At 37.8% G+C, this 124,973-nt stretch overlaps 5 protein-coding genes across 13 annotated transcripts; 1 reads left to right on the top strand and 4 right to left on the bottom strand.

The window, feature by feature from the left end:
• Positions 1-3,989: 3,989 nt before the first annotated feature.
• On the bottom strand, positions 3,990-11,298 carry LOC310736987 (putative polypeptide N-acetylgalactosaminyltransferase 8). Its single transcript, XM_083561116.1, has 9 exons — positions 11,111-11,298; positions 8,650-8,836; positions 7,942-8,139; positions 7,480-7,594; positions 7,205-7,390; positions 6,428-6,565; positions 4,937-5,029; positions 4,543-4,710; positions 3,990-4,223 (listed from the first exon to the last, which is right to left on the bottom strand). The coding sequence occupies exons 2-9, from the start codon at positions 8,742-8,744 to the stop codon at positions 4,104-4,106; spliced, it is 1,113 nt and encodes a 370-aa protein (XP_083417242.1). The 5' UTR covers positions 8,745-8,836; positions 11,111-11,298; the 3' UTR covers positions 3,990-4,103.
• A 7,765-nt stretch (positions 11,299-19,063) lies between these two features.
• LOC310736957 (putative polypeptide N-acetylgalactosaminyltransferase 8) lies at positions 19,064-34,486 on the bottom strand. Its single transcript, XM_083561052.1, has 11 exons — positions 34,132-34,486; positions 31,719-31,962; positions 29,998-30,164; positions 28,731-28,914; positions 26,469-26,666; positions 25,289-25,403; positions 23,409-23,594; positions 21,789-21,926; positions 21,566-21,661; positions 20,502-20,669; positions 19,064-19,569 (listed from the first exon to the last, which is right to left on the bottom strand). The coding sequence occupies exons 1-11, from the start codon at positions 34,340-34,342 to the stop codon at positions 19,435-19,437; spliced, it is 1,842 nt and encodes a 613-aa protein (XP_083417178.1). The 5' UTR covers positions 34,343-34,486; the 3' UTR covers positions 19,064-19,434.
• A 1,040-nt stretch (positions 34,487-35,526) lies between these two features.
• Positions 35,527-46,502, bottom strand: ndufa9a (NADH:ubiquinone oxidoreductase subunit A9a). Its single transcript, XM_083561114.1, has 11 exons — positions 46,361-46,502; positions 45,153-45,323; positions 44,457-44,554; positions 43,746-43,837; positions 43,501-43,642; positions 41,383-41,485; positions 39,680-39,750; positions 39,475-39,551; positions 37,884-37,979; positions 37,724-37,790; positions 35,527-35,789 (listed from the first exon to the last, which is right to left on the bottom strand). The coding sequence occupies exons 1-11, from the start codon at positions 46,413-46,415 to the stop codon at positions 35,619-35,621; spliced, it is 1,143 nt and encodes a 380-aa protein (XP_083417240.1). The 5' UTR covers positions 46,416-46,502; the 3' UTR covers positions 35,527-35,618.
• Positions 46,503-54,958: 8,456 nt separating this feature from the next.
• dyrk4 (dual-specificity tyrosine-(Y)-phosphorylation regulated kinase 4) lies at positions 54,959-92,141 on the bottom strand. Of its 5 annotated transcripts, none has more exons than XM_083561047.1 (15): positions 92,046-92,141; positions 90,837-90,960; positions 75,581-75,664; positions 72,446-72,592; positions 71,404-71,551; positions 69,556-69,719; positions 68,060-68,196; positions 63,715-63,855; positions 62,269-62,407; positions 61,530-61,611; positions 59,959-60,131; positions 58,404-58,464; positions 57,950-58,079; positions 56,485-56,651; positions 54,959-55,505 (listed from the first exon to the last, which is right to left on the bottom strand). In XM_083561047.1, exons 2-15 carry the CDS (start codon positions 90,888-90,890, stop codon positions 55,192-55,194), a joined length of 1,941 nt encoding a protein of 646 aa, XP_083417173.1. In that variant the 5' UTR covers positions 90,891-90,960; positions 92,046-92,141; the 3' UTR covers positions 54,959-55,191. The 5 variants fall into 5 exon arrangements, with proteins under 5 accessions (XP_083417173.1, XP_083417174.1, XP_083417172.1 ...); XM_083561048.1 differs by lacking the exon at positions 92,046-92,141 and adding an exon at positions 91,783-91,801; XM_083561046.1 differs by lacking the exon at positions 92,046-92,141 and having other exon boundaries at positions 90,837-91,029.
• A 6,489-nt stretch (positions 92,142-98,630) lies between these two features.
• On the top strand, positions 98,631-119,786 carry ferry3 (FERRY endosomal RAB5 effector complex subunit 3; the record flags this gene model as incomplete). 5 transcript variants are annotated; one of them, XM_083561056.1, is made up of 14 exons in its annotated part: positions 98,631-98,703; positions 99,706-99,930; positions 103,685-103,830; positions 104,549-104,730; positions 105,069-105,168; positions 106,654-106,779; positions 106,887-106,989; positions 108,800-109,000; positions 110,230-110,352; positions 110,815-110,886; positions 111,296-111,498; positions 114,161-114,218; positions 114,754-114,821; positions 117,937-119,786. In XM_083561056.1, the coding sequence occupies exons 2-14, from the start codon at positions 99,753-99,755 to the stop codon at positions 118,027-118,029; spliced, it is 1,653 nt and encodes a 550-aa protein (XP_083417182.1). In that variant the 5' UTR covers positions 98,631-98,703; positions 99,706-99,752. The 5 variants fall into 5 exon arrangements, with proteins under 5 accessions (XP_083417182.1, XP_083417185.1, XP_083417186.1 ...); XM_083561059.1 differs by having other exon boundaries at positions 106,654-106,775; positions 106,883-106,989; XM_083561057.1 differs by having other exon boundaries at positions 98,636-98,703; positions 99,746-99,930.
• Positions 119,787-124,973: the final 5,187 nt, after the last annotated feature.

Consider the following 124,973-nt stretch of genomic DNA (forward strand, 5'->3'; position numbering starts at 1 on the left):
CTCCATGCCAGAGCCTTTAAACACTCAAGGAGATCCAATGTCGAAACTCCACATGAAGTGGGATCGAATCGACACAGGTACGTCTCTAGATGGTTCGGGATGTTTGTGGGGTCAACATTTACTTCTTTAAAGGTCCAATCTTCATAAGGTGGGATGTGACTGGGGCTGGAGCAACCTCAGGATGCCTCGGGATGGGTGAAGAAAGAGAAGCAGTGGAGAAGAATTAGCGTAGCTGCTGTTCATGATATTAACAGCACAAGTTGATAATGTGCATGTGATCAGATGTTCTGGAGCACAAGATTATGATATGTGATGTGTGTTATGTGCAGGACTCGCTAAAAAGATATGTCTTTATTCTGCACTTAATCTGGGTGAGTGTGTCTGAGCCCTGAACACTGTCAGGAAGACTATTCCAAAGTTTAGGAGCTAAATATGAGAATGCTCTACCACCTTTAGTGGACTTTTCTATTCTAGGAACTTTTAGAAGTCCAGAGTTTTGAGATCTCAGGGAGCGTGAAGGATTGTAGCGTGTTAGAAGACTGGAAAGATAATTGGGAGCTATACCATTTAGTGTTTTGTAAGGTCTCACCACAGTCCAATAAACTTTCCCTTTCACTCTTGCAGATACTCTTCTATCACAAATCACTCCTGCTATCACTCTTCTCCACCCACTGAACTGATCTGTTCTGGGAAGATTCTAAAACATGTAGCGACTGGGGGATAAGAGGGACAAACTTATAATACAGATAAATTGAGTATATAGTTGGAAGCACAGTCTGCCCGCATTATAAGTAATTATAACGGGTTATAGTTACTCCTAAATATTTAAATTAAGTTGAATTGACGGTAATGGAATTATCATTACACTTATTTGTCTGTTTTTGTCCGGCAAACAGACAGTATAATTTTATATTAATTCTATAAAAGAGGTATCTCCCTGGCCAAGAAAGACGTTACCCCCTTTTACTTTATACCGTAAATTAAATTAAATTAAATAGAGCATGTAGTTCAGACCTGATGTTGCAGGAACTTCGCATTTATGGAACGCACTCAGAGACCATCACTTATGAAAAATATGGCGTTTATTGAATGAGACAAACACAACATAAAACTAACTACACAAACAAACAAACAAAAAGAAAAAAAGAAAATTGTAATTAAAAGAAAATAAAAAGAAAGTTGAAACTAGGGAAGGAGGAAGAGAAAGAAAAGGAAGGAGGAGGTAAAGAAAGGAAAGGCAGCTTACTTCAAATTAATCACATCCTAACTGAGAAATCGTCACGGAAATTTAAATTCGCCTTAATATTAAGGGGTTCAAACTTAACACGCATCTAAATTAGTTGGTAAACCGGTTACTTGCATTGACTTGTTGCACAAGAGTCCGGATGCGGTAGACAAAAGAATCTTGGACGAGTCGGTTAGGATGGAGTCAGATGTTCTCCCAGCTTCTCCTGAAGATCAGAGCAGTTGGTGTTTTTAAGATAAAGCTTGCTGGAAGATCTCAAAAGAGATTTGAGATCTCGTCCCGAAGAGTCACTGCTGAGCTGTTTGAAGCGTCTGACTCTCCGGGCCATCGGGCCCCCGGGCCTTCGGGCCCCGGGGGTCCGAGCCTTTCCGGTCGAGCCGAGTGAGCGAGTAGCTCTCTTGACTGAACTCTGACTGGACCTGACTGCACTCTGACTGGACCATGATTAGTTGGGTTCAAGATGTTTTAAAGGTTCTAAAGCCCACCCATCCTTGGGGGAATGGCCAATGCTATGGCCTGAAATTTTGGAGGGAAAAACTTCCTTTGTTCATGCATCTGTGGGCATGGTTTCCAGGCTATACTTGCTTTTGGAGGACTTTAAAGTTTTATTTAAAGTGTATTAAGACGGTATGGTACATTCATGATCAAATAAAATGCATCATTGTTTGAAAAATAAAGAAACAAATAATTTTGCGGTCATTTGGATACTAAACATGAAAAGGAATGACAGTATAAGGCAGAGGTACATTAACTTACAGAGATCAGTAATTAACTGATGTTAATACAATGTTGTATTATGATAAATAAAATGCACCCTTGTCAGGAAAGTAAAGAACAGATAATTCTAAGTCAGTCAAGCCTTAAGAAGAGAAGAGACAACATTTAACACAGAGTTATATTACTAAACATTTTAAGGTTTAAATAATATTGATGTAGAGTTAAACACTTGCTTTATTAATAGCAGAAGATACAAACAAGATGTATGTTTGTATCATGTGAGGTGGGACATTCTATTTATTATTTAAATAATAAAATAATGCTCACTTTTGGTGTGTGTGTGTGTGTGTGTGTGTGTGTGTGTGTGTGTGTGTGTGTGTGTGTGTGTGTGTGTGTGTGTCTGCATATGTGTGTGTGTCACAAACAGACGTACTGGGGTCGAGTTCCGGGAGTGAATTTTTTTATGGTCTGAGGGTCGCTGTGAATTCAACCAGAGAGGCCAGGGGGGTTATCTGGCTTTCGGGGTGGTGTGTGTGTGTGTGTGTGTGTGTGTGTGTGTGGTATAGAGACTGGCTTGTGTTATCAGTCTTCCGGTTGTGTGTGTTTGTCACAAGCAGCCATGCTGGATCAAGTTTCGAGTTTGGATTGTTTAATGAGTTTTATGAGTTTATTGTTTTATGGGTCCTGGCAAACTAAACAAGAGTTCAGGGTTTGGTCCTGTTTAGTGTCTTCGGAGGGGGAGTGTGACACTTTACGGATACACCACCACCAATGAAGGTTTCACCTTTTGATTGAGATGTAGATGTCATAGGTTAAAAGGAATGCCTGGGACATGAAGTCTAAATGACCTGTGCCAGACGCTATAACATGACATGTGGTCCATTAAGAAATGATAAATTCTAACTTATATATTAGACATTTGGTGTCATCCCAGATGATTTTGATTCTGGTTCCTCTCGAGGTTTTTCTCCTCATGAAGTCTCAATGAGTTTTTCAATTTCACAGTCACCACTGACTCGCTCATTAGAGATAAACTTATGGCAGTAAACGTACGAATTCACATTTTATTAACTATTTAGCTTTATAAAGCTGCATTGCTACACATTTATTGTTAAAAAACTATACAAACAAAACTGAATTGAATATAATATTCTTACACAAACAAGGTCATCAAGTATTTGGTCATATTGTCATTATGAGGGTACACAGTTTCAGTATTTCCTGATATAAACTACAGTTTGGATCACAGTGACTGAAAATGCATACGGTGGAATTTATTCTGTTTGGTATCTATGAATTTCAGCAGCACAAATGTATTTATTTAACTGCATATTTGATTCATATTAATTATAGGAGATCGGACAGGATTCACACTTTTGCTGTACTGTACTGGTTTCCGTTTCTTAGTTGTTGATCCATTTTCAGAAAATGCGATTCTGTGTTTTGTCTGTATTCTCCAATTGAAGGTTCACGAGATTCACCTTTGACCTGTTTTAGTGAACTAGTCGATCGTTGGTTGATCAGATGCCGTTCACTCGCGCAAAGAAACATTTACTGAAAAAAAGTTGAATAAAAATGTTCAGATTCTGACAGCTGGTTTAACCATTTTGCATTCAATGACGTATACAGTGAACCGATGCTGAGATGTTTTATAGGGGTTGAAACTATTAAAACCAGTGAAACCAGTATAATATATTTCGATTACCATGAACATAAACAACTGATAATGTAGGAAACAGCAGACACTCGTACACAATCCATTAAATGCATTTACAATTCGATCGAAGCAACAAAAAAAATGTTCTTACGATGAGCACAAATGATTTAATGATGTGGAAGTTGAACAAGTAGTTTTGAGAATTTCATTTCTGATCTGAGAAACGCTTTAAAGCAACAGAATAAACTGTAATACATCACTGAGAAATGTTTTTTATATACATATATATATATATATATATATATATATATATATATATATATATATATATATATATATATATATATATATATATATATATATATACTGTATATCTTTAGCCTTGTGGGTATTTGCAAACTGTAAAACATCATGTTAGAGCTTAACATGAACATGGTGCAAGCAGAGAAATTGACAGTAAATGCAAACAGAACAGAAAATCCATCAAAGGGGTTGAGTAATGTGTTTAATCTCCCAGCGCTGTCCTGAGCAGTCATGAATAAGAAGAGTGTGATGATGAATTTCCAAGCATCTGTTTGTCTTTCGGTTGCGCACCTCACCACCCTGCAGACAACACAACCAGGATGAGCTTACAGTATAAAGCTTCAACTGTCCTCCTACAGAATATACAAAAAACAAAAAACAAACAAAACAAACAAAAAACAAAAAAAACAAACAAAAAAAATATACGTATATGTGTATATGTGTGTATATATATATATATATATAATATAATAGCAGCATTTGTTTTTCTACTGGTAAAAACAGACGTCTGACTATTTTAATGCTTTCACTTTTGTCATACTAATTCGCAAACATACAATTCTTATTTTCTTATTGTAAAAAAAAGAAAAAACAGTCTCAGATCAATGAGTCACAGCACCTGTTTAAAATTCCAGTGAATGCTTATATTCCTCATCACAGCATCTTTGCATGTGTGTAAACCAGGGACATTCCCCGTGCCAGGATCCGCCAGACATCTGTTGTCATTGTGTTTATGAGATTTTATTCCACCGATGTAAAACTCGCCGCTCTCACGGTAAATGGTATTCTGTGAAAGCAAATAGAGAGATGAGTCATTGTAGGCAGAGGTGTGTGTGTGTGTGTGTGTGTGTGTGTGTGTGTGTGTGTGTGTGTGTGTGTGTGTGTGTGGTGCCAACTAACGTCGGAAGCAACTTGGTCTAAGAGACAAGAAATTTCCGACAGCGTGTTTGTGTGTGTGTGTGTGTGTGTGTGACAGGTGATGAAATAGTGCAGCTGTCATTACAAACACTTACCTGAGAATCATAATAGTGACATGAATAGGCGACAGGAACATAACCTGGTACAGGACCTTGATCCAAGCACAGTTGTGCATCTAAATTTGTCAACTTCAAGTGACAAAAATGTAGGGATATATTAAATAAATGGCAATTTTTGGTTGGAAAAATACATTTTAGACTTAAAATGGTAACAATAAAAAACATTATTTGAATCAGTGAAGTTGAGTGATGTGAATGCTGGCAAATACACACACACACTGTCCCACACACTATCTGTACTTCTGAAGGATGTGTGTACTTTTGCCATCACGGTCTTACACACACAAAAGTAATACATATCCAGACATAATTCCTCCTGTCAAGCCTTTGTGTAATTGTGGTTCTATTTCTACACTAAAAAAACGAAAAGAAATGTAGTTAATGTAAATATTTGGCCACATTTGCATCCAAAAAGGAACATTAAATGTACTACATAATATTATTAATAAGTCAAGTCAAGTCAAGTTTATTTGTATAGCGCTTTTCACAACAATAATAAGGTGTTTGCTGGTATAGCAAACTGTTTGTATAGCTAGTGTGCATAATTCAGATATATGGAGATATATGGAGTGCATAATGCCATGTTTGATGTTCGGAACTATGAGGGAATGTATCAGAATGAGTTTTTATGAATGAATAAATAACTTTTGCACAATTTGTACTTAAGCTGTTAAAATTTCTACTATACTAATATATATATACTGTATATATATATACACACACAACTATAGAATTATATGTTGTGGAGATAAGAAGGTTAATTATCGATGAATTATCTAATCATTAATAAGCATAATAAAGGACTATAATCGAATGTATAACAATAATTTATAATTTGGTTCAACTTTCTTATGGTAAATTTTAAGTAAATAATACAATTTCTGGCAAATACAAGTTTCCGACTATTTTAATGCCTGCCCTTCTGTCACACTAATTTACACACATCCAAGCTGCATTTCTCATTTTTTGGCACAAAATCAATGTATTTATTATAATTCGTTTCTCCAAAACCCTATTCAGTATTTAATGTAGAAATGCACTGAGTTCCAGATAAATTTTTAAGCAAAATCCGCATTTCCATTGTTCAAACAAATATACAATTATTTCTGAATATTTTATCATTAAACGCTGTTCTAATATACTAAGATGATTTCAGAGTGTTCAGACTTGTGTTAGTGAATGAGCTTGTGCGCTTTTATGAACTTATCAGTCCCTGAATCTCACACTATTATTCTCTTTATTTCACCTGAGCAGTATGCAAAATATTGCAATCAACTGTACATCTGGTACAAGATATGAAATCTATAAACCGAAAACCAGAAATTGGCTCTGTGATGTGTGGCTTGTGGTTTAATAATCAAAAACAATAATACAATTAAATGGAGTTAATTAGACAATAAAATATTGTTATGATATTCAGACAATTTATTTATTTATTTATTTTTTTTTTAGAAAAAGAACACTTACTCCTCCGTAACCCAAAATGTTGGTCCAGGTGTCTAGTTTGGGATAAACGTTCTCCAAATACCACTTGAATGGTTTGCAGCCTAGTTTCTCTCGGAGTTTCTTTCTTTCTGAAGTGTCCCCGATATCAATTCCGTGATCCTGTATAGGAAAAAAAAATCGAAATATCTTTTATTAATATTATTTGTAACAGTCAATCTGACCATCCCTCAAAAATGTACATAGATAATAATATTTGTTTTTTTTTATATATGTAAATATGCTGTCTGTTGAATACTAAAATCTGATTGGTTAAATGCTATGGATTAATTTTCACTAACAACAACTTGTAAATATGTAATTCACAGGCTCATGTGAACCTATTCTTAAATTTGTTATAGCAATGGATAAATAAGCTTTTTTTTTATATACATTCAGAAGGTTTTTTGTGATGTGGAAAGCTGCATTTGTTTTTTTCAACTTGAAGAGATGAAAAAAAAAAAAAAATGATAGCTTATAGCTGCTAGAACAAGAACTAACTATATTTAAACAAAATGTATGATGTGTCTGTCTGGGCCCCTGAGCAAGGCCCTCAACCCCATAGGAATGAAAAAAATAAAGAAACTTCCTGACATTCATATTTGCTCAGCTTCATCATGCCAACTCAGGGTTGATTATTTTTCCATAATGGTGCATTTATTTTATACTTAAACTAAAGTGATCGATAATGAAACAGGTCATTTACATTATGATAAGTAAGTAGTTTTTCAACTTGCATGTGTACCCATTATAGTCACTCACTTTTATGGGAATATTCCAGGCTATGTTCACATGATACTTGTACTCATCCATCCAGATGTCGGCCACCCGCAGTGCGTTCCTCTTCATGGCGGCGTGCAGGTCAAGCATGTATGGCTTATGAGCTCTCTCAATGTGGGCGATCTTGGAGCACGGCACAATCTCAATACTCCCTCCACATGTCCATACCTGAACACCAAAGCAGATCAGATTTCACTTTACATGTGAATTTAGGCCACAAAGTAACAAAAACCAACATGAAGCATAACGGATCTCACTCGAATCCCAAGCTCGAAGTTTTCTCCACCGTAGACCTTCATTCCTCCGTCCAGGCTGCCGATTTCACCCAAAAAAGCTCTGTCTGCCACCAGAATTCCCATAACAGAAGGTGACCTGGTGGGAGACAATGATCACCACACACCAGAGAGCTGCTGAATTCTCTACTGTGATTGGTAAAAAGTCTATAAAAGTAACACTGAATTTCTTTTAATACAATATCATTTGTATAGCAACATAGCTTTTACAAAGATATACACTTAAAAATAAAAAAGCTGCAATAATAAACAAGAAAATGTGTCATTGTTAATGTGGTATTATCGAAGGAGTCGCCAGTGTCAGCGCTTTGTAGCATTTACATATTTAGCTAGGCATAAGTGCATATATGTCATTAGCGACGTGTATTTCATTTATCAAGTAGGTTTGTGTTGTGAGCTATAAGTTAGCAATGCCAGGCTACTCACTTTCCAGGACTTGAAGCATCTTTGAGATTATACCATTCAGGTCTGAACGTCTCATACATACACCACAGCGCCCAGTCGAAGGCATGAGCAGCAGGTCTGTACTTAACAACTTCAAGGTCATAATAATTGATTCGGTCAAACACAGGGGAGACAACGACCGTTCTGTCTGCCTTGATCTGTGCTAGCAGCGGCTCTGCCCTGGTGACATTAAAGCAAAATAAGCATGTAAATAATAAAACTACAACAATGAAACAGATGACATTTGCTCTCGGTTCATCCATCCATTTGATATATTTGATATTTATCCATCGGTTGGCAGGGGAGCTAGAGCATTTGGAGAATAGGGCTACCTTGGATTGGTAGCCAACCATTAACAAAACACAATAACACACACTCATTCACACACTACAAACAATGTTGGCAAAAATCGTTGGCAATCAACCTACTGTGCATTTCATTGAAGGCAAAGAAAACCTCTGAAGCACAGGAATTACATAAAAACCCCCAACTATGGATTCACCATTCAACAGGAGGATTTTTCCAAGAAAATATCATTTCCGTACACTTAAATATATTTTTGGTTAAACCTGTTTTTTTGCAAAAAAACAAATGGAACATGCATGCATCAGACCCCAGACCCTGCAGCTGCGAGACCACAGTGCATCTTAGCGTTGATTAGTATTGTGTATTAGTTGACTTCATACTCACCACTGCACATTGACCTCTATATGTGCGTCCAAAATGGCGACCACGTCGGCACTAGCAGAAGACCACCCGGAGACGCGAGCTTGTGTAAGGCCCATCTGCTGATCGTGTCTCACTCTAACGATTTTCAGCTGAGGATGCTCCTTCAGTGTGGTGGCAATGTAGGAGTCAAGACTCTCTTTCAGGTCCTCTGTGTAGCACAATGATTGAGGCATTGTGACATCAGCAAACTCTGACTGACATTCTCATTGCAAGCAACTGACAATGTGGTCGTGTTTTCATTCCAAACCTTCAGCCATACCAAATCTTTGTGGAGAAAATGTAAACTGATGATCTAATTAAGTGAATAAATGTCAATAGTAACCTTTTTCATATTAACAAACTATAAAGTAGTGTTTCAAATGTTTTATTCGTAAAAAAAAAAATATGTAAAGGAACATGAACTAATTTTAGATTCATGTAGTCTAATTTAACTAACTAAATAAAATTTTTATATTCATAAATATTTATACATTATATGGTCAAACATAGCATGACACCTGACTTTTCCAGCCATATGCGATCTTCCTAAAACTGTTACCACGAAGGCATACAATTGTATAGGACGTCTTTGGATGTGGTAGCATGAAATTTTCCCTTCACTTGAACTACGAGACCCAAAACTTACTCCAGCATGACAATGCACATGGCTAGCTCCATGAAGATCTGCTTAATGTGGTCTTGGAGTGAACCTCAACCTTATTGAACACTGGGATGAATTGGAACTCTGACTGCACCTCAGGCCTCCTCACCTCAATTACACCAGTACCTGACTTTACTAACAAACTTTTGACTAAAGGAATGTCCATAAATCTCTACAAGCACACTCCAAAATCTAGTGCAACATCTTCCCAGAAGTGTGGAGCGCATTATAATAGTTAATAGTGACGAAATGTGGAATGAGATGTTCAAAAAGCACATATAAGGTGCTCTGTCTAACCACAGCTGCTCTATGCAGAGTTAACCCATGGAAGTCTGCTGGACCAGACGACATTCCTTGCAGAGGGCTCAGGGAATGTGCAGAACAGTTAGCGGATGTCTTTATAGACATCTTCAACATCTCCCTGAGCAGCAACGTTGTTCCTACCTGCCTCAAGACAACAGCCATTGTTCCTGTGCCGAAGAAGTCTACTGTCTCCGGCCTCAATGACTATCGTGATGAAGTGGTTTGAGAGGCTCGTCATGAGGCACATTAAGACCCAGCTTCGACCCTCCCTGGAACCCATGCAGTTTGCATATCGTATAAAAACCGCTCCACGGACGATGCCATCTCCACAACCCTCCATTTCGCCCTCACCCATCCTGGACAATAAGGACTCTTATGTACGAATGTTGTTCATAGACTTCAGCTCAGCATTCAACACAATCATCCCTCAGCACCTGATTGAGAAGTTGAGCCTACTGGGCCTGACACCCTGCTCTGTAACTAGATCCTGGACTTCCTGACTGGGAGACCTCAGTCAGTCCGGATCAGGAACAGCATCTCCAGCACCACCACTCTGTGCACTGGGGCCCCTCAGGGCTGTGTGCTCAGCCCACTGCTGTTCACTCTGCTAACTTACGACTGTGTAGCAATGCACAGCTCGAAACACATCGTCAAGTTCGCTGATGACACGAACGTGGTGGGTCTCATCAGCAAGAACGACGAGTCAGCATACAGAGAGGAGGCGCAACGGTTAACAGCCTGGTGTGGAGCAAACAACCTGTCTCCGAACGTTGCCAAAACCAAAGAGATGGTTGTGGACTTCAGGAGAGCACAGAGCGGCCATTCTCCACTGATCATCGATGGATCCTCAGTGGAGATCATCAAGAGCATCAAATTCCTTGGTGTTCATCTGGCGAATAACCTCTCCTGGTCACTCAACACCAGCTCCATCACCAAGAAAGCCCAGTAGCATCTCTACTTCCTAAAAAGGCAAAGGAAAGCTCATCTCCCCCCCCCCCATCCTGACCATGTTCTACAGAGGGACCATTGAGAGCATCTTGAGCAACTGCATCACTGCCTGGTTTGGGAACTGCATCGTCTCGGATCGCTACAGAGACCCTACAGAGGATAGTGAGGACACCTGAGAAGATTATCGGAGTCTTTCTCCTCTCTATCATGGACATTTACACCACACACTGCATCCGCAAAGCCAACAGCATTGTGGACCACCCCACACACCCCTCCCACACACTCTTCACCCTCCTGCCATCACATGGCCGTCACATACAGACTGTGTAACAGTTTTTTCCTGCAAGCCATCAGGCTTCTCAATACACAGAACTGAAATGGACCTTACACACACACACACACACACACACACACACACACACACACACACACACACACACTCAAATGTGTGTTACCGAACTGTACAACCTGAACTTAACACACACGCAGTATATTAGTGTATCACAAATGTAAGCGATAAACAAAACAAACCATTAGTGCTGTGATCATCCACCAGTATGATCTCCTTGAGCAGGTGAGCAGGCGTCCTGTGGATGATGCTGTGTATGGCTCACTTCATGATCGACAGAGCCTCGTTCAGGTAGATCAGAACCACGCTGAGAGATGGAAGTTGCTCCGGATACACCTTTTTGATACACCTGAATAATAAAATATACAGAAATATTGTATATATAATTATTATGTATATAATATTGTATATTACAATTTATATATATATATATATTATATAAAATAGTATGATTGCTACATATTCTGTTTTTGGACCAATTTGACAAGGTCTCTGTAAATATGCATTGTAAGCAACTTCATATAGAGATATTGAGAAAAAAAAAAATATATATATATACTGTATATAATCCACTCCAGAGGAATAAAAAATTAAGTTAAAGTTTCAAACCTAATTACCAAAACTACACATTATTAACACACTATTATACAGTGGTGTACAGTAAAGAAGTAAATGTAATTTGTACATAAGTCGCTTTTCTTTGTACTTTACTGAACTATATCCATTTGGTGGCACTTTTACTGTAACTTTACTACAAATCAAAGTCAAATAATTGACTTAATTGACAAGTTAAAACCAACCCTGTTGTTTAACCAGAAAAGATGGAAATAATAGTAATAAAATTAAATTTAAAAAAATATATTTTGTTTGTTATTTTAAATAACTATATTTCATTTTTCTTTATTTAAAAACAGATAGATAGATAGATAGATAGATAGATAGATAGATAGATAGATAGATAGATCGATAGATCGATCGATCGATCGATCGATCGATCGATCGATAGATAGATAGATAGATAGATAGATAGATCTCTAATTATAATCTTAATTTCTAAGTTTCTTTGACTAACCCATAACGCTGTTGCCAAGAATAATAAAAAGGCACGAGTTTTGGAAACCTGTCTGTGCTTATATGATTTCTGTTGCAACTGGAGTTAGCGAGCTCTCCCTTCACCCAGACTCAGCACGCTACAACGGCTTGTATTTAAACAGTAGCTGACCGAGAAAGTCATTGTTCACTGTCTTCCTCCTTCCTTTCACAACTACAGTGATACCTTGACCTACGAGTGCATTAATGTACGAGTTTTCCGAGGTACGAGCGGTCACTCGGTCGATTCTTTTGCTTTGTTACGCGAGCAAAAAATTGAGGTACGAGCTCAAGACGACGCTGCTAGATGGCGAAGCAAATCCAGAAAGTGAAAATTGTGACGAAAATGAAGATAAGCAAAGAAGAAAAAGTAAATATTTTAAAGTTTAGGGATACGTAGTGTACAGGAGTGACACACACACACACACACACACACACACACACACACACACACACACACACACACCGGTGTTTTCGTTAGCTCAAGTCGTCTCATCTCCAAGGAAAATACACTGAATAAAACCTTATTATATCTTTAGATACTCTTTCTATTATGTTTTTATACAAGATTTGTTACTTAGAAATGTATTTTCCAATTTAATAACATGAAACATAAAAACGGGGTGTCATTTTGAGGGTTGAAACGGATTAATGCCATTTTAAGTATTTTCAATATGGAAAACTGATTTGATGTGCGAGCAAATTGAGATACAAATTCGTTCACGGAACGAATTAAACTTGTAGGTCAAGATTCCACTGTATTTCTCTGGGGAGTTTATCTTTTGTCATCCTCGTGTGCCACCGGTGAAAGTTTTTCTCCCGATGCTGTATCGTTAGCCCTGTCGGCTAACGATACCTGTGGCGGTCGTTGTTAACCCGGGCCTCGACCGATCCGGTATGAAATTCTCATTTGTGATCCGCATATGTGATCAATAAAGATATAAAGGGAGGTTGATTATTATCATTATTATTGATTATTGTTGATAAAATTTCAGCTTCAAGTACACCTAAAGCATGCACTACACTACTATGTGTGCTAACAAGTCTTTTTTTTTTAATATAACTGAATATTTACAATAATAGATTCACTGCAAAGCTGTGGAAAATGTGACACAACAATTTAATCACATAAGGCTACTAAAGTAAGACAGTCTTATCGCAAAGATCTTCAATTACAAAACAAGAAAGAACACATCAGACATCTTTGTGGTTTTTACAACGGATATAAAAATGAATAGTGGGTGATCAGGGTCAATTGCATCAAGCAGACTGAATTTCAAGATGTGCTGGTCAAGCTATTCTGAAAAAGCACGAAGAAAAAGGCAATGTTGAGAACCATAAATGCATTTAAGGAAACCGAATGTAGCAAATGAAAGACACATTATGTTTACAGCCCTTGGACATCAGGTGTCCAGCAGTACTATCAACAAAGAACTGGTGGAAACCAGTGGAACCCAGGTACACATATTTACTGTCTAGACAAATCTGGGCAGAACTGGTCTTGGAAGTATTGCAGGCAATAAAACCTTCAACATAGAAACAAGGCAGGGCAAGGCAAGAAAAATGGCGGCGGTGTCTCCACTTGGTAGAATAAATACAGTTCAAATGAACATTCTTTCCATATTTCTGTATCTTATTTAGTCTATTCCTTTGTTTTTAACTAAATAATTTTTCTAAAATATTGACCAGCTAATCTTGTCTTTTGTAGGGTCCCTGGTGGTCTAGTGGTAAGGATGCGGCGCTCTCACCGCTGCAGCCCGGGTTCGATCCCTGGTCAGGGAACCAACCCCACCCACTCTTAGTGCCGGTCTCAAGCCCGGATAAATGGGGAGGGTTGCGTTAGGAAGGGCATCCAGTGTAAAAATGTGCCAAATTAAACCTGCGGATGATCCGCTGTGGCGACCCCTAATGGGAGAAGCCGAAAGAAAGTTTAATCTTGTCTTTTGTATGGGCGGGAAAAACACCCAGGTTTTCCAAAACATTTTTTCAAAAATGCAGACTAAGTGGGGGCCTGCATTACCTAACCTCATGCATTATTATTGGGCAGCTAATATTTATAAGCTGGTGTTCTGGGTGTGTGCCCCCACTCTTCCATGGTGTCCCTTCCCACCTCAGCTGCACGCTATACTGATAGTCCAGTAGTGCGTTCCTCTCAAAATATTTGATCGTTATATTAAATTGACCTCAGCCTCTTCCATGGCACATATATGCAATATACCCCCCCCCCCCCTCCTTCACAGATTCTACATTCGCTTTCTGGGAGGAGAAGGATCTGAAACGTTTAGAACACTTTTTCATTAATAGCGTTTTCATGACCTTCTCCAACTTATCTCCATTTACCTCCTTCTCTTTTTTTTTTTCTTTCAAATTAGACATTGTGTCTCGTCCCTGTTTTCTGGGTTTCCCTCTTTACCTCCAAAATCTGCTTGGAAAAAGATGCTTGGATTGAATCCCCATGTGAGTGGTGTTATCTCTCGAATATACACTTTGACGGCACAGGGTGTTAGATAATATATGCTCTTCCACGTCATATGCTAGACTCAGTTTTATATCATTTTAAAAAACGGTCCATAGAGATCATCTTTCTAAGACTAAATTATCGAAAAATATATCCCAACGTTCCTGACATACAGTGGTGTAAAAAGGTGTTTGCCCTCTTCCTGATTTCTTATTTTTTTGCATGTTTGTCACACTTCAATGTTTCAGATCAGTGTTTGCCCCCCTGTTAAAACTGTGGTTTATCACACCTGAGTGTAATTTCTCTCACCACACACAGGCCTGATTACTGCTACACCTGTTCACAATCAAGAAATCTCTTAAATAGGACCTGCCTGACAAAGTGAAGTAGACCAAAAGATCCTTAAAAGCTAGACATCATGCTAAAATCCAAAGAAATTCAGAAACAAATGAGAACGAAAGTAATTGAGATTTATCAGTGTGGAAAAGGTTATAAAGCAGTTTCTAAAGCTTTGGGACTCCAGAGAACCACAGTGAGAGCCATTATTCACACATGGCAAAAACATGCAACAGTGGAGAACCTTCCCAGGAGTGACCAGCCGACCAGAATTACCCCAAGAGCACAGCGACGACTCATCCAAGAGGTCACAAAAGACCCCACAACAACATCCAAAGAACTATAGGCCTCACTTGCCTCAGTGAAGGTCAGTGTTCATGACTCCACTATAAGAAAGAGACGGCAAAAATGGTCTGATGAGTTCCAAGACGAAAACCACTGCTGAGCAAAAGAACATAAAGGCTCGTCTCAGTTTTGCCAGAAAACATCATGATGATTTCCAAGACTTTTGGGAAAATACTCTTTGGACTGAAGAGACAAAATTGAAGTTTTTGGAAGGTGTGTGTCCGTCTGGCGTAAAAGTAACACCGCATTTCAGAAGAAGAACATCATACCAACAGTAAAATATGGTGGTGGTAGTGTGATGGTCTGGGGCTTTAGGACCTGGGAGACTTGCTGTAATAAATAAAACCATCAATTCTGCTGGTTACCCAAAAATCCTAAAGGAGAATCCCCGGCCATCTGTTCGTGACCTCAAGCTGCAGCAGGACAATGATCCAGAACACACCAGCAAGTCCACCTCTGAACGGCTGAAGAAAAACAAAATGAAGACTTGAGTGGCCTAGTCAAAGTCCTGACCCGAATCCTATTGATATGTTGTGGCGTGACCTTAAAACGGCGGTTTGAGCTCAAAAACCCCCCAATGTGGCTGAATTACATCAATTCTGCATAGATGAGTTCCCCCACAGTGCGATTGCAGTTGTTGGTGCAAAAGGTGGCCCAACCAGTTATTAGGTTTAGGGGCAAACACTTTTTCACACAGGGCCATGTTGTTTTGGATTTTGTTTTCCCTCAATAATAAAAAAAAAAAACCCCTCCATTTAATAACTGCATGTTGAGTTCACTTGTGTTATATATGTGACAAACATGCAAAGAAAATAAGAAAACAGGAAGGGGGCAAACACTTTTTCACACCACTGTATGTGAAAAATGTGACCTTTCACCCTGTAATTTCAGTCATATGTTTGCACTCAGTCCCAAACTGTAGAAGTTCTGGAACTCCTTCTTTTTAAAATTGTCTCTGAAGTTAGACATCTGCCCTCTAATTGCCATTTTTTGGTGTTCCATTTTAGTGTCAACCTCTAACCCATAACCAGGGGCGCAATTAACAGTTTTAAGGGGGGTATGCAAGACAGAATTTTGGGCCCCCGTATATATATATATATATAATGTTATATTATTAATAATAAACTAAAAAAATAGTTAAATTTTATTTACAGAGAATTTATTTTATTTAACCACAGTGTTATTATTTAAAATATATGTGTGTATGTACGATTAAAAAAAAAAAACTAATTGGAAAAATTTTATTTGATGATTGTGGGGCCCCCTAGCGTTCTCTTGGGCCCATATGCCTGGCATACTCTGAACCCCCTTTATGGCTTAAAGATTTAATTTTCTTTTTATAACTTGAAAAAAAAAAATCAATGTCAGATGAAGGAGAGAAGGATTTTTTGAAAAATGGCATCAATTTATTATCTACTTTAATGATGTACGTATCCTGGAGGTAGACTAAGGGTAGGTATAATTTTTTCCCCTCTTTTACTACTTTAAAGGGTAGTTTTTGTATTTTAATTTAATTAATTAATAATACAAAAATAATATAATATTTAATAATTAATTAATTATTATATATATTTTTTTCTCTTCCTCTTTTTATGTGTAGTTGAACCTTCTTCATATGTCCCTTTGTTCTGGTTTGGGATTCTTGGAATGGGTGGGATGGGATTGTTATAAAATGTAAAAATTGCAATAAAAATTATTGTACAAAAATTAAAAAATAAATTAATTAATTAAAAAAAAAAGAAAAATGGCAGCAGGTTCTTTAGACTGATGAGGCAAAATCTGAAATAAATGTCTGGAGCAAAAAAAACAACAAAAAAAACAAGTTGTTTGCTGAAGTGCTGGAGAGTGTTACATTAATGAGAGTCTGCAGGCAACAGTGAAGCATGGTGGAGGTTTCCTGCAAGTTTGGGGCTTCATTTCTGCAAATGGAGTTGGAGATTTGGTCAGGATTATTGGTGTCCTCAATGGTGAGAAATACAAGCAGATATTTCATCATGCATTACCATGAGGGAGGCATTTGATTTTTCCCAAATTTATTCTGCAGCAGAACAACGACCCCAAACATGGCCGCAGGAAGTGGGGGTGCTGGGGGTGCTGCAGCACCCCCTATTGGCGAGAGAGAGATTTTTAAAAAATGTAGGCCTATTAAAAATATTTTGCACAATTTATAAATTCCTTATGGATATTTTCGGAAATGATTTTGACACACGTAGGCTATTAAGTGTATTTTGGATTATTTAAATTTTTAGGTGATTTTAGTTTGGCTTTCTCTGGCAGCGCGCACACATAGCCTAAATGCCTTGCCCTTGTGGAAGATAAAATTAGCTCTTCCTACCTTTTACAACAACATGAAGATATTAGAAAAAGAGATCGGTGGTCTCTTTCCTGCTGGTGTTCCACATCCCTCTCAAAGCGCAGATCGGTAGGCTATAACGCGTCTTTGTGTGGAAATATATTAAAAACTTTTTTTTTTTTAATGGATTTAACTTTATTATATTATGTAAGTTACCAGTATTTACTGATATTTATTTCAATGCTTTACAGGCTTTAGTGTGTTGTTTCTTTGGTTTTTTTTTTTTATTATTATTTCAAAACAACCCCCCAACCACCGCCGGTATTTGGTCCACTACCACCGTGGTGGTAAAAAAAAAAAAGTGCCATCGTCACAGCCCTGTGTTATTTTTTTTTATGTATTCTAAATAGGCCCATAGGCTCATAGGTTTTTTTGTTAAAAAATAAATAAATAAATTCACAGCACCCCCTGTTGAAAATTACTTCCAGCGGCCCTGACCCCAAACATGCCACCGATGTCGAACCTATTTTCAGCATACAGATCAAGGGTTAATGGAAGTAATAAATTTGGCCACTAGAGTGCGCTGTTCTCAACATCATGGAGTCAGTCTTGGATTACATAAAGACAAGGATTTTAGAAAAAAAGTGATGCTGTTTTTAGACAAAGGGTGGTCACACCAAATACTGATTTAAATTAGATTTTTATTCGGTATATTTACTCTCTATTTTTGTTTTCATTAATAAAAAAATAAACTGTTTTATTTTTGAAAGCATGTTTTTCCCACAAGTGCCTTAAACTTTCTTTTAAGGCATAAGACGAAAGGAGTAGCAGCAAAAGATTCTGTTTTAGCTCAGAAAAAAAAAAAGTGTGTGCAAATGTGTGTAAATCGATTCAGACATTATTTATGATTTCAAACGTAACATTTTCAGATCATTTGATGCCGATTTCTCAGATGCAAAATGTCAATCAAACAAAATAGCTTCAAATGTCTAAAAAAAAACATGTTTAAGAATCATATATTTAGTTTATCAATATATTGGAATAGAAAATTTGATACACATTTGACTATATTGAAGATATTTTGATAAGGTTTCTTTATTTTTGAAATGTAAGACACTTTTGGGAATCAAAATCAAAAACTTTTATAATACAGTTTTAAATGAGAAAAAAAACCTCCACTGATGGTGATCTGAACTTGTTTAACTAATTATAAAATGTTACTTTTACGCTTCTAGATGATGTTTTTTCTCTTAGATAAAAAAAAAAAAACAAAAAAAAAGATGAGATGCATCTCTTTGGCAAAACAACAACGATAGATAGTCGTTATTATACTAAAAACTAAAGTCATCTGTGGGATTGTAGTGAGCGTTTCTACTTAATTTTCTTACAGGGAAATGTTTCTGATATTAAGATGATTTCTCCTGGAAAAAAGAAATCACAAAAATTAAGGTTTTTAGATCTCTTCAAACTGAGTCCTCCATGAACAGCAGGTGGCGCTGTGAGATCAGATTCACATCATCCATTGTATATATTTTTAGCTCACCAAGATAAAAAATGTTTTTTAAATATATATACAAATAATAAAGGCAACCCCCCCCCCCCCCCCCCCATGTACCCACACACCTGAGGTAAATGTTGATATTCCTGACTTCCTGACTGTTTCCACAGTGTTTAAACCTTCCGGGAAAAAAGGCTCCACACACACACACACACACACACACACACACACGCACACACGCACACACGCACACACGCACAATCTAGCTAAATCATTAACTTTAGTATTTAGCTAGTTCCATAGGCACATGTCCTGGTTGCCTAGCAGGGATGTACTAATGGCTTTTGTGTTTGCCTTTCCAGTTTGAATGTTCCACCTGTGCTGGAAGTCAATCTTTGCTTCATTACTCTAGAGCTCATTGATGCCCAAATTTTCCATATGTCTCATTTCCTTTGGTTGTCATTTAAACCCAGGTGTCATAAGGTAGTTAAAATTCTTTGATGACGTATTGTATCCTCCATTTTTGCCCGCTGCAGGCCTGAATGACAAGGTGGTACCACGAATCCTCTCCTTGAGCAATCTCGAGACATCTGTTGGTGTTTTTGTTTTTTATTGCATGACCCTGAGTAAAGATACAGATAAAGAGTTATACAACACAAATAGCTGTTGTGTTACTGATTCCTGACTTAGAAATAAAGCAGCAGTGTGATTAGGAATGAACAATTTGGTTAAAAAAAAACAAATGTCATATTCCTGTCATTTTTCTGAGAAACCAGAAACCTGTTCTGAAAAATTTCCCATCATTAGAAAACGTTGTGACCTTTCTGACACTGGAGTCTCCTTCCATTAATATACTAAATAAAATCTTATCATATGACTGGCAATCTGTAAACTGTTCCACCATACAGAAGTGAATATAAATAAAAAGTAGTGCATTAAAACAAAGCTGTTTTAGTAATGAGTCAGAAATCCACATCTTCTGATCAATAAGGGTTGAGAATTAAACTTTGGTGTAACAATATATATTTAAACTATATAGACAAAAGTTTGTGGACATCTGACCATAAGATTTGTGTGCGCTTTTTGAAGTTCCACATTTAGTCCCCATTTGCTCTTATAATAACCTCCACTCTTCCGGGAAGATGTTCCACTAGATTATGTTGAGATTTCTGCTCATTCAGGTACAAAGTTGTTAGTAAAGTTTGCGGTACTGATGAAGTTGAGGTTAGGAGGCCTGAGGTGGAGTTTCAATTCCTCCTAATAGGGTTGAGGTCAGAGCATATCTTCATGGCTTTTTCTGCACAGGGTTATTCTCATGTTGGAACAGGTTTCGGTCTCGTAGTTCATATTAAGGGAAAATGTAATGCTTTCGCATCCTAAGACAATTTCGTGAACTGTTTGTGGAAAAACTACGTTGGCTTGGAAAAGTCAGGTGTCCCATTACTTTTGTCAATATATTGTGTGGCAGGTTGTTTTTTTAAAACCCTGCTGTGAAACACAACAGTGCAAAGCCGATTAGTAATTTGAAGCAATTCATAATCTAAAAGTAATCACCTGTTTAAAGTCCCAGTACATATGGAATCCTTTCTCCTTGGATATTTTACAGTTATGCAGCGAAGGTGTGTTTCCCTCACCAGGATCCACCAGACAGCGGTTATTATTGTACTTGTGAGAGGTGATGCCTCCGATGTAGATTTCCCCACTACTCCTATAGTAGCAGTACTATATACAAAACAAATGGGGCAAACAGATCATTTCTTACCATTAATAGTTATAGTCCTTGATAACCATTAGATCACTCTTTATAGTGTTCTGGTTTCTGACACACCAAGCACCATCTTAATCTTCTCATGGGTTTTGGCAGAGAGAATTGAAATAATTCTCCAACTCTAAAATAAATATACAGGATTAATTAAAAAACCGATGTGAACCGAATGAACCGATTTCATCACGCAATATTTTATGAAGGAAAAGTAATAGAAAACTCCAGCGAAGTCACACGTGTTATACTCACAATCGAGTCATAATTCCTCTTTTAAACGGTCACTGCGTCATTCATGACGATGTGTGAGAACTGAAGCAATGCGTCATGATATCGGTTCATTCTGTTCGAATTTATTGTAATATTGAATATATTGTTTAAATGAATAATATTGTTGGGTTAAAGTAATTCTAGATTTTGCATTTAAATTCTTTCCCTGTTTTTCTCCTGAAGTTTAATATACAGTATATGCTTACGTACTTAAATTCGGGCAATTTTGCAATAGTGATTATTAAACGTGTTTAACCTTTTTTAAGGAAAGTTGCGAATCATTTGTACGGTGTGGGGGGGTGGAGTATTGTGGTGGGACGGGGGAGCCATTCGGGGGACAATAGGAATCTCATCTAAGGTGCCAAAAAAGAGTAGAAACGTCCCTGCAGAACACAAAAGGCACCTAGACAGTAAACAATATTGTACAAATGCTGAGTGAAGCATGTTTTTTTTTAGAGTGCTTCATTTTCTTCCTCCTGATGAAACACAGGCTTCCACCCCTTCTCTTTTTTGGTTTACTCAAATGCAAACATTCACAGTAGCTGTAATGCAAACTTTGTTTGGTGCTGGTAGTCCAAAAACGTACCTGAGGGTTAAGGAAATGGCACTGATAAAGGACAGGGACGCTACCAGGAACAGGACCTTGATCGAGGCAGTGATTTTCTATAAATTCTGTCTGTATCTGAACAAAGGAAAGGCAAAGTGAACCAATCAAACTCAATGGATTTTCCAAAATTAAATAAAATCATATATTTTCACAATTTTATTCTAAGAGAAACCTCATAAAAAGGGAAATAAGTGTTGCTTACCGTGCCGTAGCCGAGTAGATCATCCCAGGTGTCTAATTCAGGATAGACGTTTTTCAGATACCAGCTGAAGGGCTTACATTTAAGTTGGTCTCTCAGCTTCTTTCGTTCCGTCAAGTCCCCGATATCAATTCCATGATTCTGAAAGGGTTTGATGTGAAGCGGATTTGATTATTTCGTTTTATATGTCACTCTCAAAGCTTTTCTTTGTGCTCATTGTAATTTATTTATAACATCTGAAATGGTACAAAAGCAGGTTGAGGTACACAACACTACACTACACTACACTACACTACACTACACTACACTACACTACACTACACTACACTAGAATTTATACTACTTTAAAACACTGAATTGTTGAAGGGACATCTGGAAAAACCAAGAGAGATATGGCGAGTGGAAAAATAGCAATAGAAGAGAGATTTCAGTTCATTACTGTTTTTTTTTTATTCATATACTTGATTGGTCATTTTTCTGTTGGCAAATTTAATAGAAGTCAAATAAGTTGCTGAATGGAGTTGACCCATTAGCAAGATCTCAATATAAATAAAGCCGTCCCATGACCTCAGTACACAACAGCAAACAAACAGCATTATCAAGAACATAGAAACATTACAAAGGGAGGTTTACTTGGCAATCCAGGGTTGGGTATTATAATAATAAGGAAAATTCCCAACCTTTGAATACCTTTCAAAGCATCATTAAATCCATTATAATGATTTTGGCTCATGTTTGCCTTTTTTTTTTTTTTTTTGATTGTAGTCCTGTCTCAACTCTAGTTGGATGATTTTCCTACTGCGTTCACCTGTGTCAAAACCCGGGATTTATTAATTCTCAGTATCGTCATGGATTATCCTATGATGATGCCCACCTGAGTTCTGCTCTTTCAGCCAAATTTCTTCAAATCTCTTTCATCAAAATGAACAAATATGAATTTTGTTTTTCGAATCAATATAACACATTTTTAATAAGCAGATCTCCAACACGTCTAGTAGCTCACCTCTCATATCTTCTGGTCCTAATCTTTAGTTCTTTAATCACATGACTCCCATAATTATTCATAATTCAGACCAAAAACACCCGATCTATTGCACTGTGTAGATCCTATGGGAGTCAAGTGAGAAAGAATGAACGACTCGGACCAGAGGACCCATGAGATGATCTACTCACTTCTGTTTTCGGTTTAATGTGCTGTATAGCGTATTTGGGAATCACATGATACAAAAAACAAAACAAAAAAAAACAATGGACTAGAAAAGTCGAGAGGTAAACTACTTGATTCTGTTTTCTGTAAATAACCTACAGAGATTTAGTGATGCTTTTCTCATGCGTGTCCAGCAGAAAATGAACGAATTACTCTTTGAGACGACTCGTTACATTGAACGAACCATTTACTAACAGTGCCTTAAATAACCACAATTCTGAAAGGATTTGTGACAGAAACAGCCAGTTGTAACCAAGACGCTGTGCAAATTCACACTGAAAATGCTTTCAGTCAACTTAATGCAAATACATTTATTTAGGAAAAAAACTTTACTATATAATAGATGCTACGCCATGTTTATATCGTGTTTTTTTTTTTTTATCTTTAACGGCTAATCAGAGTTTACTACATTCAACCTTCTGTGAAAGATTCCAGCTGACAAGAACGTTTCTCTTATATTCATCCATCCAGATTTCAGCCACCCTTATCGCGTTTCTTCTCATTGGCTCGGCTAGATCTGGAGCGTAGGGCTTATGCGCTCGCTCTATATGAGCGATCTTAGAGCAAGGGATGATTTCGACGCTTCCTCCACACAACCAAACCTAATAAAAAAAAAAAGACACCAGGTTTATATAAATACTCTTAATACTACAGCGACAAATATGCAGTGAGGAAAATAAGTATTTGAACACCCTGCTATTTTGCAAGTTCTCCCACTTAGAAATCATGGAGGGGTCTGAAATTGTCATCGTAGGTGCATGTCCACTGTGAGAGACATAATCTAAAAAAAAAAAATCCAGAAATCACAATATATGATTTTTAAACTATTTATTTGTATGATACAGCTGCAAATAAGTATTTGAACACCTGAGAAAGTCAATGTTAATATTTGGTACAGTAGCCTTTGTTTGCAATTACAGAGGTCAAATGTTTCCTGTAGTTTTTCACCAGGATTCCACACATTGCAGGAGAGATTTTGGCCCACTCCTCCACACAGATCTTCTCTAGATCAGTCAGGTTTCTGGCCTGTCACTAAGAAACACGGAGTTTGAGCTCCCTCCAAAGATTCTCTATTGGGTTTGGGTCTGGAGACTGGCTAGGCCACGCCAGAACCTTGATATGCTTCTTACAGAGCCACTCCTTGGTTATCCTGGCTGTGTGCTCCGGGTCATTGTCATGTTGGAAGACCCAGCCTCGACCCATCTTCAATGCTCTAAATGAGGGAAGGAGGTTGTTCCCCAAAATCTCGCAATACATGGCCCCGGTCATCCTCTCCTTAATACAGTGCAGTCGCCCTGTCCCATGTGCAGAAAAACACCCCCAAAGCATGATGATACAACCCCCATGCTTCACAGTAGGGATGGTGTTCTTGGGATGGTACTCATCATTCTTCTTCCTCCAAACACGTTTGGTGGAATTATGACCCAAAAGTTCTATTTTGGTCTCATCTGACCACATGACTTTCTCCCATGACTCCTCTGGATCATCCAAATGGTCATTGGCAAACTTAAGACGTGCCTGGACATGTGCTGGTTTAAGCAGGGGAACCTTCCGTGCCATGCATGATTTCAAACCATGACGTCTTAGTGTATTACCAACAGTAACCTTGGAAACGGTGGTCCCAGCTCTTTTCAGGTCATTGACCAGCTCCTCCCGTGTAGTTCTGGGCTGATTTCTCACCTTCCTTAGGATCATTGAAACCCCTCGAGGTGAGATCTTGCATGGAGCCCCAGTCCGAGGGAGATTGACAGTCATGTTTAGCTTCTTCCATTTTCTAATGATTGCTCCAACAGTGCACCTTTTTTCACCAAGCTGCTTGGCAATTTCCCCGTAGCCCTTTCCAGCCTTGTGGAGGTGTACAATTTTGTCTCTAGTGTCTTTGGACAGCTCTTTGGTCTTGGCCATGTTAGTAGTTGGATTCTTACTGATTGTATGGGGTGGACAGGTGTCTTTATGCAGCTAACGACCTCAAACAGGTGCATCTAATTTAGGATAATAAATGTAGTGGAGGTGGACATTTTAAAGGCAGACTAACAGGTCTTTGAGGGTCAGAATTCTAGCTGATAGACAGATGTTCAAATACTTATTTGCAGCTGTATCATACAAATAAATAGTTTAAAAATCATACATTGTGATTTCTGGATTTTTTTTTTTTTTAGATTATGTCTCTCACAGTGGACATGCATCTACGATGACAATTTCAGACCCCTCCATGATTTGTAAGTGGGAGAACTTGCAAAATAGCAGGGTGTTCAAATACTTAGGTTCATCACTGTACATGCGACAAACAACTTACTCGTATTCCGAGCTCGACGTTCTCGCCTCCGTAAATTTCCATCCCTTTGTCTAACCCTCCAATTTCTCCCAAGAAGACTCGATCGGCTACAAAAATTCCCATGACGGAAGGACTCCTGGCAATAAAGGAATATCACGGATGAATTCTCAAATATGATCAGACAGAAGGTGTTGGCATTTTTAATTACAGCAGCATAAAAAAGATACACATCTGTAAGATGAACAACACGTTTATATGAATGGACTGATTCTAAGATGGTAGCATTTACACAGGATTTGTATGGTGGATGCTCTACAAAAAAATAGTAAATAAATCTATGCATTTTTATAAAATTTTTTTTGTTTCCAGATGCCGACTCCAATGTCAGCATATAACTATAATATTCAAAGGTAATTCTTTAGAATCAGAATCCTTTTGAGAAATTGTTGGGTTGCAGTTGCTTGCAGAAAGATTTGAGTTTAAAGTCAAATAAAAAAGAAAATTTAAATAAATATACATATTAAGTCATATATTAATAAGTTCAATTAAATTTGCAGTAGCAACGAAACAGATGGTGAAAAAGCCAGACTACAATTATAGTTAAACAAGTTTCTGCACATGTAACAATTATTATTGCACATAATTGCACAAGATATTAACAATATAAGTGTAAGTATAAATATATAAAGCTTTATTATAACATTATAAAGCTGCTTCTGTAAATTTCTTTCTGTTATGAGGATTTTTTTTGCGACTTTCTAGTTTCAATTCAATTCAATTCTCAGTTTCTCAGTGTCACAATCTACATTGTCATTTCAAGAGATGGAACATGTGAGAGAATGACTATTTATATATTCTGTAACATAAGTAAGAAGAATGAAAAACCATCTGTCAAGCTGCCACTGTTGGGCCATTGATTGAGGCACTAAACCTTTAAGTGTATAGATATGTTGGACTTCTGATTGAAGGGTTGGGGGTCCAAGCCCAAGCACTGCCATGCTGCCAATGTTGGGCTCATGAACACCCCCTTAACCCTTTCTGGTCCAGGATTGCTGCATCATGGCTTTTACCCCAGCTTCCTTACGAGCTAGGATACCCCCAAAGGTTTCTTCATTATATTTAGGAAAGTGTATAAATAAACAGAACCTTGTATAAAATAAAATGACTTAATTTTATTATAAATCTAAGTGGTATCACTCACTTCCCAGGCATGGACTCATCATTGAGTTTGTACCACTCTGGCCTGAAGGACTCGTACATGCACCACATCTGCCAGTCGAAGGCATGGGCGCTTGTAGTGTACGGAGTCAATTCAAGTGTGTTGAAATCCACCCGGTCAAACACCGGAGACAGCACCACCGTTCTGTCTTCTTTGATTCTGGCCAGCAGCGGTTCTGCCCTGAAACCAATAGAAATTCAATGAATTTAATCGCCCCCATTATGGCTTTATTCAATACAATTAAATATGTTAATATTTCGTTTTTATATGATTATTTATGTACAGAGAAATAATGGCCATTTTAATGACTTTACACTGCTTAACAGAGAAATATTTTCATTCATACTAAAAATATGTTGTTCTTTACAATGATTGAACAATGTCACCATTGGCAAATGAGAAATGACTTAAGGTTGAAGGAACATAATCTTTTTCAGGGTGGTGTTGGGTCTTTCATGAACGAATCGTTCATTTTAAACGAGTCTTCAATGTGACTCAGAAGAACAAGTCGTTTCGAAGTGTCTTTTTTCTAGTCTGAGTCGTTCGTTCCATTATCATGTGACTCCACTAGATGCTATGCAGTGCAGTGCACAGAAAACAGAATTGAGTACTTCATCGAATGAGTCCTCTGATCCGAGTTGTTCGTCCTTTTGTTATCCGACTCCCGTAGACGCTATGAAGGTGATAAGGATTAAATGAACTAAATGGCTAGATCCAAAGTCACTAAAATAATATGATCTTCCCATCACTGCTTCAGGGTGGGGACACTTCCAACTAAAACAAACTCTTCAACCTAAAGGTAGCCAGCGAAGAATTCAGGACCTGATGGACAGACTGTGTACCGCTTTCTTCACACAATCCATCATCAGACTTCTCAATACCCAGTTCGCTGTACTTTGCCAGTCATTGTCAGTTCAAAGGGACCTGATAAGGTTTATTTTTCATGTCTTTTGGTTACACACTCTCCTTCTCAACTGAACACCATTTCCTTTGTGTTGTCTTGATCATATTATGCTGATAAATATTTATTTTATACAGTGGCAAGCCGTGCATTTCTCACCCAAGCCTTCAGTGGTGTCCTGCCGGAACCAATCCACCTCTTATTACCATCAATTTTATAGAGAAACACAGTATAACACTGGATCAGAAACAGGAATCTCATTCAATGATAATGAATGTCATTACTACAGAAAACTGATGAACACAATTCAATAAGCCTCCTTTCACTGCAGCCACAGCTACACGGCCCGCATACATCATCTCTAGCAGAAGCATCGATATTAACCTCATAAAATTACCGTTTTGTGCATTTTTTCAAGCATTGCGGTTTTACTTGGGATTTGAAACGAAGTTAAAATTGTGCGTTTTTGTGCAAATACAAAAAAAAAAAAACCTGCAAACGTATAAATAGTTCAATTTAAAATCGTAACAACTCCGGCCTTTTCTCACGATGCCCACCGTTTCTTGAAAAGAAAAGAAAAATAATCAAAGGATGTGAAAATGCAGAGGTTATTGGACGCCTGCCGGATGGCCTCTGTGCTGTCAACTAATTTGTTCAAGCAAAAAGCAACAGCCTTCAAGCGCCGCACTGGTCATTTAGATGGCGTCAAGGCAGATACTTTTGACCCTGCTAACATGTGATGTGATGGCTGAAATCTAATTGGATAGAAATTCCAACGTATACAGACTCTCCTTGTAGCCGCACACCCAAGAGAAACGCTATGAAATGAAGAGAATAGACTATCGGGAATAATTTTGTACATCTTCATAGACAAAGATGTATTAAAATGCAGTTTTAGACCAGCAAAGAAGGCCTTGTTTATATGTTAAAACTTGTGTGTACTTATTACTTTAGGTATAAGCTGTTATCCAGTATGCTAGTCGTTTAGCGAATGTTTCAAAACCCTCTTATAGATGTCAGTTGGCAGGAAATAAATTGTGAGAGAGATGAAAGCGTTGGTTTACAATGCTATGAGGATGCTACCTGGATATTTATATGGCACGTTTTCCCTGAAATGCGCCGTCACCGTGCACTTTATTTATTTATACCAGAGGTCTGTGTAGTCTTATGTCAATCTGTGTTGTTTTTTTTCCAGCCCTGTGGGCCTGTAACAACCTTTTTTTTTTTTTTTCTCAAACTAAACTGTAACATTATATGGTCAAAAATGACAAGCCTTGACTTAAGACTTATAAGGTGTTTGTGCAAAGTTGAAAGACACAGTGATACACAAGTGTTTTTTTTACCAATGCTTATGCACCTCGATGTGAGCATCCAAAATGGCCACCACATCACCGACAGCTGCTTTCCATCCCGAAATACGAGCTTGCGACAGACCCAGTCGCTGTTTGTGCTTCACTTTCTTGAGTAATCCAGGCCTCTGTTGATTCATTTGGCCAATAAACTCACCAAGTTTTTCCTTCAGGTCCTCTACAATGATTACAAAAGAAGAATTTATTGGATTAGCGTCCATTCGTTAATAGACTTTGAATGAAAAATATTATCGTATAAAAACATGCATCTTTAGGAGAAAATATATTTTCTAAATGCCCATAAATAAACAAAAATCTATAAACCATGTTCATTATCTGGTTCATTAAGACATTAAATTCAACATTATACACAATGGCACTAAATATAATATACACAATAAATACTATATAAAGTATTGGGACACCTGACTTTTCCAGCCATATGTGCTTCTACTTCAAACTGTTACCACAAATTTGGATACTGAAAATTGTATAGGATGCTTTTGAATGCGGTAGCACAAAGCCGGCTCCATGATATATGCATTACATGGGTTAGACTGAAATATAGACCTGCTATAGATCTCCAACCCTACTGAACACCTTTGGGATGAATTAAAATGCTGACTGCCCCCCAGATATTCTGCACCCCAGACCTTCTCAGTACCTGACTTTACTAACACCCTTGTAGGTGAGGTATTGTATGTATTCGCCACAAAATCCAGTGAAACATTTTCACAGAAGAGTGAAGCTTATTATAAGAGAAAATGGTGATTAAATGTGGAATGAGATGTTTAAAAAAAGCACATACCAATCTTATGGTCAAGGTGTCTACAAAATTGTGTCTATATAGTGTACGGTTAATTTGTTACCAATTTTGCATTCTCTTTAAAATGTATGTATTCAATACTAAATTTCCAACTTCCAACTTCCATTTTGTCTTATATATATGGCTTGAGGGTTTTGAACTTCAAGTCTTGAACAGTCATGATAAATATTTAGCAGAATTGAATGTGGTAGCTACAGCAACGCCTGAAACAGCAGATTCGAATTTCTCACAAAGCTGGAGAAAGGTTCAGATACAAGTAAATTGTATTCTTCAATTTATTATTAATAAATGTATGAGACATAAACACAAAGTGTGAGAACTGACCTGAATGAAAAAAACCTGAGAATAACGTTATTCTTACTTGCAACAATAAAAAAACCCTCACTTGCATTAAAACTGTATAAAAACTATTGTACCCCATTGTAAGTTACGAACCGTTCGTGCTACGATCGTCCACCAGAATGATCTCCTTAAGCAGGTGAGCAGGTGTTCTGTGGATGATGCTGTGTATGGCTCGCTTTAAAATCGACAGAGCCTCGTTCAGATAGATCAGAACAACGCTGAGCGACGGGAGCTGCTCCGGATACACCTTTGAAGCACACCTATATATATATATATACACACACACACACCCGCACACACACACAAACACACACACACAAACACACACACACACACACACACACTTGCTTTACAAGTGCAACCATTTGCACTAATTGACCTACTAATTCTTTGGGGGACGTGAAGGAAACACCCTTGAAAATAATCCTTGAAAAACCCACAAGAACAAAGAAAACCTGACATTAAACCGAGCTCAGTTACAAACATTTGTATTTGTGTGTGTGTGTGTGTGTGTGTGTGTGTGTGTGTGTGTGTAAAGGTTTCCGTCATATAAAGTGAATACTCCAGCATTGCAACATCCTGTGTTACCAAACAGATGGCAGTTGAACGCCATATTTCCATCTGTTTTGCTTCTGAATGAGTGCTAATCATTAAACGTCATAAAAGAGTTAAATGAGGCTAATAATGGGGTGAATTCTATGCACAGGCCATGCGTAACCAGTGATACCGAATATCATTACTGAAGCAAGAAATTTAATGAACACAAATCAGTAAGTCTCCTTTCACTGTAGCCATATCTGCACTGTCCATGTACATCATCTCTAGCAGGACCATCGATATCAAACTCAGAACATGACCGCGGGTTTTCTGTGCATATTTGTAGCATTTTCTGAGTTCTCTGATAATGGAAACCATGTGTTTTCCTAGGGGTATGAAATTAAGGCAAATGGTGTGTTTTTGTGCAAATTCTATGGGAAAGAAAACACAAAAGTATAAATAATTTGTGAAGCTTAACAACTGTTTCGGTTGAAATTTCCTCAAGATGTCCAACTTTTCTTGAAAAGTCCTTCTTGTTAATGTCCTTTATAAGTATATCTTTGACCAAATCAATTTCCTCTCCTCTGGCAGCCATTGTGGAATGAAAAGAAAAAAAAAAAAAAAAAAAAAAAACAGCTATTAAATCCACATGAATATATTTGAGTCGGATTGGTTAAAGCAACAGAGTCGAAGCACCGTAGATTTGAACCTACGAAAAGTCCACGCTGTTCATTTCTACGCATGATGTGAACATTGAAATCTGATTGGATAGAAACACCAACCTGAACTTACACTCGGATGCGATGCGCAACCTGAGATGAACACGATGTAATGAAAAGAATGGACTAATAGGAATCATTTAATACATATAAATGGGAGAATATATTAAAATGTAGGTCAATGATAGAATTTCAGGCCAGTAGAGAAGGACTTTCTGGTCCTGACAGAACCTACTGCCCATTGTTCAGAAAGATTTCGAAGTTTCTTAATATTTTTAAGTAATAATTTAGCAAAATAATTTCTAATTCATATATTTTTTTGTAATATCCTCATACTTCAATAATAGGATTAAGGTAAACTGTCACTACTGGGCCATTTATGAAGGCCCTTAACCATCAGTTTAAATGAGATAAACTGTAAGTTCCTCTGGATAAGGGCATCTTCTAAACGCCACACATAATAATATATATAATTCGTCATGTCTCACCCCAAGTGAAACCTCTGTAATCTGGTAAAATTGTAAGCTGTTAGCAGGTGTGATGTGTGCAGGTTCATACCGGTGGTCTCGAGTGTCTGGTAGTGTCCTGTTCAGAGGAAGTCGGTCACTGAGAAACACGTTGTAGCCATAAAGCTGAAATAAGTTCTCAGCTTGCTTCTGCTCGTCCTCAGACAGATCGTCACCCCACGTTCTGAACAGCTCCGAGTCTGGGAACAACTTTTTGACCTCTCGCTGCTTCTGCGTCACCTTCGGACGCTCTTCAAATTGTGAGACTTTTTGAATGTTCAGCTCTAAATTTTTAGCTGAGGAAACATCACAGAGCATCTTGGTCACGTTTATAACGGTTTTAGAGGTGGATATTTAAGGTTTTCTTAGCTTTCAAAAAAGAAAAAAAGAGCAAGATTTGATGCACTCTTAAGTATACACTTCTGGGAAAATGATGGGTTAGAAAATAAAAATAAAACATTAGAGGTTGAAAAACATCCCCCTAATTAAATGATCAAAATGCATGCATGTCTGGTTTACAACATTTTTCAGCTACATATCGACTGTTTAAAGGTCAGCCAACAATAAATAGAATAATGATAAATCTATTTTCTGTAAAAAATACTACTAATAATAAATAAATAAACATTTTTCAAACTTCCACAACAGTCCATTATGTCCACTATATGAAAGCAGTTTGTGGACACCTGAGCGTTAGATTGGTATGTACTTTTTCCAACATCTGATTCCACATTTAGTCCCAACATTAATTAAAATGTGTTGCATCAGCACAAATTGTTTCGCACATGATTTTTAGCATTTTCAAAACCTTGCAATAAAATGTGACTTGCTGCAGTCACCTCAGAGCTCAGAACTCAGGATGGAGCCCAGAACCCTGGCATTGTGAGCCAGCGATAATTAGAGTTAATTAGCTTCATTTAATATGATTATTATTTTGTTGGAAACCAGTCAGCAAGAGCCTTCTCATGAAAATGGGGCATGCTGATGCGGCATTCCTGGGCCAAGACCAAAATAATGAAATCAATTATTCATTAGTGAGAAAAAATAAACTTGAAAGCACTTCTTAAATTCTTCTTGCACACAAAAGGGATGCTATTTAATGCTAATTTTAAATGATTAAGTGGAACATTTTCCAAAAACATTAAATTAAGTGTTGTTTGTTTAGCGCTTTATATCAACAGGCATGGCCACAAAGCAGTTTTACAGAAATACATGATTTCAGAATATATATTTTGAATTGCTCAATTATCCCTCAGTGGTGATGGTGGTGAGGAATAAACTCCCTGAGACGATTTAAGGAAGAAACCGTGAGTGGATCCAGACTCAAAAGGGAGCCCATCCTCATCATCCACATCACTAGATATTTATTCGTCACAGTCCCATCATTGTTGAGGTTATCAGAGGGTCACTGACGGACATATGAGTGTAAAACTGTGGCAATTGTAGGAATCATTATTTGGTTAAATGCCCGATCCATCAAATCGAAGCAGGATTGATCGATCAGAAAGAGATCAACAGATTTTGTTTCATTCTTGACCAGTGTTTTATTGCTTTATATTTGAGTGCATGTGAAGTGATATTTACTCGTGCAAACATAGCAGGATCAGACACGTGCTTAAATTTTATTTGAAGAAAGAAACAAAATCATGTTTTGAATCTGAGAAATCACATTTGAAAGATGGATATTTAGGTGCCATGAGAAGATGCACCATGGACTTAATATTTCATTACAGACTGATTTGTTAACATATCAATCAATCCGATTTTTTTTTTGCTGCAGCTTTACTTGTGATTTGGTAGACATGCAATAGACATGATGATAAAGCTGACTGCTTTACCAGTAATATTCCTATCTATGTTTCTGTGACTAGAAATCAAAACGCGCATGTTCATCCCTCCTTTCCTCTAACAGGTGCAACAATACCGTGCATTTCCACACAAGTTTACCTTCAGATTAATAGAGTCCGGGTGAAAAGCACAAGCCTGTGTGTAACACATGATTTCATGCAACGTTACGAGACATGCTGAGTCTACATGCGCGTGCATATACGCCATAGGGAGCCTTCAGTGCGCGCGCTTGTAAGTCTTACTAAATTTAATTGCGCGTACCTATATGCTATAATAAAAGTAAATGCATACAGTATATGCTGCATATGCATGCTGTTTAAACTGTACTATACTGAATCAGAATGCGCGTGCATATATATATATATATATATATATATATATATATATATATATATATATATATATATATATATATATATATATATATATATATGCCCTACCGAAATGCATATTGGACTCGAATGCGCGTGCTTAAATGCCATTCTTGCCATAATTAGCTAAAACACATACATATATAAATAAATAAATGACACTATAAACAAACTTAACAAGCGGTGCACGTGCTTATTAGAAGTTGTATACGCAACCAAAGCTCATTTCCAATCCAATAAACTCACCGAGTTGGTTAATCTGACGCTCAATCTCCTCGAGCTTGTCCAGGATGGTGTGTTCATTTTCTCTCTCCAGCCTGGGAAGGAGGTTTGGAGACGGATTTCTGGAGAAGATCGTCGAAAAAAGCAGGACGTACATCAAAAGTGCAGAAGTGCTCATGAAGCACGCTGCTTTTGCGAAACCTCGACTTCTCATTCTCATACACAAAAAACTCATTCAACATACTGTACGTGCTCATGACCGCCTTTGGACCTGAAGGTACATCCCGTCAGCGCACTGGAGAGCTTGGAGTGAGCCGAGGGGAGTGGTTGAAGGTAGAGGAAAGCATTGGACAGCAGAGAAATGAGGACTGTAGTAATTAAAATAATAATGAAAAGAAAAAATAACCAAGTATTTGCCTTGTGAAGGAGTTGGTAATCTCTTGGACTTTGGACTTTGTAAAGGTGCTACACTGTACCTTCACCTGTAGCCTCTTCAGCAAATTCTTTATAGCTTTAATTGCAAAAAAAAAAAAAAGATTCATGTGTCAAGATTTTTTGACATCCCTGGATTATTTACATTTAAAGGCAATTTTGCAGACACCTTTCACAATTAAGTGTTAAGGGCCTTGCTCAAGGGCCCAGCAGTGGCAGCATGGTGGTGCTGAGGATTGACCTCAAAACCTTCCAATCAAACATCTTAAGCTACCACTTCCACATGTATAGATAGCCTGCTGCATGTTTTTATATACTAGGAGAAAACCAATACTCATCAAGAAGACAGATCTAAACACGAGGAGGACACATGGAACCCAGGACAGACAGTAAGCTGAACTCAGGATCAAACCTTGGAGGGGCAAATTTTCAAGAGAGAAACCTAAAGGAATTTTGCTGGGTGGTCATTTTTGAAAAACATCTTGCAGAAGAAAAAAGTCACGAAAATTTTCAGCCTGAAACACAGTAAATATAGAATACCAAATTTGGACTCAACTGAGATGGACCAGAGAGTGAAGGAAAAGCAGCCAACAAGCACTCAACACTTGAACACATTTTTGTTGACTACATAAACCAACACGTACATAGTTTGGATGTCTACAATATTAGAATGTTTATATGATAAAAGAAGGTGTGTGTAGATACAGAGTATGAAAGGATTCTGGTTCCATTTTCTTAATGCGCCATTTTTGTTATTCCAATGAGTTTTTCGACATTTGTTTAATAAAAAAAAAATAAAATCCACACAGCATACATCAGATTCAACGTTCCAGAATGCAATGCAGCTACACCAGTTATGTCACAAGCTTCACTCTTCTAGAGAGCAATCTTTAAGATAAAAAGTGTAACAAACTGTGTTGAAGTGGCAAAACAACTGTACAAATTCCCCTTCACCTCTCGAATCAGAAACCCAGGCCGACATCCGAGTCGTCTTTAATTATTTATTTGATTTATTTATGTACATAGATGCAGTTAAACCAGACAGCACCACGTGTGAAGATGAGCAGATGACCGACTGCTCAGTAGGCGACCGTTTTGGCAGGCTTGGTCTCGCTCAGCTCGGCCTCCAGGAAGCGGAAGCGGCGATGACGGCGCAGGACCTCGATGGCTTTCTGCTCTACGGAGGAAGGCGTGATGCCCAGGTCCTCGAAACCTGGCAGATCCGGGTACTTCATGTCTGTTAAATGAAACTGGAGCAATGCAGAGCAACGTCAATATTTGTATTTTATGCCATTAGATTTGAAGAAGTACAGCTGAAAATCATTCACCTTCAGAAAAGCTTCTGTTTGCATGAATTTATGCATAAGACGACGCACTAATGTTAATCTCCAGATGATCAGCTTTAAATATAAGAGAGTTGCTGAAAATAAAGATATTTGATTCACACATTATGCTGTAAATCGTTTCTTTTTCAACTATGCATAATCCACATATTAAGACCAATGAAACCAGACTTTCTATTAGTACAAAATGAATGGCACCCTATAGTCAAATTCACATTTTTTCAGACCTTTTTAAGATCTAAAATGTCGATTTGTTCGTTTTTAAGTCCCGATGGAAACCCTGTATAAAACCCGGAAGCATTATTCTGTACTTGTAAAAACGAATGCGTTGCAGTGGCTGAGCTGCTTTACTGCATTTGAACACATTTTCAGCCTTGTCTGAGTGTCACTGAGAAAAATAAATAAATAAATAAAAATAAAAAGAATCGGCTGCGCTGTAATCACGCTTGATCAGCATATGGATCGGATTATATCGTAACAATATTTGTAAATCCACAGGGGAATTAGTTTATTGTGCGACAATATTTACACACATCTTAAATGAATCATTACTAAACATGGCCTGATCACAGACTCCCATGTAAATCAGAAGAACCGAAAAACATGGAGAGATCCTGCGTGGCTATGAGAACACCACAGTTTTTTTTGGCTTGGTGTTTGCTTTCTTGACACGAGCCACTCGTTTGGCCTCAGCAAGCATGCACTACTGGCAACGAAAGCAAACCTGAGACAAAGGCAGGTGTGTGGAGATGGTATGGAAATCTCAGGGAAATCACGAGGACTGGACCCAACAGTAGCAAACGATTTACATGCAATTTGGACAATAGACAAATCCACACTTCGGGTGTAGAAATGGTGGTGACGTTAGAATGGTAAAGAATTCGTCTCCAAACCCCCTTGTCCTCTACATCAGAAGCTTTTAAACCAACTACCTGCATGTCCTGCTTCACCACATTCATAAACCTCCTCCTTGGTCTTCCTCTTTTTCTCCTTCCTGGTGGCTCCATCCTCAGCATTCTCCTACTGATATACCCCATGTCCCTCCTCTGCACATGTCCAAACCATCTCAATCACACCTCCCTCACCTTGTCTCCAAAACGTCCTACATGCGCTGTCCCTCTAATAAATCATTGTGATATAATTAATCTAATTTTATATATATAGCGGTTTCAACATTGGACAGATTTACAGTGATAAATAAGTAATACAATTTTCTTTTCTTTCATAGAGCCTATAGGTTTCTCTCCATTGAGTCTGGTTCCTCTCACGGTTTCTCCCTCGTACCATTTTAGGGTGTTAGAGAACCAGTCCTAATTTGGGTGGTGCTGAAGTTCCAATAATTAAAATCCAAATCATTATAATACCACTGTTGGGCTCTTCACCAAGGTCCTTAACTCTCTCTGCTTCAGGTGTGCTGCGTCATGGCTGACCTTGTGCTCCGACCTCAGCTTCCGAACAAGCTTGCATATGCAAATAAAAGGATTTCACTGTGCTTTAGTGTATTTGTGGCAGGTAAAAGCCTGTTTTTTTTTATAAGAGGAATAATAGAATTCATCTGAGAGGTAAAAGCAACTCTCAATGTTTATTATTTTAGAGCACACCATAACTGCTTTACAGCTTATTACACAATAATGACTTTTGTTCACTAACGATCTGCCACACTTGCTGCAATTATTTTTACGCCCGATTTCAAGTGTAGACGCAGTTCGCAATGCGGAAGCGTGCGTTACAACATGAAGGAAACAAGATTTTGTACAAGATTCTGTGTACAGTCCTTAAACGATTACCCAATTACTTCGAAATCCTTATCATATCTCAGACTCTGATTAGAGCGTACGTACCCGGTCCACTTTGTCACGTGTCGTCCACGGCTCAAAGGGATTTAGCTCGAAGAAGCGTGCAACGAGACTGGGGAAGGGCAAAAAATAAATAAATACATTAATCATGAACATCTGAGATCACGACAGTCCGAAAACCATTGTAACAAAGTAAAGGGCTTACTGATAGAGAGGGCGTGGCATGGGGTAGGCCACAAACGGCCTGTGGGCCACAGCGTACACGTACTCCACCAGGTCGTGCAGTAGATATCGGTTAGGCCTGAGAGAGAGAGAACACGGCGTTGCGTTGACACGGTTTGTACAAGATGCCGTTGGGGGGGGGTTGTAAGGCCAACAAGAAAACGCAGACCATTTGTTTACATTCTGAATAATCATATTTACACGTGTGTGCTCAGGAGAAAACGTATTGTTTAACATACGTATTTATTAACACAAACAATGGGTGTTTTCACAGCCCATAACGACTAAATAAACAGCAGGACAAAACCAAAGACTAGTGTTTTAACTATATTCCCATTTTTATAGGCAAAAGCACTAATAATGATTGTCCAGTTTAACAGAAAGTCATATCTATTATACATGTAGGGTTTTGGCTTATATTAATACACAGAACTTGTGGAAACACTTTTGTTCTTTTGTTTAAATCTTTTTGTATAACTTGACAGTGAACAAGTGGAAATTTATTTATTTATTTGTGTCTCTAACAGAGGAATGCATGCAAGGCGAAGAACAGGAGAGATTTGATCAGACTGCCTGGAGGTGGAAGCTTGATGGTTTGGGGTTGTTTTGAAGCAGGGAGGGTTGGAGACTTATTCCGGGTGAAAGGAACCAACATGGCGCCCATTCCGCCATGTAACTCCGTCTGGACTGTGTTTATACGTCCAGGATCTTTAAGCGTTATTTAGAGAGCAAGAGGTCTTCTGGAGTGTTCTCCATCATGGAATGTCCTGGCTGGTCACCGCACCTAAATCCTAGTGAACTGGTCTGGGATAAACTGGATCTTAAAGAAATCTCCAACGAGAGAGACACAGCTAAGAATAACCGCTGAATGTTTCTAGAAACAAACTGTCCACATGCCAAGAGTGTGTAAAGCGCTTCTTCATGGTAAGGAACGAGTTGATGTTTAACTGCACTACATTTTTGTACCAACGGCCATTACTTTCCTGTTGATCTTGATCTTTGTGATGTGACTTCCCCCCTTAGATGTTTAACATATATGGAAAGGAGTCTCTAGAGTCAGTGATTTGAACAGTCATGAGACTTCTCTAGAGTGGGAAAGTCTTAATTGTTAGATGGCAGAGAAATAGAGAGAGAGAGAGACAGAGAGTAGACCAAGCAAACAGAGCACAAAGATATTTCACCCAGAAACCAACCATTTGCATTGTATGCACAAATAGTACTTGAGAAACACACCATATTGCTTCACAAAAGAAAACACGAGCGCACTTCGCGCTCTAATGCACGATTTATTGACTTTCGCCATATTTTGAAAGACTGCCGCTTCCGTCTACGCTAATTTTCCGCCCTTCTGTGTATCGATAAACTTCAACGAATTCTGTATTATGGGGAGTTGATTTACATGTTCATTATATACGTAATTAATTATTCATAATTTAATCATATAATGTGTGTATTAGAAATATAACATCATCGTGTACTTTGTATCTGTCGGCGTTATGGATGACGGCGTTCTCTGAATAACCTGTAGGTCAGCACTGAAAGCGGCGCTCTTAGATAATTACGATGCCTCTTACCCGACTAAAGCGTACGTTTTGCCGTCTGCATCGGGATCTTTAATGGCATTAACGATGGCCTTTGCCACGTCCACCACCTATAGAGAGAACAGAGAGGCCATGAGTGCAAATACTGACCAGAGGAACCTGGTGGACCTTCTGTAGGACAGACTCAAGAATAAGACACAAAAGCAGTTAAAGTAAATAGAATGTGTGCTGTACTCACATGGCACGGCTGCTTAACTGTTTTCTTGCCCATCGCTATCAGAGGCACGGCCTTGCCGAACCAACGCATGTCTACACACAAACACACACATTATAACAGTGCAAAATGATCTTTAACAATTTATGCAAATTTACGTTGTGATGTAATAATTATCGGTATGTTAAATAGTTACGCATATAATTAGTTATTTCAATTATTACTGTGCAATATGATTAATATTATGATAAGCTGAGATTTAAAATGTAAGGTTTTTTTTTTTTTGTTTGTTTGTTTTTTTTAAAGATTTTAATTTAATAAACACAAAAAGTAATAAATTATTTATATTGGCCACATCAAAAACAAACAAAAAAATATTGCTAACAAATTACGCGCATCAAAACATCTTTATAATATACAACTTCATATATGAATGCGTTTTATTTTAGATATTTGATCTATTTTAAAATGTATTTATGTAATGTTTTGAGTTTTAGTTTAAATAGAGGAAGTTGAATATTTAAATTGTAGAATGTGTTTATTTTCTATTTTAATGTTATAAAATACAGTACAGACCAAAAGTTTGGACACACCCTCTCAAAGAGTTTTCTTTATTTTCATGACTATGTAAATTGTAGAGTCACACTGAAGGCATCAAGGGCTATTTAACCAAGAAGGAGAGTGATGGGGTGCTGCGCCAGATGACCTGGCCTCCACAGTCACCGGACCTGAACCCAATCGAGATGGTTTAGGGGTGAGCTGGACCGCAGAGTAAAGACAAAAGGGCCAACAAGTGCCAAGCATCTCTCGGGGAACTCCTTCAAGACTGTTGGAAGACCATTTCAGGTGACTACCTCTTGAAGCTCATCAAGAGAATGCCAAGAGTGTGCAAAGCAGTAATCAAAGCAAAAGGTGGCTACTTTGAAGAACCTACAATATGACATTTTTCAGTTGTTTCACACTTTTTTGTTATGTATATAATTCCATATATAATGCCACATGTGTTAATTCATAGTTTTGATGCCTTCAGTGTGAATCTACAATTTTCATAGTCATGAAAATAAAGAAAACTCTTTGAATGAGAAGGTGTGTCCAAACTTTCGGTCTGTACTCTAATTAATATATATATATATATAAGCATATATTAATGTTATATTGTATATATTACCATGTATGTATATATTAACATATATTAATGTTTTTTATATATATATATATATATATATATATATATATATATATATATATATATATATATATATATATATATATATATTTTTTTTTTTTTTTTAACTATTAAAACTGCACATTTTAGAGTAGCATTTTATTGTGGCTAGTCTGAGACTCTAGTCTGAGGTGCAATAATCATGCTGTCTAATCAGTATTTTGATCTGCCACACCTGTGAGGTGGATGGATTTTCTCAGCAAAGCGCTCACTAACACAGATTTACAGATTTGTGAACGATATTTGAGAGAAATAGGCCTTTTGTGTACATAGAAAAAGTCTTCAGCTCATGAAAAATGGGGGCAAAAGCAAAAGTGTTGCGTTTGTCATTTTGTTCAGTATAAATAAATAAATAAAATTATTCTCAATATAACTTTACTGCTATATCCTGATGCATTCCATAAAATAAAATGATCATTTAACATTACCTTGCAAAACTTAGACAATGAAGTAGCAATAAAAACGTCTTTATTAATAAGGGCTAATTACACTAGACACGTACTAGCAAAGTGGTTGAAAAAGCGATCTTCTCTTCCGAAGAACTCGGACGGCTTCAGGATGACGGCATCTGGGAATTCGTCCCTCACCGCCGCCTCTCCAACAGCCTGGTCAACACAGGGAAAAAAAAATCGCTTACTGCTCTTCATTAAAATGAACATCCTTTCTAAAAGGACGTGAAGTGCACCCGTGTGGTTTGCATATATCGTTTCTGACATTGTTTGTTACACGGTTACGTATTAAAATGAAAAATAAATAAATCACAAAAGCAGCGGTTGGCATAGTCTTTCTTACCATTCATACTCATTTTCTCAACAGTCATCACATTTTCCCCACCCACAGCTTTATTTATATATTGTGTGAGTATGTATGTACATGTATGTAGACACACACAAAACATGGGTTAATTTGCATAAAGCTGCTCTTACTACATCCAGATGTCTTTTGTCTGGTTCCTCTAATGTTTTGTATTCATAGCATCTCAATGAGTTTCCCCAGAGCCAATATCCCCACTGGCCCCTTCATCAAGGAGAAACTTATAGGGACAAATTTCTAACAGTAAAATTTATTAGTAGTCTATTTATATTAAACAGATGGGCAAACGATCATTTCGAGCCGATCGCTAAGAGAGAGAGAAAAAAAAAAAAAAAAAAAAAAGACTGCTTTTATATTAGGATGTTAATTCTCTAACCAGGAGAGGGCGCTAGTTTCTGCCGGTCATCATAGTAATTAAAAGATAGTAGGAAATGTGTGCTATTGAGAACGTTCACCAAATTTTAGTAAATAGTTCACACAAAAGTCTTTATCCTGTCATTATTTACTCTCCCATACTGTTCCAAATCTTTGGGAGTTTCTTTCAGAAGACAGAATCCCTCCACCATTACAAATGGAGTTATCTGAAGTATTAGCTTTAAAAAAAAAAAAAAAAATTGCAAAATTTAAATATTGTCTACAGATACAACCTTCTAGAAAACAGTAGCCCATTTGCATACCTTTGAAACAAATTTCACCATATTACAGTGCGTCTCTGATACACACTTCTTCTTTCGGCTGCTCCCATTAGGGGGCGCCACATCGGATCATCCGTCTCCATCCCCCCCCCCTACATCTGCCTCTTTCACACCAACTACCTGCATGTCTTCCTTCACCACATCCATAAACCTCCTCCTTGGTCTTCCTCTTTTCCTCCTTCCTGGTGGCTCCATCCTCAGCATTCTTCCACTGATATACCCCATGTCCCTCCTCTGCACATGTCCAAACCATCTCAATCTCACCTCCCTCACCTTGTCTCCAAAACGTCCTACATGCGCTGTCCCTCTAATAAACTCATTTCTAATCCTGTCCATCGTCGTCACTCCCAACGAAAACCTCAACATCTTCAGCTCTGCTACCTCCAGCTCCACCTCCTGTCTTTTACTCAATGCCACTGTCTCTAAACCAGACAACATCTCAGGTCTCATCACAATTATAAGAAAACTGGGATTAAAAATATCCACATGAAGCAAAATTTCCCAAACAGATTTACACTCATTTTCTTCACGGTGTACATGTTGATAATCGTCACTCAGCCATTAATTACCTTTTAATGATCTAACCAAATCTCCTTATATATTCAAGCTCAGATATTGATTCGGGAGTCTGCTTTTAATGTAAATAGACAAATTCGCTGTAAGGTTTCAAAGTGTACAGTGTTTTCCAACCTTAATTTTCATAACACCACATTTCCTCAAACTATTCATGATTAAAATTAGTTTACACAGAGTTTAACAAATAAAGCCCAATGACAAATCAAAAGAAAAGTGTGATTTGGTTAAAGAGCACGAAAACTCTAGACTAAAGTCTGAGTAAAAGAAAAAGGGGGAAAAAACAAACAAACAAAAAAATAAATAATAATAAAAAATAAATAAACCTTGACACTATACAGAATATAAACTGGGTTAAATGTGTGTACCCTTATGTTTATTTATTTATTTTTCCATGTGTAAGGAAAAAGAAAAAAAATGCAAAGCACTGTCAATTCTATGTGTGTAATATTTTACTTTGTTCTTTCTTCAAAAAAAGAATCTATATATTAAATATAATTATTTTAGTTAACTAAAAAAAATTAATAAAAAGTGTGTACCTTGTTCCTCAGGTATTTCGACGGGCTGCGGATGTCCGCGTTGATGTGCGAGAGGTGGATGAACTTTGACACTCCGGCTTCCCGTGACGCCTTTGCGATCTGCTGAGGGATGGTCACGAAGACCTCCTCGAACTTGTAGTTGCTGCAGAGTGCAAAAAAAAAATATATATCAGAACGCGGAGCGAACTCGGTCTCACCTCCGAAACTTTGTGTATAATAAAGAGTACAAACAAACGCTTGTGTACCTCGTCTCCCACTCGCGTCCTACCAAGTTGATCACGACGTCTGAGTGAGAGATTGCTCTTTTGATCGATTCCTTATCTCTTGCATCCCATTCCTGAAACATGAAAAAGACAGAATGGTAAAAGGATGCTGTTGCACAGGACACCCATCTTTTTCTTTTCTTAGGTTTATTTAGTTAGATATTCATGAAATCTCTACACAATTGGGTTTGAGTGTTGGAGAATTGTAGTGCACACGCCACCATGTTTCACAAGAAGCTCAATCACAATTGCTTTGGATATTGATAAAGATGCGTGATATCGAAAGAAACAGCTGTTTAGTAGCTCATCATTGAAAGGGCCGGGCGGATGCCATAGTTAAAGCATATAGTTCACGCTCTTGTTAACTCACACAGACTACTGCAATGCTCCTTTTTTTTTTTTTTGGTCTTCCTTATAAACTCCTACACAAGTTACAGTTGGTGCAGAACTCAGCTGCACTAGAACTCCTATAGTAGACGACATATCTCCTGTTCTTCAACAGCTGCGCTGGATCTGAAGACATGTTTTCGTGTTCATGGCTTTTGGAATAGAAAAGCCACAGGTAGACATCTTTAAAATGACAAAATCTAATCTCCTTGGTGATCGCAAAGATACTGAGGGAAAAATCGCGTCGCTGTTCGGTCCACACTATCGGACTGGATAAAAATCGTGTTGCATGCCACGTTTACACACCATGAAGATGATCTGGCCGAGATCGCCCATAGGTCTGAGGTACATGAGATCGTACTGGTCACATCGGTGAGGGATCACGATCTGAGAGCCGATCCGTCCTGAGGACACAAAGCACATGATCTCACACACCAGTAAAATGAGCATGTTTTAACCTAATTTAACTGTATGAGAAGTGTAGTGTATCTGTGTATTGTGGAGGAAGTACATTGAAAATAAAGTATATCTGTAGTTTATTTGGAAGCGTTTGGGAAGTGCAGTGTAACTGTAGTTAGCGCCAGGCGAGATCATGCTTCTTTTCAGAATGTTTGATTTGCTATTTACATTTTTTCTAATGTGCACCTTAAACTACAACATGACTGAAAGAACGGTCTCTTTATTAGTAATTTCGAAAAAACATCTGGTTTAGGAACTTTGTATTTTTAGTGGGCATGCCATAAATAAAGTGGTCAACGTGGTATAAATAAATGTAAAAAAAAAAAAAAAAAATTCCCCAGTTAAATATCTTTGCAAAAGCTATTCTTTGCATACATTCTTTGGAATTAAAAAATGATCCCGCTAATGACATCTTGCAATTTGAGGTGGACCTGCTGCACTTGAACGGCAGACTGTTGGTTTGTTTTCCTCCCGTTCAGCTTGGTGACTGTCGCAAATGCTGGAATAAATGAGTGGTGCTTTACATGTATGATACACACTCACCCAGTCGGTTGACAACATATCGGCCCAGGAAGCCAGTGGCTCCGAAGACGGTGGCCGCTACGCCGCTGAAGGAGGAACGACCTCCTTTGCCTTTAGGGAGGAGAGCATGGTGGATCTGCCTGTGCTGGACTGCAACAGGGCCAGCAGCAAGCACCGCAGGAGAGCAGGCACCTAAACAAAATGCCGACACATGGATTACGAAATGGATAGAAGTGTGCAAAACTACTTATACACGCCATGGTATCTGCTCTGTTTGTATGATATCCAACTGTTTGTACACCACAGATCAGTTTTTTGTTTTCAGTTCAAAATGATCTGACAATCTCTCTATCAATGTTCTCAAAGCAAATCTTTATGACCCAGAGGTTGGGGACTTCTGCTCTAGTCCAGCCAGCTTCAGTATATAATAAACTGTACTCATCTCGTACTCAACTGTACTCATCTCCCAAACTGTTGCCCATAAAACATATAAAAACATCAACCAAAATGTCATGACTTCTAAAAGGTGCGAAATCAATATTGACGGCTGCCATGTGTAATGGACATGTCAATAAAAAAAAAAACCTAAATCTGTAAATACATTTAAATCTTAAATATGTGGTCAATATTTTAACTTTTTATATGGTTTTCCAAAAGGTGTCAGAAAGCTGTTGTTCTCAGAGATGTTGAGTGCTTGTTGGCTGCTTTTCCTTCACTCTCTGGTCTAACTCATCCCAAAACATCCCAAGAGAATACCAAGAGTTTGTCATTAAAGCTAAATAGAGATACTTTGGAAAGTCTCAAATATAAAACATATTCTGGGTCGCTTAATATATATATATATATATATATATATTTATAGAAATATATATAAACCCAGATCATCAACACAACACTAAATGAGAAACTGACAACTAAAACGATGAAAAAAAAACAGCTCAAATAATCTCGAAAGCAATTGAGATAAGTTATATATCTAGTTAATCGTTTTTTTTTGTTAAAATTACCTTAATATTATATTTATTATCACTAATCTAACAATATTGTCTAATATTACCGGCCTCGGCGCTAGCAGGGTCATGGTATAAGCTGCAAAGGACACCAGTTTTATCTTTAAAAAACCCATTCTGACTTCAGCATTATCATCTCTTTGTGCATTCGAAAGTGTAAACATTTTATTTCTATATTATAGATAGATACATATATCTTTATTTTTATTAAACACTTACTGGAAAGCCTGGGAAGGACACTCGCAGGACGGCTAACACATACGAGAGCCGCCATTTTGACGCCCCGTCAACCAAACTTAGAATATTATTCCTACCCGTATTCTGACTAAACCCGCCCTATTCCCTGCTATTTGTCAATACAACCTTCAATTTCAGTTCTATGATTGGCTAAATTTTGACATCCCCGCTTACAGACCTGTAATTAGCCAACCACAATGTAGAAGGCGGGACTTATTAAATTAGGGTGAGTGGAAAAAAGCCTCACCAAAACGGTGGTACGGCAAACGCAGAGGGACAAAAAAAAAAAAAAAAAAAAATATATATATATATATATATATATATATATATATATATATATATATATATATATATATATATATATATATAAAAGCAAACAGACAATAATTGAAGATTTATCATCCTCTTCTTGATGTCTTGATGATGATGATGATGATATATATATATATATATATATATATATATATATATATAGAGAGAGAGAGAGAGAGAGAGAGAGAGAGAGAGAGAGAGAGGGAGAGAGAGAGAGAGCATCAGGGCTGGAGATGCAAATAAATAAATAAACATGAGCTCAACAAGCTAATCAAGAAGGCAGGTTCTGTCTTGGACTGTTTACTAGACAGTCAAAAGTTAGAACACACCTCCTTTTTTGATGGTTTTTCTTTTTTATTATTGTTTTTACCATTGAATATTAATACAGAAAACACTGCAATCATGACAGAACAAATGTGGAATTATGTCGCAAACAATAATGTGTTAAATAACCCAAAATATGTTTTATATTTTATATTCTTTAAAGTACACACCTTCTGTTTTGATGACAGATTCGCACACTTTTAGTGTTCTCTCAGTCAGCCTCATGAGGTAGTTACCTGGAATGGTTTTCCAACAATCTTGGCTTTAAATATAAATCGATAAAAATATAATGTGTGGCTCCTTTGGAACAGTATAAGAAGAATTAAACACTTCAGGACACACTTCTTCTTCTTTCTGCTTCTCCCATTAGGGGGCGCCACAGTGGATCATCTGTCTCCATACCCCCTTTCCTCTACATCTGCCTCTTTCAACCCAACTACCTGCATGTCTTCCCTCACCACATTTATAAACCTCCTCCTTGACCTTCCTCTTTTCCTCCTTCCTGGTGGCTCCATCCTCAGCATTCTTCTACTGATATACCCCATGTCCCTCCTCTGCACATGTCCAAACCATCTCAATCACACCTCCCTCACCTTGTCTCCAAAACGTACTTCAGAACACACTATTATTGGAAAATATTCAATGTCTGAATAGTACTAGTAACTGCTCATCAAATCACACTGTCACTGATTATTTTCCTATAATAAGAACTTTTTCTTATATGAACAGAGCCGTTATTCATGCTTTGTCAAAGGAAATGCTAATTTTTCATATAAAAATAAGCCTCAGATGCCATGACTGCTATGGAAAAAAAGATCCACCATAAATAGAATATAAGACATTCCTCAAATAAAAAAAAAATTATAAATGGATAAAAAAATATCTTAAATAATAAAAAAAAATCATAATGCCAATTCATTGATGTGTTGTTGTAGTTTATTGTACTGTATACAGAGAATAAACCACTTCAGGATGCTTTATTATTTGAAAAATTAGAATGTTTTTGCTTGTTACAGTAACTCTGATCATCACACTTCCCATCATTGATTATTTTCCCATAACAAATGCTTCAACTCCTTACATTTTGTGTGTCATGTGCCTTTATAAACTATTATATATACCAAATTCTTTATGCAAAAGTCGAGCGCATATTAGTGGGATGACTTCATTTCTTTTAAAAATGTAAATACAAATTTTTAATAGATAACTTGACAATGTTCAGTTTCATATTTTATTATTATTATTATTTTTTTAACTATTCAAAGACAAAAAAATGATCGTATTTTTGCAGATTCACATGAACAAAAAGATGAAACCAAACTCTGGACTGTAATTCCCATCATGCACTGCACCACATGACTGTCGCATGTCACTAATCACTCAGAAGCTGTTCCTTGTCACTAGTGATTAGCACGTATGTACAGTACGTCTTACCTATGACACAAGTCTTCGTCTCTTGTTCGTCGTGCATGATTGCGGTCGTTTCTCGTGCTCTTCAGTGGCTTGTTCAGGTTGTGATTGTCATTTCTTTGCAACCTGTAGTTTTGTTTGTATTAACTTTATATGTGTACTATAAATTAACACGAATATCTGCACTTGTACCCTCTTCCTAAATAACAAGAGTTATTAAAATGTTTATTTACCTTGTAAATGTAAGCCCCAGATGCCATAACTATTAGTTATTGAAGAACAAAATATGAACATATTACTCAATTAATTGTAACTATAAACAGATACAAACTATATTTTATTGTTATGATGACAAATGGTTGTGATACTGTACGAGGGGGTATCAAAAAGTTTCAAGACTAGTTTTGCCAACACGCCAACAGATGGCAGCACAGGACAGCGCGCACAGTCACAGGGAGCACCGACCTTCATAAGTCAGTGCGCCAAAATATATCGTCCTGTGTACATCGGGAACTGTGCAACTGGTGCTATTCTGACCACGTGCGTTACCACGTCAGCTATTCTGACCCCCGTCGCACTCTGTTGCGAGCTCTCCTCACACGTGAGCTGCTCACTTCTGCACCCACTCCACTCGCCAGATTTGGCTCCTGCAGACTTCGCCCTCTTTCCGAAGATGAAGATCTAGATCAAAGTTCGCTGTTTTGACACCGTTGTGGAGATCCAGCGCAAATCGCAGAAAGTGTTGGAGATGCTTTCAAAAGAAGACTTTGAGGACATGTTCCAAAAGTGGCAGGAACGCTAAAAACATTCGGAGTATTACTGTGTAAGGGGACTGTTTTAAATGTGATAGTGTGTAAACATTAGATAAATAAAGCACTTTCTTGAAAACAGAGATAATCTTAAAACTTTTTGATACCACCTTGTTTAAGAAGAATAAAACACTTCAAGGCACCTTAATGATTTCTACATGTTGTGTGTTGCGTCTTGTTTCTTCTACATGTTGTGTGTTGCGACTATTTATGCAGAAGTACAAGTGCATGTTAGAGCGATGACTCAATGTCCTTTTCAAATGTAAAGGTTTTTTTTTTTAATAGAAAAGCAGAGTAACTGCTGGTTGTGCTGCTGCTTTCAGGTTGTCCTGCAAGTCTTTTCACCTAATGAGCGCTGCTTGTACTGTACCAGATACAAATAAATACAATAAATCCAAAAGACCTTATGAAGACCTTATGTCTTCATTGAGTTCATTTGAAGTAAATACAGAGTGGTAACATATTTTTAAAAGTAAAGCAAACATATTATAAATATGGACAAAAGTTTGTGGACACCTGAGCTTAGGATTGGTGTTATAATCACCTCCACTCCTCTGGAAAGATGTTCCACTAGATTTTGAAGTGTGCTTGTAAAGATTTGTGCTCATTCAATTACAAGGGCATAAGTAAAATCAGGTACTGATGTAGCCGATACACCCTTCAATATTCTAAATTCAGGATTGATATACCCAAGGAGGACAAATGTAATGTAAACCGTAAAATCGCGTAATCAAAGACCCAAACATAAAATCAAGCTTGATCTCTATAAAATGTTTATTCACCTCATAAAAATAAAAACGACTATATTTCACAAATGACACCAAGTCGTATTTGCAAAGCAAAAAGAATCTGTCCGAGTAGGCAAACGCAAGCGTACAAATCTGAAGGTGATAAGATCATCCTAGGCTAATGTCTGCGTTCCTGGAACCAGGCGTCTTTCTGATTTGAGTACGATAATGCAAAATGCACGGTCATTAATGGCAGTGTTCGACTTTGAAAGCAACAGTGCAATACAGAGAAGCACACTTAGAGGTCGTTCCGATTGACCACCACTAATACAAATATCAAACAAAACCAAAAAAAAATCACTCAAATCATAATTTTTTTTCCTTCCCTAATACTCGAGCAGGACATGAACAAGTAAAACCTTGTCTAAAGATTAATAAACTGATGACATACACGTCTAGTGCATGTCAAAGTACAACATATTTCAGTATTGTATTAATATAAATAGAAAAGAAAAAAGAGTTCGATATACTGATATATTAGTAATGAAATACTGTAGTGTTGAACTGAATTATTTACATTTTCAGTGCATTTCTTTAGCATTTGTCATAGGGCTGGGCGATAAATCGAACGTGTAGTTTACATCGATCTGTTTTAATAAAAAGCGGTTTTCTCTTTAATGTCCGCCGACGCTCCCCTCTCGGCTCCCATAGTTTCGAACGAACTCAGCCCCGCCCCCCTCCCCCCGCGCGTTTGCCACAGAGATACACAAACAACATGGCAGCGAGCAGAGAAGAACTCGTTCCCAAGAAAAGTAAAGCAGCCGCACTTTGTTTAGTGTTGCGCGTCCAATCGTACACTTACGGTACGGGTGGTGAAAGCGACCAAAATACATGTAAAGACGCTTCAAAACGGCGTTTCCGTTAAGAACCAGAACAATCAGAGCATTTAAATCACCATTCATTCATTCATTCATTCATCAGTCATTTTACTGTGGAGTTTTGGAGAAAAGTGAAGGCAAAATTACTCCAAGCATCACTGCATTTTTAACCATGTTCCACATTCAAACACTCATAAAACATTTTTCTTTATAGGTTTGCTCAATCTTTCAAATTATTTTTATTTACAGTGTCCCTGTCTATTACTCTCTTAAATTTTTATCTCATTTTACTGTGGAGTTTTGGAGAAAAGTAAAGGCAAAATCACTCAAAACCTCAGGTGCTTTTTCAGTCATGTTCCACATTTCTATTTTTTATTTTCACAATTTACAAAGGCAGGGCCTGCATCTTGTATTTTTGGCTTGTTGTTTCTGATTGCACTTTAACCCAAAGTGTTTTTTGTCATATGCAGATTGATTTTAAGCAGGGGGAAAAAAAATCGATTTAAATCGCAAATCGGATTTTTTGAGAAAATTCGGGGATTTTTTTTTTAGGCCATATCGCCCAGCCCTAATTTGTCATTTATAATAGGGCAGGGTTTCATTACTTCCATCATCATCATCATCATTCCGGGATGGACAAATCATCACATCAGTTCGAAAGATACAAGCGGACATAAGTCAGTCTCAATGTATGAAAAATATTAAGCAAACAGACAATAAATGAAGAAGATTCATCATCCTCTTCTTGACGTCTTTAATGGTCGTGTTTTTATTTCCAATCAATGGTCTATTAAAGGATATATATATATATAGTACAGACCAAAAGTTTGGACACACCTTCTCATTCAAAGAGTTTTCTTTATTTTCATGACTATGTAAATTGTAGAGTCACACTGAAGGCATCAAGGGCTATTTGACCAAGAAGGAGAGTGATGGGGTGCTGCGCCAGATGACCTGGCCTCCACAGTCACCGGACCTGAACCCAATCGAGATGGTTTAGGGGTGAGCTGGACCGCAGAGTAAAGACAAAAGGGCCAACAAGTGCCAAGCATCTCTCGGGGAACTCCTTCAAGACTGTTGGAAGACCATTTCAGGTGACTACCTCTTGAAGCTCATCAAGAGAATGCCAAGAGTGTGCAAAGCAGTAATCAAAGCAAAAGGTGGCTACTTTGAAGAACCTACAATATGAAATTTTTCAGTTGTTTCACACTTTTTTGTTATGTATATAATTCCATATATAATTCCACATGTGTTAATTCATAGTTTTGATGCCTTCAGTGTGAATCTACAATTTTCATAGTCAAGAGGAATAAAGAAAACTCTTTGAATGAGAAGGTGTGTCCAAACTTTTGGTCTGTACTGTATATATATATATATATATATATATATATATGACATGTGCTCTGTTTTGCCTTGTCCCTGTTTAGTTTAACCAAGTTATGTGGACAATAAACCATGATGCCCATATACGCTTGATGAACATCCCATTTCAGATGTATTCCCCATTTTCTGGTACAACATGCTCCATGCTTCCAGCAAGGTTTTTTTTACTAGATCTTGGTCTGTGGCGGTTAAGACTTGTATCTGATTTGTTCCTGCAAGAACATGAGTGAGATCAGATTGCAATGTTGGTGAAGTTACTATAAAGGCACCAGTTCCAGTTTTGTATCTAATATTATTAGGAGATGCTCAGTGGGTTGAGAAGGTCAGGGCTGTGTGTAGGACACTTGACCTTTTCCACTCCAAACCTTACATACTATGCCTTAAAAGAGAACAGGGGTATTGTCATGCTGGAACATTATTTGGGCTTCTTAGTTCCAGTGAAGAGAAATTCAAATGAGAGGTGCTTGTTTACTAGTTAAATCATTGGACTTTGGATCCAAAAGTTTAAATCCCAGCCAATCCAAGCTGCCACAACTTAACCCCATAACTTCTCAGGTGTATAAATTAGATAAATGTAAGTCACTCTGGATTAGGGAGTCTGTCACATGCTGTAAACGTAATGCTACAGTACATGTAGTACATGTATATGGGTTCAGGGTCAAGTGTCCACAAACTTTTGGGCAGATTTTTGTGCGAACAGTGTAAACAATTGTATTTAACTAGTCAAAGTAATTCCAAGCAATGAGCAGAAAGCATCCTTGGTTGATGAGTGCAGACTCTGGTAAGTACAGCAGACTTTATATTATATGAAATATATATATATATTCGGCATGAAAAAACTAAGCGGCAAAGACGTGTCAAGTTTAAACATATGTACACATTCAAAGTGCAATGAGATGCAAACCTTCTTTTTCCAGCAGCAATATTTTGGCAATCCTGTGATTTTGAACCTACAACCGTTCGAAATGAAGGCAAATGTCTGAGTCCACACATGGGGTGCCATTCCTGTCACATTGTGAATTAATAGGAAAATCTAAATGGAACCAGTTTAAATCTAGTAAAAGTGTGTTTGGTGCATAGTTCTGAAGAATGAATCCTAAATCATTTCTAAATATTAAGTAATCTATAGCACTTCTATAGCACTAATCGACAACATGCAGCAATGTTGTCTCCTGTCGTTACCTTAAAATATATAAAATAATTACATTTTTTATTTATCTGAATCCATTTGAAATGCAAATGCTTCAAACATCCTTTTCAGCAAGTCCTCTAACACAAAGTCGGAAAAACTGACATTTTAATTCTTCAGCATTTAAACACATCACATCAATGGAATATTTGGGTGTTGGTGAATTTCCTGAAGATCAAATTAGTAGAAAAGTAAATTCTCCCATTCCTTTATCTTTTTTTCTTTTTTGTAATAGTATTGTAATGTGTTGATATTATATTGGTATATTGGTGATATTTATGATGCCACTTTAAAATGTACAACTGTGTTATCCAAAATATATCTGTTACACATTTAAGGGCCAAAATGCCACCTTGTGCAAAGATTTTTTTTGCATGCTAAATGGCACCCCAATTATGGAATAACAGCAAATACAATCTGTCCTAAGCGCTCGGGCTAGAGATATGTCCACCCCTGATCATCATGTCTTAAGTTCATTTAGCAAATCGTTCACACTCACAACAAAGAATACATGTGTTGTTGTATAGTATAGCAGGTATATCTCTGCTCCAGCTCTGCCCATCACTGATTAACAGAATCAGGTATGGTTTAAAGAACCACACACCACTGATAAACTCAAAAACTCTTAATAACTCTTATAAACTCTCAGTGATCTCTTTGCACTACTTTTCCTAAAAGCACAACTCAACCTAAACAAAAAAAAAAAAAAAAAAGAGAAGAGGTCAAATGGAAACAGAATACAAACTGTCCATGCAGACAATATTGTACAGTTCCTTTGGTTTTCAGTTTGAACTCCAGTAAAAGTCATATGTACATAATTTTTGTAAAAAATAAAAAAAAATCATCAGGGATGCGATATGAAAAACCAAGTGAAATTCGATTACGCAGTGGTGAACAGTGAAGAAAGTGTTTCTACTTTGTTTCTGTACCTTAATAATTTTTTCAAGTAATATTTCCATCTCGAGTATTTTACATATGAATGTGTAATATCTTACTTTTATACTCCACTACCTTTCAGAAGAACATCCCTTTCCTCGTGAATTTGAAGGAAAAACATAAAGAGCATAAAAGCTGTTTTGATAGGGCAAGCATAACCCCACGGTTCTAGTGAGAGTGTGTATGGAGTAAAGGTTCTTTCACTGTGTTTAAATATAGAAAATTATGGTTATAAAGGTCTGGTGTGCAGGAGAATGAAACACTGGACTGAAACTATTATTCTCATACACCACTACTGTTACTTTTCATTCGGTACTTGTGTCTGACAACTTTTTGTGCTTTTACTCAAGTAGGAAGGAGTAAACAGAGTTTTACTGTTACTGAAGTGATATTTAAGCAGGGGATTAGTACTTTTACTCCAGTACAGGAATGGTGTAATTTCTCCACCACTGCGTTTTGGGCTTTATATATATATATATATATTAATCTCTAGCTAGCTAGCAAACTGTAACCTACTTGTCATTACATGTTCAGCATTACATACGAAGTGAGTGGAAAGTGTTTTTTTATATATATATATATATATATATATATATATATATATATATATATATATATATATATTCTTTTAAATGTAATATATGTTTATATACTTTGAATTATCTTTCATTACAAACTAGCCTTCAGCTGGGAAACTTATCAAATTCAAAAGACAGAAAATATACAAGTAGTACTTTTAGTTCTGTCATACATCTTCAAAAAAGATGTCTTTACTCAGGGAAAAAAAGTCTATTCAAGCGGATTCTGAATTCTGAAACTTCTGAATTCTCTAAACATAATGAAGTTAAAGGATAGGTGGTAGAATGTGAGGCTCCTGATCCTCCGAGTCTGTGCTCGATGCCGACTGAGACTGATGTTGGATGATGATTTCGACGGAGCGCTCACCGCTGCCCGATTTCCTCTCCGAGCTGGCCGGTGGATGGCTCTCTGGTTTGCTGTCTTCGCTGTCTTTGCTGTCCGCAGTGTTGCCCACTCCCTCACTGGTTTCTTCCTCTGCCGACGCCCCTATTGGCCGCAGACGCTCTGCGGTCTCTCTTTTACCCCCTTTCACTGAGGTTTCTCTTCTCAGTAGTCTGTCTTCTCCACTGGACTTTTCCGCTGTGGTTGAAAAAAACCAAAACAAATCATAGTATACAAGTGGACCACAGTTGTTTTTTTGGTTTGTACCTTTATAAATATTCATGAGGACATTAATACACTATATAAATAGAAGTATTGGAACACTTGAAGTTTCCAGCCATATTTGGTTCCTCTCCAAAATGTTACCAAAAATTTGAAGGCAATTTTCCCTTCACTGGACTTAGGAGACCCAAAGATATGTTTTACATCTGTGGGACTGGAAGATCTCCTGCTGACACTTGTCTTTTCCAGCCATATGCGGTTCTTCACTTGAACTAAAAGACCCAAACCTGTTCCAGCAAGACAGTGCCCCTGTGCACAAAGTCAGCTCCATTAAGATATGCTTTACATGGGCTGGACTGGAAGATCTCCTGCTATAAAGCTCTGATATCAACCCTGCTGAACTCCTTTGGAATGAACTGGAACTGGTGCTGACTGAACCCCAGCCTCCTCACCTACATCAGTAGCTTTTTACTAACATTTTACTAACGACCTTATTGCTGAATGAGCACAAATCTCCACAAGCACAATCCAAAATCTAGTGGAACATCTTCCCAGAAGAGTGGCGGTTAATCTAACAGCAAATGGCGACTAAATGTCTACTGGGATGTTTGAAAAGCACACATCAATCTTATGGAAAGGTTTCCTTTATCCATATAGTGCATGTTAGTTTTCAGTAAGGAGAGATTTATTTGACATACTATATATGGAGGAATCTTAGATGTTTCCAATTGAAAGGAAATATGGCTATATTGTGGTTATTTCCACAATATAAAATGTAACTATAAATGAATAAAAAGTGCAGGATATTGCTTTTAGTGTTGTATATTCAGGATGTGCTGTTGTCGAGCTTGAAAACAAAAAAAACCCACCTAGTCAATTTTCTTATAACAGCACACCACCAAATATTTTGTTCCTTACTTACAAAATTGACAAAGACAAAAACGTCGACATTTACCGAGCTTGTTTAAGGTTGTCCTGCGGTAGCTGAACTCATAGTTGGCATTGTTCTCCCCAGGTTTCCTGATTGTTCTCGTTTTAGGGCGGAGCCTGTTAAGACGGCCCTCGTGGATCCACTCGTGCTGCATACCCTCATCCGGAGTCATGCGCTTCACGGGGTCCCACCTAAAACACAAATAGACACAGGAACATTAACAAAAATTATGCCTTTTACTTTCCCTTTTAATTGAGAACCTGAGAAAATTTTTATTGTATTATTATATACAACCTCTATTCAAAACAAATTGGGACACTGTGTAAAATGTAAATTCTTGTTACAATAAAACAAAAACATATCAAATGTTTAAATTGAGAATGTGTAAAATTTTAAGAAAAAAATTATGGGTTTTTTTTTATGGCTGCAAACAGGTCTCAAAAAAGTGAGGCCAGGGCCATGTCATCTGCAAACTGAAGAGACCAGCTGCTGAAGTTTTGGGAGATAAATAATTTTCCATATATGTCTGACACAGGATTCCAGCTACTCAACAGTTCTGGGTATCCTTTGTTGTATTTTTCGTTTTATGATGCGCCAAATGTTTTTAAATGGTAAAAAGTTTAGACTGTAGGCATGCCAGTTCAGCACCAGGACTCTTCTACTACACAGTCATACTACTGCAATAGATGCAGTGTCTTGCTCACTGAGTCAAGTCAAGTCAAGTCAAGTCGTCATTTCCACCCTATATACAGTAGCTGATGCAGTTGCAAAATGTTTCTCAAATGTTTCTCAAATTTTAATAACATACTTTTCTTCAGACTTTTGTCCTTATTTTTTCCTAAAATGACACATTAAATATTGAATAGTGAATATTAAATGGATTTATAAGATTTGCAAATCATTAAATTCTGTTTTTATTTACATTTTACACAGTGTTCCCACTTTTTTGCACTCGGGGTTATAAGAAACATCATGAATAATTAGTGACTGGCCAATGTTCATATTTGCTTTGTCAATATTTATATGTGTAAATTGGGTGGGGCAAGTCTGGGGCAAAACCTACCAAACTTTACAGAGGTCATTTCCAAAGCTCATGTTGCTAATTCACAATATACGAAAAAATAATTTTTTTTTTCACTTATACCAGAGAGTAAATGACAACAAATAAGTGAACGATCTCTGCTTGTATAACCTGCTAACCTAACTACTTGTCAAAGTTTAACGAATTTCAATTGTTCCTATTTAAGCCAAAAGGCTTGGTTCTCTTTAAGTGGTCTTCAATCGGAAGATGCCAATCAAGTATGCTCGCTAGAGTATTTTGCCACACCCACCCAGAGTGCTCTCAGGTGTTTGAGGGCATTTTTTTTTATTTGCAGGAGTTTCTTGTACACTGTTCTCTGCAACATTTAAAGCTGTTTGTGCAAATATCTTTCGCAGGGCTGAATAAAATCTAATAATCAACACAACAGGAAAAATCAGGTGTACATACTCAAAGCAGCGTCTAATAAAGTCTAAAAACAGATGGTCGTTAGTCTTCAGTACACTGCCAAGGTCCTTGGAGCTGGGTCTGCGTTTTTTCCCCTTGCTGTTCATGACATTTCGTGGATTTCCTTTCGAATCTGTGTGAAAGACAGAAGAAACAACCTATTGAACATGTGATACAGTCCTGCTGCATCAGGAGATGTTCCAGAATCATCAGTTTTTTCACAGTATAATCTCAGGGAGTTTTTCCTTGTCATTATCGCCACTGGTTTGCTCATTAGGGACAAACTTATATAGATTAAACTTTATATAAACAACAATTTTGAAAAAAAAAATCTATATTTATAATCTGTTTAAGTCTGCACAGCTACTTTGGGACAATGTCCATTGTTAAAAGCGCTATACAAATGAAATGTATTTAAATTGTTAAAATCATCGCATACAGAATCAGAAAAACATACCAAAAAATAACCTTCTCCTGGATGCAGTCTGGATGAATTCAGTCGGAGGTAAACCCATCACCTGCATGCACAAATATAAAATTACCATCAGATAAATGCAATTTCACAACAATAATGAAAACACAACTTAATCCCTGGGCACATACATTTCTATAGGCCAATAAATGGGGGGAGTGGTAGCTCAGTGGTTAAGGTGATGTGTTACTGATCGGAAGGTCGGGGGTTCAAGCCATGGAGACTGTGGAAAAACTCCCTTAGATGTCATGAGGACGAAACCTTGATAGGAACCAAACTCTAAAAGGGAACCTCATCCTCATTTGGGTGACATCAAGACTGTGATTATAGTCTTTAAACAATACAGAACACTGGAGAGTGGGAACTAACATGAGCACTGAAGTATAAGATTATAAGTAATGTTCTTTCTACAGTCTTATACAGTCATTTGTGGTTATAAAACTGGAAGCTACTGAGCAACTCATAAAATAGCTCAACATTTTAGTCCCCATTTACTGTTATAATAGGCTCCACTCTTCTAGGAAGATGTTCCACTAGATTCTGGAATATGCTTGAGGTGATTTGTGTTCATTCCATCAGGTACTGGTGTAGGTGAGGAGGCCTGGGGTGCAGTCAACCTCCGAAAACATTCCAAAGGTTTTTAAGTAGGGTTGAGATCAGAGCACACTCACAGCAATGCTTGTAAAGCAGAACTTCATGAAGCTGGATTTGTGCACGGGGGTATTGTCATGCTGGAACCGGTTTGGGTCCCCTAGTTTAAGTGAAGGGAACATTTTATGCCACTGTATCCAAAGACATTATATACAATTTTGTGAATCTAACTTATTAATAAGTAATGGTCTGTGGAAGAAGCACATATGGCTGGAAAAAACAGACCCCAAACAGTCAGTCGCTGAAAATATTTAATTGTGATTAATTGCATGAGTGTCATGAGTTAACTCGTGATTAATCGCAACTTAAACGCACATTTTTATCTGTTCTAAATGTATCTTAACTGAATATTTATTATAAATGAAACCAAACTCAACATAGAGCATGAAGACAAAATATTCTTGTACATTTTTTAAAGTAAATTATGGTGTTTTAAATGACGTAAATCATCAGGACACCAAACGGAACTTTTGCGATGTTTCCACACGGACGGTTTTAATCGCCGGATGTGTGCGTCATGGCGGATTTTGGTGCTTGATTTGAGATTTGGCGCATCAGGAAAACAAATGATTATTATTATTAATTACAAATAATTTTTTCGGTGGAGTTTATAAATTTTTTTTATATCTGAGTAAAAAAAGAACGTCGTGAATAAATTTCGTTTTTTTTTTTAAAGAAATTCATGCTGCGATAATGAAATTAGTGCCGTTAAAGGAATTTGCGTTAAAGCGTTTTTCTTTTGTTGATTGAATGTATTTCCATAATTCAGCTGCCAATCAATGGTGTAATTGTAAAAAGGCATTTTTGAGTAAACATATAATAATGTTTTGAGGTGAGCTACACAATTGTGTGCCTCCACCTTTGTGAAAACAGTAACAGGACCACATACCTCCATTATGCAGGCGATCTGCTCGACTTCGCTCTCCCCAGGGAAAAGAGGGTATCCTGTGTAAAGCTCAGCCAGGATGCAGCCCAGGCTCCACATGTCTATGGCCATGCTGTATGGGTGGCCCAGGATCACCTCCGGAGAGCGGTAGAAGCGGCTCTGAATGTAAGTGTACACTGCCGGCAGAGTCACAGGTGATGATTCGAAATTCATATTTAATTTCTCAAATGCCAAACCATACGCAGTATAACACGCAGTCAAATTTTCTTGTTTATTAACATGGAATTTAGCACAAAAAAAATAAAAATTATTAACAAAATGAATAAAATGTAATTGGATTATTTTTATTGACTAACAAACAAGTAAAAGTGTCACATTTTTCAGAATAGAAATAGTATAAAAGAAAAAATATGATTCACGATATAAAAGATTTATTGCGATTATTGTTTATTCTTAAAATAAAACATTTAGATTTTTTTAGAAGCTGAGACTGATGGTCTATATAGTGGACCTCCTTCAGTACTCATTCAGCTCAGCTGTAGAAAGGAGCAATCAGGAGGTTGGTTGTTCCGACAGCGATCACACAGTATATCAGTGCTTTAAATGAGTTTTTGAATCATGTCATTGAGAAGTTTCTGTATTTGAACAACGTCCACTATTCACAAGCGTACACACTGTCAATTTAATGTCCTTCATTCTTCGTCTGTTACACTTCTTACAATGTTCACTATGATCTAGATTTCACTGTCAATTAACTCACCTCAAGTCTGTTTACAACATAAATCTGTATATTTATTCTCCTGCTATCTCTGATTTATATATCCATCTATCTATCTATCTATCCATTCATCCACCCACCCACCTATCTATCTATCTATCTATCTATCTATCTATCTATCTATCTATCTATCTATCTATCTATCTATCTATCTATCTATCTATCTATCTATCTATCTATCATCCATCCATCCATCCATCCATCCATATCATCATCATCCATCCATATCATCATCATCATCTATCTATCTATCTATCTATCTATCTATCTATCTATCTATCTATCTATCTATCTATCTATCTATCTATCTATCTATCTATCTATCTATCTATCTATCTATCTATCTATCTATCTATCTATCTATCATCCATCCATCCATCCATATCATCATCATCCATCCATCCATCCATCCATCCATCCATCCATCCATCTATCTATCTATCTATCTATCTATCTATCTATCTATCTATCTATCTATCTATCTATCTATCTATCTATCTATCTATCCATCCATCCATCCATCCATCCATCCATCCATCCATCCATCCATATCATCATCATCCATCCATATCATCATCATCCATCCATCCATCCATCCATCCATCCATATCATCATTATCCATCCAGATCATCATCATCCATCCATCTATCTATCTATCTATCTATCTATCTATCTATCTATCTATCTATCTATCTATCTATCTATCTATCTATCTATCTATCTATCTATCTATCTATCTATCTATCTATCTATCTATCCACATATTATATATTAGCATATTAACAGAAAACTAACCTCTCTGTTGCTCATAGCAGCTTGATCCAAAGTCCACCACCTTGATATTTCCTTGTCCTCGCTGGGATAGCAAAATGTTCTCCTTAAAAAAATTATATACAAATAATATTTAAATACAGTATATGAGTTTCAAAACCAAAAAATGTCCATTTATGTATCCTGATAATGTTTCTGGACAAATACATTAACTACAAGTAGGTACATTTAAATATTTTCTCTATATAATTCTTTATACACATGTATGTGATTTTTCTGATATGCATATTATTGATACTTGATAGAGTGTAAACTGATCTTATCTATAATAATACTACTACTACAACTACTACTACTAATAATAATAATAATTTACACCAAATGTATTATTTGTGCATATTATTCATAAATGCATAAATCAAAAAAATACATAATTTATTGTTTAATCCTTTAAAATGCTCTTCTAAAGGAATAAGAAACTTAAACTGACAATACTTTTGATTATTAAGCATGTTTACAATTACTGTTAATTACAAATACAAATATGTTCATCATTTATTATGATGATTTATATAATTCATAATCCTATAATTATTCCTCAATAATGAACAAAGCCTAAGTTAAATGGCCTTAACATATTGAGTATAAAATAATCAGTTATTCTATTATGTAGGACAGAAAACAATACTCGGATTATTAAAATGTGATAATGCTGTTATGTTTTTAAAAGCGAGCGTGGGGAAGTTCGGAGAAGAGCGTTCACCGGTTTGAGGTCGCAGTGGATGATCTTCTCTCTGTGGAGCATCTGCAGGCACTTGAGCAAAGAGTGTGCGAAGCGTCGGATCAGAACGAGACTGAAGCCCTGGAAGTTGTTCTTCTTGATCAGTTCGTACAGGTTTGCTCTGCGTAGAAACAAAGGAAAGCAATGATTCAAATTTGACCTTTTGACCTATGATTAAATATTTATGTCCTGAGAATTTGGCTTTGTGTATTTCATATGGCATAGATAGATAGATAGATAGATAGATAGATAGATAGATAGATAGATAGATAGATAGATAGATAGATAGATAGATAGATGGATAGATAGATAGATAGATAGATAGATAGATAGATAGATAGATAGATAGATAGATAGATAGATAGATAGATAGATAGGTGGGTATGTAGGTAGGTGGGAAGATAGATAGATAGATAGATAGATAGATAGATAGATAGATAGATAGATAGATAGATAGATAGATAGATAGATAGATAGATAGATAGATAGATAGATAGATAGATAGATGGGTATGTAGGTAGATTATTTTACAAACAATTACGTTATCAACATGCAAAATTGTATGTAATCTTGTTATAAAAATTAGTTGTTTCAGTCAGATGGTTATAGGAGAAAATGTATATAAAGAAATAAATAACATTTTAGATTCCTATGAAAATATAAAAGTAAAAATGTATCTTTGGGGCATTATTTTTTGAGAAGTATAAGCATATAGACAGGTACAGTAATAAAAGCTCAACCCACTGACAAGCTCCCTTCATGACATTTTTCCACCTCTAGAGGGTAGCACAGAGTCACAAACTTCAACACGCAGCTCATTGAACAAACTTTCCAGACTTGGGGCCAAATGTAATTAAAAGTATGTTGCAAATTTGACAGGTAAAAGTGAAATCCTTCTAACGTCGTGCTAACGGTTGAGCATTAAAAGAAGTTATCTTTGGCAATAAGTTCGACCGCAACAGCAGCTGTGAACAGCACCCACTCTGGGCCGGAGTAACCGGAGCCTTCACACCATGAGCAGACGAGAAAAGAGATAGTACGTAATCAAGGCATTAAGTAAAGGAACTGGTAACAGTAACGTGAGACGAGACAGCAAACGTCTCACTCCTGAAGGTCAGGACACCCGAGGCTGTGGCTGTTTTTCACAAGGCAACTAATCGATCACTTTATTAAGAGGCTGTCACTGGGAAGGAAACCTGTTCACTTCCTGTTAACATTTAAAATGCTTTCAAAACTGTGTATACACACATACAAATAAATATATATAATATAATAGTCTCGAAATTGCTGCATAATGGTTTGCCTTCATTTACAGCTTTGCTCTTAATGACTTGACATTCATAAATAAACAAATAAACAAACAAACAATCAAATAAATAAATAAATAAACCAGGTCAGTAAAAATCATTCTTTTGATGCATTGCTCACCCTAGGAGCTCAAAGGAGATGCAGAGGTGGTTGCGGAAGTAAAAATACTCCTTCATGTGGATGACGTTGTGGCAGTTGTCTCGGTCTCTCCGCCGCAGTGCATCCAGGATCTTCAGCTCGACAAGTGCCTGTTGGTGAAATCTAAAAAAAAAAACAAAAAAAATGTATAGCCACAAATGTATACAATTGCTATGAGTGTAATAACACAGACATAAAAATAAGATGACTGTGTACTGATGTCTGGATACTGATTATTATTGTAAATAATAGACATCTTAGTCCATCAACACTGTGCCAACAATCAACATTTCCTAAAGATCACAAACGAAAGAAAGGAAAATTTATCCCATTCTTTGTTTTTGTTTTTTTTTGTTTAGTTTTTTTGGTGACGTTGTGATGCTGATAAATGATTCACTCTGGAAGAAATTTATTAGTTAGACAAAAAGGACAATTTAACTCGATAGGTAAAATTTGCTTAATGATCTTGTGGCATTAAAATTAATTCTAGTTTTAAACAAACTCCAGCGAGTCAGAAAAAAAAAACCTTGTAAATGATAAATGATAAATGGAGGCACTCCAGTATATTCGTATTTCAGTATATTAGGTATATTTTTGGCACATTTCTTGGCAAATCCTTGTGTATTCATGGTACACTATATGGAAAAAAGTTTGTGGACACCTGACTATAAGATTGGTCATTGATTTTCTTTGAACATCTTATTTCACATTTAGTCCTCATTCAATGAGGGTATATTTTACATAGGTTGGAGTGGAAGATCTCCTGCTATAGATCTCTGACCTGTTGAGGTCAGAGATCTATAGCAGAAGATCTTCCACTTAAACCTATGTAAAACATATCTTCATGGAGCTGGCTTTATGCCCAGGGGCATTGTCATGATAGAACATGTTTTGGTCTCCTAGTTCACCTAATGGGAAAATGTCATGCTACCTTGTGGCTTTGTGGTAAGAGTTTGAGGAAGAGCCACATATAAATAAAAAAGATAGGTGTCCCAATACTTTTGCCTATATAATGCATGACTTAGCTGCTGATCACTGGTGTGTTATTATAAAAAAAGGCATGTTTGATTAATTATATGATCATGTTAGTGAGGAGAACTGCAGTGATCTCCAATCAAACGAGTTCTACTAGTAGTGGTGTGAAGCAGCTTATTTTTGTTGAAGCCGAGAAGCAATAAATAGCACGTCCTCCAAACCGGAGTGTAAGAAAAGTGACAGGACTTTTACGGCTTTTGCGTGAGGATACGAACATACCGTTCTTAGACGTGCGAGTGCGCTAAGACGAGATTCCGAGAGGTGTTAATGTTAGCACAGTTTAAGCCCATGCCAGCTCAGACGTGTTCAGGTCTGACTGAGGAACACGTGTGAATGAAATAAAGCTGTGGAGCAGAGCCGCCATTTTTTAAAACCGTCCTAGTTTTATTACATGAATTATCGATTGCCTTAGGTCAGAGAAAAATCAATTGATTTTTTGATAAGATAACGGCAGCTAACGTAATAATGCAGCTGCAGATCACAGGTTTATTTCATTTCGTCTAAATGCATCTTTTAGACGAGTTGTTGATATGAGGAACATTTATCATTTCGGAAGGAGTCTCCAGTGTGTAGCTGTATATTTCCTGACACCGAAATTCTTCAGAGCAGAAAAGTTTACAGTTTCTCTGTAACATGTCTTGTTAAATTCAAACCGTTACCACAAAGTCGGAGGCACACAATTTTATAGGATCTTTGAATGCAGTAGAATTACATTTTCCCTTCACTTCAACTAGGATACCCAAACCTTTTCCAGCATAACAAAGATTAGATTAGATTAGACTTTATTGTCAGTGTGCAGAGAACAAGTACAGGGCCAATAAAATGCAGGTAGCATCTAAACAGAAGGGCAAATAGCAATGCATATATACAAATAAATCATGATAGATAGATAAATAGATAAACAGACAGACAGACAGACAGACAGACAGACAGACAGACAGACAGACAGACAGACAGACAGATAGATAGATAGATAGATAGATAGATAGATAGATAGATAGATAGATGGATGGATGGATGGATGGATGGATGGATGGATGGATGGATGGATAGATGGATAGATGGATGGATAGCTCAGTGACCATAACAGTGCAAAAGAGCAACATGAGGTAGAATGTTGTAATTTTTTATTTTTTTATGTAACAATGCCCCTGTGCACCAAGCCGGCTCCATGAAGATATGTTTTTCATGGGTTGGAGTGGAAGATCTCCTGTTATAGAGCTCTGAACTAAGCCTATTTAACACCTATGGGATGAATCACCTACATCAGTACCTGACTTTACTAACACACACTTGTGGCTGAATGAGCAGAAAAATCTAGTGGAAAATTTTCCCAGAAGAGTGAAGGAGCTTATAACAGCAAATTGAGACTAAATGTGAAAAGGGATCTTAAAAAAGCAAATACCAATTTTATGGTCAGGTGTCAACACATTTTTTGTAATTAATAAGAGGAACATGTGTCATGGACATTTCAGAACATTACATGTAACCAGTGTTGGGGGTAACGCGTTACAAGTAACGTGCGTTACGTAATAATATTACTTTTCTGGAGTAACAAGTAAAGTAGCGCGTTACTTTATACATTTATACATTAATATCTGAGTTACCTTTTTAAAAAAAATGAATGAATCAAAATGTCACGTAGAATCGCGCACTCATACGTGCGAGCCGCGGGAACAGAAGCTGGTCAGAAGCGGAGATGGCAAACCAGAGAGCATTACATTACTGTGATGGAAGTATTCTTATTATTTTGAAATAGACGAGGAAAAGGAATAATGGTTAAGTGTAGATTATGTGTTGGTGAAAAGCTCTTGTCAACTGCAAAAAATACCACTTAAAAAAAAAAAAACATCTGCATGCAAAGCACAGCACTACATATGTGTGTGTGTGTGTGTGTGTGTGTGTGTGTGTGTGTGTGTGTGTGTGTGTGTGTGTGTGTGTGTGTGTGTGTGTGTGTATAATGTTGAATATATGGAAATGGAGACAGAAATATAGAAAACTTTTGCCGACTTTCCACCACTGCAGATCTACTGACTGCTCAGAATAAAAGTTTTCCGTGGGAGACACATGTACGACGCCATCACAGCGGAGAGAGAGAGTAAATTCACAGCTCATTTGCTCTTTGTGGGAAGATAAACTGCCACGGTCACTGATAAAAGCGCGAACTTTGTAAAAGCGTTCAGAATGTTTCAAGCTGATGATGAAGCAGAGAATGATGTAGACGAGGACGAGGTCATATTTACGGAATTGCACGAAGTTTTATGAGTTGACAGCGAAAGGTGCAGCCCACACATGTCTTTTGCCCTAATATAACCTATTTCTTAATGGCAATTATCTATATTACACCTTTTACACCTGTAAGGTGTGAAAGAGATACAAGTAACGCAAAAGTAATATAACGCGTTACTTTCCATAAAAAGTAACTAAGTAACGTAATTAGTTACTTTTTTGGGGAGTAACTCAATATTGTAATGCGTTACTTTTAAAAGTAATGTTGCCCAACACTGCATGTAACTATGAATAGATAAAAAGCTCTGATCTTCTTCCAATAAAGTCCTAAAAGTCAAAGCCAGTGTTGTGATGACGAGGCAGCCACTAAGCTCTCGTTTTGTCTCTTGCATTATTAAGGCGGTAAGCCTGATGTCATCTCTATCAATTCAAGAGGGTGTGATGCGGGTTGAAAAGCCTCCAAAGAAAGGTAAGGTGATATGGGCAGGTATCTTTTAACACCTCTCAGTGTGTCATGGTGACCCTCGGCTTCTTACTCGTGCTCATGCCATTAAAAATATAATGAAACATAAAAGTGAGCGATGGTAGAGTCTTCTGTGAATAGTGAATGCTCTGAAAACGTTCTGAAAATATTATCAGAGCATTTAGGTGTCCAGATGTTGGAAATTCTCCAATGTTCTAAAAAAAATAACGTTCCTACACCCGAACATATATACGATATAACGGTAATGTTATTAGAATGTTGCTCAACTTTCCCAGTTAGGCAGTACATCATCATTCTGAAATATACCAGTGTTGTGAACTTCAAACGAACATTGTTCTAAAAACACCCAAAATGCTCGAGAAACCAAACAAACTTTTTATGATCTACAACTTTCTGAAAACATTTCGCTAATCTGAATGCGTTAGCTGGTGTTTCCGTTAGCATGTTTCTGCAATGTTTTGGAGACGTGTGTTGTATTAATCACTAAAACATTTATGTCCTACTGCTAATACATTCCCAGAAACACCTTCACCATAACACTGAAAACCTTCACATGTTTCTCAGATGTTTTTTAAATACCTTTTCTTGTTGCGAATGATCTTGATGGCCACCATCTCATTGGTCTTATGATCGAGACATTTGAGGACCTGTCCAAAAGATCCCTTCCCAATCACTTCCAGGACCTCGTAGCGGTATGCGATATGGTCATGAAGAACCTGCACATACATCATATATGGTCATGTCTTAGTTATGGAAAGCCAAAGCACAGTTATTTTGGTCTGCATCTGGCATGAGAACTGTAAACCCTATTTTTGTGATCATAGTGCAAAAGCAATAATAAGGCATAAGATCTTGGTGTTGAGGTCGCATAGTGGGTAGCGTTGCTGTCTCACAACTCCAGGATTCCCGCCTCGATCTCATGTTCGGGTTACTCTCTGTGGGGAGTCTCTTTGCATGGTGCCTACATCCTTGGGTTCTCTCCGGTTTCCTCCCACCTCCCTTAAAACCTGTCAATGGGCAGATAGGCTAAGCTAAATTATCCTACGTGTGAATGATCCCCAAAGATTGACCGACACTCCATCCAGTGTGTATTACGGTATGACCTCCAAGACATGATTTGCCAAGATTAGTACGATCAAACGTGAGCTTCTTGTACCTCAACCTTAATGAAACCACTCATCAAAGTGTTTACTCTACCATCCAGATATCACAAGTTTAACTTGTGGTGTTTTTACTTTCTTTTATTACTCGGATCAACACCAACCTAATATAGATTGCTGTGAAATAATGTATATGTGGAAGAGAGTATATATACGCATTTATATACGCATTTCTTCTGGGTTCGGCTGCGATGTAAACATGCCTGAGAAGAGAGACATTCCTGATCACCTGATCGTCATCATCTTTTCTCTGCTTGTGTTCTATATATTGGATGTTCAGCCTGCATACATTCATTAGATAAACACATTTGAAATTTTTTTGTATTAATATATTAATTAAGGGCTGTCAAATTTAACGTGTTAAAGCTAAAAAAAACTTATCCACCTGCAGATTCCAAAAACGTTTAAATCTGATTTAAATATTCATTTACACTCCTTGTGTATTTTAAATAATCTGGCAGCTGGTATTATGTTCATTATGTTATGCTACATAACCAATAATTAGTTTAAAGCATTTTTAAAGCATTAGTTTAATGCTGACTGTGTAAGAAACGCCTGAAGTACTGGTCTGATAAATAAATTAAGATATAGGATCCTTAAACAAATAGCAAAGCTTATACATTATTATTCATAACATTTAAAAGGTAAGTGATTATTGTGTGAAATACTTATGAAAAATTGCTCTTGAAGAAACTAATATGGATATCAATATAGATCTAGAATAGATACAGCAGATATCAGTATCGGCTGATACTGGAAGTTTCAACATTGGTATCAGAAAAGACAAAGAATGAATATCATGCCATTGCTTTTTATTTACCCATCGCTATTATTGACTTACAGTAATGTGATCTCTCTAAAAAAAATATTGCCCACAGCATAACCTGATTGGGATTTCCCAATCATCCTGTTTACCTTTAGGTAACTACCATGTTCGTCATCGTAGCCTGAATTCTGTGCTGATCCCTGGCAGCCCTGGATCTTCTTAGTGTCTAAGCCAAGGTACCAGATCTCAGTGTAGTCCATAATCTCCTCCTGCTCATATTCTGTGAGCTGGCTCTGAAAGTGCTTCAGCGCAGCTGTTCGTAGAGAGACAAAGAGAAAAGATGTAAATGGGTCTGTGTACATTGCGTTTTTTGTTGTTTTTTCAGCTTTTCACTATTGAAAACAAACTGTGAACAACAATGTCTTCATTAATTTTTTTTATTTAATATTAAAAGCAGAAAAAAAAAAAAAGGCTTTTTTGTTGTTGTTGAATTTTCCATTGACGTATGTATGAATTTTCTCTAGTCGTTCAATCACAAAGTGTAGCGATCAAAATCCCACAATACCAAATATGATCGAATCTTATATCCAATCCGAACCTGGAATTAAAAGGGAATTTTATTGGTGCTCTTCTCTTAGGAAGATTTGTCCACTCTGGAGCCATTTTCACAAATGATAAATAATATGATACAAACTAGAGCAACATAATCAGAAAATGAAGACACTGTAGTAGAACATACATAAGTAGGTGAGGGACGAGGCAATGTGTGTTCGGACAGGGTGCGATGGGATCGGTGAAGGGCAGGTTTGTTCTACAATGAGTGTTAGAAGATTGTGTGCACGGAATCACATTGTAAGAAAAGGTGTGGGACTCCTATTTTTTTGTCACTCTGTTACTGCTTTTGAAAAGCACACATTGATCCGTATGAACTCCAAAAGAAGCAACTGATAGATCATATACGCTGATGGTTGATCAGTTATTTAACATCCGGGTTGTTCCCACAAACATAAAAGAACACAAAATAAGATGGCAATTTTTTTAGCTAAAGCATTTCTGTATAATGTAAGTTGCGTCAGCAGTTCAGAATAAAAACTTCAGCTGAATAAATACAAATAACGCGTAAATATTTACTTTAGCATTTGGATTTCTTGTGCAACTGCATGTAATATTTGACCATGCCTGCAAGAGGTCTGAACTGACTTCTCCGGTTCAGCTGAGTTTAAACTATAGGGATTTAATTATTTACTCACAACCACAGGTCACACGGTTCGACTAACGAGTAGCATCGTTGACCAACAGACTTTCAGGACGCTTTCACTGTTACAGGTGAAGTGACAGATTTTTGTCGTTGTATTTTTATTCACTGGAGTAGAAATGGTTACATTATGATATCAAACAAACCATTAACTATGATTTACTGCATATCAACGTATCATCAATTGAGGGATTAGAATCCAGTGTGGTTAAAAAAAGCATAATTAAATGCTATTTATACCACAGTGCTGGTCTAATAGGGTTCTAGTCTGGTTTCTATAGCAACAGCTCATTCACAAGGACTTATAAGGAAGTATTGGTATTTAACAAGGAAATGCGTATAAATGTTGCTCTGGTGTTGTTTTTTGTGGTTATTAATTATTATTTTTTAGGAGTTAATGTAGTATTCATGAAAGGAGTCTCCAGGGGCAGTGTTTTAGGGGTTTTTCCTCCCAGAGAAAGTATTAAGGATAGAGGAGTTTGTACACTGTGGTTTCTCAGTTACATGCTAAACACATCAATGTCATTTTAAACCAATTAAAGGTATGCTGGAAAGCTGTTTATTCATCATTGCAATTATTTAACAATCAAAATGTTCAATGTCATTGTGCAGTTATAAGTAAATAATTAACCGCAGGGCGGGTCAATGAGTAGGTCAGTTATTATTTTTCTAGAACAGTGCATAATTTATGAAGCTCATTAACGTGTCACAAGAATTCGAAATGAACACTAACACTTTTTACCTGTCGGTGACATGGGAAGCCGCTGTCCCTCATAAGTCCTGATCTTCTCAAACTTGTTAATGATGCTTCTGGTTAGAGATTCGGAGATGTTGTCCACAGAGGAACCGAACCGTGCTGGGAACTGCGGCCGTGGCCGCTCTCGCTCCTCCTGAACAAGAGAGGTTATTGAAGTACACAGGATGCTCAAATAATAGACAAAATCAATTAATAGACGTAAGCAATTCACATGGATGTGCCATTTTCTTTTCCAGAGCCTGACAAATTAGACACAAAATATACAGAATATAAAATGACATGGCCTTCAGATAATGTACTTGTGCATCATTTTCTGTGGGCTGTAAACAATGTTTCAGGTTTTAGAAAGTTATGGTAGGTAATGCCTAGGCTTTTTTTTTTTTTAACAATGCCTAAAGATGCCCACAACATTGCATTTCTCATTCACCCTGGGCAGCTACTGTTTTTGTGGATGTGCCATTGAAATCAGTTTTGGCATCATGGCACTTCTTGTAATTTGGTGTGCTACGTATCAGAGCCTGAAGATCTACAACAGTCTCTTGGTTTTTGCCTCAATGCAGCAGAAATTCTAGCAGCTTGGTGCCATGACCCGGATGACACAGTAACACCATTATTTATAAACCAAGGAAAAGGAGGCAGAGAGGCACTGTGCTGTAATGTATATGTAACAAATAAAGGCTATTTTAAATTTTACGGAGCTCCGCATTCTGTGTCCAAGAACAGTGTTTATCATTGCTATATTAAAACACTTATAAATAACACTATGAATAAGACTGATCATTGGAATTCATTTTATTATTCAATTATGACATTTACCTACATTTCTTTCCCACAACACACACACGCTTCTTGATGATTCCTAGACCTATTAAACCCCTTTGAATTAATTTATTTTCGCTATTCTCATTCCTCATGTACAAAGAGTTCGTTGTGTTTTCATTGTGCTTCTTCATCCAAGAAAATTTTAATTGTAGAGATCAATTCTCCTTTAACTGATCCAAAATCATACGTTTTTGTGTCCGCTCACCTGACTCTGTTGAACATTCTGCACCAGCTGTTTGACAATGTTGGGTAAGGTGCCATCAGATTGGTGGGGAAGTTTGCCATTGGTCACCACCACCTGTTTAACCGGTGGGTCGAGTTGAGGTAAGGTTCCAGTCCCCGTTCCGCATTTCTATAACACACATAATACATGAACACAGAGACAGGAGTCAGTACTTTTATAACACACATATTACACATAAACACAGGGGTCAGTACTTCTATAAAACATTATACCTGAACACAGTCAGAGGTCTTTACTTCAGAGATTCGCAAAATCTATAGAAATTGTTATGAATATTACAACCAGTGCTACTACAACTAGTGAAAGAAAATAAATAAATAAATAAATAAATAAATAAATAAATAAATAAATAAATAAATAAATAAATAAACAAACACTTTAGTTTTTGAGATTTAGGAGGTTTGGCCTTTTTAAAATGATTATTTATTTATTATTTAATAGTTTAAAACTAAATCCTATAAAATCCTATTCATCACAGAGCAGTTTGATGAAATATTCCGAACTCTTGATGTAAACTTAAACAGCTCACCGGCTAAATGGATCTGACTAGCGGCTCTGCCATAAACTTAATGGTTTCTAAGAGTCATACAGCCCTGTCAGCTCGCAGGCCGAGCGGTCTACGACCCGAGTGACCTGGCCCCCCTACAGAGAGGATGGAATTTCGACACAGGGTGATTGTGAGAGGGGAATAAAAGCAAAAAGGGAGGCTTGACATGGACTAGCATTCTCTCTGGCGTAAAAGAGCTGAAGAAAAAAATCGTCACGTTCTGTGCGCTGACCTGCTTTCCTGATGTGCTATATTTAGACGTGTATAATAACGCCTGCTTACAGTATGTATTGTTTTCTGTATACATCATTAGCTCAGCAGCTTTACAGATGTGTATTGTGATACAGATGCTCAAATATTGCCTATTTCTCAGTAGAACAAATTTCTAGCTGCTTTGGACGAATCCAAATCACTGCTGATTTTGGATGATTGTTTTTTTCCTTTTTTGCCCTTCTGAATTCATTCATTTATTCATTTTCTTCCGCTTATCCGTAATTCGGGTCGCGGGGGCAGCAGTCTAAGCAGGCCCCCGCCTTCGACTGCTGCCCAATCCTCACAGCACCGTCCCTTACGGTCCCTCCTGCAGGTGGTGAGCCCACGGGAAGGCGGCCCCACGTCACTCCGACGTCACGGACCTTGATATTTCCCTCGTAAGGGACCCCCGGAGCATAGAGGGTTAAGGGCCTTGCTCAAGGGCCCAAGAGTGGCAGCTTGGCGATACCGGGGCTTGAACCCCAGACCTTCCGATCTGCAACCCAGCGCCTTAACCTTCTGAATTCCAGAAATAAAATGTGGGTCGATATTTCACAAAAGAGCTCCACATGAGCTTCCTGGGTCTTCTTTTGTCTCCTTTCTCTTGAATCTTAAAACCCAAAAAGCTCAACAAACTTCTGGGCTGAAAAAAAGAGCAATCCTATCTATAGATGTACTTGATATTTAATCTCGTGTGTCCCAGACCCGCTGCAGATATCTGTCAAACTGGTTTAAGAAGCATAGAGACAGAAGCTAAATTTAGTGCAAAGGCTAATGCAGAACCACGCAAGCCGGGTTCATCACTGTAACACAAACACGAGGTGTAAACAAGAGGCGCTCGTGTGCTGCGGCAGCGCATTAAAACCAAATTCAGGTCAATGGATTCCGGCGGTAATGGGCTCTGCGTGACGTCCGTGCGGTGTTTGTGCTGCACGTGGCTGACGTTTCACTGATTATGGACTTTCAATGAGAAGCTTTTACAGTTACAGTTTAACAGCTGTAGCATTTAACACAGGTCACATGGCATTAATACGTTAAAACGGCAAATTCTCCTTTAAAAAAATCCTAATTAAATTAAAAGGGTGAAGCAGCTGAGGGTTAAGGTTCCTATTTAGGGGTCCAGCAGCAGCTGATGGATGGTGCTAAAATATTCAATTACAATCTTCTGTCCTGAAAAAATCTAGGGTGACAAATTCAGGTTTCCAAAGTTTTTATGTCTAGCTAACGCAGTTTAACCTGCACTCGTAGTATCATCCACATATCCTTAACCGGTTATATTCCATCCTTGATGTATAGTAATAATTGTAATGGACTTAATTTTCTTTTCTTTTTTTTCCCCAACAAAATCAGTTAAAGAATTTGCTTAATAAAATGTCAATAATATGACAACAACATCAATAATGTGATTCTACTAAGCAATAAACGCAAACAGAATTAATTATATTTAATTTGAACTAATTAAGAATTAGTTTAAACCAGTCACCCAATTAGAAAAAAGGTTTCCAATACTCTAATCAGCATGGGAATGGACAAATTTTGATGCTTTATGCAAATATATGACTATTATTGAAACCAAACTCAACATAGAGCATGAAGACTAAATACTTTTGTAAATGTTTTAAAGTATTGATGGTGTTTTAAATGACGTTAATCATCAGGACACTAAATGGAACTTTTGCTATGTTTCCACACGGACGGTTTTTATTTGCCGGATCATGGCGGATTTTAGTGCTTGATTTTAGTGCCGCATCAACAAAAAAAGATTTCGGTGGACGTCGTGAATAAATATGTTTCGTTGAAGGTTTTAATTTTGCCTATATTTATTTATTTAGATTTTTTTATAAAAATGCTCCAAACAAAAATGCGCATCAATAAAATGAATGCCATAAAAATGTATTTGCCTTAAAAAAAATATATAATAATAATAATAATAATAATAATAATAATAATAATAAAAAAAAAATAATATATATATATATATATATATATATATATATATATATATATATATATATATATATATATATATATATATATATATATACATATATATATATATATATATGTTTTTTTTTTTTTGTGGAATTTTCATTTCTTGGGAATTGGAACTAGAGTATGTAACTTCTGTGACATTGTACAGTGACACTGTGCCTTCCTGGCGGTAAATTTGTATGGTAAATCGGTAAATTGCACGTCAATGTCTTTGGACTGTCAGACACAACTGGCTGCAGTAACTCCCTACATAACATTTTCTACGTCTGCGTCAGTGTGAGTCATTCAAATTTAAAAAGTCATACCTGAGAAAAGTTGGGGTTGGGCCCCAGGCGAGTGCTTTCGGCCTGCAATCTCTGTGGGTGAGGGAAAGCCTCCGGTCTACCTGTCTGCAAAAACAAAAAGAAAACATAGTAACGGTAGTAACTTTCAGCAACTGGTTTCAGCAGGTAAAAACATGCTGTGTTTCAAAAATCTGGGGTGCAATGAAAAGGAAAATAATCTGAATCTCAACAACAAATGTGAAAGGGAAGTTTGGTGGAAATAAGAAAAGATTCCTAATGAAAATGTGACATATACATTTATTAGGTTTAGTAGTTAACTTCATATCTCATGTGGAGGGAAAAAAAAAAGCCCAGCTTTGTGTTTGTCTTAATCATAAGGACAGCGTGCCAGTAGTGGTGACAGCATACAGACAGACTAAATGCCCTGGTAAAGCTGGGCAGTGACCCAGCTGTCATGCTCTGTCAATTCTCACTCCTTTAGTCCTGTTTTAACACAGGACAAGCTCCAGGGCCGAGAGACGAACCACACAAAACGTTTCCACATAAAATACAGAACAATTGCTTATAGAGAAACTCCCAATACAGACATTTGACAAATTTTTTAGACAGACAGGACACAGCGTGATGATCCTACCCATGTGAGCTGTAGGATCACATGGATCAAGTGGATCATGCTTCCCTAATCCAAGCGATTATACTCCTGTCCAAACACACACAATGGAACTTGGCTGGGTTAGATATCTGCCCCATGGGGGTAAAGAGGAGAGCATTGCTTATGACTTATAATAATGTAGGGTTATGTTTATTCACACGAAGGCCTTTGGATAGAGATTAACACCTCCACTTGTTTACAAAGGTGCTTTACAGAAGATAATTTTTTCCCCATTTACTTTTATTTAGATTCTTATATTTGTAGCCAGGGAGCCTGAAAATGAAAATATATTCGCCTGATCTCTCAGTACACAAATATTCATGAGTATTATTTGAGTGTGTACAAGCATAGAGGAATTTGGTTATTGGTGTCATATTCAATTCAAATCAATTCAATTCAATTCAATTCAGTTCAATTCTGTGTTATCTGTATTGCACTTTCAACACTAGACATGGTCCCAAAACAGTTTTGCAGAATTACAGAGTGAAAATATATGATTTTGTATTAATTAAGCCCTATAAGTTTATCCCTATTGAGCGAGCCAGTGGCAACAGTGGAAAAGAAAACCCAGTGAGATGGTATGAGGAAGAAACCTTGAGAAAAACTAGACTAATAAAGAACCATGGAGACCCCCAGAAACTATTTTTGAGAACTCCTGCTTTGGTCACAATTTTGTTTTCGCTTAAATTTTGTATACGCTCTTAAAAAAAGGGGCTCCAAGTTTTTCAATTAAAAACCCATCCTTAATCAATCTATAGTCTGTCATAAAGGTGTCTCTACATATAACAGCTCAACCAAAAGACCACTGTTTGGTTCATTCTCCACAAACCTGTCAACAAATTGATAGTTTTGCTTCACTTAAACGAAAATAAATCTATGCCCACTCCAGAGGCCATGCAGACCCTCTATTTCTGTCTTGCAAGACTTTTAGGATTTATAGTTGAGCAAAAAAAGAGAGTGCGATAGTTATTTAAGGAAAGCACCGGACATAAGCATAAATAAACCACAACAACCCAGAGTTTGCAGTGACATGAAACTTGCAGCTGCGTCCCTCTGAGACCACTTCGCAGGACTCTACACCTTAAGGTTTATGATAGCAACCAAACGATCATATGTCCTTCTGCCAAATATGTTCCTGCACATGTCCTTTGGACTGTTACTTAATCAGGAGGCACAGTGAAGATATAGCACTGAAAGCACACAAAATAGAACATGCATGCACTGAAGAAAATAATAAGAGCAGGACTTAAACTTAGAAGCAAAGCGTTTATGTATAGCAGAAGGAATAATTTGTGAAGCTTAAGAAACTTTTGCAGGTGCAGGTGCAGATTTTATCCCGTGCACAAGAACTTCATGTACAATCCAAGCACAGCATCATTACCACCTAAAAGAGACTACGCTGAAATAATTTATAGGGTGACAATAATCTGATCTGACTGTCTTAATGCTCAAAGTCATTTATTAACCAGGAAATTCAACCACTAAAAAAAATGTCTTCATAAATTATAGATCTGACATGCAATGGCATACAGTGTGGCACTCGGTGCATGGATGAGTCGGGCATCAAAAGACTTCATAAACGCATTACCTTGTTGTTGATTTCGGGAAACATGATTTTATTCCAATGCAATATAATTATTGATATTTTTCTTTCCTTTATGAAGACAGCTTGGATCTTGAAATCATGGTGATTCAGGAGTAAACGTCGATTAGTATAAATGCCGGGAGGATAGCTGCAGAATCGGCATCCTGGATTGGCACAAACGAGTCAGGAGCGAGAAGAAACGTTTCCAGTTCTCAATAGAGAAAAAGAAGAAAAAAAAATTTGGATTGGAGATCCGCGTGCGCGAGATTAGGAGCGAGACGCACGAGCTTTAATGTGTTCCAAGCATGCGCCACTTGTCTCGGTTTTCTCGCTGTCGCATCGCCGGAAGTGTACACGCGTAAGCCTTGCGTGTTTAATGGTTCGTTCGTATATTTCACGTCACAAAAAAAAAATGCACCAAAAGACGTGAAGCGTTGGTGCGTCCGAAGGAGCGCGCGAGCTGTACGGGGTGGTTTTTTTTTTTTATTTGCGTTGGCACACGCGCGCGCGCACGGTCATCTGAGCGCCTCCTCTTACTGCACTCCTCTCCACACCTCTCCTCTCCACACCTCACCTCTCCTCTTCACTCCTCTCCTCTCCACACCTCTCCTTTTCACTCCTCTCCTCTCCACACCTCTGCTTCCCAATTCCTCCTTCCGACCCAACACAATATATTTTCCTCAATCATCATCAAAACAAATCTATTTTTGTTGGAAAGCCGACACTAATGCCGCAATGTGCTTATGGAACATCTCACTCCAGAATTTATGTTATAATAACCTCCACTCGACCTAAAAGGCTTTACTGAATCTCCAGATTTTCCATAGGATTGAGGAGATCTAGGACACTTGAGTTCTTCCACTCCAAACTTCACACATCATGTCTTTACAAAGTTGGCTTCATGCACATTGCCTTGGTGGAAGTGCTTGGGTCTTGCTGAAACCTGACCATCATATACGTATGTGCTTTTTTGGACATCTAACTCCAGATTTTCCATAGGATTGAGGAGATCTGGGACACTGGAGTTCTTCCACTCCAAACTTCACACATCATGTCTTTACAAAGTTGGCTTCATGCACATTGCCTTGGTGAAACCTGACCATCATCTACGTATGTGCTTTTTAGACATCTCATTCCAGATTTCCAGTTATAATAAGCTTCACTCTCCACGTGGCTGTTGAAATTAGTGTTTAGACGCATGCGAGATCAGACACCTATGTTGAAGGAAGTAAGGAGTCTCCAGTTTGAGTTTATATAATTCAAAGAATGGGGTTGAAGAGTTGAGAGGACACTCGAGTTCTTCCACTCCAACCTCCACACTCCGTGTCTTCTGTCTACCTTCATGCTGGAGATGCTTTGGCCTTCCAGTGAAAGGAAATTGTAATACTACAGTATTCAAGGATGTTCTGTACAAGTGTGGGCTTCCAGGTTGTGGCAACAGATGTTGTTTTTGTGCAAGAAAATTGTAACGATCAAAAATCTATCCAGTACAGTTGGTATGTACTTCTCCTTAGGAGATTAGGACCCTCAACAAATATTCAAGGACCCTTGTGTAATACCTTATACCGAATATGCAGAAATTCTATTTCCCTATGCAGGTATGTTGTAGGTTGTCTAATATAACCGTATTTGCCAAATCTATGTAGGAAAAGTTCTAAGTAGGAACCTACCCATCCTGCAATATTTTCTATTGAGCACTAAAGGAGTCATATTTATGGTTCTTGTACTTTCCTCTCTGGAATAACAACACAACAGAAACTTTCCAAAATAGTTATAGCAGCTTAATCAACCTTTCATAACCTTATGAAAATAATGGAAAGGGTCTAATAATAAAAAATAAACCTTACAAGGCTAACCTTTCCAAAATGGTTATAGAGTCATATTGTGTAATTATATTCTGACTTATGAATAACCTGTTGTGTTGGTGTAAAATCGGCTGTACCATAACCACATACAGGACAGTTCCTTGTTAAAGAATAACTGTTTCATTTACAGTTATAATCACAAAATGGTGTAAGATTTTTATCACGCACAATGACAGTGTAACACGTGTAACTGGTTTATATAAAATATTTGTTTAAAAATGTATCACACGTGTATCTAATGACAACCTGTCACTGGTGTTACACACTATCATAGGAGCCAGGAAACTTATATTTACTGTTTATTATCTATAATGACTGATTTGAACTTTTAGCAAACCATTTTTTAAACAATTCTCCATTTTAATAAAAAATAAAATAATAATAAAAAACCTGGTATCATAAAACCTAATATATTCATCTTCTTATTTGAGTTTTGAACTGGGTTTTGACTATAAATCTATGCCACACCCCAAGCACTGGTGCTACAAAACCATGAATTTCGAATACTAGTAGAAGACCACCACAGGATCTTCTTGTCATTCTCTCTTCAGAAATGTTCATGCTAGCACCCAAAGTTCACTTAAAATAGCTGGAGCTTTGCGAAAACGCCTTACTAGTCTCAATCTCCAGTTTCTTCAGGCAACCTTGACTTCAAATGAAAAATAAAAGTAAAGGTTATCTAAACAACTTCATAAAAAGGATGCAGGAAAGGCAGGGCAACGAGTATATTTTGTTCGGTCTACTGCAAGTGAAATTTGCACAAATCCTGAACCCTCACTGTAGCCTTTTGTTCATGTTGACTTCTACAGTCTGCCGACTGTACAAAAATTGTTTTTATGTAAAGAAAATACACTGTACTAGGAACATTTGTGAACAACTGACCATAAGTTTGGTATGTAAGTCCTCATTTGCTCTTATAATAATCTCCACTGTCCTGCAATATTCATTCATTCATTCATTCATTCATTTTCTCCCGCTTATCCGTAATTCGGGTCGCGGGGGCAGCAGATATGAACTCCTTTAGCCACAAGGTCGTTAGTAAACTTAGGTACTGATGTAGGTGAGGTGAGATGGCCTGGGGTGCAGACAGGGTTCCAATTAATGCAAAAAAGGTGTTCAATTGGGTTGAGCTCTATAGCAGGAAATCCTCCACTTAAACCCATAAGAAGCATATCTTCATGTGTTGGAGCCACAGGTTTGGGTTTCCTAGTTCAAGTGAATCCTTCAACTTTGTGCTACCAGTTTGGGCTAAAACCCCATATTTTTGTCCAAAAAATTGAGCTGAGGTATCAAGTAATTATTTAAGTAAGAAATCATTTAACTATAGACATTTTTGTATAAAATTCAGTCTTGCTTTGGCTAATTTTTGTTCAGATTTTAATAAATGAAATATCTCCTCTGGACTTTTTTGGACCTCTGAATGTAGCATGGCAAATATGTGGAATATCAAGATGATGTTTTTTAGTTACTATTTAAAAAAAAACATATTCCAACGAGGCAACACTAAAATACAGCTGACTGGTAGAAACAATACTTTTATTGTATTTTATTCAGTCAAATGACTTTATAAAACCCTGAATTGTGTTTATACATGCCGGTTCTTTCATTTGAGTGTTAAGTCACTGATGTGCAATACTTTCTGACTATATATATAAATCTTTCGGCTTCTCCCATTAGGGGTCACCACAGCGGATCATCCGCATGTTTGATTTGGCACATGTTTTCACGCTGGATGCCCTTTCTAACGCAACCCTCCCCATTTATCCGGGCTTGGGACCGGCACTAAGGCTTGTGCAACCCTAATGGCTGGGGTTGGTTCCCTGACCGGGGATCTAACCCGGGCCGCAGCGGTGAGAGCGCCGCATCCTAACCACTAGACCACCAGTGGACCTACTTTCTGACTATCAGCCTTAATTAAATTTGTAAAAAAAAATACAAATAAATTACACCCATTTTGCCCTTAGAAAAAATACAGTTTTGAAATAAATGTATATTTGCTTCAACACTGAATTAACTTTTATATTGGTGAAAGAACATTCAGTATAAATAAATTAATAAATCCCAATAATAATCTGCTTGATTTGGTAATCAATTGCAGATCAGTTCTATCATTTGTAAACGTAAATAAACTCTGGATAGACAGCTGTAGTGTTGAAGTTCTTTGTACTATGTGTAATTGTGATTGTCAAATTTTGAGTATTTTTTTAGACTAACATTTAATTCAAGTCCTGATTCTTTGGTGTGTGTGTATGATTTTTCTTTTTGCACGAAAGAAATGGCCGATATTAAAATCAAACTAATGCTCCTTATGATAAAAAAAAACTTTCAAAGAAGTTAAATTTTTGTACCTACGCAGACTGTTGCCTACTTAAAATGAATCACCAGCCATCTCAAGTAACAAAAATAGAAACAGGCCATGAACCTTCCTTTGCAACACACCTCCTCTTGAGAACTCTGGAGCTTGAGCAGAAATGTGTAGGCAGTAGACGGAGACAGCAATGTGCATATGGTAGAAAATGACTCACACACAACCACATGCACATCATATGGGACTGAGTATCTGAAACGTTCAATAATCTACTATGTCTGCGTTAATTTGGGAAAGGCATCATGTCTGGAGAGCTTTAAAATGACCATTACATAGGAGTGCTATTACATGCTGAGCAGCAAATAGGATCATAAGATCATTTGTATCTGGAGGAAATGTAGACCAGAAAGGTATATGGGGGCTGACCGTTATAGGAAAATAATCAATGACAGGGGGTGTGCACTATTCATTCAACACGCCATTTAATTCCTTTTATACCACAGAAATTTGGCAAAAGCATAATAAATGAATTACGCTTTGCATTTTTTTATAGATAGATAGATAGAAGGTGTGGGTAGTTCCTGTTGAAGGGACCTTAATGTAAATGATTCAAAATACATTTACAGATCTACTGATTCCGTAAAATGACCTCCGTGTTCTTAAATATGTTACAATCTAAGCCTACAGTTTGTGCAAACCTGAATGGATATTTCGTCAAGCTCAGAACCGCATCAGAATTTGTCTTACAGTGTAGAATGGAATAGGACCATCCTTACATAAGGGCTTTAGAGGCTGTAAATGTAATCGCTTTTTCCCCTTGCTACTAATTGCTTCATAAATTGAGAGCAAGCTGAGCAAGCTGTAGGATCTCTATGAGTCAGAGAAGGAAAGGGGTGGGGTAGAGAGAGAGAGAGAGAGAGAGAGAGAGAGAGAGAGAGAGAGAGAGAGAGAGAGAGAGAGCGAGAGGAAGAGAGGAAGAGAGAGAGAGAGAGAGAGAGGAAGAGAGGAAGAGAGAGAGAGAGAGAGAGAGAGAGAGAGAGGAAGAGAGAGAGAGAGAGAGAGAGAGAGAGAGAGAGAGAGAGAGAGAGATGTATCAAGACTTGCACTCATTTATTGGACAAAAAGGATTGGAGACTAGGAAAGCTGGTGCTGATCATGCTTAGGGTTCTTATTACGTAACCCTGAGGTACTCCGTTAATCAAAGCAAATCAAAGCGGGGATGAGTTGAATTGCTTCCTCAGCAAAACATGGCTCAGTGGTGACACACTTTGCAAAATCCATGCCGAGCGTGTGAGCACGGTACTCACATCCATCCTATTTACAATCGCTCAAAGAGCAACAACAGTTCCCTGATTGGTTCCTAATGCAAACAACACAAGACAATGACCTTGGTCAACAAGAACACTGATTAGTAATAAGTGATTAATACTAACAGCAACAACTTGAGGCATATTTGGGCATAACAGCTGAATCAGCCGCACTACAAGACATATTTAAAAATTAACAAATGATTATTTCTTCAAGACCTTTAATCAGAAAGTGCACAGTTTACACAATTATTCAATTTGAGTTATATTTACACATATATGCAATTAAATGAACATTTATTATACGGACAAATGCATTTGGACACCTGAATTTTCCAGACATATAAGATTTTTAGCCTGCTATAGATATCTGACCTCAACCCTAATGAACACCTTTTGAGATAAATTGGATCACTGACTGCACCCCAGGCCCCCTCACCTACACCTGAATTTACTATAGCCCTTGTGTCTAAATGAGCACCAATCATGACAAGCGCACTCCAAAAATCTAGTGGAACATCTTCCCAGTAGTGTGGAGGTTATGATGATAGCAAATGGGGCAAAAATGTGGAATAAGATGTTTTACAGTTTCTTTTCCATCAGTGTTTTTCATATTTTCGAGTCTTCAAAGTAGCCATCTTTTCCTTTGATGACAGCTTTAAACTCCCTTTTCTTCATATAGTTAGCCTCATGAGGTCACCTGAAATGGTTTTTCAACAATCTTGGGGAGTTCCCAGAGGGCTTGAGTGCTTGTTGGCTGCTTTTTATTCACTCTCCAGTCCAACTCATACAAAACCATCTCAACTTGATTTAGACTGGGTGATTGTGGAGGCCAGGTCATCTGATGTAACACTCCTTCATTGACAAATAGCTTTTACTTAACCTAGAGGTGTGTTTGTGATCATTGTCCCGTTGGAAAACAATTGATGGTCCCACAAAGTGCAAAACATATAGGATGGCATGTAGCTACAAAATGCTGTAGTAGCCATGCTGATTAAACGTGCCCTCGATTTTGACTAAATCTCCAACAGTGTCATCAAAACAGCACCACACCATCACTCCATCACTCCTCCATGCTTCACAGCAGGAACCATACATTCAGGAACCGTACGTTTATCCCCTTACCCCCTGACACAGCAGCTACTTTCCTCTGTTCTGTCACCGAGGTGTTGGAATAAACTTCCCCTAGATGTCCGTACAGTCACTGGCTATCTTCAAGCAACGGTTGAAGACCTACCTCTTCCTGAAATACTTAAATTATCACTTTCCAAGTTTGCTTTGTAGAATTCAAGAGTTATATTTATATCAAGTTTGTAATCTTGTGTACCAGTGTAGATTTATTCATTACTAGAGACTCAAAGCACTTTTGTACGTCGCTCTGGATAAGGGCGTCTGCTAAATGCCGCAAATGTAAATGTAAATCTACTGTAGAACCAAAAATCTCACATTCGCAGTCTTCTCTGTACAGAAGTGTTTCAGTGCCATATGATTATGCAGTGTTTCCTGCCATAATATAGTTTGTACAGTAGTAACATATTATCTAAACCACAAAAAAAGGCAAGGAATGTCACAAATGAACTCTTGGCAAGACACATCTGTGAAATGAAAACTATTCTAGGTGACTACTTTGTGAATCGGATGATAGAGGATGTGTTTAACACTTTTTTGTTTACTACATAAATCCATACGTGTTATTTCATAGTTTCGATGTCTTCAATATTCAGACATCTATTTTTTTAATATAATATTTTATTTAATATAATATAACATTTTGTCATGGTATCCTACCTATCTGCAGTTTATTTCGTTTTTTAGTATTTGAAATTTAGACATGAAAAATCACAAGACATGCGAATCTAAGTGCCCAAAACCCATCTGATGAAATTGGATATCATTTGAAGTCATTATTATAGGATTGGCTTGTTTTTCGCATCAAGACCAGGCTCTTTAAGACCCTAACCTAAAACCCTTTAATGTAAGTCATGAATAGGTTTTAGGTTAGGATCTCTAATGCTCTGAAGGAGCTTGGTCTTGATACAGAAAAGAAGCCAATCCTATAATAAAATAATTATTACCGAGAGACTCTGTGACTCAGTTCTACTCAGAAACAGCAAGGAACTTATCAATCATTAAACTCAAAGTTAATAATGAAATCACTTAAGCCGTTTGTCTAAGGTTACACAATCTTACATTTCCTGTCAAAGTAGATTGAATGTCCTGAAGCTTAAAACGCTATAATACATTTACAAATATCTGAAAAAAAATAACAATGCATGACAGAATATATGTACTAAGCATAACCAACACAAATTCTCTAAATGCTTTTTGAATATAAGGTGATATTTAATAAAGTCCCAATCATTATTAAAACATAAAAAATTCAATTCTTAATGCATTTCATATGCAAATGTGATGTTTTTTTACTGCCATATCTGACAGGGGTTAAATGACACAATTTTGTTGGTAGCCCCAGGGGCACCATTTGTTTCTTTGTTTTGTTTGTTTTTACCTCTGGCTGTACCCTCCTGTTTAGTCGGTTCTGGCCTCCCCAGCAGCTCCAGAGGAACTCAAAGCCACAGCAGGTTGATGAAGTTCCATCTCCCCACATGACAGAGCTTCCAGTCCATGCTGCCTCGGCCCTCGGCTCACCTTGCTAAACTCTTCGATGACTGATTAATGAACTCGGCTACACCATGTTTTGTTCTTACTCCACCCTAGTGATTGTAAGTCTCCCCATCACACTTCTCCCTGCCTTTCAATCCTCCATTCTGAAATGGTGGTGTGATCAACTTTTCACTCAGCTTCTCTTAGACCTCATGTGCTCTGCTCTCGCTCCAGAAGCCTAGGTCTGCCTCGGGATGAGACGGGCGGATGAAAGTGCTCGGGAAGCTCAATGACGTGCAGCGAGGGCACCACAAGGGATCCATCCTGAGCCGGAGACTGAGTAGCGGGAGCTCTCAGCACCGTCTTCCTCTTCCTGTTTTCGAGGGGCGTCAGGGGAGGGCTCGAGAGCTCCTTTAAGAGCCCACAGAAGCAGCCATTACTAGATCCTCCTGGTTCCCCCCTCTATCTCTTTCTCTCTTGCTCTCTTTTCCTCCTTACTCTTGTCTCCTGGAGATATACTCGATGGGTACTGTCATATTTTCTGCCCCTTTGCTGCTCCCATTTCTCCTGGGACGCAGGCAAACATCTGCGAGGCACAGAGATGAAATACTATCCCCTGGCAAGCAGACGTAAGTTTCGCTCGTTGCCGCAGCACTTAGATAGCTCTAGCACCCGGAAAGTGTGGAGAAACTTAGTGCTGGCCTTTATAATGCAATCTCAGCCATTTCCTCGAGGTATCATATTTTCCTCGGTGGAGTCTTGAAGGATAATAAGAGGTGTGTATTCACCACTTATATTCGTCTGAGTAGTTGCAGTGAGCTGAGCACTGTCTACAGTTTTACTGTCCAAGCCAACTTAATATAGACTAGGACTCTGTCATGTTGTGTAACATGTTGCTCAGAAAAACTAGCATGACTGTCAATAAAGTATTAATATCAACCACCTGATCTTACTTACAATGGGCAAATACAAATGCACTTCTCCCCAAAAAAGTGCGACGCCTCTGACAATCTCAAATCCCAACCACTTACAGAAATCATTAGCATCAGGCAGGACATGCCAAAATTCCATTCAGTAACCTTGCTGAACTTGATAAATCTAATGCTAACGCTAATGCTACTGTGAAGCTGCTGCCAACAGGGCGTGCCTGGTAGTATCAGTATCCTCTACTGAGTGACTGGCATGAGATCCTGGGTAATGGCTTATGATAAGCACACTCATAAGCACACTCTTTCCACAGCATCTAAATAGGTTTTATGCACAATTTGACAATAGGGTCACTTTATAACTGGGAGACAGCACTGCAGTTTTAGTGGCTCTGGGAATCAGTCATGCGATACAAGCTGAACTGAAGAAGCTGAAAGCTTAGACAGATCAATTAATATATGGGCTTTGCTGCTCGGCTGATATTTGAGATCAACGTTTTTGTTACATTAAAGACGATTTCTTCAGACTTGTTCATTTCACCTAAAGTGTCTCAGAAGGAAATGTTGGAGCAAAGCAATGGTGAGAAATTTCAGCCGTTTAGGAATAGTATTTGAAAATGCCCATTTTTGTAAGTTGAAAAGGAAATAAATATGATAGAATTAGGACAATTATAACATACGTTTATATCAAAATTGTGGCAATACCTGAGAAACAATTAAACAAATGTGGTCAATCTATTCTGATCTAAGATGGCATTGCCTCTTTCTTCTTTGAACATCTCACAAAATTTTGACTTGCAATCAATCAGTATTTGGAAAGAAAAAAGAAATGAAGGTGTAAGTTACGCTATATGGAAAAAAGTATTGGGACACCTGACTTTATGTGGTTCTTTCCCAAACTGTTACCACAAAATTAAAGATGCACAATTCTAGGATGTCTTTGGATGCTGTAGAATTAAACTAATCCTGAACTAGGAGACCCAAATCTATTACACAAAGCACAAAATTACACATCTGCCCAAAACAGTGGAGGGTATTGTAAAGCAAAGGGGGCTAAAGGTGGAATGGGATGTGCAAAAAGCACATACCAATCTTCTCTTCAGGTGTCCACAAACTTCTTTCAGTGAAGCCTGCTTTCCCTCATTACCCATAATTGCTGATGTTGATTCCTGATAGTGACAGTGTGAATTCATCTTTCCTTAAAGAGAGTGATGCAGCAGAGCTTTAGCCTTTTACGCCATCTAGCTCGATCACCTCCTTTTGAACTAATACCAGCATTAATGGCATTACACTATTGTAACTGTGGGCCTTTAGTACCAGAATTGGTTAGCACTTCTCAAATATAAAATCCATTCGATATGTTTTTTAAGTACTTTTTTAACATAACTACAGATTATGATGAACCTAAAACAAGAGTATTCTGCGAAATTCCCTGAGGCATAACAATCATTGTTATGTGCGTAATACAGGGAGTGTCACACTGAAAAAATTTTTTTTCATTTTATCTTCTCTCGCTTATCCGTAATTCGGGACGCGGGGGCAGCAGTCTAAGCAGATTCCCCAGACACTTCTCCGTGTCCAGGGATCGGGCTGTCAAGGCCCCCGCCTTCGACTGCTGCCCAATCCTCTCAGCACCGGTCCCTTACGGTCCCTCCTGCAGGTGGTGAGCCCACGGGAAGGCGGCCCCACGTCGCTCCGACGTCACGGTCCTTGATTTATTTTTCTCGTAAGGGTCCGAAAAACGTATTCATTATCAGAATTTTATGAGGCTTTGGAAAAATCAAGCCCGTGACAATTCTTCCTATGTGCAGTATAGTCTAATAGATAAGCATGATAATGGGCAAATCAGCCTTAACAACCTAAATGCAAACCTTCCCATACATAAATCTATATAAATATTTACATTAATATAAATTTCAATACCATATATTAATACATTTTATCCTTAATGAATCAGCCAGTTTCTACAGCGACAAGGAAAAACTCCCTGTGAGTTTTTGAGGAAGAAATCTTGAGAGGAACCAGACTCAGAGGGGGACCCATTCTTATCTGGGTGACACCGAATGTCCATTCATTAAAGTCCCATCATTGTTTGGGTCCATTATTGAGGCCAATAAATTGTCAATGAATAAATGCACAAGACTGCATAACTCCACACTGCCAAATCCTTTTGTTTTAAATAGCCAGGGTTAATATAGAAGGTAAGTTATTTACCCATATTATATATATATATATATATATATATATATATATATATATATATATATATATATATATATATATATATATATATATATATATTACCATATTAATATTTCTGATTACGTTTCATGTCTGTTGCTTACAGAAATAACAATATCAAATGAAAAAATTAAGAATAATACAATATATTAAGTCTAAGTAATGTGTGGAGTTCTGACAGGTTGCCTGAATAGCTTTCCTGCTCCTTGGCATCATCAATGAGCCCTATGAGGGCCTAGGTCTAATCAGTAATCCCTATGAGGGCTGAGGGTTGGGGTCATGCCAGACAAAACCATGCCCATTAGGATCGAAATGTTTTATTAAAAGATAAAGGTGATGGAGGATTGACTGTCAAACATATAACACTGACTCCAATACACAGTTTGAACTTTTTTGATGATAAATAGATTTTTAGAGTTGAGTTGATATTTATCATATATGTTAATCCTACAGATAGTGGTGGACAAAGTACACAAACCATGCACTTGAGTTAAAGTAGAGATTCACTCTGTCAAATATGACTCCAGTAACAGTAAAATTGTCCTTTTAAACTTTCAATTGAGTAAAAGTACACAAGTATTTGCATTCAAATGCACTTAAGTATCCAAAATACTGATTTATTATTGCTATAAATGTTCCTATTATCGTTCACAAGACTCTTTACTTAATCAACTTAGTTAACCTGGAAAGACTCTAATGTGACTCTCAGTACACTGATCTATTAATAGAATGACATTAAATAATCAAACACTGCTTGATATCTATTATAATGAGTCCAAAACCTTTTTTTTAACTAATTCAAAAAAATCGCGCAAATCAGGCAAGAGTTTCTTCCAACAATTATTCCTCTCAAAATATTCTGCTTGCTGATGAACTGATGCTGAATGTATGTTCATGCTAAGTAGATACACCGATCAAAACAAGTTCTTCACATAGTGTGCACTATACGTGCTTGACCAGTTAAGTTTAATAAAAAAGTTTAAATAAAAAGAAATGATTGATTTTGCAAAATGCATTGAACTAATTTCCCCAAATGGAAATACTTCAGTAAAGTACAGATACACGACAAAGCTGCTTTAGTACAATAATGAATTACAGTAACTTCCTTACTGTCCACCACTGCCTATAGATACACTTTTGAATGGCAGATTTCAAATGGGATTCGAGCTGAAAAAAGATTCTGCAGATTTTCTTACATAGGACCAGTATTCGAATTGACTTAGAGGGGTCCCCAAGATTATAGGTCTTAGGGAACCCCCTTAAGACTTGACTCAATTCGAGCGCTGCATAGGACTTAACCAAACAATGCATTACACATCTAATTCCTGTTTCTAATTCACTTTTGGAAAACAGGTTCTTCAAAGGTTTCTTATGATTATAAAGAGTCATAGTGTCATTCAGTACAGTGAAATGTAAATGCCAGGAAAATAAATAAATGCCATCAAAGCATAACCAAATCATGAGCATTTCCTTTAATTGGTCACCTAATTATATGAGATATTTGAAGCACCTACTTTTACACCATCAGCATTTCTTAAATGTACACCCACCCACCTTCCATTCTCACTCAGACAAGACACTTTAACACAATACACCATTGTACATTTAGAAGCAATACTTTCACATGCAGCAGGTGTGAAGTTTCAGCCAGTTATTTTCTATAATAATAAAGAATTAAGAACTAATTGGTAATAACAAAAAGTGAAAACAATTCACTGAAACTGTCTAGTCCAGGAAGGAAAAGATTAACACCACTACATCTACACCACATCCCACATCAAATTTTTACCTCCTGTCTGCTTTTCTCTCCTTCCTTTCCATTCGAGTCCACCCACGGGCCCATGTTCGCTTTCTTTAGAGGTGTCCAGCGTGAGCAGCAGTGCAGACGGCTGTGCTCCAAAATACTGCAGTGACTAGTGAGCAATCAGGTGGAGGGGGAAGGTTGTGAGTGTTTCAGCGTCCTTGTCAGCAATCAAACTGGCCAGTGCTGACATGCTTGGCCAAGATGAAGAAGCAACCTGAGGCTTGGATAGTGAGTGATCGAGACAGGTGCAAGTGGGCTATCATGTACAGCATGTGTGTGTATATATGTGTGTGTGTGTTTGAGTGTGTGCTTTAAACATAGTTTCAGGTGTTAAAATAGCAGTCAGTCAACATACTGTATCAATAATATAATCCTACAAGTTCAAAAAGGGCTAACAAGTTTGCATCCCCTGTTGACAGAAATAAAAGGTTCCTCAAGAGTTCTTTGAGTGGTTCTAATGAGGACATTTTCTGACATTCTCCTACATTTTTATTTTTAGAATATCTAATCTTTTATCTAATCCATTGCTCTTTATATTGCTCCTTATTTTACTTTGGGTATGAGATCATTCACTTTTGTCATGGATTTAGTTATTTTTGCTTTGTGGTTCATCATGTATTACGATAATATCATTTGCACTTTAAGTGTTTTCCATCTAGTGTGCCATTCCAGAGTACCACTCCAGCACTTGAACTCTTGTGGTTGGTTGTAACTCTCTCCATTTTCCCTTTATCTATCTTTCTCTCTTGTTTTTGCTCAATTAGTGGAAACTGGAATTCTTCAACGGCACTTTACCAATTAGATACTTGGACTGTAGTCTGTCTGGCTTATAAATTGTTTCAGATAAAAATGTCTGTCTAATGAGTAAATGTAAATGTAATTCAATATTTTTTTCCCCAGACCACTTATTTATGAGATGATGTTAGCTCACCAGTTTATGCACTCAATTCACGAAATTCATAAAAGGTAGAAATCCAGGCAGAAACCTTAATTGGTAATGCTTTACACTGTTCCTGTGGTGAAAAAAGGTTGCTGAGATTGCTAGAACTTTCCATAACGACGGGTTCAACTATTTTACAAGCCTATCCTGGGAGCACTGGGTGTGAAGCAAGAATACACATTGGATGGTGGACCAGCCAATTGCAGAGCATCATGCACACCCACACACATGCACATTCACACACTGTCACTTACTTTTAGCCTTCCAGTTTAGGGAACAATTTGAATACAGATAGTTGGTGCACTAAACAGATACAGTTACAGATAGTGTTCTTGTGTTACACGCTTTATGTTTGCATGCACTTGTGTATGTGGTCTCAGACAAAGCCATGCTCTCATTACCTCTGAGTCACTGTAAATATCCCCTGAAAATCTAATTACGCCTTGTTATCGTGAAGATGCATCCCAGCTGGCCCACATTACCACCCATGACATGTCAGAGTGGGACAATGTGCCTCAAACTACTAAACCAATGAAGTGAATGACAACCTGTTGCTTGCACCACTAAGCAGGAGAGGATCAAGGTTCCAGTTCCAGTTGAATAATTTTATTTAATAAAGGTCTTGCCAACTTCTAGCCATAAACTAGACCATTGTATGCACGTAAATGATTATGAAATAAAAGTTTGAAAGTAGTCTAATAAACGTTACTATTTCTTTACTATTTACCGTGAAACTAATATTAGCAAACACGTTAGCAAGGATAGCATATTTAGCCATATGCATTCTAACAAGGAAGGTGTACCTGGAAAATTAGCTTAAATTAGCTAATGTTTTATGCAAGTGAAATTAAGCATCGAAACACTAAAATTTTCAGCACAATCTAATCTAAGATAGAGTTTATTTTCACTTTTTCTCTGTTAACTTTTATTTGTTTGTGTGTTTTTGTCTGTGTGTGCGTCTTCGGCCATGGTCATAGTGCGGTAGACTTTATGCATTTCTGCTGTAGCAAAGGGAAGGTGGTAGATTAATGGTTAAGGCATTGGACTTTAAATACATAGATTGTAAGTTCAAATCCCAGCCACACCAAGCTGCTGCTTCATGGCCCCAAAGCAAGGCTCTTAAGCCCTTAGCTGCTTAGTTGTATGAATGAAATGAATGTAAGTCCCTCTGGATAAGGGTGTCTGCCAAATGCTGTAGATGTAAAAGAGCCTTCTGTCCTGGCAATAGTTCAAATGCTAGTAATATTTTCATGTGACTTTATAACTGGGAAGCAGTCACCACAAGTGACATTCACAGTACTTTTAAAGTAGGCTTTTTCCCCCCTCTACTCAAATAAAACAGGGAAAATTATTTATAAAAGTATCCGACTCACTGTCGAGATTAGGTTATGTTTTTGTGTCACATTTACACACAGAAAATAAAGCAACAAAAGCTATCATGACCATTAACAACGTAAAGCTTGTTGCAGTTCCTGTTTGTGGCCACTAGATGTATTAACTCTAAGCAGCTAATAGCGGCAATAAAGTTTCCAATAGCTACATTTCTTTTGTCCATATTACTAGCAAGAAATAATTAATATTATGATATAATCTAAATGTATGCCGATAGAAATACCGAGTCCACCAATTTGAAACACGCCACCATTGAGTCAAAAGTGAAATCACCATGTTAAAGTGGAGTATGTCCTCCCTGCAGGAGAGAATGGAACCCTATCCTTACTATTAGGTGAGGAGTTCATCACTGTTATTGCTCCCTCTCCGAGATCTGATGTTTGGCAGCTCAGGTACCTCATGTGAATCTGTAATTCCCCACATATTAACTCACCCCTCTGTTTAAACTACATATAATGTACATGTGAGCATCATGCTCAGACGTTCCTGTAGATGTCTACCAACATACTGTACCTGTACGTTATATAAATGTGTCCACTAGGGGACAGTGTTTTACGTAACAGATAGAAATGCACAAAAAACGATATTGGATACTGTATAATGAACAAATTGAAATATTTAATTAATTATACAAAGTGTATTGGAATTTTATTGCCTCAGATTTACAGATCTAGTCTTGTTCCATATTTTAATTTATAATTTTTTTTTGGTGTAAATAAATACATTCGCAGCAGGTGATTGAATGTTCTTCAGAAACAGATGGAGTGCTGCATACCCTTTTTTAGCACATCCAGAGAATCACCATGGAGAGGCTGAATTAAAAATAATGCCTCCAGCAGCAGAACCCATATCGGTCTCAGCCTGTGTGCCAAAGTACCAACGGTTTCCATGGCAGCACACTTTGTTAAGGAGTCAGAGTTTTAAAGAGCATACAAAGGTTTTGTTCTGCTTCTTCTTTTCATGTGACTCTCATTACAATGGCATGACAGCTGCAAAAATATTCACAAATATTCCCGATTATGTAAGAACAGACGTTGGCACACAGTAATTTTTCGGAACTGCCATGCCATTGTGATTCATACCATTCATTATTATGACATAAAAAACAACTATGTAAAACACAATTTAAAGCAAAGTCCATAGAGAGTATTAGAGAAATTTAATAGAATAGACTAGCAGAAATAACATAATAAAAATATGTTAAGATACAAAGAAATAACCAGGAAATTTATCTCCACTCCCACAGAAACTCTTGACCAATCCCACTCACTCAGACAAATCCTATTGATCAATCCACTCACTCCTGATGACATTTTTGCTTAGTTCCCTTACTCCCACAGACACTCATCACCAACATCACCCAATTCCACATACACTCTTGACAAAGCCCACAAATCGCCCTGTAAGTCGGACAAGGCGTCTGTCAAATGCCACTGACAAATCTCACCCACTTCCACAGACACTTTTGATACCCCTAATTCTGCTGACACTTTTGCCTAATCCACCCTTTCACAGACATTTAGCCAATCTCACCCAGTCCAATATACATTCTTAACCAATCTCACCCACTTTCACAGACACTCTTGACTAATCCTTCCCAAACCCACCTTCATTGATCGTGAACTTATTATTTATGTTTGTATATTTGTCGTTAATATTTTCTAAAAATTATAAGACTTTATAAGTAAGGTCTATTTACAAAAATATGAAGAAAAAGCCATTTTAACCATAAATTGTAAAACAATTTCCACAATAAATATTGTTTAAATTTGCACGAAATATTAAATGTTTTATAGTAATATAGTATTCTTGAAAAATATCATCTACACCAGCATCAGATTGTACTGCTGTAACTAAACTGTAAAAGCTGCCTGGACAGAGTCGCTCTAAAAAAACCTTTTGTCCAACATTTGGCTTGAACTCTATGTCTATAAAACATATGATTGGCCAAAATCAGAGCCATGTGTCAGCAGAGGGGATAAGGTTCACATTGTCTATGTGAAGTAGGCAAGTGAATACGCAAAGAAAAAAAATGTTCACAGTTGAAATGAAGGCTGCATGGATACAGACCTTCTAAGAAAAGCATGCACTCCTAGTGAATCATCCCAGTGAACAATCACAATGGTGCCTAACCTTTGTTCAAATGCTGAACATCACCCTGATTTATGTACAATAAATCCAGTGAAAAGAAAAGCATCTTCTCTTTTTCTTTGTTGAAATATTATGGTTTACTGGCATAGGTTTCCTTTATGCACATTTTGTTCAGGACTTTAAGTTCTATATTTAGCACAGGACAAATCTGTACATAGAACGACATACACAACAGTATAAAACTGCTGCCCCCTAGTGGCACAATGGAGATTTGCATCACAGATAAAACTGCATAAGAACAAACCGTATTTAGTAGGAGATGCGCTATACTTTTATTATTTAGAAAGTGAACAATAATTTGTGACCAATATTTTTATTTAAATTGATTTCTCCTTGCTAAGCTGTATCTCAAGCGCCTTCTCTCAGCACCACTGCTGCTAAGTAAAGTCTGAGAGTACACATAAAATACAGATTAACATGGCAGAGGTAGAGTTGCATCTTCCTGGAGACAGAACAGGAAAATTACGTCTTCTTTTTGTTTCGAACTGCAAAGGCGTGTTGTGAAAGGGGCAGCTAAGGCACTTAAGTAAATTTATGATTTACTGTCTGTTTGAACCAAAGAAATAAAAGCAAATTATCTGCACAATATTGAATTGTATAAAATCACTTTTTTTTTCTATTGCATCATATATATATATATATATATATATATATATATATATATATATATATATATATATATATATCATAATAAATCGGATCACACTGCATTGTAATGGGGTGAATCGTATCGCATCAGTAGCTACTTCATATGTATCTTTAATGTATTGTATCGTTGGCTATGGATCGAGATGTGAATCGCGTCGGCCTCGGTTATGAAGATGCACATCCCAAATGCATATGATTTCATAACTAAATTAATACATGTCAATGACTTATTTCAATAAAAGTTTTTAGTTAGACATTTTAGGAAGTTTTGCGTCACATAATCTCTTCTTGATAGCAATGATCTAAATTCAAAGTAAATACATAAAGTTTGTTGTACAGTTTCACACTTTTAATGAGAAAAAAATGCAGGATAAATATAAAAAAAATACAGAAGTTGTTTTTACAGTTCTATACAATTCATGATGAGATTGCATGAGAAAGAAAATTTGAGAGGAGCCAGACTCACAAGGAAACCCATCCTCATTTGGTTGTCTCCAAATGTCTATTACAGTTCTATCATTGTTAAGGTGTGCTGATCAGTCCTGCAGTCGTAAGCCATTGTAGCAGATATTAATTACAGTCCAAATCCATCCTCATACTGTAGTTCTTGAGTTGCTTAGGTTCATCCTCAGCTGCACAGAGTGGAACTACAGTACTATAGAGCTTCCGATATCTATAAACACAGATTATCACTCAATACAGTATTGAATAGTGCTCATTTCAAACAGAATTATAAATTACAATTGTCGTAGGTCTTACAGCTATTTCAGACAGATTTCAGACAGGTGCAAATTTTACTTTAACTAACTGGACAATAACTTCACTAACATTCCTTTCTGTCACATACCAATGTGTACTATTTTTATGCTTGGGCATCGAGTTGCTTTAAGTTGCTTTCAATCATTATTTTATTATTATTCTGTGTCCTGTTGAGGCCAAAACTGCTGTTGGTTTGCTCAGGCATACTTGGCCAATAAAGCTGATTCCAGTAAAGCTGATTCTGGAATAAAAAAAAAAAAAAAAAAAAAAATAATAATAATAATAATAATAATAATAATAACTATGATCATGATTATGATTATTATAACAATTCATTATTACTAAATTAAATATGTAATAATAATAATAATAATAATAATAATAATAATAATAATAATAATAATAGTAATAATAATAATAATAATAATAATAATAATAATAATAATAATATTGCCTACCTGCCAAAAAAGATGTCAATTTTTTACTGTATTCATGGGAAATATAGGAAATACATGACTGCAGTGAGAATTAACAATCAATTGATGAATAAATTAATAAATGGTTAAATGAATGGAATGTTGCTTTCACACTGACTTTTCATAATATGCAACGCACATTCGCCAAAATTTGAAACGTTCACTTTTACCTGCAATTTCTCACGAAAGGTGCATAAATATTTCACACATTTAATATTTAATAACACCTCGTCTACATATTCAACTATTATATAACGTACAATATAAATTGTATATATTGTTCTCGAATCTGCGTTTGCTAATATACGACGAGCTTTTTTGGAACGAAACAAGCAAAATAGCTGAAGTTAGCTTTTCAATTGGATTTTCCATTCCACCTTAAAAAAAAAATCCAACATTTAATACCTTGCGCCGCTAGATGGCGCCATAAACCGCATCAAATCGACGTTTACAGTTACTCTATATGAACAAAAGTTTGTGGACACCTGAGCCTAAGATTGGTGTGTAGTTTTTGAACATCCCACATTTAGTCCCGATTTGCTGTTATAATAATTTCCACTCTTCCGGGAAGATGTTCCAATACATTTTGAAGTGTGTGTGGAGATCTGTGTTCATTTAAGGGTGCAATAAGGGTGTTATTAAAGTCAGATACTGATGGAGGTGAAATGAGGAGACCTGGGATGCAGTCAATGTTCACATTCATCCTAAAGTTGTTTAATAGGGTTGAAGTCAGAGCTCTATAGCAGGAGATCTTTCATTCTAACCCATGTAAAGCATATCTTCATGGAGCTGGAGCTTTATGCACAGGGGCATTGTCATGCAGGAACAGGTTTGGGTCTCTTAGTTCAGGTGAAGGGCAAATGTCACGCTATGAAAAGATACTGACATATATCTGTTTTGCTATATGTGCATTTGTCAGAAATATTCGAAACAGTTTTGATTAGATAATTGACACCAAAATCAGAAAGAAAGCAAAATGAAACCTTTTATTGCCAAGTATCATGAGTTACATATACAAATAATTTGTCATGGTGTGTTAGTGCTGTAAAAATAAAAATAAAAATCTAGGAAAAAATAAATAAATAAAAGTAAAACACAAGTTCGTCTTTATATTATATATACCGTTTATTATATATCAAGTTTATATGTTGTTATATATTATGTTGCATTTATTTTATATGAATTATTTATATTTAATTAATTTTTGAAACGTGTATTAAAAATTTATTATTAATTATTTAGATCATTAATCAATTATTTATTTAGTTTATTTTACATTTCTACAGTAAAATGTCACCACACTATATTTATACAATACGTAAACCATATTTCCGTTTCATCTATGCAGAATAAAAAAGCGTCTTTTGGTGCCATCTACAGGCAAAAACTGTAGGTGCACGATTTTTTTTTTTTTTTTTTTAAGGTGGAACCGACAATTCAGATGAGAAGCTGGTGAATAGGAAGCGAACTTCAGCCCGGTCTGACAGTAAGCGTGTTAAATTCACTATTAAACCCCACACTGGTGCATAAAAAACACCCGATTAGATTAAGAACAAACCCTTGTGTTATGTGGCTGCTTGTAGAGATCACGTGTTTAGACAGCAGGTGAAGCTCGAACGAAACCCGGAAGCTAGTCGGGCTCGTGCAGGAGAATACCAGGGTGATGGTGTTTATTAGGCCTGGGTTGCATCATTGTTTGTTTTAATATTACTACCATGTACTTCTTGAACCCTGTGATGCCAGTGCATGTTGGCACAGTGTGATATGTTTGCACGTGCATATGCACATTGTAACCGTTTATTGAACGGGTTTTGGAAATGCCATTGCATTGGTTTAATTAAACACCCCTATCATGTGTGTTCACTTTGCAAATAAACACTGCCCGTTCAAAAGAGTCAAAGTATTGGCGTGTATGGTGAGACCTGAGATGTTGTCTGGTTTAGAGACAGTGGTATTGAGTAAAAGACAGGAGATGGAGCTGGAGGTAGCAGAGCTGAAGATGTTGAGATGTTCATTGGGAGTGATGACGATGGACAGGTTTAGAAATGAGTTTATTAGAGGAATAGTGCATGTAGGACGTTTTGGAGACAAGGTGAGGGAGGTGAGATTGAGATGGTTTGGACATGTGCAGGTAGTTGGTGTGAAAGAGGCAGATGTATTATTAAAAACTGGAAGGATTGTGGGGGAACTGTCATCTACAAAGAAAAGAAATGTGTCCGGGGGAAAAAAAATCTTGAATGGTCCGCGATCGCTTAAAGGTTTGGTGAAATCGAATCGTAAAAAGAAAACAGTAGAACTCACGCCTGTGTTTGATGGTGAAAGTATCAATATCATCAGATGTAGTTGACGCCACCAGACCAGTAGAATTTCTGTCGTTTTGAACCATGTCTTCTGCCGGAAAACATAACATCCTTTACGGCATCTCCAGCCACCAGCACTTGGATGAAAAATGTTGATATTGACAAAAATTGATATTGAATTATTCCAGGTGTGTTGGGCATCTCTTTTTGGTTTCCACCCGTTCGCAGGTGAAAGATGAGGAAGGCTAAAGGGAAGCCGAGCACTACGGAGAAAGAATTCGTGTTCGAGTTCAAGGCAGGGAGAAATCACTGCGTCCTCAAAGTTCCTCTGCAGTTTCCTGTTCAGGAGAATGTCAACGATCTGCACGGGAGATTGATGCTGCTCCACAAAATCCCCTGCTTTGTAGAAAAGGGTAAGAATTCGCTCTTATCATCTGATCAAATTTTCTTTAATGTGATTTCAACAGAATTGTGTTTTGGGATGAATAAGAATGTTCTTCTGCTCAGGGTTTAATGCTACACCAAAAACTATTGGTCACCAAAGTACATTCCTGCATTTTGATATTGTGAGATTTCTGAACTAATACAAATCAGCACATTGTATATATCACTTTTGGTAATTATGTAAATTTTGGGGTCTTCTTAGCAGATGTTTCAGCATGAAGCTCTTTCTATTGCCTGGATTGTGCTTAGCCTTGTTCCACTTTATTATGCATTCTCTTGATTTCTCGCTTGTGATGGTTTGAAATCATGTGTTCATTGTATTAAACAATGCACTATATGGACAAAAGTGTTGTGGCATGACTTTTCCAGCCATATGTGCTTCTTCCCCAAACTGTAAGCACAACGTTGGAGGCGCACAGTTGTCCTACTTGTCTTTGGATGAGGTTGTGTGAAATTTTCCAAAACCTTTTCCAGCATTGCCCCTGTGCTGAAAGCCAGCTCTTCTTCTTCTTCTTCTTTCGGCTGCTCCCATTAGGGGTCGCCACAGCGGATCATCCGTCGCCATACCACCCTGTCCTCTACATCTTCCTCTTTTACACCAACTACCTGCATGTCTTCCCTCACCACATCCATGAACCTCCTCCTTGGCCTTCCTCTTTTCCTCCTACCTGGTGGATCCATCTTTAGCATTCTTCTACCAATATAATTCATGTCCCTTCTCTGCACATGTCCAAACCATCTCAATCTCGCCTCCCTCACCTTGTCACCAAAACATCCTACATGTGCTGTCCCTCTAATAAACTCATTTCTAATCTTGTCCATCCTCGTCACTCCCAACGAAAACCAACATCTTCAGCTCTGCTACCTCCAGCTCCATCTCCTGTCTTTTACTCAATGCCACTGTCTCTAATCGATACAACATCTCAGGTCTCACCACAGTCCTATAAACTTTCCCTTTCATTCTTGCAGATAACCTACTATCACAAATCACTCCTGTCACTCTTCTCCACCCACTCCACACTGCCTGCACTCTTTTCTTCACTTCTCTAACACACTCTCCATTACTTTGCACTGTTGACCCCAGGTACCTGAACTCCTCCACCTTCTCCACCTCTTCTCCCTGCAACCGCATCACTCCACTGCCCTCCCTCTCATTCACACACATGTACTCTGTCTTACTCCTACTGACTTTCATTCCCCTTCTCTCCAACGCATATCTCCACCTCTCCAGGCTCTTCTCAACCTGCTCTCTACTCTCACCACAAATCACAATATCATCTGCAAACATCATAGTCCAGGGAGACTCCTGTCTGACCTCGTCCGTCAACCTGTCCATCACCACTGCAAACAGGAAAGGGCTCAGGGCCGATCCTTGATGCAGTCCAACCTTCACCCTGAACCAGTCTGTCGTACCTACTGCACACTTCACTGCTGTCACACTGTCCTCATACATGTCCTGCACCACCCTCACATACTTCTCTGACACACCTGACTTCCTCATACAATACCACAACTCCTCTCTTGGCACTCTGTCGTACGCTTTCTCTAAATCCACAAATACACAATGCAATTCCTTCTGTCCTTCTCTATACTTCTCCATCAACATCCTCAAAGCAAATAAGGCATCTGTGGTGCTCTTCCTCGGCATGAAACCATATTGTTGCTCACAGATGGTCACCTCTTCTCTCAGCCTGGCTTCCACTACTCTTTCCCATAACTTCATGGTGTGACTGATCAACTTAATTCCCCTGTAGTTACTGCAGGTCTGCACATCTCCCTTATGCTTAAAGATCGGTACCAGCACACTCCTTCTCCATTCCTCAGGCATCCTCTCCCCTTCCAGAATCCTGTTAAACAATCTGGTTAAAAACTCCACTGCCATCTCTCCTAAACATCTCCACGCTTCTACCGGTATGTCATCTGGTCCAACCGACTTTTCATTCTTCATCCTCTTAATCGCTGCTCTCACTTCCTCCTTACTAATCCTATCTACATCCTGCTTCACTAACTCCACATCCTTCAACCTTCTCACTCTCTGATTTTCCTCATTCATCAGCTGCTCAAAATACCCCCTCCACCTTCTCAACACACTCTCCTCACTAGTCAACACATTTCCCTCTCCATCCTTTATTGCTCTAACTTGCAGTACATTCTTCCCAGCTCGGTCCCTCTGCCTGGCCAATCGGTATAAATCCTTTTCTCCTTCCTTATACAGCTCCTCATATGCCTTTTCCTTGGCTTTCGCCACATCCCTCTTTACCTGCTGCCGCATCTCCTTGTACTCCTGCCTACTTTTCTCATCACTCTGTCGATCCCACTTCTGTTTTGCCAACCTCTTTTCCCTAATGCTCTCCTGCACTTCCTCATTCCACCACCACGTCTCCTTGTCTTGCTTTCTATTTCCAGATGTCACACCAAGTACTTTTCTAGCTGCCTCCCTCATCACTCCTGCAGTAGTTGCCCAATCATCCGGCACCTTTTCACCACCACCGAGCCCCTGTCTGACCTCTTCCCTGAACCTCACACTACACTCTTCCTCCTTCAGTTTCCACCATCTTATTCTTCTTTCAATCCTTACTTTCCTCCTCTTCTTCTTCGCCTCCAAAACCATCCTACAGACCACCATCCGATGCTGTCTAGCTACACTGTCCCCCGCCAACACCTTACAGTCTCCAATCTCCTTCAGGTTGCATCTCCTGCATAGCACATAGTCCACCTGTGTGCACCTTCTTCCACTCTTATACGTCACCCTATGATCCTCCTTCTTCTTAAAATACGTGTTCACCACTGCCATTTCCATCCTTTTAGCAAAATCTACCACCATCTGCCCTTCCACATTCCTCTCCTTAAAACCATACCTACCCATCACCTCCTCATCACCTCTGTTCCCTTCACCTACATGCCCATTAAAGTCTGCCCCAATCACCAATCGTTCTTTCCTAGGTACACCATCTACCACTTCATCTAATTCACTCCAGAATCTTTCTTTCTCCTCCATCTCACAGCCAACTTGTGGAGCATAGGCACTGATGACATTTATCATCATCCCTTCAACTTCCACCTTCACGATCATCACCCTATCAGAAACTCTCTTCACCTCCACTACACTCTTACTGTACGCTTCTTTCAGAATCACCCCTACACCATTTCTCTTTCCATCCACACCATGATAAAACAGTTTAAACCCACCTCCAATGTTCCTGGCCTTACTCCCTTTCCACTTGGTCTCCTGAACACACAGCATATCTACCTTTCTCCTCTCCATTATATCAGCGACCTCTCTCCGTTTACCCGTCATAGTACCAACATTTAAAGTACCAACCCGAACCTCTACTCACCTACACTGCTCCTTTTCCTGCCGTCTCTGTAGACGTCTTACTGAAAGCCAGCTCTATTTAGAAATATTCTTTACATAATTTGGAGTGGAAGATCTCCTGATCTTCATACATCCATGTGTCCAAATGAGGTAAAATCTCTACAAAATTTAGTGGAACCTCTTCCCAGAAGAATGGAGATCATTTAGTATGGAGATCACTCAAAGGCTAAATGTTTTTTGCTGACCTGGAAAAGGTTGAAGGTTAAGAGCCGTGCTCAAGGGCCCAGCAGTGGCAGCTTGTTGGTGCTGGGATTTGAACACTGAGCTGCCACATTCCAGACGAATATATGAATAAATATCAACAATGTCAAATCAGCAAATAGAAACTCAACCTTGCTTTGTTTCAGGCTTAAAGAACAAACTTCTTGCGTTCGTCGAAAGAGAAACGTTGGAGGATTATGACCGGGAAGCTGAAGCAGCTTTGCAGAGGATCACTACTGGAGAAGTTGACATTAATAAACTGAGCAACCTGTGGGCCAAGGCCTACACTGAGGTAGGAGCAATACACACGGAATGTGTTGAATAATTAGCATATTGGACCAGATGTTATTTGAATGAACACATAGGGTGTTGATCTTTGCACTGACTGCACCAGTTTGTTTATTAAAATTACACGATACCACTGTTGAATTCTCGAATCTGATCGCTTAGAAGGTAATGATTATATTTCTATAATGGCAGCTCTCAACGCAATTCCAAATCGCAGATACGTCATCATTTCTGTAGTAGCAAGAATTCACAGGAACTTGTAAAATCAAAGCTTTCGTTTATAGATTATAGATAGAAATTTGTAAGGTTTATTTTTTAAATAGAACACCTAGATTTTTTTTATGTACTCCCATCTGCGGTTATAAGAACCTCCACTCTTCTGGGTAGATGTTCCGCTAGATTTTAGATCTGTGTTTATTTAGACACTAATAAAGTCATGTTCAGGTACTGATATGTGTGAGGAGGCCTGTGGTTTTTAATTCCTCCCAAAGGTGTTCAATAGGGTTGAGGTCAGAGCTTTATAGCAGAAGATCTTCCACTCCAACCCATGTAGAGCACATCTTCATGGAGCTGGTTTTGTGCACACAAGCATTGTCATGCTGGAGCAAATGTTTTTTTTTTTTTTTTTTTTAAAGAAAGAACCGTATATGGTTGAAAAGTCATACCTACCGTGTACTTGTGTGATGTCTGCTGATTTATTCATTTGTTTATTTATATTCCAGACAACGCTAGAACACGCCCGCCCCGAAGAGCCTAGCTGGGACGAGGACTTTGCGAACGTGTATCACGACCTGATTCACTCCTCGGCCTCGGAAACACTGCTTAACCTGGAGCACAACTACTACGTCAGCGTGTCCGAGCTCATCAGTGAGCGAGACATGGAGCTGAAGAAACTCCAGGAGAGGTTGGTAGAGCATGAAAAGGAGGTTCCTTGAATTTGTGTCCAGTAATTATTCCAGAATATTTAATCAACATTACGGCTGGCACATACCAATACCGCTTTAATGGAGGGGAGGTTCATTTAATCGAGCAGTTTTCACTTTGGGTTCTCAGGGGGTCCAGGTGTGGAACGGGACTAAAACAAAACTAAATAAAACGATAAATGTAGGTGTTATGATGCCTTTACTTTCGGAAGTGCTTGGACCGTGTAGATCACCACAAGAGATCGCTTCCACAAGAGAACATTAGCTTCACCGGCAGCTTATTCCTGTCTTTTTTCTTTTTTTGCTCACCCACATACAGGCAGGCAGCTGAAATGGACAAGGTCATGCAGGAACTGGGAAAGACCTTGAGCGATCAGGACGTTAATACAGTGGCAGCGCAGCACTTCGAAGCTCAGCAAGTAAGACCACTACGACACAGTGGGCCAATTCGTAGCACGTCATGGATTCTGTTCTAACCATCAAAAATAAATAATATTGGGCTTCTTAGATTCCTGCAGCCATCCATCAAATATCTGCTCAGGATTCAGAGCAGTAGGCTGTATGTAGAAGAGGAAAAAAAGACAAATAATTATCAACAAATCTTTTTTATATAGTGCATTTAATAGTTGGATATCAAAGCGCTTTCCAAGCATAGAAGATTTGTATTACTTTTTTCGGCTGCTCCCACTAGGGGTCACTACAGTCGATCATCCGTCTCCTTACATCTGCCTCTTTCAAAACAACTACCTGCATGTCTTCACTCACCACATCCATAAACCTCCTCCTTGCCCATCCTCATTTCCTCCTTCCTGGTGGCTCCATCCTCAGCATTCTCCTTCCGATATACCCCATGAACTAATAATAAAAATAATAATAAAATAAGTAAATAAATGTCAAAGAATGCATCACAAAAAAAAAAAAATCACATTAAAGCTATCCTGAAAAATACGTTTTAGGAGCGGATTTAAAAACACCAAAAGAGTCGCCTTGTCTGATCTCAATGGGGAGAATTCAGACAGAGCATGGGAGGAAAAAACCCGCTCACCAATAGAACGTAAACTGGTAGGAGGAACAACTGAAAGAACAATGGGAGGAGCGGAGATCACGCCTTAGAGTGTAGACCATTCAATTCAGATTTTGAAACATCCAGACAACCAGGATATATAATATATAATATAATACTTCCATGAATACTTGTGTGTTGCCTATGGATTTTGTAGTCTAGACAGCTTGGGGGGAAAAAAGGGCTGTATTTGTTTTTATGTACATGTTTAAATTTGATGCTAGCTCTAGCTAATTACTGACCCCAACATCTACCAATAATTAATCAATATTAGTAATAAACTTCCTTATGAATTTAAATGATTGATATATAATATTGTTTATTGCTTGAAATGGTCGATATTATCCCAAAGCGTTTCCACGTACTTTCTAGTTAAAACAAAACAGTTAAGATATGTACAAAAACAAAAAATGGACAACTTTTCACTCAGAACATTAATTGTTTACCCGAAGTACCACATCCAGACCTGTATCGTTATTTGGTTGAGGCCGAGTGCGTCTACACAAGAGAACCTAATTCACATTCACTTTAAACCTAATTCACATTTAATTCTAATTCGTCACACGTGTTGTCGGTTTTAGATAAAAGTAGATATCCTCGATCCGAAGTAGATGCCGCAATATCACCGCGTTTAAACAACCTCCCGCCAATTTGCACGATAACTCGCCGGAAACATCCGAGGACCAAAGACGTCACTTCCTTAAGTGGCTGTTGAAATGGTCTATACAAGACTATATAATTAATAATGCTAACTTTATTTTTTTATTTTTTTATTATTATAATACATTTTTATTGGATCTTCTTGCTCGGTGTGGTAGTAATTCTCATGTTTGGTGTTTAGGTCTTGGAGAACAAGTGGGCCAGTGAGTTGAAGCAAGTAACTGGGATTCAGAAGCAAGAGTACCAGGAGTGGGTGGTTAAGTTGCACCAGGACCTTCGCAACCCGAACAACAGCACAATCACGCAAGTGTCCCATTAGGAGTTTCATTAGTGATGTTAATGTTATGGATAAAAGGCATTTATTCTTGTAAGCAGGCAGATAAAAGTCCTATATCACGCTTGTGTCATAGTGAGGAGATTAAGGTACAGCCTGGGCAGCTGAGCGAGGCCGGAGAGTTGGGGGCCAGAGTGTTCGAGGAGCATCGACAGCTGGAGGAAAGCTTTACCATTCATTTAGGTATGGCGTCTGTTTGGAAACACCTGGATGGGACATTATATATATATATATATATACAGTATATTAACAAAAGTATAGGGACACCTGAAATCAAATTGTTACTGCAAAGTTCCCACTCAATTGTATAGAATATCTTTGGATGCAGTAGCATGAGATTTTATCTTTACTTGAACTAGGAGACCAAAATCTGTTCCAGCATGACAATGCCCCTGTGCGCAAAGCCACCTCCATGAAGATATAAGTTGGAGTGAAAGATCTCCTTCTATAGAGCTTGAACCCTATTGAACACCTTTGGGATGAATGTGAACGCTGACTGCACCCCAGGAACCTCCTCACCTTCTCACCTTCATCAGTACCTGACTTTACTAACACCCTTGTGTCTGAGCACAAAATCTAGTGAAGGTTAAACAGCAAATGGAGGCTAAATGTTGAATGGGATGTTCAAAAATCACATACACAGTCTTATGATAACATGGCAAAAAGCATTTTTCCATATAGTGTACATATATTAGTACAGGTCTATATTAGAGATTGACCGATAGTGGATTGTACTGATATCGATATGGATCGCACTTTGCCGATACCGATTAATCGACCGATAGTTTTAAAAATTAATACTAAATAAAAAAAAATTTATAAACTAGCAATCTGTTTAAAAAAAAAAAAAAAAAAAAAAGGTATTGAACATATTTACAAAAATAAAAAACAGCACTGAAAAATGTGCTAAGAACAAACAAGTGCCATCAGTGATCCTCTAGAGGCCGCTCTTATAATGGCAGCGGATCTTCTATGTCGTTCCAGCAACGAACGCTACCCGGAAAAACTATCGGTATGGATTTTTGCAGATCAACTCTCAGTGCCAATTAATCGTCCGACCTTTAGTGTATAATCAAAGTTCATTATAACCCAATACATTTTGGTTATGTTTTATTTGCTCACATTATCTTGGGCCTGTTTACTGCAAATGATGTTTGCTAATAGTAGTAATAGTAGTTTACATTTCTGTTGGAATCATAGAAAAGTTTTAGCTTTTGAACAGACTTTAGTGTTTTCTGAAAAAAAAAAAAGTTTTGATAAAGTACAGGAACCTGAAATCATTTGTTCCACCGTGTGCTATTATGATGAAAATTTAGATAATAAATATACCACCGCTCTCACATGAATCATGTAGAATTTCAGATTTATTTTTGTCCGTCCATCCATCTTTTAATCGTGTGATATCTCATGAACAAGTAACAAACGGATGACCGATTAATGAATCCAAACAGGGTCAAAGTCACATCAAGGTCAAAAACCATTTGGCAGCCCAAGCATCCCCATGGCCAGGCTTTGTGTCAAGTTCAAGTACTTGGTTTTCTGTCTTCTAATAAACCAACGCTGGTTGTACTTCCAGCAGAATGCAATCAGAATTGTCATTTAAATCACAGCAACCCTTTATCAGGATAAAGCAGCAGCCTGCCGTGGTCGGATACACTCCCGCGTTAAACAGTGTGGCTTTTCTTTGTCCGCCCAAATTCATCTCTGACCACCGCAGAAAAAGCCACCTGCTCCCATCAGCACGAGAGCGCAAACCACCTGCTCCCATCAGCACGAGCGGGAAAACCACCTGCTTCCATCAGCACGAGCGGGAAAACCACCTGCTCCCATCAGCATGAGAGTAAAAACTGCCTGCTCTAGTAGCTTCTTTGTGACAGTCTCGATACACACTTTTAAACCCGGGGTGTAATTCTGAAAAAATAATACCATTATTTGCTTGTGTGTGTGTGATAATTCTGTGCATAATATAAGTCTTTTTTGTCACTCGCTACAGGTGCTCAGCTGAAGACGATGCACAACCTGCGGCTGGTCCGGGCTAACGTGTTGGACTTCTGCAGGCACAGACGCCACGGGAGCGGAGGCAGCGTCAAGTTGCGTCGGCTTCAGACAGCGTTCTCTCTGTACTCGTCCTCTCTCTGCGGCCTCGTCCTGCTCGTCGACAACCGAGTGAACTCCTACAGCGGCATAAAGAGAGGCATGGCACCTCACTCGCTCTCTACATATGAAGGATAGATATCAGGCGTAGACAATCGAGATCTATAAATAGAGATCTGTAAATCTATCAATATAGATGGAGATCTATAAAAAAATCTCAATAAATATGTAAATGTAGATAGATATCAGTAAATCTATAATAATCTATAATACATATTACCGATTTAATATATACGCTTAGAAAATGACATGCTGGTAGGAACATGGTGAATGTTCCTCAAAACCTTCAGGTTATTGTCTTAGACCTTCATATTAAAAGGAAGGAAAGGTGGAGTCAGCTATTCTTCAGCCACATCGAATTTTGTATGATTTGATTTTCCCGTATCTACTTCTCACATCTATTATCTTCATCTCGCACACCGCACTGCACCACTCTCTCTTCGATCCTCGAGCTGTCAGGGTTCATGGAAGGCATGCTTCAAGATCTTTCTCTCTTCTGGAACTGAGGTGGTGGTACAAATTACCACTTGATTGCCATAGTCTCTAGCAATCTTCAATAGACCCACCCTGTCTAGCAGTACTTACGTTAGCATTTCCAATTGCTTTCTAACTAAATTCTCTCCCACTAGAGTTGAGTAGATTGAATTCTTACTCTGTTTCCTAATGAACCAGCATCAGAATGTATTTATTGATGGGGACTTCAAAGTACTTTTGTATGTTGCTCCGGATAAGGATGCCTCCCGAATTCTGTAAATGTTGATGTTTAGGCGCTGGAGGTTTCCATGTTCTTTAACATGTAGAAGGTGGAAGCTTAGTGGTTAAGGCATTGGGCTTTGGATCTCAAAGTCAGGAGTTTAAAATCCCAGCTTCATCAAGCAGCCACTCATGTGCCCTTAACTCCATAGCTGCTCAGTTGTATGAATGAGATAAATGTAAGGTGCTAAATGGCATAAATGTAGAATAAAATATCAATATTTAATGCTCATGGAACTCATTATAATACACCACGTCCCATCAGCATCTACTATTTATCACATTTGGCCGAACCCCTCATCCAGAGCGACTTACAACCGAGCAGTTGAGGATTATGGCTCTTTCAAGAGCTCAGCGTGGTGGTGTTGGGATTTGAACTCACGACCTTCCTATCCAAAGTCCAACGTCATACCCGCTCAGCGACCACTCCGCATGTCACTAAATCTCCAAAATATCGAAAGCATTTAAAGTATTTTGGCTTGGTTTATATTTTATCCTTCGTTGTTGTGAATCCAGATTTTGCCACCGTGTCTCAAGAGTGCACGGATTTCCATTTCTCCCGGCTTTCCGAGCAGCTGGAGGTGGTCCAGCAGGTGGTGCTGTATGCACGGGCGCAGCGCAGCAGCAAGCAGCAGCCGGGTGAGTGATACAGCAACTGTGTGTGTGTGTTTGTGTGGGGGGGTGTGGGAAGTGGATTCCCCCCTTTCCAAAACACCCACCTCTGCATTGCGCCACGGCATATCCAACTTCACGGGCTCCGCAGGGAAGTGTTTCATTTCGTTCGCCTGGTGCCAGCAACAATGAAATGCTACCCAGCTCTTTTCTGGCCATCTAAATATTTTGCCAGAATTCCGGGTGTCACTGACTTCTGATCAGATGGATGTTGTTGTTGATTCATGATCTCGGTAGCTTACATGAAGTATTTAATGAGTTTATACTCCTGGTATTAAATACAGTTTTTTTTTTGTTGGTTTTTTTAAAGTAGAATGTACGTTTTGATATATAGAAATGTGGTGGTTTTGTTTTTTTACATTTTGAACTTTTTGCTTTTTGCTAAAGTAATCACAGACAGAGCATTAAGAACCATATCTTCTCCTGCAGAGATTCCTAGAAATGGGAGCCATGACGAAAAAACAAAGAACGTTGAGCGAAACCCTTCCAACATCCTTCCTGGTACGTTTGTTTTTAAACACTGACAGATTCTTCTTCTTTTTCGGCTGCTCCCATTAGGGGGCGCCACAGCGGATCATCCGTCCCCATACCCCCCTGTCCTCTACTTCTGCCTCTTTCAAACCAACCACCTGCATGTCTTCCCTCACCACATCCATAAACCTCCTCCATGATCACCTTCTTTCTCAGAATTCTTCCACCGATTGTCTTTTCTCTGCACATGTAACCAAACCATCTTGATTGCTTCTCTCTCACATTGTCTCCAAAAATGTCCTTCCTGCCCTCTTATTAACTCATTTCTAATCCTGTCCGTCCTCATCTTCAGCTCCACCTCCTGTCTTTTTTTTTTTTTTGTCAATGTCTCTAAACCTATTTCTTGTAATCAGCTGGTGATTTTATTCCCCCCCTCCAGGTGAATTCTACATCACTCGTCATTCCAACTTATCCGAGGTACACATAATGTTCCACCTGTGCGTGGACGATAACGTGCGCTCGGCAAACCTCACGGCTCGAGACCCGGCCATCATGGGCCTGCGCAACATCCTGAAAGTGTGCTGCACGCACGACATCACCACCATCACCGTCCCGCTGCTGCTCGTGCATGACATGTCTGAGGTAAAACTGTTTAGCTTGTTGCTTGGTGGGTCTTCGTGGTCCATTACCTGTTCACTGACAGTTTCTAAAGGACCAGCTATGAACGATTCCTTGACCAAATGGTGACAAATTGAATTTTTAATACGCAACCAATTTTGGATGTTTTCTGTCTAATACCTCCAGGAGGGTCCCTGATTCCAGCCTGAGCTTGGGTTAGGGTCTAAAAATGAATCTATCCGAATGAGTTAAATCGAAACAGAATTTATAATAAATCTATGATAAAAACATAAAAAAAAAATCACTGTGGCATAATCTGGTACAGTATTGATATATCATCACACCACCCAGAGATCCTGGGTTAGGCTCCGGATTAAGCTCCACCCCAACCCATATAAAGTGTTTGCTGAAAGTGAGCTTTATTACTAAAGGTCATGGCAACGGATATAACAATTCAGAGTGAAATTAACATCTGTTAAATGTTAATCAAGGCAAAAACACACGCTTTGTACTGTACCAGCAACCTTTCATACTTTTTATAGTGTACTATTATGGACACCTGATTTTTTTTCTTCTTCCAAAGAAGCAGCATGACTCTTAGTAGCACCAGCACAAGCAGTGAACCTTCTCTGTAGCCATCGGGAATAATATTCAAGTTGCAAATTTCATTGCAAATGAGGTGAATAACAACTACACATTCACAAGTCTGAATAAACTCCCATGAACCAGAACCCTGGAACTGTGGGTACCGGATGTCATGACTTTTTTTTTTTTTTATATATATATAATTTGAAATTACATTTGTCAGCATTTTATTTATTTATTTATTTATTTTACTTATTTAACGGTTTATTGATTTGATTTCATTCTTATTAGCCAAAACCAACTTTTTTTTTTTTAAATGACATTCAAAAATGACGTGAAAGTGAGATCTATCTGTAGATGTAAAAACCAAAAAAATGTATGCCATAAATAAGGTGTAGAAACCTCCAGAATCAGCTTCTGCACTCGCTCTGGATTTTTTTGTTTTTAAACCGGTCTCTTGGTGAAAGTAATTGTTTTAAGCCGTGCAACCGGTTTAAAGTTTCCCTAAAAAAAAATGGAAACCGATGCTTTTTGATTCCAAAATATTTTTCTGTAATTTAGATACTTTCATTATTTATTTATTTTTTTGGTCACACTGTCTAAAGTGTTTGAGGAAAAAAACAAAAAAACGTATATCTTGCTGATCCTGATCCTGCTCCAGCCGACCACAGAGGGGAAAAGTCTTTTTATTCCTTTTTATATTCCATCCATATTGAACTTCAGCTAAATGTCAATACAAAATAATAAAAGGATAAACACAAGCAGACTGTAGAATATTCCAGAAATAAATTTCGTCCTGCATTGCTCCATAACTGGAGATTTATGTAAAAGAAACTACCGTATTTTCTGGACTATAAGCCGCTACTTTTTTCCCACGCTTTGAACCCCACGGCTTAAAGATTTTTCCTGGGTTTTTCCCGGTTTCACAAGGTTCATGCCAAAAAACTGAACCCTATAACATTAGACCAATGAAATTGCAGAACGGGTTCAAGTGAACCAATGAAACTCTTTATATTAAATCAGATGCGCTCCCACTGAATCGGGCCGCACCACATCATAAATATGGATGATGTTCCTCTGACGTTTGACCTGCCGCTCACTCGGACTGTCTACAGGAAATGCGAATCATTCGTCACGCTAAAAACAACCAGGCATGAAAACAGACTTCACCTGTATTCAGAGCTGCACGGCATCGGGAGAAAAGCTTCACCGATGGTGATTTTTAAACACACGACGACGCCAAAAGATAAACTCTCGAGAGAAATAGTTGTGAAAGGAAGGAGGAAGACAGTGAACAATGACTTTCTTGGTAGGCTACTGCTTAGATACAAGCCGTGTAACAGACACTGTCTTTCGTTAAAGCCTGTGTAAAGTTTCAGTGTAGGAACCTGCGGCTTATAGACAGGTGCTGCTTATTTATGTTCAAAATAAAAATCTTTGTCAAATTCAGTGGAAATTACGGTAAGATATAAATAATTATCGAGATTAACTACATTAAGATCTTCTGCCCTCTTCCACATAAGTGTGTTTATAGACACTTTGTGATTGACAGCTGAGGGTTTGTCATTGCGTTAACACATTTTTTAGCTTCACTTTGAATGGTTCATGTTTTGATATTTAGGTTCTTTTGTGCAGTTCCTGAAAGATCAGCCTTTTTCTCAACTTTTTCCCAAAACTGTTCCCATAAATTTGCAGACACACTTTTGTATAGGTTGTGGTAGCATTAGAATTTTTGTTCCTCCCAGCATGACCGTGCCCATGTGCAAAAAGCCAGCTCCATGAAGATATGCTTTGCATGGGTTGGGAGCGAAAGATCTGCTGTTATAGAGCTCTGACCTCAACCCTATTGAACACCTTTGGAAATGAATGTGAACACTGACTGAAGGCCCAGGGGGGAGGGGGGGGGGGTATTAGAACAGCAAATTAGGACTTAATGTGGAATGGGATGTTCAAATAGAAGCACATACCCAGGTGTCCACAAGCTTTTAAATATATGCAATCCTTAAAACAATTTTCCAACAAAAACTGCTTTATGATGCACTTTTGTTGCCCAGAATTAGAGGTTTAAGATCTTATAGTCCTGCTCTTTTCCTCTGTGCAGGAGATGACCATTCCCTGGTGTCTGAAGCGCGCTGAGTTGGTGTTTAAATGTGTGAAAGGTGAGTAAGCAAAGAGCAAATAGAGGAACTGCTGACTTTAGAGAACACGCTGCCCACTACGTAATTACTCCTGGGAACCCGAGTGTCAGCTCGAAATCTTCTGCCTTGTTTGTGCACTTTTGTGTATTTTTCTTTTCTGGCTGTTGCAGCAGTTACAGGACTAGTGGTAGAAATTACATTATGTTCTGAAAAAACATATAACCATTTATCGTAAGTTCAGCATTTGATGGTTGTAACCATGGCGACATAATAACCGATAATGTAGATGGTCATAGTGCAGAGGTCAGGACGCTCAGGTTCGCACAGATTCAGATCTTTGGTGTTCGATGCACATTGTAGCTTTAGAATGTTAGACTGGTGTTTTTGACACTATGGTAAAAAGCTCCGGTGGTTTCTACATGTTGCTCAAATGAAGTTAATGTTCACTAATTACATTTACACCATATGACTTACTTTTTCTTTCAGGCAACAAAAAATATACCCTTGTATTCAAGTGTCCACATTTTTGAGATCCGTTTTTTTCCCCCCACTGAAGGTTTCATGATGGAGATGGCATCATGGGATGGAGGCATCTCCCGAACCGTTCAGTTCCTCGTCCCTCAGGTATGACCTTGTAAGCTCTGAGGAAACATGGAATTACATCTTTTATTTTTGTTTTGTTTATTACAGTGCTAGTTTAGTGCACTGACCTGTACCCTTGAGTTCATTCACTCTGGCGAAAATAAATCTCATCTCCGGCTTTAGCGCAACCTTTTCTTGCACTGTGTCATTCAGCTCCATCCACCGCGATGAAGTTTTGTTTTATTGAACACCAGCTGCCTCTATTTGTCTAATAACCTGAGGGAACTCATAGCGTGTTGCTCCTCCACGCTGACAGGATAACAGGATTAAAAACAAGCATCAAAGGGATCTTTGACATTCGTGGCCACCACTTTTACACCCCTGTCCTGGTTCTAAATAGTTCAGTCTAAATCTGTGTCCCCATCAAACATATTGTGTTCGTGTTTTTTATATTTTTATTTATTTATATATATATATATATATATATATATATATATATATATATATATATATATATATATATATATATATATATATATATATATACACACACACACACACACACACACAGTGAGGAAAATAAGTATTTGAACACCCTTATATTTTGCAAGTTCTCCCACTTAGAAATCATGGAGGGGTCTGAAATTGTCATCGTAGGTGCATGTCCACTGTGAGAGACATAATCTAAAAAAAAAAAAAAATCCAGAAATCACAATATATGATTTTTAAACTATTTATTTGTATGATACAGCTGCAAATAAGTATTTGAACACCTGTCTATCAGCTAGAATTCTGACCCTCAAAGACCTGTTAGTCTGCCTTTAAAATGTCCACCTCCACTACATTTATTATCCTAAATTAGATGCACCTGTTTGAGGTCGTTAGCTGCATAAAGACACCTGTCCACCCCATACAATCAGTAAGAATCCAACTACTAACATGGCCAAGACCAAAGAGCTGTCCAAAGACACTAGAGACAAAATTGTACACCTCCACAAGGCTGGAAAGGGCTACGGGGAAACTGCCAAGCAGCTTGGTGAAAAAAGGTCCACTGTTGGAGCAATCATTAGAAAATGGAAGAAGCTAAACATGACTGTCAATCGCCCTCGGACTGGGGCTCCATGCAAGATCTCACCTCGTGGGGTCTCAATGATCCTAAGGAAGGTGAGAAATCAGCCCAGAACTACACGGGAGGAGCTGGTCAATGACCTGAAAAGAGCTGGGACCACCGTTTCCAAGGTTACTGTTCATAATACACTAAGACGTCATGGTTTGAAATCATGCATGGCACAGAAGGTTCCCCTGCTTTAACCAGCACATGTCCAGGCGCGTTTTAAGTTTGCCAATGACCATTTGGATGATCCAGAGGAGTCATGGGAGAAAGTCATGTGGTCAGATGAGACCAAAATAAAACTTTTGGGTCATAATTTCACTAAACGTGTTTGGAGGAAGACGAATGATGAGTACCATCCCAAGAACACCATCCCTACTGTGAAGCATGGGGGTGGTAGCGTCATGCTTTGGGGGTGTTTTTCTGCACATAGGACAGGGCGACTGCACTGTATTAAGGAGAGGATGACCGGGGCCATGTATTGCGAGATTTTAGGGAACAACCTCCTTCCCTCATTTAGAGCATTGAAGATGGGTCGAGGCTGGGTCTTCCAACATGACAATGACCCGGAGCACACAGCCAGGATAACCAAGGAGTGGCTCTGTATGAAGCATATCAAGGTTCTGGCGTGGCCTAGCCCGTCTCCAGACCTAAACCTAATAGAGAATCTTTGGAGGGAGCTCAAACTCCGTGTTTCTCAGCGACAGGCCAGAAACCTGACTGATCTAGAGAAGATCTGTGTGGAGGAGTGGGCCAAAATCCCTCCTGCAGTGTGTGCAAACCTGGTGAAAAACTACAGGAAACGTTTGACCTCTGTAATTGCAAACAAAGGCTCCTGTACCAAATATTAACATTGACTTTCTCAGGTGTTCAAATACTTATTTGCAGCTGTATCATACAAATGAATAGTTAAAAAAATCATACATTGTGATTTCTGGATTTTTTTTTTTAGATTATGTCTCTCACAGTGGACATGCACCTACGATGACAATTTCAGACCCCTCCATGATTTCTAAGTGGGAGAACTTAAAAGAGAGAACTCAAATCAATTAATAATAAATCCAACCTTGTTGCTTTTAGTCTTTAATATCCCACAACTTTGCTCTGTTCTGATTGGTTAGAAGGTGTTGATTCATTTTCTCAACTTGGATCACATGACTGTGATTTTATAGTTATGACTTACACAGACTTCACATAATGTAGTTATAACTCTCCGCTTTTACTTGATTTACTGGAGATTTTTGCTCGTTCAACTACAAATGTGTGTTGGTGTTGGTAAAGTCAGGTCCTGATGTAGATAAGTGAGGACAACTGGGGTGCTGTCAGCATTTAGATTCATCCCAAAGATGTCTAACAGGGTTTATAGATCTATTATAGATCTATCGCAGGACATTCATCTTTCACTCCAGCCCATTTAGAAGATACCTTCATTGAGTTGAAACTGAAGCCCGGAAAAATGTTATGCTACTGCATCCAAAGACATCCTATAAAATCGTGCACCTCCAACTAAATACTAACAGTTTGAGGAAGAATCACATACAATATTGTCTGGAAATGTCGTGTCCTAATACTTTTGACCAAGAACGCGTCGACGGCGTTCGAAACGTCTAAGAGAGGCTGCGTATTTTTTATTATACCAAAGTGAGGAGAAATAGAGGATGTCGTGGGGAACGGATTTTTATAGCTGCTGTAACGTAAGTGATAAAGTAACAGGAAGACCGTTACACTAAATGCATTAAACACGATATTGCTTATGTGAATGATGTGTCGTGAATGGAATAAAAGCCCTCAGGACATGCTGATGAAATAAAACTTCTTTGGGTTTTACCACCCAGTTGTTTATTTAATGGAAAATACAGTAATCAACAAGTTCTACTCTTCTACACGGCCCCTGATGTTCAGTACCATTGGGTGAAGTTTTTTTTTCACCAAAGCCGATTTACATTCTATGATATCAAAATGTCTTCAGATTTATTGTACTTCGAATTCTCCATTGCTCATTTCCTGACCAATGCTCAGCAATCGCTCCTCCTTTTTATTCGACAGAGTATCTCAGAGGAAATGTTCTACCAGCTGAGCAGCATGCTCCCTCAGATCTTCAGAGTCTCCTCCACTCTCACGCTCACATCCAAACGCTGACCAAGCCACGTGTACGCAAGAAGGATCTCCCAGGATGCTTTGCAGCCACACTTTTACCTCAAAAAAGACGGACACGACTAGAGATCTCAGAGTGTGAGGTGCTTGGAGTTGGTGACTGAAACATGGGTTTATGTAATGGTGGAGAATGAAAATGCACAATGATCAATTAGTTTTAAAACTTTTTTTTGGGGTCTGTACACGTATGTATGTAATCTTATTTAAAATCCAGATGTGTGGAAAATTTAGTTGGGAATGCCACAGCTGTGCTTATTGAAGAATTTTTCCCAGCTATATGTACTCTAAACAATTGGCATGTGTTAGCAAAACTCAGCGATGACCTCCGGATACCAAGTATTTAGCCATGGATGGGATTAGAGCCAAGATCTCAGTCGTTTTAAGAAGCACAGCACTAAAGGATTCGTTGCATAAAGAATGTCTTATAACTAATATTTACAAGAAACATGCTTAAATGTAAAATAATGTAAACCCTTCCCAAAGAGAAATATCTTAGCAGTCAAAATGTATGGCTCCAAGCATGGATCAGATGTTTGTTTAGAGATTTTAACGTTACACATCATCCCAAAGAGCTTAACAGAAATAATTACAAATATAAATGATCATTAATTATTTCCTATAAGTTTTCATCCCCAATGAGCGAGTCAGTGGCTACTATAGTGGCGAGGAAAAAAACTCCAAGAGATTGGTATGAGGATGGAAACCTTGAGAGGAACCCATCTTCATCTTACATCGAATGTCCATTCATTGCATAATATTCATAATATTTAAATCAGTTTCCTGGTGCAGAATCAGCATCCGTGACGTGAAAGGTCCTCATAGCGAGAATTTAGTAAAAATACACTCTCGCATCAGACCCATGGACCACTTTGTGATTGGATTTCATTTCAGATTTTCTGTGGCAAGGCTTCGTGGCCACGCTCTTAGAAGATTTCGGTATCAATTCAATATCAGTTTCATTTTCCCCTCGTTGCACATAACGACATTTTCACGTCTAGAAACTGATCTCGTCTCTAGTCACTGGGAGTCAGTAAGTGCAATGACATTCTCTTTTGTTCAGTAATGACTGGTCCTTTGTGCTTTTTTTTTTTTTTTGTTTAAAATTTCAGATCAGGTCATTATATGGGCTTTTCCTCTTCCCTTAGGGGTCTTTACAGCTATAATGTCATGAAAATGATGTGAAATTGAAAAGAAAATATGAGTCATGGCTGAACATTTTATAACGCCACAGAAATTAACACTTTCCTGTCCAGAAAAAGGGGAAACTGAACGAGTAGACATTTCTTTAGACACAACAGTACATCTGTAACGTATGTAGGAATGGAAAAAAAACCCATCAAACTAAAAAAAAAAAAAACCAAACAAAAAAACTTTACGTTTAATATTTCTACCTATTGGTGACCATAATGCAATCCATTAGATGGTGTTAGTCATTATTGAATTTATTGTAAATTGTATAATATTTGTATACAATATATTGTGATATCGGATTGGCTATGTGAAATTATTTTTCCTTTACCAAAAATCTCAATTTCTACACGATCAAGGTTTATTTGGTTGTATATTTTCATTCCCTATCCCATTCCTAATTAGCATATTCTAAAATGTTCCCAAAATGTTGGTTATTTTTTGATTTGCCCTGAATTCCTACTGAGAATATTGATTAGAAGTGAAATGAGTGAACTGTAAAAAGCTTTTTTCTTGCACGTTTTTACAGTGAAATAAACATTAATTCAAAATCATTCATGCTTTTTATGATTTTATGCAAATGTGCAAATATTTAAATAGGAATTTGAATAATTAATTCGTTATTCGTATTGCACTTTTAACAATGGACAGTTGGCAGCTTTCTACAGATAATGTGGTAAGAAAGAATGAATTTGTTCTTTAGAAGTGTACGTTTGTTCCTGATGAGCGAGTCGGTGGCGACTGTGACCAGGAAAAACTACCTGAGATGGCATAAGGAAGAAACCTTGAAAGACCAGACTCAAGAGGGAACCTCATCCTCATCTGGATTGTGACGAATGTCCATTTATTACAGATAAATCATGTTGAGGTGCAGTGATGATCAAATGCATAGTCTGTTAAAAAAAAAAAAAAAAAAAAAAAATAACTACAATATAAATACTGATATATTAATACTGACACTGAATCCTCCAGTATTAACCTTTTGTTCTTACTCAGTATTTTTTCTTGAATGTACACTGCATGTATGGACATCTGACCATCTGCTGCTTTTTGAAAATCCCATTCCACATTTAGTCCCCATTTGCTGTTATAATAACCTCCAATCTTCTTGAAAGATGATCCACTAGATTTGTTGGTGTTTTTGTGCAGATTTGTGAGATTTTATTCAGCCACCAGTGTGTTAGTAGAGGTGAGGAGACCTGGGGTGCAGGTGCACATTTATTCCAAAGGTGTTACTCAGGGTTGAGGTCAGAGCTCTATCGCAGGAGATCTTCTGTTCCAACCCAGGGAAATTCATGTAGCTGGCTTTTTTGCACAAGGTCATTGCCATGCTGGAACAGGTTTGGGTTTCCTAGTTTAAGTATTGAACTTTTTAATGGTTCCACATACAAAGACAATTGTATACAATTGTGTGAACTTTTCTCGTAACAGTAATACTTTTGTTAGTCTAGAACAAATACAATGTTTTTACATTTTTGTTTTGTTTTTTACAGAATTGGATAAGATTCATACCTTTCGTATGTAAAAACTTTTTTTATTTTTCTAGGTATTGGCCCAAAACAGATTCTGGATATTGGGTCAGCTGCATCTCTGAACTGATACTGAAAGAAAAAAAAAAAAACATTTTAATAAGAATGATCACTTTGTCAATTTGCCTGGCAAAAATGAATTATGAAATTGTATAGTTTTTATGACGAATGCAATAAATATAAAATGTTGAACTAAAACCCGAAGGTCAAGTTGAAAGTGACTGAATGCGTTTTTCTGTGCTGCATTGCAGTCAGTGACCTGCGGGACCTTTACGGACCACCAGGGGGCGCAATGCTAATGCACCAATAACACTTTATGAAAAAGTCCAAGTTGCTGATCTCATATGTCAAGTGACACTGACCATGTGAGCCTGTACAGTAAATCATCCAGTGGTCTAAGTGATTTAGCATGTGTTTTTATAATAGATGCCAATTAAAGGTCAGACGTGTTCTCTGTAATGGATGACCTGCAGCTTCATTTAGCCCCTTTTTAGAACTTGACGTATAACCATCAATAGCTTCTTTTTTTTTTTTTTTTTGGAATTAAAATAAACCAATTTCTCCTTCTTTTTTTTTGCCCTTTTTATTTCTGAGTTATGTTTTTAACAGAAACTGATACTGTAATCTAATCTAGGCTTCCCTGTTCCAGATAAACTTACTGGGAATTTCAGAGCTACATGATAAATTCACAACAAAGTACAATCCCAAATCGCTCTAATGATTGTTGTAGCAGTAGTTACAAATATTTTCCATTGATTCGAATCAAAGCGGAAATCTGAGGGTATATTGGGCACAGGCTAAATGAAACTGGGCAGTTGAATCACATGGTCTGAACACATGGTCTGATTTTCTGACCATCTTCAACTGTACAAGTTTGGTGAGTCTGTACCCAGGGTAGCCTCAGATCCCTGCAAACAGACGTGGTCTTCTGGTTCAAGGTTCAATGTGCTGTTCATCTTAAGATGCCTTTCTGCCCACCATTGCAAAGAGTGGTTATTGGAGTGACAGTAACCTTTTCAATTAGGATTAAACCAGTCAGAAATCAGTGTTTCTGCCCACAAAATTGACACTAATTCACGCAGTTTACAATCAGCCAATCAGGAAAATTGAAAACAAAGCTCCGCCCCCACACCATACAAATCTTTCGCAACCTTCCATCAAAAAAGGTTAAATACATTTACTAATCATTGCAAAATTGACTGAATTAAAATATGTAAATATAAACTGTATATTAAACTTCGGCAGAGAAACAGGTAAATAAATGAAATGCAAAAATACAATTACTTTAACACAACAATATATTACGTTATCAACTATTAAGTATTAAACAATCAGGAATGGGCAGTATTTAGGATACATGTATTTGAAATATGTATGTCAAATATAAAATAGGATTTTGTAATTTGTGTTTTAGAGGGTTGAAGAAAATGGCTTCATATTTTTGTATCAACATACTTTAGTGTTTGTATTTTTGTAGTCTTTAAATACTGTAAAATACTGTGAAAATTTTTATGACGACATCAAATAAAAGCGTGCCTACTCAATAGTTTGCACAAACTTGTTGAGATCAGAACAGGAAATTGATCCATATGGAAGAAGGTGATGGAGGTAAGAAATATGCAGCTTTCAAATAGATGTCAAGTGATTGATAAATAATTTTTTGATTGCCGAATATTGTACCCTAATTGAAAAATCTGTTTAGTAGGATCATGATTTTGCATAAATGCATAAATGCATAAACTATGTGCATGATTTTGCACATAATAAAAGGATTCATTAGTTAGAAACTAGTTGCTATGAATTCAGGTGTCATCGGTCGTCTTCTTGTAAATGACTTGTGTTGCTGATGCAAAGTAGCCCTTATTTTTCTCAAATAAATAAATTACGATACAATTATGAGTCATTTGTAAACTGTTCAACATTCAACTGTCGGTAACTTTAAAACTAACCTTCATCTGGGAAATCATAGGAATAATATATGTAAATATTTGATTTGGTAATTGGTTGCATGTGTCAGATTTATTGCATGACTCGGCCAGAGAAAAGCTGCTGTTTTTTTTTAAATAGAAAAATACAGTAGTTTATTTTTAAACATGGTGCGGCTGCTGTATTTTGTAGTTTATTTTAAATCACTTGAAGTTAAAGTATTTGGTATTTTATTTAAAAAAAAATTATTATGAATCTTTGCCCAACCCTGTATACAACAATGCACATTTTCCACTATTAAATAAAATAACTATAGACATCCATGGCGGCAATGCAGGGGATGCTCAGTGGTGCCCCCTAGCTGGTTGTGCGCTAGGTGTCTGCCTAGTTTGCCAAGAAATGGTGCTGGCTGGAAAATGCAGTAAATCTCTCAGTTACAGGTCAATAGCTTCAGTTAATTCTTACATTACACATCACTATGCTGATCCCCTGGGATTTATACTTAGTTCAGTCTCTAGAGCTCAAATAATCACTCCGGACAACCGTGTTGGGCAGAAAAGCATCTTAACACACTCAAAGAACTTTTAAGACATTGAGACAAAAGAGGCTACTGGTGATTGATGTATCAGCATTCATGAGTTAATACAGTGCATCTGGAAAGTTTTCACAGAGCTTCACTTTTTCCACATATTGTTATGTTACAGCTTCATTCCCAAATGGATTAAATTCATTATTTTCCTCTAAAATCTACAAACAACCCCCCATGATGACTAAATGAAAAAAGTTTGTTTGAAATCTTTGCAAATTTATAAAAATTTAATAAAAAAAACCCCAAAAGAAATCACATGTACATAAGTATTTACAGCCTTTGCTCACTACTTTGTTGAAGCACCTTTGGCATCAGTTACAACCTCAAGTCATTTTGATGCTATGTATGATGTACAAGCTTGGCACAGATATTTTTAGGCAGTTTCTCCCATTTTACTTTGCAGAACCTCTCAAGCTCCATCAGGTTGGATTTTTAGATCTCTACAGAGATGTTTAATCGGGTTCAAGTCTAGGCTTTGGCTGGGCCACTCAAGGACATTCACAGAGTCGTCCCATAACCACTCCTTCGTTATCTTGGCTGTGTGCTTAAGTTTGTTGTCTTGTTGAAAGATGATCCGTTGCCCCAGTCTGAGGTATCCTGAGCGCTCAGGAGCAGAATTTCATCAAGGATGTCTCTGTACATTGCTGAATCATTTTTCCCTGGATCTTGATCAGTCTCCCAGTTTCTGCCGCTGAAAAACATCCCCACAACATGATGCTGCCACCACCATGCTTTACTGTAGGGACGGTATTGGCCAGGTGATGAGTGGTGCCTGGTTTCCTCCAGACATAACGCTTTCAGGCCAAAGAGTTCAATCTTTGTTTCTAATGGTCACCTTCGGGTGCCCTTTGACAAACTTCAGATGGGCTGTCATGTGCCTTTTACTGAGGAGTGTCTTTCATCTGGCCACTCTACCATACAGGCCTGATTGGTTGAGTGCTGCGGAGATGGTTGTTCCTCTGGAAGGTTCTCCCCTCTCCACAGCGAAACACTGGAGCTCTTTTAGAAGGACCATCATGTTGATGTTCACCTCCCTGACTAAGGCCCTTCTCCACTTTTGGAGAAACTTCATCCATTTACGAATGATGAAGGCCACTGTGCTTATTGGGACCTTCAGTGCTGCAGACATTTTTTCCAATCAACTGAATTTACCGCAGGTGGACTTAAGGAGGATCAGTGGAAACAGGACTCACCTGAGCTCAATTTTGAGTGTTATGGCAAAGGCTGTGAATATTTATGTACATGTGTTTTTTTTTTTCTTTTGTTTTTTATTTCAAACAAATTTGCGAAGCTTTTAAACAAACCTCTTTTACGTTGTCATTTTGATTTATTGTTGGAAGAATTTTAATTAAAATAATAAATGTAAACCATTTTGGAAAAAAGTTAATACTTTCCGGATGCACTGTATTATGTTAGCTGATCGAATAATTGCATGAATTAAGCATGCGACCTGGTGTTTCTATTAAAGTGGCCACCAAGTGCATGTGCATAATATAGAGGTGTGATTTAAAAGGCAAGAAAAGAACTGATTATGTTCACTGTACACCAGTCACATTGACATTGTAAAAGTAGTTTAAAACATCAACATCTGCATCTTTTTGGATTCATTACACCCCAGGGGGTGATTTCTTTTCTATTCTTTGTGTGCTCCATTTGGTCAGTGTGCCTCGAGCACTGATACACTCTTCCCAACATGT

Source organism: Silurus aristotelis, assembly GCF_946808225.1.
Source record: "Silurus aristotelis genome assembly, chromosome: 14".
Lineage (NCBI taxonomy): Eukaryota > Metazoa > Chordata > Actinopteri > Siluriformes > Siluridae > Silurus > Silurus aristotelis.

What these genes read in the sequence shown, in the direction of transcription:
- LOC310736987 (XM_083561116.1), bottom strand. Translation starts at nt 8,744, where the DNA reads ATGGGCCTTACACAAGCTCGCGTCTCCGGGTGGTCTTCTGCTAGTGCC. An exon ending in ACATTTTGGGTTACGGAGGA is followed by an intron (nt 5,030 to 6,427) that starts GTAAGTGTTCTT and finishes TGTCACTTGAAG; the next exon opens with TTGACAAATTTAGATGCACA. An exon ending in TTCACTGGAATTTTAAACAG is followed by an intron (nt 4,224 to 4,542) that starts GTGCTGTGACTC and finishes TGTTGTCTGCAG; the next exon opens with GGTGGTGAGGTGCGCAACCG.
- ndufa9a (XM_083561114.1), bottom strand. Translation starts at nt 46,415, where the DNA reads ATGGCGGCTCTCGTATGTGTTAGCCGTCCTGCGAGTGTCCTTCCCAGG. An exon ending in ATATGTTGTCAACCGACTGG is followed by an intron (nt 44,555 to 45,152) that starts GTGAGTGTGTAT and finishes TTGTGTCCTCAG; the next exon opens with GACGGATCGGCTCTCAGATC. An exon ending in CTTTTTCAACCACTTTGCTA is followed by an intron (nt 39,751 to 41,382) that starts GTACGTGTCTAG and finishes GTTTGTGTGTAG; the next exon opens with ACATGCGTTGGTTCGGCAAG.
- LOC310736957 (XM_083561052.1), bottom strand. Translation starts at nt 34,342, where the DNA reads ATGAGTTTTTTGTGTATGAGAATGAGAAGTCGAGGTTTCGCAAAAGCA. An exon ending in ATCGAGGTGCATAAGCATTG is followed by an intron (nt 26,667 to 28,730) that starts GTAAAAAAAACA and finishes TATTGGTTTCAG; the next exon opens with GGCAGAACCGCTGCTGGCCA. An exon ending in ATCTACTCGGCTACGGCACG is followed by an intron (nt 21,662 to 21,788) that starts GTAAGCAACACT and finishes TCCTTTGTTCAG; the next exon opens with ATACAGACAGAATTTATAGA.
- dyrk4 (XM_083561045.1), bottom strand. Translation starts at nt 85,884, where the DNA reads ATGTGGGGAGATGGAACTTCATCAACCTGCTGTGGCTTTGAGTTCCTC. An exon ending in AACATGGTAGTTACCTAAAG is followed by an intron (nt 68,197 to 69,555) that starts GTAAACAGGATG and finishes ATGTATGTGCAG; the next exon opens with GTTCTTCATGACCATATCGC. An exon ending in GACAACCTTAAACAAGCTCG is followed by an intron (nt 55,506 to 56,484) that starts GTAAATGTCGAC and finishes TTTCAACCACAG; the next exon opens with CGGAAAAGTCCAGTGGAGAA.